At 37.0% G+C, this 144,179-nt stretch overlaps 3 protein-coding genes across 4 annotated transcripts; 1 reads left to right on the top strand and 2 right to left on the bottom strand.

Moving 5' to 3' along the window:
• Positions 1-30,241: 30,241 nt before the first annotated feature.
• On the bottom strand, positions 30,242-42,868 carry htr5aa (5-hydroxytryptamine (serotonin) receptor 5A, genome duplicate a). The gene is made up of 3 exons (XM_048164885.1): positions 42,544-42,868; positions 34,759-35,531; positions 30,242-30,792 (listed from the first exon to the last, which is right to left on the bottom strand). The coding sequence occupies exons 2-3, from the start codon at positions 35,455-35,457 to the stop codon at positions 30,457-30,459; spliced, it is 1,035 nt and encodes a 344-aa protein (XP_048020842.1). The 5' UTR covers positions 35,458-35,531; positions 42,544-42,868; the 3' UTR covers positions 30,242-30,456.
• A 1,493-nt stretch (positions 42,869-44,361) lies between these two features.
• Positions 44,362-62,074, top strand: paxip1 (PAX interacting (with transcription-activation domain) protein 1). 2 transcript variants are annotated; one of them, XM_048164884.1, is made up of 21 exons: positions 44,364-44,680; positions 45,340-45,474; positions 45,647-45,690; positions 45,859-45,922; positions 46,016-46,126; positions 49,126-49,764; positions 51,551-52,400; positions 52,563-52,657; positions 53,514-53,606; positions 53,783-53,920; positions 54,777-54,898; positions 55,112-55,296; positions 55,413-55,456; positions 55,621-55,688; positions 58,025-58,127; positions 58,436-58,604; positions 59,447-59,547; positions 59,729-59,863; positions 61,252-61,327; positions 61,461-61,521; positions 61,766-62,074. In XM_048164884.1, the coding sequence occupies exons 1-21, from the start codon at positions 44,600-44,602 to the stop codon at positions 61,779-61,781; spliced, it is 3,330 nt and encodes a 1,109-aa protein (XP_048020841.1). In that variant the 5' UTR covers positions 44,364-44,599; the 3' UTR covers positions 61,782-62,074. The 2 variants fall into 2 exon arrangements, with proteins under 2 accessions (XP_048020840.1, XP_048020841.1); XM_048164883.1 differs by lacking the exon at positions 61,766-62,074 and having other exon boundaries at positions 44,362-44,680; positions 61,461-61,759.
• Positions 62,075-64,338: 2,264 nt separating this feature from the next.
• si:ch211-207d6.2 (sickle tail protein homolog) lies at positions 64,339-137,062 on the bottom strand. The gene is given in 23 exon segments (XM_048164886.1): positions 64,339-66,077; positions 66,688-66,810; positions 67,271-68,949; positions 68,952-68,985; positions 69,113-69,187; positions 70,116-70,232; positions 72,126-72,266; positions 72,631-72,878; positions 73,898-74,108; positions 74,291-74,706; positions 74,709-74,728; positions 74,822-74,969; positions 77,397-77,533; positions 80,084-80,259; positions 80,679-80,839; positions 81,014-81,054; positions 81,185-81,286; positions 83,828-84,609; positions 90,571-90,664; positions 91,282-91,480; positions 92,224-92,419; positions 102,099-102,379; positions 136,337-137,062. Coding segments are annotated over 23 exon segments (6,102 nt in total). The 5' UTR covers positions 136,518-137,062; the 3' UTR covers positions 64,339-65,537.
• Between the last annotated feature and the right edge of the window lie 7,117 nt (positions 137,063-144,179).

Genomic DNA, 144,179 nt, shown 5'->3' with positions numbered 1-144,179 from the left:
ACCAGCATAATACCTTGCACTCTGGGTATGATAATCTCACTCATCAACTTGAAGTATGTTGTTCTTAGGGATGACTGCCCTAATTAAAAACGTTGCCCCGCTTTTTCATTTAACTCTACTTATTAGCTCCCAATGTAAGTACTACTGTAAATCAACCCAAGGGGCATTTTTGTAAGAGGCACTGCCGAGAAAAAGTGTGTTCCAGCAGGTCACTCTTTGGTTTTCAATTAATGTCATATTATTAAAGTATAATAGTCCTAATGATATGATCTCAATTTCTTTGGGGAACAAGCCCTTAATTTAATTTTCAAAAACTGTTGAACCTAAAAACCCTGTAAATTTTCCTTATTATGTATGATAAATTCGTTTTCATTTTATACAAGGGGACAATGTTTTCATATCCAGTCAGATTAAATGTTTTGTGTGAGAGTGCAGGAATAGGATTAATAAAAAAAGAGTACTAGTATGCCATCAGATTTGTATATTAGCTCTTTGTACTGTGGCAACTTACATTATGCACTATAAGTTACAGAGTGACTTACAAAGAAAGAGGAAAGAGAAAGAGGCTCTCAGTATGATTAATGTATTTTTTAATATAAATTATACATTGTCTGTAGTGGCCAATGAACAATGGATTTAGTGGTTTCTTAATCATCATTAGGGCAGACTGAGAATTTCAAGACAACATTGCTAAACTGACCTAATGGCTCATAATTGCTATGGATAGTAATCTCTGTAATTTATTTTAATTAATTAGTTTGTGGCTCATGCTTTTTTTTTTACAGCTGTGTTGTGAAAAAGTTAAAACAACTCTGCAAGCATTAGTACAGATTCATCGTGTTTTGGAAGAGCTTTCCAGCTAACAATATATAACAAGAATAAGAAAATTTATATTATATTATATTATATTATATTATATTATATTATATTATATTATATTATATTATAGCTGTCAAAATTAATGCGTTAACGCGTGCTATTAATCTTTCAAGAGTTAAAAATATTTAACGCAATTAATGCAGCATCCATTTTTTTTTCATCCTTTAGCTAGAATTACATTAGCCTATATGATCATGCTATCATTTATTCAAGTGCTATTAAACCGCAAGTGCGATAAGACGCAAAAAAGAACTTAAAACTCTACTGGCGCGCATCTGCGAATCACCCATCTTTGTGAGAGAGACACGACTCACGAGCACAGAAAGAGCTTGAACGGGCAAAAACCACACAAAGGTACGCCAAAATGTCCAGTATCCTGTAAGCCCTGTATTAAATGAGTTAAATAAAGTCTTAAATGATCATAAACAAAGACTATAGAAAAAGAAAGACGTTCAGTCCTATTACTTATGAATGGGAGAAACTGCAACGTGCAATATGGCGGAATACGATTCGTCTTCTAAGTAAAAGAGCCAATCACTGATTGGTAAGCTCCGCTTCCCATAGAAACCTTAGACTATTTGAGCATAAGTAACAACATTTATGCCATTTATCATGTCAGATTTTGTGGCTGATTTGAAATATGTTATTTAATTTCGAGTTCGGCGAGCAGTTTTTGAGGTTTCAGGATTCCCCCATTCAAATTGGATGCCCGAAATATCTGCCCGGAGGCGTTGCAAATATGGCTGCTGAGTGAACAGTCTTTCCTTGAAAGGGACTTTGCCATAAAGCTTTGTGAGGACATCAACTTCCTGCGTTAGATCTTAAAGTGACAGCAGCCTAATAGACCTGCTGTTGTGATGTCTGTCATTAAAGCTGCTGTCCGCGATTTTTGGCCCTCTATCGGTTAATAATCAGAACTGCACGCGTCTTGCAGAGGAACATTCTAGCCGGAGCTACTTTTCTCCTTGTATGTCTATGGCGAGTCACGCAGTTACTGTGATTCTCTGCGGCAGGTCCTACCAGTCCGGTCTGAAATAGTCCGAATATAAACACTTATTATAAGTGTACCAGTAATGATTCAGGATAAGACAAAAACACGGTTTGGGAAATGGATTCATGTTGTATATTCTCATTATATAATTTTTGTACATTTTTAACACAAAAAAAGTTGCGGACTGCAGCTTTAATGTTAATCAAACAACAAAAGACAGAAAATCACTCACTGCTCTTGACTGAATAACTTTTGTAGTTTTAATAAGGATTAATCTTTGTTTAATTTTTTAATTTTTGCAGTGAAGACTGTGAAGTGTTTGATAACTTTATTCAATTTCTGTATATTCCCTATACTTGTTACATGAAATATTTAAAATACATGGACTATGTTGTTTCTACATTAATTTGGAGATTGAATGTGGAATTATTACAATACAAAAAAAAAATAAAATAAACCTTAATGTTAGGTGCAATTATTTTAATTAATTACAGAAAATGTGATTAATTTGTTTAATCAATTGACAGCACTAATTATTATATTATATTATATTATATTATATTATATTATATTATATTATATTATATTATATTATATTATATTATTATATTATATTATATTGTGGAGGAACTCATTTCATTCAGCCCAATGAATTAGTGACACAATCCTAAATCTGCACACAAGCATGGTGACACCTCCGCACTCCTGGCATGTCAAAAGGCAGCCTGGTCTCTTGGTGGGGTGTCTGTCTCTGGCTTTCTGTGATCTCCTACATACCCTGCAGTGACTTAAGCACCCCTACCATCCAGGCATCGCCCCCGCTGAGCCCCTCCTGGCTCTCACCCCTCCTGGCTCTCACCCCACTTAATTACCAGATTGGATGAGAGACACCCGTACTGTACCCCAGATTCCCTGTGTCAAACACCATTGTTCACAAAGTCTTTGGGTTCAACAATAGATCTATAAAGACTTGGAGCGGATCAAAAGTTCAGAGATGTCTTAAGATGTATGCTATATATGACAGGATATTCATTCATGTGTCCATTGACATACTAATGCTATTGTACTGATGCTGTGTGCAGGAGGAAAGAGGAAGTATGAGCTTCAGGATAGTGTGTTACAGTCTTTTTAGTTTCTTATTTGCCAATAATGCCAACTGTGATTACCTCAAACATATGGAATACCTTGCATGGGGTATTCAGAAGTTTTAAAGAACTACAATACACTGCACATGGAGAGGTCATCAGTTTGGTTCACTCCAGCAGAGGTTTATAACAGGCTCTGTAGGTAAGCTAATGTAGCAGAGGTAGTACACAGCTCGGGATGTGTGATCTATTAAGTTTGCAGCTTTTTCTTAAAAAGCTATTCAGGGTGGGGAAATCTGGCAGAGCTCCCAGAAATCTCTGAGCGAAAGGTTAACTGTCAGTATCCCAGCAGGCAGGAATGGCCGCCTTTCAGGAGGGACTTGCCCAGAAGGAGAAGGAGAGGGCCACTTGCTTTTGAGACTGACAGTGTGCAAATAGATAGAACAGTGTCTGGCCTGTGAGGGATGGGACAGGGGAAATGGGAGGGATGCGGGCGATGGTGTTTCACAGCAATGACAATCAGACACACATGTCATTTCCATAGCGCCACAGTTTCTGAATAAAATGTATTCAAATTTATTGACAAGCATGATGTTTGCACAATGAAATGCACGGATGTAAATGTTTCACAAAACATTGGGTCAGCACTGCAGAAAAATATAGAAATGGCATTTTCGAAAAAGAAAAATCAAAAAAGTATTGAGCCTTTGTGGCATTTGAATGTGTAAAATTCTTCTTTAGGTCAGATAGCTTTCACATCTGTTCAAGGCAAATCAACAGACACACATTTACACATATGAACCAGAGGTACATCATATGATATTTTCATCAGTTTTTAATTAAAGTTAATTTGATGTAATTGTTGTCTGTCAAATCCCCTGATACGCCACTTGTTTTATTGCTTTGTGTCATAGCAATATCACATGAATGCCAAGAAATGAATATTTGATTCATAAATGCTTTAGGGATGAAAGTGGTTTCGTTCCAAGTCCAATTTTGCTGCATTCCTTTCTGATTTAAATGATGTCAAAATATAATAAATCTCTCTTCTGTTTAGCAGTTGCTGATGCCAAAAGCAAAGTAATTAAGTAATACAAGATGTTGGTAAATATTCTAAAATGTTAATGATTGTTTTCCCCTTTAAATCATAATGTACTTTATGCACTTATATTAATATCATGTCATCCCTGTCACACTTTCAACATAAAGCTGAAGGCAGCATATCAAGAGTTTAAATCAACATTTAGTGATCTGGTTGACAGAGATAATACTACATAATAGGGAGAATACTGAATGCTGGCCTCCTGGTCTGAATGTGCCAACTTGCTCATCCTCCAGCTCTGATATTGAAATGAAGAGACTCATTCCTCAGAGGGCGCAGTGCCTCATTTCTACCCCCCGCTTTTTGTTTTCGCTCATAATTGGTTGGTGGTGGGTGGAGGCGCAGATGCAAGGGATGGTGGGAGTTCCCATGATGCCGGAGAACGGGTACCTCTGTATTCTGTCTGCAAACAGAAGCAAGGAATCCGGCCAATGACACGGGAATACATTTCCTTGAAGGTTACTGCATGTGCTCATCCCAGTGGCAGTCTGGGTGCACTATCTCTAACAAGATAGAGAAAAGGAGGGAGGGAGAAAGATAGATGGAGAGTAATTTAAGTGAGGGGGGGAGAGACCATGTACAATGACAATATATGTGTATTGATTACATATATACTTTCTGGCAGGAGAAATCCACAGTAATTTGATAAGATAAGCCTGTAAAGAAGTAGCCTAGCCTAAGTGAGAAGGTGAAATGCAGTCAAGGGCTAGTTTGGTCATCCTCTGAGAAACTGTGGAGACAATATTTTGATTTTGTTTTGTATAGGAATATTTGTCTGTTACTTTGAAGAAACAGCTCTAAAATAATATATATTACTAGGGGGTTAGGGTTAGGGTTAGGGTTAGGGTTATGGGGTGGGTGTTGAAATTCGGCACAACACTGGCTTTGAAGACTGTGAAGATTACGAAATGTCAGACTGTTGGATTAACCAATCAGAATCGCGTATTCCATAGAGAGGTAGCCTACTTTCAAAATTTACTCTTTGAAGTTTAGCGGGCGAAATAATTTCAATGGTAGCCTAATGGTAGGCTTGCAGTCTGTAACACAGTGTCCTAACCAAACGCGATGTGATAATATTCTAGCGACAAACAGTTTGTCTACACCTGACCCGACGCAACTACGAGATGCGACAAAATTGTTAAAAAAAAATCACAGAAAATTAGAAGAGTGTGAGGGCGGGCTCTCTTGGGAAGCACATGGCAGCCACAATGAAATTGATGAGTACATAATCAAATTCATAAATATTACACCATTTAAACGTTATTTAAAGTACATCCAGAGTGACTGAAACAATCGTTGTCATAGAAAACACTTGTTTGTTCATAATGAGTTGACAGTTTGAATGTTCTTGTTTCCTTTTATTTCAAAGTTCGGAGCGCCAAAAGTCACATGATTTAAGCCGTTGGCATTTTGACGCGTGATCTGAATCATGATTCGATACACTGATTAATTTTTGCTCCGATGCTTCATTAGCATTATCTACCCAATGAACCATTAAAATGTCTTACCTGTCTGTCCAGCAGAGAAAAAAAAGTAATCTCTGCATCCGTTTTAAACACAGAGTTCTTGCCACCTTTCAAAAGCTCTGCCGATATTTAGGCTATATTCTTGTTTTCGCATAGTCCAGTCACATTCCCTTTTTCTTGCTGTAGCCACTCTGCAGTCTGGAGTCTTTTGCTTTTTACCACTGGTGATTCACCAGTTGTCAATGATGATGGTCGTTTTTAGCTTTCTTGTTTACAATCCACCATCAAAATGACAAGTTTAATTATTCTAGCTGCTGTAAAATGAGGTTACAAATGACCGCCACCTGCAGCGTCTGGGACTCCTTCTTTATATATACAGACGTGACATAATGACAAAGGCAAATTCGTATTTCCCGCGAAAACCTACCAGTACCACTCAAAAAAACAAAACAAAAAAACATTACCGTTGTGAATCGGGCTAAGGTAAGGAGATAGTTTTGAACACTGCTGGTTATGTAGTTGTTCATTAATTGATTTTGGATCATTTTTAACCAAAAAAGTTACGGACTGCAGCTTTAAGTGGAAAACGGTTTGAAATTGACTTATGTATGCGCAGTGTTTTATACATCACCATTATTGAGAGACAATGGACCGATTTTGGCTGCAAAATTTCACTGAAATATCGCCAGTGCGACCGCACCTTAATAAGGCTATATTACTATTAAACATATTAGCCTATCATATTTCAATGCCTAAACAGCTGTACCGAGAAAGGGTAGTGCTTCCAAATTCTGTAATCTAAATGTCTTCATTGAAATCAATGAAGATATTGAATTAACATCTTTTGTTTCACTAAGCCAAAACAGATCAACTCTGTCATGGAAAGTGTGAGCAAATGGCTTTTGGCAGTAATGAATTCATCATATAGGTTACTATTCTGCTTGAAATGTCAGGATACTTATTGGCCGTCAGAGGTATAGCAACACCTCTCAATGAGTAACCTGAATCAGAATTAATTCATCATGTCATAGTGTGTTATATTCTGCTGTGTTGCCAAGTGATTTGATCTGTCCTTCGTTAGCTGTTAACCTTTAATCATGACTAATTTGTGCTGATGGAGGCTCTGGAGCTAGATTAGATTTTCCAAGGATCCTGTTTTAGTGGAATATGACATCAACTGCCCATTTCATGATATAAAATGAAAGATTCTGAATCTTTCTCAGGATGTTTGCTTATAAATTAATGAAAACCTTCACACCAATTGTAACATGTGGTCTATATTCCAGAAATCAAAGCTTGTACACAGATGTGATGGCTACACCTGAAAAGCAAGTGGCAAATGTGACCACATGGGTAAAATTGGTCTTAATCAGTCTGTCACGCTGTGTCAGACAGTCAGGTAAAGGGATGTCAAAACCTAATTCTTTCAGGTCACAAGGTCCCATCCCTGCACTGAATCTAGCTGTCAATTAAATGATCTAATTATGCTTCCAATTGGATGCATTTCAGAGTTTGTCAAGGTCTTTTAATGTTGATGTATTTGACCATGTGATGTGTAACCATTCGTATTACCCTGTGAGATCTTTATATGGATTAATTGAGATAAAAACAGGAAATATACCTCTACCAAACATAAATGGTGAATATATATGCCATGTAAGTGCACTTACAATATTACCTTACAAGTAGCTGTTTAAGTCTGTGATATTGTTTGACATTATGGAGGGAATGTCTGTTGTTTTGCTGTCTAGTGTGCCCTCACCAGGACAAAAAGGAGACAACAGGTGATAATTACACTGCTTTGAGGCATCAGGCTGATTATATTTACATGACATGTGGCATGCTGGTATATTTAACCCTCAGTGTATTAAGTTCAACATGCTTAGAGATCAAACATTCAAAATGTGTATTTTATATATGTGTCTGTTCAATGTCTAGAATAGTTTCAACAGAAAAATGGAGCTGATTGTCCTATGGGAAAGTTGTCACAAGGCTTATATCTCAGTAACTATATGATTTTGATTCTGTTTGTTGGTTTTAAACACCTAGCTATATATATATATATATATATATATATATATATATATATATATATATATATATATATATATATACAATTATTATTATTATTATAAGGCATTTATACAGTCTTCAGTGTCACATGATCATTTAGAAATCATTCTAATATGCTGATTTGGTGCTCAAAAACATTTCTTCTTGTCAATTTTGAAAACTGTTTTGCTGCTTAATATTTTTATGTGGAAAACATGATACCATTCCATAGTCTGTAAAACAGAAATTAATAATTTTTATTCAGCAAGTACACATTAAATTGATCAAAAGTGACAATAAAGACATTTATCATTTTACAAAAGATTTATATTTAAAATAAATGCTGTTCTTTTGAACTTTCTATTTATCAATGAATCCTGAAAAAAAAAGAAACTACAACAAAATATTAAGCAGCAAAATCTGTTTTCAACATTATAATACATATATGTATGCTTTTCTTTATATACTAATGTATATTGAATTGTACATATCCACTATGCTAGCTGTGCTGGAACTCTTCTTGGCCAATAGAGAATCTTTAATCCTAAGGCAATGTGTTTCCCATGCATGTACACCAGGGGGCAGGTTTGCATAACACAGCAGCCAAACAAAATTCTAATAAAGGCCTTGCAAATAAAAACATAGCAAACCAAGATACATAACTTATTAATAAGAATGTGTCCATTGCACATTTATGGTCATGTTCCAGTCAAAGTTAATGGTAGGGAATCTATGCATGTTGTAATAATATGGGAACATCATGCTTATGGGTTGGGAATCAATTTTGTGATTGTCACACAATTATACGTCATTAACTTATTAAAGTTCTGTAGAGTAGTTAAAAATTCAATCAAGTGACAGTTGAGCAATAGATGGGAGTAAAAATTTATCAATTACATTATTCTTGTTTGAAATCTAAAACCTAGACAATCTTTCTCATTAATCAAGCTATATGATATAAAAAAATTGTGAAAGAATGCTTATATGATAATAATTGAAAAATTAATTGCTTGATATCTGCAGGGAAATAACACTTTGCAATATTTTAATGACATTGCAGTTAGATTGAGAGCAAACTTTGTCTGCATTGCTTGATTCATCTCGACCGAAATGCTGTTTTGAAATATACAATCTTTTGTAATAGTTTATATACTATAGATAAGTATGTCCTATGTCTATAATCTTTGGTATGTCTCAGTTTGCATTTATCAAAATATAAGTGAACAGCAATTCAAGTGCAGAAATTTCACAACAAACACATACAGCTGATGCAACTGTATCTATTGGGATGATAAATCCAAACCAAATCCAGATTAACCATAAACCTCAGAGAACACTATAGAATATGAGTTTTGCTTCATAAACAAAATGATCCATGAGTTCATTCCCTCTAACAATTATCCCCTGATGCCTATTTACTGTTGTTTAGTTATTGCAAATAAAATTGCTTTTTGCACTACTTCTGCTCTTTACGATTGCTATATTTTTACTGAGCATCCTTCCAGTCCTCTGCATGTAAAACATGTCTTGCTCTGTGACAATAAAGAATCTCAAATGTTTCTGAGTACCTGTTTATTGAATAGCATTTAACATTATTGAATACCTGTTTATTCTATAGCAATAAGCCAGTTTCAGTTTCAAGATTTTTTTTTTTTTACTTACTGCAGTCAATTTATTGTGTCAAAAATGAACGGAAAACACAGAAAATATGTGCAAGACCTGAATTTATTGACTTTCACTTAATAAAGGTTATAGATCCCATTAAAAACCTTTAGCCATCGGCGCCACAGAAAAAGCAGCGACCCATAAACTGCAGTGAAGATGAATGCCAGATGTGATATTTCAAAGAATGGATCTGATCTCTTGCTGTTTTTCATCATTCAATAAAATGCCTTATATTTGTTTCCCTGGTTACCATCCACAAAGGCATTTTCTTCCATGTTTCTTCTTTGTGTTGTCTCTTTATTTCTAAAGGCTGAAGAATATGAACATTATGAAAAGTTCATTTCTGAATTCCATGAGTCCCAGCTCAATGATCTGAAATCACGAATAAACTAGAGTTCTGAAAAGGATATTAAAACCATGTGTTCTGTCACTCATCTAAAAGACAAATGTTTTAGATGCATCTGTCCTTGGCAAAGCAACAGGAATTTACCAATAAATATTATCCCACACCACTGCTTCAAAACTAGATCTGTATACTTACATGCAGCTCATTTCATTCTGATCTGCCTGTATTTTTCCCCGCAGGTACAAAATAATAAGGGCATTTGAATATTTGAGCCACACTGATAAAATAATTCTTTCACCTGTGATCTCTTGAGTTTGCTCATTAGCATAATTTATTACATCATGTAGTTTGTGAGAATACCTGCAATAAAAAAAGGATCATGTGTCTGTTCATATCCTCAGTGAGTCAGATGTTTTGCTATCCCTTCCATCTCTGCTAAAGGGGAAGGTGCCATTTAGGCAGGTGTCACATCCATTATTCATGTCTCCCACGCCACCAACAAATTTCTTACCTGACACTTCACTTCAATTAGCCCTGAAAATGTCTCTTTTTTTGTCGCTGTGTGTCGCAAACTCAAAAGCACTCTACAGAGCTCCATTTGCAGCCAACTGAGCCTTTGGTCTGCCAATCTCTAGTCTGTGTATTCATGGAATTCAAAAAACATTCTCTAATGTTTAAGTGCAGCAAGCTAGAACCAACAGCTAAATAAAATAAGGTACAGTTGATTCCCACAGACATCTTAATATGAATACTCACAGCCTGAAGTCTTATCTTCATTGAAGGTGAATGAGAGCATAGTATTAGATTTGAATACACCTGAATCCTTTCAACGGCTGAATTATTTTCTTTAAGGCCCAAAAGGTCATATATCTACAGCTCTTCATATGTTCTTTAGTATTTCGATCAAGATTGCTTCTATTTATATTGCTATTTCCTCTGGTAATGATGAACACTTCATTTACAAGTGGGAGCTTCAGACATGGATGGGACTGAATGGAAATCCAGGCTCTTTACAGATGTCAAGTAGCTCAATATAATTTGCACAACATTATAGGGGAAATAAGTGCTGTTGATCATTTTAAATATTTAAAAGCTGAGATGACTTCAGTCAAAGTCTAAATTACATGTTCCCACTTCACAGTTGGAAAGGTTCTGGCTTGGTCATCAGATGTTCTTTAAAATTGACAAGAACATAAGAAACAACAGTTCATAAAGATTATCAGTGGAGCTGTAATATATCATTCCCATATTCACCCTACTCAAAAAAGAGACATTAGATCAAACTTATTTATTTGTTTATTAATATTAACAAGCTATAACTTTCAGATTGATACACAATGGCATCACAAACTATCTGTACCACTCATTTGCATCTGAATACGTCTGCACTGTAATTAATTCAATGTAAAAAAAAAAAAAAAAAAAAAACTTATAGTGGTATACTCAATTATCAGAAGTCTGAAGTTATGTTGAGGAAAAATAATAATAACATGTTTTTACAGTTTAACATGAAAATATAAAAACATAAAAATCATTCTTGCTCATTCTTTGCTTAAAATATATATGTTTATACAACAGTCCTTTCTGGTTCTCGAATCTGATTGGCTGAGGGCAGAGCGATATTTTAGTGATAACCGCACTCCTACCTTTTCACCGTTTGTATCACTCCGCTTGAAGCGACCGTCATGGTGGCCGAGCAAATCCACCGTATATATATATATATTTTTAAAACAAATACTACACTTGTAGGCTACCTTGGACTGCAGTTTTAAGTGTTTTTTTTTTTTTAGATGATAATGTAGCTAGTTGTTTATACCTGAAATATGTGACTCATATTTAATCATATTGGCTATTTTACAATTTGTTGTTACAAATAGATGAGAGCTCCAGGCCGTTCAGTGCTCGTGTACCTGCCATGTATAGCTCTTATAGTGGTTAAACATGAGATATAATTCATTTTGGGCACATAAAATGGGCAAACTTTGTTCTTATTGATCTATTACTTGTTCCTGAGCAAATCAAATTGGGCTATGTTAAATGTAATCATTTAATATTAAGGCTAACTTGCATCCAGAGTACTGCTTTTGTACGTTTGACTGAATTGTACAATTGTGTTTATTTCCTATTGTTAGCTATTTATAATGGCTATTATTGTTAATGGCTATTATATTGCTGTTCAAAAAATATTATTTTATATAAAATAATGTTGTATTTGTATTGAGAAAGGGTCCATTAGTGCATAATATGGATTGAATGAAAGTCATAAAGATGGTGGCAAACTTTACAAGTAGAGTGAATGAGTCATTTTCAAGAGACTTTTAAATTAAAAGGGACTTTTGTAAACAAAGGACGTTGCTTTTTGCCTTGGTCAAACTGTCAACTTAAGATTTGAATCCGTGGCAGAAGGAAATATGCACAAAAGAGGGTTTTAAAGACATTCTGTTGTAATGTAAGGAATAATTGACTCCGGGCCATTGAATTCTTAGAAAATAATGCACACCCACCTCTGGTGTGCATTATTTTCTAAGAATTCAACGGCCCGGAGTCAATTATTCCGCCTATACTACGATTACCACACCTCAAGACACTGTTACGATGTTGTATTTCAAGACATTTGTCAGGATTTTGTCCTTAGTATTTTCAGTACACACTGACCACGTACCCACTGTAAGTGTCAGGAGTGACAACCGCATTTAAATACGGGAGTGAATCCCCTAAATTTTCATTTACGGAACAGGACTCACTCTCAAAATTGCGATGACTGACAGCTTGGAAACCATAACGACGTTCTGGCGTCTCTCGTGTTTGGTATCCGTTACCGTGACCAAAGTAATATTACAGTGACAAACCACTCGTTATTTTCAGCAATTTAAACACACTAACACAGTCGACTGGAACGTCGTGTTTTGTTTATGCTTAACTTAAACAGCCTGTTTCACACAGAGCGCGCTCTATCTGTGTTGCCATGGTCACTCATTATAATCGTTTTTGGGCTTGTTTAAGCTCGTCTCATAAAGCAAACGGGTTTATGGAGTTATTAAAGTGAGCAGACATGAATCGCGATATTTTGGTCTTATTTTCAGCATAAAGCATTTGGATTTATTTAGGTTTATTATGGGTTTATTCTTGTTCGCTGATTTTTCTAGCAAGATCTGGCAACTCGAATGAGAAAAGGCTCGCGCTTTGCCTGTGATTCACCGCGCACACAGAAGAGAAACACATCTCCGATGAAGGTTAAAAAACGTCATTAACAACTAGTTGTTCAGTTCGGTTCCGTACACACTGCATTGAATTTCTGTAAATGCGGTTGTCACTAGGCTACTTGTATTTTTCGGGAGTTAATTCGGTTGTAGGATGCGGTTGTCACTCCAGTAGGCTATTTTTCTGAACTGTGTGTGTACAGAACGAGATTAAGCACTAAAGGGTGAACTGACAACCGAATTTAGCTGCAGTGTGTACGTGGCCTCAAATGACTTCTTAAGAAAAAAAGATCTAGGGTGGCACTTGATTTTGTGCATCAGGAATTGATTGGATTGTTGAATGGTTGTGGTTTGCTATTGCTGTGAGATCATTTGAGCAACAGGTTGTCCTGCCCTCGCATCAGTAATCAAATCCGAAGAGAAGAGCTGTTGCTGCAAAAGGAAGGGAAATTTGTTTTGATTAAAGATTAAGAGGGCACATTAATTTAAAATGGACAAAAGTGTTAATTAATTGATAATTGACTTCAGGTAATCAGACTCATTGCCACAGGTGTATGGAATCAAGCACCTAGCCATGCAGTCTGCATTTACAAACATTTGTGAAAAAAGGGTTGTTCTGAAGTGCTCAGTAAATTCAAATATGGTCCTGTGATAAGATGTTACCTTTGCAATAAGTCAGTTATTCATCCCTGCTAGATATTTTAAGGTCAACTGTAAGTGGAATTATTGGAAAGTGTTTAGGAGCAGCAGCAACTCAGCCACAAAGCAGAAGACCACGTAAAGTCAGGGAGAGTTTTGGCATTCCATTGACTTTGTAAGTAGAATCTTTTTATTTTCTAAATAAAAGTCCCAAAATGTACACAACTTGAAAGAAATAACAATGTAAATAAGTCACAAGGTCATGGAAACTCATTCCATGAAGCTCTCACCACAGTTTTTGAGCTGATATTATTGTGTTTTAAAAAATGTATTTAGTTACCACTTGTAGCACACAATGGGTTCAGATGTACTTTAAATGGTATCTAAATACATTTTTTAAATACAGAGATAGTATATTAAAAGCACATTTTAGTTCATATTTCATGTTGTCTCAAAAAAGCAGTTGAGCACACTTAGATGTTTTTAAGATTATCTTAAGAAGTACTAAAGAATATTTTTTTAGTATATAAAGTACAAAATTAGTGCGCAAAAAAACTTTAAGTACATTATAGAAATGTACTTTTTTTTTTTTCACTTGGGGTACTAACATATTCATAAACCAGCTTGAAGTTCCAATGGGCCAGTATATATACTGTGCACAATCAGACCACTTCGTTGTCGACTCAGAGGGTACTTTACAGCTAAACATGCATGGTTTATACTGGTGACAATGGACTAATTTCAAATCTTGAACAGTTTTATAATAGCTGAGAAAAAAAGTGGAAGCATTTCTGTTGTGTTGTGGCTTGATTCCGCAGTGTTGATGATTTATATTTGCTTTTTTTTTATTTTAGTTGTGTTGTGCAAAACTGGACCACCTTTCTGTTATTTCTGCTATTATGAGTGCCTCGACCATGCATAGGTGAAGACTTACTTGTACTCAAACTCCTATATTCACTGTGAAACACCTGTTCAGCACTATTGCTTCAAATGAACCAGCCCACAATGCATTACATACTACAGTACAAAATCATAATACATAAATACAATAGAACACCGTGGAAAATGGGCTTGTAAATTAACAGCAATTGCTTACCATGCAAAATATTGCCCAGAATGCATTCTTTTTAATGGCATCCACTGTAAAAAGCTATATAAAGCTCCTAGATCAACTGTAAATCAATCACAAAATTTTAACAAATTTAGCTGTAAACAAAAGTTGGATTGGATTACATTGGATTTTGGTTGAAAATGAAAATCAGGTTGATGTCTCAACTCAACGTTTGTTTGATACAAAAGGTCCAACGTTAGGCAGATGTTGAATTTTGATTGGAATAAACACCAAAAATAAAAAAAAGGAAAAAAACTGTGAAATCCATGGCAGTACAGGGTGCCAAACGTTTACCATTAATGGAACTAATGACTGAAGACATTACAACTGACTTCAGCCACAGCTTTAGATGAAATCAACTGAAGATAAAGACATGAATTACTAACCAGACTGACCTGATTTCTGTCAGAAGTTCTTATTGAGATTTAAGAGGTTTAGATGATGATGTTCTGTTGAAAATGTTTAGTTTGAAGTCACCATCATAATTTAAAAATTGTATAATTTCAAAGAATCCTAGATGACACCAGCCAACTATACACTGATTGTATCTTCTTCATCAAGTAGACAACACCATCAGCTTCTCTTTCCACAACAAACACAGTCACAGCTGCCAAAGTATAACTAAAGGCCTGGGACACACTGACTAGACTATTTTCAAATCTTAACACAATCACTGTGGGAGACCACAGACATGACAGTTTCAGCCTATTTTTAGCATTATAATCCTCTGAACGAACACTAGATGATTCAACCGGACAGCAACACCACACACCTGTTGATCGCGAGATCAAACGTGACTTAGAAGAAAAACAAATGGAGGACAAACGATGTTGTCAGCAGGCTTCTGTAACGTGTTGTGCTTTACAATGAAAAACAATGAATAGAATATGGGTGGTCTTCTTTCTCAATACTACACTTTCGTGGAATGTTTGTTGCTGCCAAGCACGCAACATCCGGTAGGTGACGCTTGCTGTCATTGGCTATCGCGGTAATCACTTCAGCGGCAGCCCGCTTTTTTGAGATCTGGGACGTTCAGTCTCGTTTGGGAGCAGTTAAATAATCGTAGTGACCCCACACAATAGAGGATTTTTTTTTGGGACAAAAAATCGTTTGCGATAAGCCTTGAATCTAGCCATTCGAGGTATGCAATATTCATTATGTAGCTAACATATTTTGCAGTATATATTCCCATTTTGCTACATACGAGGTCTATGAAGCCCTGCACACCCACTTTGAGCCCGGTCTATATCTGGGTGGGAGACCTCCCCCAAACTGGGCTCATAAAATCTTCATGTGTGTGGATAGGCAAGCGCGAAGGGAGTGCTCTGTAAAAGAATGTGTATATGCGCATGCGCATTTGTCATCGCCAACAAATGACAAGTGACATCGCCAACTACTTCTCTGGCATGCGTAATACAGCATTTTAGTCGTTTGCGTGGATCCATGTGAATGGGGATTTTTGATAATGTTGTCATCTGTACAAAGAAAAAAAAGTTTTTAGTACATAGTTGTCGTGTAAACATACCTTTTAGTGTTAGTTTTTCTCTTGCTGCTGAAATTGTCTGAACTGTGGCACAAATAACAAGGGAAAAAGTAATGTTGACAACATGATGATGAAGAGGTTGTCATCATCTAGTCATCTCATCTTACACAGTTTTTTTTTTTTTTTTTTTTTTTTTTTTTTTTAAATCATGTAGATGTAATGCAGTTAATTTCAACTTAATAATAGTCTGTTATAGAATACATCGCGGCATCAAGCATGTCACCATTGTTGAGATTTGTATTCAATGTAAGAGGTTATAAAAGAGTTGGAAAAGCTATTTGAGCTGCCTTGCAGCGGTCAATCTGAAGCTTTCACCTGCACACCCACTGAAGCTAAGCAGGGTTGAGCCCAGTCTATATCTGGGTAGCTGCGGGAAGAGGTGTTAGAAAGGCCAGCAGGTCTGATCAACCTGGAGGCTGAGTGGGTCCTAATGCCCCGGTACAGTCGCAATAAGCTGTACTGTATAAAGGGTGTCACCCTGGTGTAAAATAGTCCACACATCACATACTGCCCAAAGCCCCCGTACAGTAGCCATAAACTGTACTGATAAGGGTTAAAATAAACCCCAGAAAATAAGGGGTGTAACCCTGGGGCAAAAAAAATCCCTACATTATTTTCATATCACAAATAGTTCTTACAACTTACATAGAAGCACTATATATATTTTTTTTTCATTACTATTTTTAATGATTTTGAAAGAACTCTCATATGCTCATCAATCCTGCATTTATTTGACTAAAAATACAGAAAAAAGTAATATTGTGAAATATTAGTACAATTTAAAATAATGTTTTTCTTTTTTAATATACTTAAAAATACTTTTTTTTTTTATGATGCAAAGCTGAATTTTAATCAGCCATTACTCCAGTCTTCAGTGTCACATGATCCTTCAGAAATCATTCTAATATGCTGATTTATCACCAGTGCTGGAAACAGTTGTGCTGTTTAATATTTTTTGGAACCTGTGATATTTTTTTCAGGATTTTTTTTTTATTTTTTATTTTTTTTTGTAGGAGGAGTAGGTTTTGTATGGTAGAACATGGCAAATTTGGTATTGTAGAACCCTGCATTAGCCAACAAATCTAAGAATGTAAGTTAAATGACAATATGCTGAATTTTTCATATGTTATAAACATTTTCATCATTTTCATTATATCTCTTAACCACTAGGGTGTTATGTGCTATACAAGAACGGATTGGCCGATCAAATCTTTTAATAACTTTTTGCCTGGAGTGTGAGTAGATGCTACATAGCAAATTTTGTGCAAATTGGACAAATGCTCTAGAAGTTAGAAAAAATTGGTTTTTCGGAAAATTCAAAATGGTAGAAAATTTTTAATGATGGAAATGACATCATAGCATTCAAATCAGCATGAGCCATGGAATCAGAGGAAAAAATAATTTTGTTTCTAGGAATTAACACATCAAAAGCATAAACATGAGTGAATCTTTGAACTGTTGGTGGCGCTAGAAGGTTTGAGGTAGAGACTCCAAATTTGCTATGGTAACATTTCAGACATTTCCTCTATCTGTGGCCCTTTTACCATTATAAATTAAATTAAATTTTACCATATTGTTCTATGGGCTGCCATAGACTCAAGAGCGGAAGAATTATATTAAGAAAACTAACAATTTAGTCCTTTCGGTGCTTGACCTCTAATTATAATAATAAAACACTAATCCTCACATCACTAAAAGTGTATATGTGTATTTGATATCATTTTTTCTGTTGTGAGTATAAACCCTCTGGGTTCTACTCGCACACCCTCTGAGTGGGACTTAAACCCAGGTTTGAGCCCTTGCCCCTTTGATTGCTACAGTGAAAGCACCCTTTACGGTCCAATCGCAGTGCCCCTGTTTGTTGCCGTTTGTTGAAAACTGTTCACACTGCGCAGACATTCCACGACCCGACAAACACAGATTAAACATGTTCAGTCGGTTGAAAACAGACGCCAACAGGGGTATCATACCAATCCAACAAACTCCAAAGACGAGTTTGTTGGCGTTTGTTGGCTGCGGTTGTCGGTGCGGTGTGAATTGGCCTTAAGTTTCAGGAGTGACAAACGCATTTAAATGCGGGAGTGAATCCCCTAAATCATCATTACATGTGTGTACGGAACATGACTCACTCTTGAAAATGTGATGATTGACAGCTTGGAAACCATAACGGGGTCATTCTACAGAAACACTGAATAAAATGATTTTTTTGATGCTGTTCACTTTATTTAAACAACTTATTTTGATTCAACACCATTGTATTAGGTTTCTGGTTCAAATTAAATTGCTTCATGTTAAATTAAGTTGAAACAATTACTTTTTGACTTAATATAAAAACATCAAGTTAAAATAACATGTTTCAATCAAGTAAACCCAACCAGGACTCAATCAAACAGGATTTTCACTTCCCATCATGCTTTGCAAAGGAGCTGAACTAGGAGTGTAAATGTTGAAATAAAGTGTTATTTTAAGCAGTTTTTAGGAAGATGAGAAAATGGAAAGACTTTTTAATGTTTACTGTTCTATTATGTTGGTATTTAAAAGTTTCTGTTAATTAATAGTTTTAGAGTTACCATTGTGGTGAATTGTTGCACTTGTGCTTGGGTTCAGGACCAGCTAACAAGCTTTCATATTACTTTAATAAGAAAGTAGGCACTGTGTTCTGGGTTGCATTTCCCAAAATCATTGTAAGTCTATCTTGATTGTATACAATCTTTTTAAATCTCTTTCAATCAGTTTTATAAAACCATTGCCACCAATGGACTTGTGATCAATTTAGGCTTTACAATGTTTTTGGTTAAGGCAATTTAGGATGAATCCAGTATCACATCTAGATTTCTAACACAGAACATCACAAAAGTTATGTAAATCACAAAATTAAACAAGAAGAATTAATTGTAAAAATCAATGTATATGAAAACAATTATTTATTTATTTATTTATTTATTGCTTTTTATTTATTTTATTTTAAATGAACAATTGATTCTAGTCGATTCAACATGGTTGATTCTATTGGATTTTACTTGTCTCAATCATGTGTAACCACTGTCTATGTTTGAATTGAGTAAGTTGGACATAACTATTTTACATAGATTCTTCCTTAGTCAGTTGTTTTGTCACAACTCAAGGAATTTGCATAGAGTAAAAATAAACCTTTAATGTTAATAAAAACTAAGTTGGTTGTGTGGAAACACTGTCCATAATTGACTTGAGTTAGTTTAATGTGTCATTTGTTTTAGTGTATGGTAAAAAGGTTTTAATTTATTAACACTCAAAAGCTATTCTTTGAATTAATGTCATTAAATCATGGAAAGGATTTCTGTGTGATTAAATGGCTTTCTTTCAGCATTAAGCACTTTTGTTAGGCTAACTTAAATTGCATAGATTGGATCAAGTTAAAGGTCCCGTTTTTCGTGTTTTTTTTGAAGCTTTGATTGTGTTTATAGTGTGCAATATAACATGTGTTCATGTTTCGTGTGTAAAAAACACAGTATTTTTCACATAATTTACTTATCTGTATACCGCTGTTTCCACTGTCATAAAAACGGGCTGATGACTTCCTTGTTCTATGAATTCCCTCCTTCAGAAATACGTAACGAGTTCTGATTGTGCCAGCGGTTCCTGTGTTGTGATTCGACAGCAGCTTAGCGCACCTTGCCCGGAAAGGTCACGCCTCTTACCATAACGTGGAGATGCATGCGCTCAGTGTTATTGTAAACATGTCTTTAATTTTACCCTATCAATTTGAGCCGGAATCAGACCCGGTGATTGGACTGCGGGATGAAAATAACAGCGTTTCGACGACATGGCGACAAACACACTCTACAAACGCAACTCTTGTGTATTCCTGTGGGCGGAGGTTAGTCAAAAAACTGTTTTATTGACGTCATTAAAGAAGAAAGTAGAGGGATGTAGTCCAAACTGGCCGTTCGATGTAGGCGACTTCTGTTAAATAAAATATCTCGCTTGGCATTGAACTTTGAGCTTTAAAATTTTACAGATTTTATTTATACTCTAACAACAACATTACACACTAACTAAAGTTTGAAACATGGGATCACGAAGAACGGGACCTTTAAGTAAATGAGTTGGTCCAAAACATTGCAAATTAGTTGGGCTGACACTATTAAAGCTGTGCCCAACCATAGTAAATAAGTTGAATCAACCTTAATAAATTAAGTTGACACAACGTAAGTACATTAAATTGGAATAACAGAATTGCATAATGCTGAAATAAAGCAACTTAATCATGTGGAAATCCTTTCCATGATTTTTTTATGTTCGTTCAAAGAGTTATTTTTTTTGAGTGAACGTCCACTTTTGGTTTGACAAAATGCCTTAAAATGTATTTCTTTTTCTAACATTTAAACTTAGACCACATTATTATATTACACTTTGACTTTATGAATACACATAAATGACAGCTTAATGATTTTTTTTTTTTTTTTTTTTTGTACATTTATTTAAAGACTGCATGTACCCATTTTTTGTCACTGGTGTTATCCTAGTTCTCTGGCATTTTTAAACATTTTTATGAAATATTATTTCTCAATTTTTTCAGCACATGCAGTCAGAGTTACAGAATAATAATGATAATGCAAAAAATAAGGAGATTGTGTTACTTATTTTAATCAGGTTAGTTAAAAGTGTGATTGAATGATGCTAATTCAATTGTGCAACCATGTATTTGCTATAACAATGAAAATATCTGAAAAACAGTTATAAAAAAGTAATGATGCAATCCTTTAAATCTTAATTCTTGAGTGTGGCAGAATTCAATGGATGTAAAATTGTTATCATGTCACATATGACACATTTTATTTAATGTGACAGACAAAAAAACTGTAACACCAGTGACAAAATAAATCACCAGTGATGTATACATAGGACCAAAGATCCTTAATTTTTTCAACTATAAGTAGATTGGACTAAATTTTTACATTTGGTATACAATCAAAGACTTATCATTGACACTTAGTGAAAGCAGTCAGTAAAAGATCATAAACAACATTTTAAAACTGTCTGTAAAATATGCTCTCTGTAAAGTCGCTGCACTGAATTTAGCCATATACCCTTAAATTAGCCATATCTGCCCAAAGAAGGATTAACAATGAGAAAGAAAAGTTAGAATCATGTAATCTTAGTGCTATTTTATGCAAAAGAACTAAATGAATAGCTTTAAATAAAGTTTATCTATAAACGGGTAACACCAGTGACATTTTTTCATGAAAAATGCATTTTACAAAATGGCTGCTGCAAGGTATCAATCCACATGTTGTCAATCATGATATATTCACTAAATCAAGTAATTTAATCAATTTGTATTCTAGTTTTTTATAATTCCCTAGCAATAAAGTAGGTCACACCAGTGACTTCAAAAAGCTTCATATGAAAGTATGATTTTCTAAAATTTCTGATAACTGAAAAGAGATAGTGGACTTTCCATTGGCCTTTCCATCAGGCCGATCTTCAGGAAATAGGAAGAAGGAAGTCAAGTGATGTCAGCATTCAAAAGCATTATTTATTTCAAAATAAGAGATTTTTGTTAAAGGTAACACCAGTGACACAACACCAGGGGACCACTACATTCATTATATATTTTATAATATTTATGTGGCATTTGGGTTTTTTTATGTAATTTACATTATATATTTTATAGTTATGCATACATTATTGTATTTAAAATGGTAGAAAAACCTGTTTGTGACCTCAAAATAAAGCCCTTTCCCTCTGTACATGACTGTGGGGACGAGCACTTCTGTGGTGCTTGGAATTTTTATAATTAATTAAAAAACAAATATTGCCACATTGATGGCTCAAGAAGGTTTAATTGTTCAAATAACATATTGTTTCATATTAAAATATATATATAAAATAATAGTAATCCTAAAGTGTTTTTCAAGTGTAGGCTAATATTTCTGTAAAGTCTAGGGACAGAAAAGTGGACATTTCTGTAGTCTCTCGTGTTTGGTATCCGTTATTGTGAACAAAGTAATATTACAGTGACAAAACACTCGTTATTTTCAGCAATTTAAACACACAGTCGACTGGAACGTCGTGTTTTGTTTATGCTTGTACAGCCTGTTTCACACAGAGCGCGCTCTATCTGTGTTGCCATGATCACTCGTTATATACGTTTTTGGGCTTGTTTAAGCTCGTCTCATAAAGCAAACGGGTTTATGGAGTTATTAACGTGGGAAGACATGGATCGCGATATTTTGGTCTTATTTTCAGCATAAAGCATTTGGATTTATTTAGGTTTATTATGGGTTTATTCTTGTTCGCTGATTTTTCTAGCAAGATCTGGCAACTTGAATGAGAAAAGGCTCGCGCTTTGCCTGTGATTCACCGCGCATACAGAAGAGAGACATCTCCGATGAAGGTTAAAAAACGTCATTAACAACTAGTTGTTCAGTTCGGTTCCGTACACACTGCATTGAATTTCTGTAAACGCGATTGTCACTACCTGTATTTTTCAACCGAATTTAGCCGCAGTGTGTACGTGGCCAATAAAGCGTATTTTGTGACAAAAACCATGACAATAATTTGTCGTTTTCATCATTTACTTTATTTATTTGCTTGGTCGTTGTCATTGTGGGTTTTGGTTCTTTTGCAGTTGAAGGCTGTATGGACCTATTGAAATTTGGCGAAGTGATATGGACCTGCAATGCGTCAAGACCTGCTAGAACTACTTTAGCCCTGTATTTCCCTGAAAATAATAGAGTACCTCAGAGATTACGTGTTTTTGTAGGCCGACCTGCAAGTTAGCGGCGCAGGGGTTCCCTCGATCGAAAGCCTATGCATTTTCCCCATAGACTTTTGGAAAATCGCAAAAAAATAAGCTCTGTGTTTAACAAAAGGGCATGACACTTACACATTTTGTCTATCAAGATAATCTTTACAAGTTAGCACAACATTTATACATTTTGAAGCCTAAATAAAGTCATCAGATATAAAAAGCTAACAGTAGGCTATAAACGGACTACAGCACACCCAGGGATGGGCAGTATTTCAGATACATGTATTTAAAATATGTATTTGAAATACAAAATACTATTTTGTATTTTGTATTTTAAAGCCTTTGGAAAAAATCAAATGTAATTTGTATTTTAATACATTTAAGATGAGTATTTTTGTATTTTCAAAATACTCAAAATACTTTGAGACAGTCAACCTCTTTATCAGGGTGTTGTTTTCATGCATCAACTAGTTCAGACCAGGTTCAGACCAGACACGCCCCCAACCCCCATCATTTTTTACCTCTAATACACGACTATGTCCAACTCCGTTCAGCATCGGTTAGTGAGGTCTGATCGCGCTCTGACAACGGAAGTGATGTCTCGTGCATATACTTTAATGAGTGTCAGACATCACTGCCACTGTCAGAGCGCGATCAGACATCACAAACCGATTGTTTCGTGTCTTAGGACATCAATGTGTCGTCACGAGCCGCACGGTTTAATTTGGATTTGTCTAAGCAAGCTTTATTTACTCTTTTAGCCGAAGTCCCCATCTACTCCCATTATTTGGCTGACAGACAGCAGCGGTTGGAGTTAAAAGTCCTCATTTGTGTTTTACTGAAGAAAAAAGTCACCTGCATCTTGGATGCGCTGGGGGCAAGCAGTTAAAATCAAAATTTCATTTTTGGGTGAACTATCCCTTTAACGTTACTGCATGTTAAGCCGAGTTCAGACTGCACGATTTTAGCCCCGATTTTGGCTCGCCGACAGGTTTTGAGAAATCACAGACAAATGCCCGAAATCACAGGCAAATCGCTGCTCGTTCACGTGAGTCGGGGAGGAGTTATAGACCACAATATCAGCAAGCATGGCTTCGTACACATAAACATTACAATGTTTAATAGGACTTTCCGCTTTCTCTTTAGCTTTTGCAGTTGAAGCCTTGTTTATACTTTCGCAATTCGCATGGCTTACGCCATGAACCTGTTACCTGCTTACGGCGCGCGCTCCTCAGTAAACCTATTACCGTGCGTTCACACCGCCGCCGGCGAGAGCGTCAACATCGCCTAGGCCGCCCTGTAACAACGCTGTACTGTTTTCAAACCGCCGCCGACGGGAGGTTCAAAGTAAATGACAAGTCTCAACCAATCGGAAGCCTTCAAGCGAGGACCTCTACATTCCATTGGTGCCTCAGAACAGCGAAGCTCATTACCATAAAGTTAACCTGATTTCAACTCTCCTGGCTCTCACCGTCCAAGACGCGCCGCTCCGCTCTCGCCGGAGCTGAACCGCCGGCTCTCATGAAAATGAATGACTAGCGACTTTGAGCTCTCACCGAGCGGTGTGAACACACAGTTAGGCTTTTATGCTTGACGTGCTCTCCATTGTATAATTCTGTGAAAAACGACAGAGGGCGACTCTGAGTAATTGTTCTCCAAACCACCAAAAAGCAGCAATGAGAGGAAGTAGTTTGCCGAATATTTGTCAAACACCTCTTATACTATGTCAAACACTCGTCTCGTGAGAAGTTTTGAATAAATGGATTTCTTCACATGTAAACTGATTAGGTTGTAGGTCATTTGACGACCATGTGAAAAAGTTTTTTAGTAGAAACCCTACCCAAATAATCAAGTTAAACCCAGTAAACTTGAAATTGTGACTTGAGACATTAGAACAAAACATATTAATATGATAACATATGTATAACACTAAATTGATCAATACTGTTATATATGTTTTTTTAATTCATTAATTATTTTATTTCAATTAACGATTGTATTAAACACCGACCATTACTTTATTCATTATTTCTGCTATGCAGGCTCATTTTGTAAATGTAATCATTTTAAATTTTACAAACATGGTGCTTTATGAAAATGTAACTGGACACATTTCCAAATTGTGATTGTGTTTACCCATCTATGCAAATGTTTGTTTATGTAGAGACGAAATAATTAGGTTAATCATTGTCTGTCTCCATCAGTTTAGTGTAGTAATTGTGTGCATTTGTGATGACAATGATGAAAGATACACTACACTTTTAGTTTTATTGTTCACCAAAAAAAGTGCCAAATGATTTCTAATTTAAATTTTTTTTATTTTAGATAAACTTTATATTTTCTAATTATGTATATAGAAACAAATAAACTTTACATTAAATAAATATAAAAGTTACTATACTACTTGCGTAAAAAAAAGCATAAAAAGAGTTTGAAATTCAGTTTTTGCTGTGGTATCAAAACTGATATTGATAATTGTGAAACCATGCCATGTATTGTCATATCACCCATCCCTATTCTTTGCTATATAGCAGAAAAGGTTCCCACAGTTTTACAATTTTTCTAATAGGTTCACCATAAGTAATAGACTACATTGTAACCTTGTCAGAAGTAAGTATATAAATGGCTGCTATTTTGCACTATAAGTTTATTTGTAATTACCAGCAAGGAAGCAAGCACTTAAGAAAGAGAGAGAGAGAGAATGACAGAGAGAGAATGACAGAGAGTGCAGAAATGAGGTAAGGAATTAAAAGTCAGTAGGCCTATGTAGTTTCTTAATTCACTGTGACTATTTATAATTAGCTTAACAAATTACACATTGTCACATTGGCTTTTAATGATGGTGATAAAACATAATAAAAGTTAAAAATTAGTTTTTTGGGTTTTTTTTTTTTTTGTAGTTTTTTATTTCCTACAGGGCAGGGGAAGGGAAGAGGTATATAAATTAAAACGAAAGTTTCTAAGTAGTTGCACACATCTAAATGCTTTTTGGCATTCAGAATAGGCCCAGATAGATTTCAGCCTAATAGGGATACCTGCACTGAATCTTCAATTTCACATGTATTTTTGTGTATTTTCAAAATACAAAATACTGTATTTGTATTTAAATACATTTCCCACACAGTATTTTGTATTTGTATTTAAATACATTTTTCCACACAGTATTTTGTATTTGTATTTTAAATACATTTCCATGTATTTATGCCCATCTCTGAGCACACCATGGTCGCGGATCAACGTCACCACCACCAAGCTTCCTCAAACTTTATTTAAAAAACAACTTTATTTAAAAACATGCTAGCTGATTATGATCTGTGCTGTGTATGAACAAAGACTATTGAATAACACAAGATGTGTCACTACTATTGTTTTGAATGGGAGAAAGTGCAACGCGCAATATGACGGAATTTGGCCTTCTAAATAAGAGCCAATCTCCGATTGGTAATGTCATCGCGTCACTGCAGCGGCCGCTACAATCAGACGCCCACCTCCGAAATAAGGCACAAGAGACGCGCAATTAGGTCTGCGCATGCACATTAGCTTGATCCAGCCTGAAAAATAAATTTTTTTTGTCATGATTAGAGCGTTTAGAAACAGAATTTATGAGACAGTTGTTGTCAGATTTCATTGGTGATTTCAAATATGAAATTTAATCGAAAGCTTGGCAAACAGCTTTGGAGAATTTGATGTTTCCTCATTCAAAGAGATAGGAGCTGCACTTGGATGCCCGAGAGGCGTTTCAAAGATGGCCGCTGAGTGAAATAACTTATCTTAAAGGGGTTTTGGTATGAATACTTGTCCACTTTTTCATGAGAAATGCTGTCCAAATGTCCTGTTTGTCATTATGACGTCTAAAGTCCCCGCCAAAGGAAGTAGTCCCTTTTAGCAATTTGTTAGCAACCACCATTTTAAAAAAGAAAGAAAGAGGCTTTGTTAACCACCTTATTTCAGGCGATTTGGCAAAAACCCATTAAAAAACCCATAGACTTGAGGGCGATGGAACCGGAAATTAGGGATGGGCGATATGGCCTAAAAAAATTATCGCGATAATTTCAGGTATTTATTGCGATAACGATACCAATGACGATAATATATACATATCAATTTGACGGACAGTAAAAAATCTATCATAATCAATTATTACCCGTCATTTTAATTTTTATATTATAATGATAAGACATTTGATAGCTTCTGATTTCATACACATTTTCATTTTTATTCATGAACTTGCAGGATAAGTTGATAGGCTTTCATCTTGATAGGCTTTTCATTTTGATCTCGCTTTCATCTTGAACAGCTTCATCCTTTCCTCTTTGCAGAACGAAATACATGAAAATATGTTGAAAGACACAGTAGCTTACCGAAATCGTCAGTGTTGCAAGCATTTTCACTTAACATTAACGTTATGTTAACTTGTACCTCAGAATTCGTTTGATAGTCAGCAAGAAAAATAACAAAACGAACCATTTAAAACAAAACGAACTAGATTAGAAACTGATTTATGTAAGTATAAGTATCACAACTTTATTATTATAAAATATACCTAAACCGAGTGCTTGCCTGTGTGGTGAATCATTTTATTCTGGAGACTGAACTCGCGCTTTGCTGCCACACTGGAGCGCACTCGCCACCTACTGGACAGGGGTGGGAATTACATTTACAAGCTACATACTACATCAGCCTCAGTAATCTGTCAAAATGACGGACGGCCTTCATATTTTTTTCCGTCATTGCTAAAAAAAAAAAAAACCGTTAACGCGAACTCTGATATATATAAATATATATTTCACACGACCGCGGTGGCGCGGTTGTCATGCCGACCGTAAGAGCCCTAATTGTATCAAAAAGTAACAATCCCAACTATGTCTTCAGATAGTTAACAAAATATAGCTGTGACGCAGCTCTCCGTGTACGCGCTTCGGATGAGTACACACAAATCTCCTCACAGTGCGCGCGAGTTCTCTTTTGCGTCTTACAGTTGAATGTTTAAAGTGGCAAGGTTTAAATGGGTTTAGTTTAAACACAGATAGCAGCGTGAGATGTTCAGGTCTCACCTGCACTCGCGCGCTATCAACACCCGGGTGATGACGGCGTGAATGACATACGGCTCACTCACTGAACATTTGTTTATAGTGATTATTATAGTTTGCTCCGCATCTGATTTTCTATAACCAAACCAGTTCCAAATTGTGGCGGTAGCTCCTCGCTTAACAACAAGCTGCTCCTCAGCCTCATGCCTTTCATCATGCTCATTTTAACTCTGCACTTTAACAGTGGATCGGTTGCGAACGGAACTACGTCAACAACTAGACTTATCGTAATTATCGAGAGGAGACAAATTTTTATCATGAGGAGAATTTTCAACGGTATTTATCGCAAACGATAATATCGCCCATCCCTACCGGAAATCCTAAAATGCTAACTCGCTTCCGGGTTTTGCCTACAAAAACATGTTCATCCCTGAGGTACTGGTCAACCAATCAGATTCGAGCATTCAACAGTATAATTCTTATTTATTTACACACTTATGTCGCTGATCTGTTGTATAAACGCAATAGGCCCTACACTGTGATGACGTATTTTAATCAGGCCCGGCTCCAGATATGAGATGAAAGGTGGGCCAAATGATATTCCAGGTGGGCCGGTCGGATTGGTGGGGGCTTTAATGCTTTAATCTCACATGTCTATTGATATAGATAAGGCAGTTGTTAGGGTTGTTTGTTATTGTTATTGTTATAAACTATTATACTATTTTGAAAAATCACATTACAAAATATAATGTGAGATAACACAAATAATATTTGCAACATTTATTATTAAAATTTTTTTGCACGAGCTGTTTATACTGTACGAAATTAGAACTTTTGTCCAATACCTCCTCTAGGGGGGTCCGGGGGCATGCACCCCCGTAAGAAAATTTTGTACATTTTAAGGTTAAATGCATCAATCTGGTGCACTTTGGAAGCTCAAAATTAAGAGCTTCAACTCATGTACAGTGTGCAAATTGACCAAAGAAACAACATTGACTTGTACCTGGACATTAAAGAGGGTTCAAACATATTTTAGTTGTGATATAAAGTCTACATCGTTTTAGGTGTTTTAGGATGCCAAACAATTATAACAATAAAATAATAATACATACATGACAGTAATATCCATATAGGCTATTGTAAGGGAGTGAGGTGGAACCTGACGTGTCTGTGACATATATATATATATATATATATATATATATATATATATATATATATATATATATTTGTTAGGCTACTTTACACAACGTATAGGAAAATTAAAATACTAGTTTGTAGCCAATTTCTAATCCTTGAGCTTTAATTTTGATCACCAAATCGCCAGCTGATCGTGTGAGCAAAGTGCGCACTTCTCTTTAAAACACGCAGCACAAACAGACTAAATAGTATATACTTAATCACTATATATATTTTGGTGCTTTATTAAGGCACAAAGCCATTACGGTTTTGATTTTAGTTCATTGGCAAAATACAATGTAGAGACCATTTATGTTTTAAATTTTCGGTTCATCATGAAACGGTGGCGGCGCACAGGGTCATTAATGGGAAACACTGAATGAATGAATGCTAAAGTTGTCGTATCAGTTGTTATCATAACAAAAACGCTTCAACCGGACCGAACGAGAGTCTCGAGGCCTGCCGCTGCGCTGAGTGAGTGACAGGAGGCTGCGATGTGCGTGAACTCGCTGTCATATGGATACTGTAGAGAAGCGGTATTGAACGGTTTAACATATTTTGTTTGACATGTTTAGAAAAAATATATATTTTAGCAGCACTACTAAGGGGGAGGTTGCAGCTTGGTCTGGAGCTGAATTGAATATCACACTAATTTTGTGATTGGCTGTTATGTGGTGTGGGCCAGGGTGGCCAAGCCTCTGATTGGGTGGGCCAGGCCCACCCTGGCCCCCCCGTGGAGCCGGGCCTGATTTTAATGGTCATCAGTATCGCAAATCCTGCAGTTTTTTTATATTTTCTTTTTTTTTAAAACATAGGTACATTTATAACACTATACTTAGTATTATATTACCTTTGCATCAAATTACAAAAACCTAGTTATGCTGCTGTGAGGGTGTTTCTAATACAGCAGCTATGGGAGTGACGGTAAAAATGACATCTTTCTCTCTTCTGACTGCCGTTATCAATTGTGCTCTATTTTTTTTTTTCCTCTTTTAGAAAGTTGAGAAAACAGTATTGTGGACTTTTTCTTTTGCTATTTGAGCAAATGGAAACACAAAAAATATACATTTCTCTCAAAAAAGTGTTATCAAGATCCTCAATTTACACTCATTCTACTGAAGAAGCCACATAATGTTTAAAAAATTAGTTCAGTTGAAACTAACAAATATCACGTCATACTGTAGACTAAATGTAAACTGAATGCCACAAGTGGTCTATATTCATTTAATACAGGGAACAGATTGACATTTTCGCTGAGTGTTCTTCACTAGACACTGGGTCAAATGATCACTTTTCTTGGCAGTAAAAACCCAGACATCATTCCGTTTGTGAATCTGTGCCTTTTGAAGAGCTCAGATAACCACACTTCCCCAAATCTTAAGGGTGGTTTAAAATGGCATTTGTGATGATGCCAAGATTTCTGCTGTATCTCTCAACGCTGGCGGGAGAAGAGATTCCTGAAAGCGTTATTATAGTTCTTGTTGAAGGCTGTGTAAATGAGCGGGTTGAAGAAGGAGTTGGAGTAACCCAGCCAGAGGAAGACACTCTTCCATATCGGTGGAATGTGACAGGAGCACAGTGGAGTGATGAGCTCAGTGAGGAAGAAAGGGATCCAGCACAGGACGAACACTCCGATGAGGATACCCACCATCAGAGCCGCTCGCTTCTCCTTCTGTTCTCGCCACGTCTCACTATCGGTCTGAAATGTCACAGTGGCATGGCGCACCGTGAAGACCATCTGAGGCTGTTGCCTGGAGGCCTCTTTTACCTGAGGGAACAGATGTGTCTTGAGTGTTACTGCTGTGAGTGGATCAGTCAGGAGCATAGATTATGATCAAATAAACCACTAAAACCTAGATTTATTTTATTAAAAGTTTTTTCAATAAAATCATTTAATATGATAATCAATATTTCATGTATTCCTCACAGAGCTTATATGTGAGCATTAGCAATGGAATTTACATATTAAATTTTAAATATCAAAATACAGAAGATTTGCAGTAATATTGTGAAAGATTATAATAATTTAAAATGTCCGCTTTCTTTTGTAATACACATTAAAATGCAATTTATGTGATGGCAAAGCTTTTCAGTGTCTGTCACATGATCCTTCAGAAATCATTCTAATTGTCAACATCATTCTAATTCTAATTATCATTCTGCTGATTTGATGCTCAAGAAACATTTCTTATTATTATCAATGTTGAAAGTTGTAATGCTTAAAAAGTTAAAGCAAAAATGAAAATTCTGTCATTACGTTCCCAGAACGTCTCCACTGGTGTTAAGGACGTTGCCTAGTAACGTTCCCAGTAAATTCAGAGACGGTCATGATGTGGAGTTCTTGTTTTGATGGACCTTCACAAAACATTCTGGACATTCTCTGAACATTTAGGGAACCATACTTTATTTGGAAATATTCTCAGAACGTCCCTGCTGCCCTTGTCAAAAAATTGAATTGAAAGTTAGAACTAAAAGTGGCTGTTCAAATAAAAACTAATTTTTCTTAAATGTCTTACAAAAAAGCTCTTTACAGGTAATTCTTGGATTAATATTATGAAACATTTTCTTTAAAATGCAAATCTCTTGCAGTAAATCATTAGCTGACAACAGCACACACATGAGCTAATGTAACTGCTGTATCACTGCATCAGCAACTACACAGTTACTGCCTTTAAATAAAGCAACATGCAGCAGAACTTCAGTGTTTCTGGATCATCACTGACTGAAGCACAGGATCTACTCTCCAGCACAATGGTAACCTCACAAAACTCAGATAACAGAACATTAAACACAGACAAACCACTCTGACATTATTTCTTTCATACAAATCTTCTTAGTGAGGTGTTGATATTTTATCAATTTATAAATGTCACCATTATGGAGGTAAGCACTTCCTTTAGTTGGGCTCCTGACCCTTGACATTTTAACTTTATTTTTCTCCAATTGTTGTAACTGTGTGTTTCTAAAGCATTCGTTACAAATAAAAATTGAGAGAGAAAAAAAACCTCCTGATTGAATTGGATTTGGTTGCTCATTGTTGGTGAACATATCATCATACAGTGGTCTTATTCACTGATCTCTGAATACTGTATTTTCTTTCATGTTGATGTAGTCCAATGATAATACATAAAACCCTGTCCTGCTTTGACATTTTGAAAGTTTTTATCATTTAGCAGAAATTATTCAGACAGCATCATGTAGATTCACACAGACATCAAGATTCTGCGTATGATCCTCAACAATGGTGACAAAATTTTCAGATAAACAGATTAACTCCGAACATCACAAAACAAGCTACTAAAGTCACAAAAAAGATTTTTGCTTGTCACCATTGTTGAGGATCATACGCTGATTCATGATGTTTGTGTGAGTCTAAAAGACACTGCTCAAAACTCTATCTCTATAATGAACTTAAAACTAACCATTAATTAATGCAAAACTAACATAATACACTCATAGTTTAGACTCTGGTGATGATCAGTGAATCAAGACATCCCATGATGATTGAATCATCAGTACTAAACAACCCAATCCATCTGATCAGAATTTTTCGTGTTTTTGTGTTATAACAAACATGTCTTGAAAACACAGTTAAAGCAACCAGAGAAAATCTAATGTTAAAATGGCAAGAATCAAGAGCCCATCTAAAGCAAATGCTCACCTCCATAACGGTGACTTCAAACTTTATTTTCTATAAAACACCCATGCAGAAGGCGACGTTCTTGTGACCTTGCGCAACTTTGCCTAAAAGTTCTCTAAAAGTGACAAATTCTGAAATTTTACAAACCATTTGGAACATAAAACATCCCCTTTTGGTAATGAAAGTGCTGCAGTTCAAGGTTCCTTATATGATTTTAAGGGGACATTCCAATGTGGTTAATTTTATGGTCACATAAGAATGTTACAATGAGGATTTTTGGGACATTAACTGAACGTTGCCACATGGTCCTCTGTTGGTCATTTAATAACGTTCCCGATATAAGTTAAGGGGGATGTTCTATTTTGGTTATTTTATGGTCGTGCGAGAACATTACAAAGAGGACATTTGGGAAGTTAACAGAACATCCTATAGTAATAGTCCCCTTAACATTCCCAGAACGTCCTGAATGTTCCCTAAAGGTCCACTAAATAACGTCCCCCAAACCTTAAAAGAACTCCACATCGTGACCTTCTCTGAACGTTCTGGGAACATTACCAGACAACGTCCTTAATACCAGTGGATGTTCTGAGAATGTTATGGGAATGTAAAATTTCTAACTTTTGTTCATCTTCGGAACACAAATGAAGTAATTTTTTATGAAATCTGAGAGCTTTCTGTCCCTTCACTGACAGCTATGCAACTGAAACTTTGACGCAAAAAGTTCAAAAAGTTCATCCATAAGAATTGAGTGTAATTTAGTCCAATTTTTTCTGAAGAGACTCGATTGCTTTATATGATGAATTTAGGCTTTTATTCACATATAAACATAGATCAGCAAACATAAACAGAAGCTCAACCGAACCTGTTTGACGCGTGAGAACAAACCTCTTTTGGAAGCTCAAACTGCCGCGTAACACGAGAATGAACCTCATTGGTTCTCGCACATCAAGCAAACGTGAGTTGATGAATGTTTATATGTGAATAAAAGCTTAAATTAAATCTGTTCATCATATAAAGTGATCATGTGTCTTCAGAAAATTTGGGCTAAACCGCTCAATGCATGGATTAGTTTTACGATCTCTTTATAAACTTTTTGGAGCGTCAAAGTTTCAGTTGTGTATGGAGAGACAGAAACCTCTCAGATTTCATCAAAAAGATCTTCATTTGTGTTCCGAAGATGAACAAAAGTCTTGACAGAAATGACAGAATTTTCATTTTTAGGTGATCTAACCCTTTAATATTTTTTGTGGAAAGCATGATATATTTTTTGGGATTCTCTGATGAATAGAAAGTTCAAATGAACAGCATTTAATGGAAATAGGAGTTGTAACAATGCGAATGCTATTACTGTCACCTTTGATCAATTTAATACATTCTTGCTGAATAAAAGTATTAACTCTTACTGATCCCAGACTTGAATAGTGTAAGTATAATCAAAAAATGTTTAAATGATTTTATTATAATGAGATTATAGATAAAAACAAAGAAAACCACTGAATCCAATGCAGGACATGTTGACCCCGCTCATGCATTCATGTACTAGGTTTTTTTCTTTTTTTTTCTTCTTCTAAGGTTAAGATAACATAAAGTAAAATTGCATAGACCTTCTGCAGTATTAGGATAGCTATTAAAATAGCCATTTAAGCATAAGCTTTTAAACCCTTAAAGTTTCTGTGTCAAACCTTTGACAATCTTTTCTAAACCCAATGAAGTAGAACAGGATGGTAATAGAATGGAAAATAATGTGGAACTTATCTAAGGATGGTGTCAGGATTACTATTCACTAAAGTGTTGTGACATGCTCAGAGATTACACCATGCTTTTCAAGGTAATAGAGCAAGCTAATGGGACATTCAATTGCCTATTGAATTGCTGTCTAGTAACGTTCTGTAGAATAATGAAAAGTGGGATATGAACAGTCTGATCTAAATCAATAGAATACGTTCTGCAATTTCAAAATATTAAGAAATAAATTCTCTGCACAGTAGTCTGTACATAATTAAAATGCCAGTACATTAGTGTGTGCAGGATAAAGATCTTAAAATGTTGCTGTGCAAAGAAAAAGCATATTACAACATACAGTATCATTTATACCTCTCCAGCCTCTGCAACTGGAGTGATGGTGTTGGTCCTCTTTGATCCAATACGGAACTTGGCAGCTTTGTATATCTTCCAGTAGACAAACAGCACAACACAGAGAGGCAGATAGAAGGCCCCGAATGTGGAAAAGATGGTGTAAGACGGCTCCTGGCTCACCTGGCACTCCATGTCCACCTCTGAATACGTCTCACCCCAACCAAACAGAGGGGAGAGGGAAATAACAGACGAAAGCAGCCAGGTCAAGCCAATCATCCCATTGGAGATCTTTTTTCGGGTCTTCAGCGTGTACTCCAGGTGGCGTGTTATGGACCAGTAACGGTCAAGGGCTATTGCGGTCACGTTCCAAATGCTGGCTGTACAGCACAGGACGTCGAAAGATATCCAGACTTGGCAGAGGGCTCGGCCCAACTTCCATCGCCGACCATTGAGCTCATGGACCAGACTGAGAGGCATCACTAAAGCAGCCACCATAACATCAGATATGGCCATGGAGGCCACCAGGTTGTGGGGCACACGGTGGAATGTTCTGACCCTTAGAATTGTGACTAGGACGAGCATGTTCCAGAAAAATGTAGCCACCACAAGCATTGCTAGCAGGGTGAACGTCAAGACGCTGAACACTGTCTGTGGCCTGTAGATATTTCCATATTCTGAGCTCTGATTAAAAGAGCTGTTCTGGCTGACATCAGCCATGTTATTGAGCGCTCTTTTGTCCACTTTATGCCACTTACAAAATAGCAAGAAAGAATTTCACTGGACTGCAACAGCTGTAGAAAAGGTGAAAAAATAGACATTGTAAAAAATTAAATGGAAAACCATTTTTAACCCTTTGATGCACAACATGGGTCAAAAATGACCCGGCTGAGTTTTTATTTTCTATATCTTTGCAAGAAATTCATTTCATCATTCAGTACTCCAGGTATTCCTCAATTAACTTGTTTTTGATCATCACAAATCCTCATTTTCATTTTTTCTTTCTTACTTTTTTAATAAAAATCATTTTTTTATCACTACCCTTCTAATGCGCAACATGGGTCAAAAATGACCCGTATTCATTTCCTATGTAATTTTAATAACGGTTGAGTGTTTCTTCACTGAATCTTTAAAAGAAATGTATTTTTATCATTCATTTATTCCAGGTATTCCTTAAATATCTTGTTTTTGATTGTAAAAAATCATTATGTTCATTTTTTCTTTCTTACTTTATAAACAAACACAGTTTTTGTATGTCTACATCAATTTTACACACATGGGTCAAAAATGACCCGTATTCATTTCCTATGGTATTTCAGTCATGACTGAGTGTTTCTTCGCTGAATCTTTGAAAGAAATGTATTTTATCATTTATTTATTTCAGGTATTACTTAAATATCTTGTTTTTGATTTTCTACAAATAATTATGTTTATTTTTTCTTTCTTACTTTATAAACAAACACAGTTTCTACATCAATTTTACACACATGGGTCAAAAATGACCCATATAGAAATCTTTAAATATTTGCAAATTTTTGCAAGTAGGAACATATTTACTGCAGACAACTGTTCATCTGCCACACATTTCACATCTTAACAAGGCTACTTTTGTATATTTGATGGATGTAAGTCTTATTATATTTAATATATTAGGCTATATATTTCATAATTTTTTTGTCATAAATCAATGCAATTGGTCATCCTTTATGTCTGTCAGCGTTCCTGAAAAGTAACAGTTTTGGACATATACAACATGGGTCTAAAGTGACCTGAATTAGTTATTTTCTATATTGCATATATTACAATAAATTAATTTTATCATTCATTATTCCATCTATTACTCAATAACCAAATCCTTATTTTAATTTTTCCTTTCTTTTTGAATGAATTTTTTTGAATGTGTGTGTCATTACCATTCTAAAGGCCAACGTATACTTCCCTTTTTATGCGTACGTGAGGATCAGCATACAGATTTTTGTAACTTTTTATAATTTCCGCCGGATTTCTGTAACTGTGTATGTGCAACCTGCACATACACATTTAAATTGCGTTTGTGCGCAAAGTAAACTTTCAGCTTTTTTTACAGTGATGTCATCATCCACCTCAGTTCTGTTGAGGACCAGACGCTAACACTCTAGATAAAGAAAATCAAAAGCACTGTTGATCGATTCACTTATTATATATTTTCACTGTTGGACAGAAACCTTGTTCAAAACTGTTACTTTTCAGGAACACTGATAGATGTAAAAGGTGACCAGTAGCATTGGTTTATGACAAAAAATACAAATTATGAAATATAATATATAGCCTATTATATGAAATATAATATGACTTTCATCCATCAAATATACAAAAGCAGCCATGTTGAGACGTGAAATGTGTGGTGGATGAACAGTTGTCTGCAGTAAATATGTTCCTACTTGCAAAAATTTGCAAAGGTTTCTATATAGGTCATTTTTGACCCATGTGTGTAAAATTGATGTAGAAATACAAAACCTGTGTTTGTATATGAAAAAAAAGAAAGAAAAAATGAACACAATGGTTTGTTAAAATCAAAAACAAGATATTTAAGGAATACCTGGAATAAATAAATGATAAAATACATTTCTTTCAAAGATTCAGCGAAGAAACACTCAGTCATGACTGAAATACCATAGGAAATGAATACGGGTCATTTTTGACCCATGTGTGTAAAATTGATGTAGACAAACAAAAACTGTGTTTGTTTATAAAGTAAGAAAGAAAAAATGAACATAATGATTTTTGTCAATCAAAAACAAGATATTTAAGGAATACCTGGAATAAATGAATGATAAAATACATTTCTTTTAAAGATTCAGCAAAGAAACACTCAACCGTTATTGAAATTACATAGGAAATGAATACGGGTCATTTTTGACCCATGTTGCGCATTAGAAGGGGTTTTCATAGCTTGTGCATCAAAGGGTTAAGCCACAACTGCCCCAGTATCCTATCATCGCACTACAGGCTGCAGCGAGGACATCTTGAATCTGACCGCGATTGTCCAATCAGAATATTCCAGAAAGCTGTGTAATATATATTGCTGTTCTAGTCTTACCACATCTAGATGACCCAGAAAAAGGTGATGTGAGCGAAAAGCTTAAATCCATATTTTACTACAGGTGCTTACATCAATATTTTAAGACAAGTATTCCTTTATGACACTAGTTTCAATATGCTTTGTGACTCCATAATGAATCTGTCACTGGAATCTGTTCAAGTAGCGATTGTTCGAAAAGGTAATTGAGCTTTCAAACAATGTCTGTGTGAACGCTGGCCAAACTGATTAAGCATTCATGTATGGCTTGGGGAAATTCATAAGCAGAAATAATAAACATATCAGAATCAACCAGAAGAGGTGAAATATAGGCAGATTGGTGACCATAATAGCTTTAGTCTTCTCATGCCTTAAGGGTAAATAATGGATAATGTATGCTTGATGTGTGTGAAACATTAAAATATTCAGAACACTTCAAGCTTGAATGTGCATGCAAAATGTCAATAAAAAAAAATCAAACATCAGCTCTATAAGGCCAATTCACACTGCACTGACAGATGCCGACACTCACCAGATTACAGTACGTCACTTCCCAGACATTCCAAGACCCCAAAAACGTTGATTGAAAACGTTCGATCGGCTTAAAATGAGAGCTGACCAATGCCGACAGGGCATTGTAAAACCCAATAAGTTACGGTAACTCAAACCATTTGAGGAAACCAAATGCCTTAAACCATTTAAGTTTTAAAACCAATAAGTATGAGTACTGTAAACTCATATACATTGAGTTAGGGTGTACTCGCACTAGGCAGGGTTGCCTTGAACTGACCCCGAGCGTGATTGTCCCCACTCCCCTGCTGGCCTGTGTTCACATTGCCCTTAACGTTCCGAGCTGGAGCATGCTTACGTCATAAACGATGCAACTTTTTGAATGGAAGAAAACAGGAAGAAATGCACTTTCGCTAAGATACTGCCTAATATATTTATCTTTTACACCGCGCAGTGATTTTCTCTTGCACCTGACGTTAATGGAGGAATTTACAGCTTACTCGCAAACTACAATTCCTGTTCATCAAAGGTGAGAAGCAGACCCGTTATAAACCCATATACACTCGAATTAATTACATGAATTGATAAGTGTACTATCAAAGTAGTAATGAAGATGTTTGCCGTTGTAATGATGACAGTAGCACACACAAAAGTAGTAGCTGTTCTGTGCTCAAGCACGGTTAGCGCTCACACTGCATGCGAACCGCGCTCAAGTCCAACCAAACCGCGCTCTGGCCCACCTCTTCCAAGCGGGCCAGGGCCGGTTAAACGAACCACGCCCGGGCAGGGAACGGAGCGATCCCACTTGTCAAACGAACCGGGCTTTGGGGGTCAAACATGCTCGGGCATGGCTCAGAGCGCCTGGTGTGAGTACACCCTTAAATTCACTTATATTTTAGTGTTGGTTTAGTCAATCAGTAGAGTAAACTTAAGTTAATTCCACTCATTCCGTTTGAATTCAGGTAACAAATCTAACTAAGTCTTAACAACTTAAATGGTTTGAGAAAACCGATTGCCTTAAATGGTTTAAGTTCATCAAAGTCAAAAGTAATAAAGTTACTTATGACTAAGCAAAAACAAAGCAATGATGACAGAACAGTGATCAGACAAAACCTGGCGAAGGATCTGTTGCTGTCTGTCAGTGCAGTGCATGTGAATTGGCCTTTAGTGTCACACTGTTCTATTAGACAGTCTTTTAGAAATGATATGCATGTGTGGGAAGTTAGGACTTTCATAATAATTTCCTTTAATCAAATATGAGACATCCAACAGATGTGTCATCCGCTCTCACATAGCTAATGCCCTCGTCTTTGAATCATTACTTTAATGGCAGTTAAAGCAGTTAAAGCATACAGCGTCGGAGGGCTCATCCTAATCACACTGGCACTTCTCTTCACAGCTGATTCCTTCAAATAGGTGACAAGGGTTCATTTAACAGTACAGCTTAGTAACACGATGCTCCTTCTTCACACTGTTTTGGCAAGTACTTGTTAACCACTCAGAAATCACAAATGTTGGTTGTTGTATGCATATGCCAAACCTATAGAACTTCCTTACTAGTTCTCACTTTTCAAGGTGCAGTATGTTTTAACTTAGTACCAGTGGTTTTAAACTCTTTAATGACACCTATTGCTGTTGATGCATGAAGTTTGTTTTGCCACTTCATGTTTTTTCTGTCTCATGCCACACACATCTATATGACAGGCATTCTTGGATTCAATCCCAATTAATTTTTGTGCATTGTTGGTGGTTCATGAGGTCTGGCTGCTGCACTGCGATGGTATGGCCATGAGATTTTCCCTGTGGTCGCTGTGTGGTGGATTAATTTTTTTCCCTTGATCTGTGGCATGAGAGCTGTGGGTCGTCACAGTTTGTTTAATCACTCCAGCAGGGAATGCTTGTTTTGACTTTTTGTGTTTCCACTTGCCTGGACTGTCTGGTGGATTGTGCACATGCTGTGTTGTCTAGTACAATGTATTTGTTATTGTTTGATTTACTGTTTTGTTTACAAGTAATTTTATGTTTAATCTTCATAAAGCAACAGCCAGGAACACTGGCTGAAAGCACTTTTTAATAACAGCATGACACCACTGGTCATGTGATCTCAATATGGTAGCTATGAGATGATGACCCCTTCCATGTCGAATAAATCAGCTTTTCTGAATGTACACTCTTAAAAATAAAGAACCTTTCAGTGAACAGTTCTTAAAGGGGTGGTTGATTGTGATTTCACTTTTTTAAACTTAAATGTGTAATGTTGCTGTTAGAGCATAAACAACATCTGCAAAGTTACATCAAATGGCTGGTAGGGACTACAACAAACGTCTTCCCGGGTTAGTGACATCACTAACCCTAAAATGTACATAAATCCTGCCCCCGAGAACACGCAACAACGGGGGGCGAGGCCATGTTGGGCTGCTTTAGAGAAGAGGAAGAGTTGTTGTAGTAGAGTGTTGTTTCCATGCCTTCATTTTACGCCGGACTGCTTCAATTCAACACTGGATTTGCACAAAAGATTAACGAGGCACATACTAGTCCATGAGTTGAATCAACTCCACAGCAACTACATAAATTTCTCCACTAACCATTCAGAGATGTCCAGATGCATACTTTAAGTTGTAACTTCTTCCTGAGTCTCTCCATCAGTGTCCAACTCTGGTTTGAACAATGTAAGGCTGAACGTCGTTACTGACAATCATCATTTTGGCCGTGTGCTAGATTCCTGTTGTTGAGCAACTGAAGCAGGAGCTGTTAAAGCTCCGCCTTCTGCCGGGAGCAGCAGCTCATTTGCATTTAAAGGGACACACACAAAAACGGCGTGTTTTTGCTCACACCCAAATAGGGGCAAATTTGACAAGCTATAATAAATTATCTGTGGGGTATTTTGAACTGAAACTTCACAGACACATTCTGGGGACAACAAAGACTTATATTACATCTTGTAAAAAGGGCATTATAGGTACCCTTTAAAAGAACCATGTTTCTTAACATGGAGTGAAGATCATTTAAAAAATGTGACCACAAAACTAGTCATAGATTTATACATCATCTTTCCACTGATGTATGGTTTGTTAGGATAGGATAATATTTGGACGAGATACAACTATTTCAATATCTGGAATCTGAAGATGCAAAAAAATCAAAATATCGCCTTTAAAGATGTCCAAATGAAGTCCTTAGCAATGTATATCCACTCACAAAAATACATTTTTGATATATTTACAGTAGGAAATTTACAAAATATCTTCATGGAACATGATCTTTACTTAATATCCTGGCATAAAAGAAAAATCGATAATTTTGGTAAATACAATTTATTGTTGGCTATTGCTACAAATATACCCGTGCAACTAATGATTGAGGGTCACAAATTGTTTTCTCACTTTTTCCACTATAAAGAACCTTTTGAGGAATGGAAAGGTTTGGAATTGGAACCATCAATGCCAATAGAGAACCATTATTTTTAAGAGTGTAGGCTACATTTGAATTTTGTTTCTCAAAAGTACCATTCATTTGAAAAAACTTTTTAATTTGCAGCATGAATGCATCTCTACATTTCAAATCCATCATCTAGCCAAAGTAGCAGCATCAAAGGGTACAGTATGCACTGAACTGCTCAGTGAAAGTCGCCTACTTTTGTGCACTGATTTACATATGCTGCTGAGAATCAATTAGGCTACTTGTCAAGAAGCCCTGAAATTAACATATGCAGATGCGATGTAAGCACATGCGCATGCAAAACAATCAGAATTCTGCACATCGCACGACTCACAGAAGCACTGTAAACAATATTTCATGTCATTCACAAAATTGGTTGGTGCAAAGAAATGACAAAAATTTAATGGGACCTTGCCCTAAATATTCAAAAATATATGATATATAGCCTATATATATAGGCCTATATATATATATTTTTATACTTGACCACTGTCTTTTCACTGGTTGCTGCTTAAAGGTTTTTAAGACATTTAAGATGACAATCAAGTTCCACTAAGTGTTCGAGTAAAGTCGTATAGGGTTCGTAATATAATTAAGTAATACAATTCAACTTAGCCAACTAATGAATTAGAAAGTCTATAACTTCCACGTGACATTCATATTACTTCAACCATTATATTTAAGCGAATAGCATCATTTATTGGCAACCTACGTTGCTCTGCAAGATTTACTTACACAAGCGCGTATATTCACGACATCTCACCACAACAGTTTATTGTTTTTCTCCCCTTCCCACTTACCTTTAGGAAACAACACCTTTGCTTCAGCGAAGGCAGTATCGCCTCAGTCGGTAGAAAACAATATCCTGAGTGTCAGTCTCTGGATCTCGTGCAATAGAGGAGTGACCGCGCGACTGCAGTTTCTCAAGTCGCCACCTCGGCGCAGACCACAGTGATACAAGGTTAAGAACAGTGCTACCATATCACATTCCAGTGACAAAGACAACCGAACTGTTTCCTTCATTTTTCATGATTGTAGATTACTGCAGTCTTTACAAAGGAGAAATTACATTCTCCGAGGCAGCTATTTCAATCTGTGAAAAGCAAACAAACAAGTACACTGACTTGAAGCTATGAAGCTACTGTATAGCACTGCTTATAAATGTTTTTCTTTTAAGCGTCATCATATTTACCCTGCTTCTAAACCTAACCATAACATTGTTGTTATATCTACAGCAATGTATAATTTTGTCCTCACAGTGTGGTATGTTATATTCATTAAGACTTTTTTTTTTTTCTTTCACAAAAGTGTCCTTCACAAATAAAGCCACCAGAAAGAGAGAATGAATGAATAAATGAATGAATGAATGAATTCAGAATAGAGCTTAGCTGACTTATTGGTTTTGGACTGGCAAAGAAAACAGCAGAAAAAAGACAAATATGTGTCCTTGCAAATGCTGATATTGTAACCTTTGGCTGGTTGCATAAACTTAGCCTCCATGTTAAGACTGTGACATAAGATGCCAAGTAAGATATGTTCCTGGATCAACATTCCAGTCTGAAAATTTAGTCTTAACCCTATTCCTACCCCTAAACCTAATCCTACCCATAACTTATCCCTAAAATCAGAGGGGAAAGAGGTGAATAACATTGATGTAGAAGCACCTAACCCTGGTTGCAAGCCAAAACTTGACATAAACTTGTCCCTCATATCTGATTGGTTGATTGATATGTTGTTCCAGGATCAACAAATATGTTGATCCAGGAACATGTCTTACTTGGCAAAATCACGGTGACCGATTTGAGATAGAGTTTGACCAAATAGCAGTTAGTTAGGGATAATCAGTCTTACTTTTCTGATTCAAATTAGACCAATCTACCTTTTTATGTAACTGACTTTTCAAAGTTAGTACCAGTCTTAAAGAAAAAATTAGCTGACTTTAGTTTTAAGACTAGTCTAAGCAGTTTATGCAACTGGCCATTTATTTATTTACTCATATCAACTTAAGCAATTTTTCTTAGCATACCAACAATAATCCACTTCTATTTTATATTTTTCTTTTCATTTTCTTTATGAATGATGATGTCTTCTGACATGTCACCAGCCAGCCAGTGCATAAATTAAAATAAAAGGTTTAATTTTTAACTTATTCTCTCTTTATTGTTATTTTTATTTTTTTTGTGGACATAATATTTTATTAGATTTATTAGATTATGTGTCCACCTTGTTACAACATATTAAGGTCATATTAATAGCCCTTTAAAAATATCACTTGAAGCTAACTGAATAGATTTATAATGATAAAATATGAGTTAGTCTACATCAAGTTAAAAACAAAATACATAAAAACGTAGAACTGTTTAGCAAACACACAGATACGTCTTAAGTTTCATTTCTTCCATAATAAAAGGTTTTGGTTTTACAAATGAAACGCTCACAATACAGACACAGAGAAGCGTTTCATATTTGGCGCGTTTATTGATGTAAATAAGCGCGTAGAAAATGACGCGCCGCCCACAAATGTGACGTATTGCACATATATAGGGGTGTTATGAAATACACGGTATATTTGATTCTATAAAACTAAATATTTCCGGTCCAGTAATCGAACTTCTAAACAAGATAACTGTGATGATAATGGAATTTGTACATTTTATATTTGCATTTTGTATATTTACTAGACGTAACTGCGTAGAGTGATTAATCTCCCCCCATGAATGACATGTAAGCGCCCAGAGCCCGCCGAATCCTCTTTGGCGCTTCTCTGCCTCTTTCCTATGAGCCCGGTTGTGCGCTAATGTGACAGGCACATAATGTTTACTTTCCGCTGTAAAATAATTTAAAGCAGTCAAAACAATGTCGGAAGACGACTTAAAAGTACCGGAAGAGCTTTTCAAGGACGTGAAGTTCTATGTGGTGGGAGACATTGATCAGAAGGTACATTTACCTGTAATAAGCTATTCATTTAGCCTTTTGGCTAATAGTGGCTCACTGACTGATGTTAGCATGTAGGCTAACCCACATCAACACTCGAAAACTAGAGGATACTTCTGGGCAAACTGCATTTAATGTTGTTCTTGACTATATTAGGCTTTTATTTATTCTGGAAGCACTCTTTTGTACCATGTACTCCCCTTTTATCTGCTGTTAGCGAAAGTACTGTCTTCAGTGTGTTAGCTATCATCAGTGACAACAATGCGACACTTCCCACGTTGGGCTAATCTTTTAGTTGTGTTAGTGATATAATTTTTTTTTTTTTTAATAAGTGTGTGAATAATCCTGCCCCTGACGTTGTGAATATAATATTTGCCAAGGGTAGTTTGTGTCTTAAATAGGAAGTCAATGAAACGCTATAAAGCTAGCATCTGTAGCTCTCTTCTGTGTTAATCATATCATCTTTTGGCTTTATGATTGACCATTACTCTCAGTCGTATTATTGGGATTTGTCTAGTTTTTGATTACATTTGTGCAGGATTTTTTTTATGTACGGTTCCTGGTTCATCCATTAAGAGCTTGCAGCAAGCAGATTATATGTTTATGAATGGACTGTTTTGTGACTGATATGGTGATGATCGCCTGTTGATATTTTCATATAGGTTGTGCAACTTCTGAAAGCTGGGAAAGGAAAAGAAGTGTCTTACAATGCCCTCGCCACCCATATTATAGCAGAAGATGGGGACAATCCAGAGGTTGGGGAGTCCAGAGAGGTCTTTGACTTGCCTGTTGTGAAGGTAAACAGACATAATAATGCGCTGAAGGGTTTAGGACATTTAGAGTCGACAATATTTCTACAGATCTACTGCCTGTAATTAGATGTGATCTCTTATTGTTGTTGCAGTGTTTAACATTCATATTAATTATTGTTGTTGCAGTGTTTAACATTCATATTAATTTCTGTTTCAGCCGAGCTGGGTGATCCTGTCTGTCAAATGTGGAGACCTGCTTCCGTATCCTTTTATGATTCAGTGCTTTGAAAATCTACAGTTCTGCTGTTGTTTTTACACCCGTTTGACATGTCACCATCAACTTTATGCGACCTTGGAACTGATAACGAATTAAAGAGGAATATCATGCCATTTAGATGTCTTTTTTTATCTTGACTGTTAATAAATCAGAGTTACAGGATTTTCTCCAGAGTCAGGACAAGTGTTCTTTGGTGTTACAGCTTGTCTGCCACATGTAAGGCATGCATGCATATTCTGCATTTTCATTAAAATCTACATATTGTCATCTGTGATTTTATTGTTTACTAATCTTTTTTTTTTTTTATAGCTGGCAGAGGATCTCAACACACTTTGGGCCTTTATCACATTCTATGGAGGTGACTGTCAGCTCCACTTCAACAAGAAGTGCACCCATCTTGTTGTGCCTGAACCGAAGGGGGTAAGCGCATGTTTGTCGTCTTGTCTTAAATTTGCAATATGTAAGAATTTTGCAGTAAAATATCTAAAAACCACTAGGCCAGTGTTATATATTTTGTTCACTTGAGTACTTATAATATCCCAAATGATTCCAACAATTTGTAAATCATGAGAAAATTGCAATTTTAACCAAGGCTCCAGGACGTGTGAGGAGTCGCCTGTCAATTGCGTCATACCCGCGTTACCCTCGGTTTCTGGTTTTATTTTGTAGAAACTGTGGAAACACCAAAGATGCTTTAATATATTACATGTTTAATAGACAAGGGAATAACTGTTTTGATATATTTATAGACAGAAAACTAGCAGTTTATATAGCTCAACATGTTTAGTCTTATTGTTTAAATCTAATTTTCTTGATTTTTTTTTTTTTTGCGAGTACAATGCTTTACCATGCCTCAGAGAAAAACACTATTTTGTCAAGTAGCTAACATAGCATAATCAGATGCAGCTTTATTTTTGGTAACAGAAATACAGAATTCCATGCATACAGAAATCGTATGATCGCCATCATACGATACATTTTAAAATTAATTGCATGCCATTTATCAACAAGCCATCCAGCATTTAATATGATATTCTAAAATTGATCTAGCTTACAGCAGCGTGTCTCAAACAAGTGTCTCACAGCATCCACCAAGCGAACGCACAGAGTAACGTTTTAACATTATTTTCAACACTCTCAAATGTATCTAATATGATAAACAGAGCTGCGTTACCTCATACTCATGACTGGAAAAGCGGAAGCAGCGCCGGCGGCTGTGTCATAATAAAAGTTCGCTGCTCGCGGCGTGTGTTGCGCAATCGCTCCAGCGGCCTGTTCAGCTCCCACAACACTCGGTCCTGCTCTGCTTCATACTACAGTAACGTTAATAATCGCATCCATGAACATGATCTCCTCCCGAGTCCTAAAATTCTGTGTTCAAACTTGGCGTCATCAAGCTACGCCTTTGTTTTGAATAGGCTTCTAGCGACCTCTAACGGACAGAAAATTTTACATATTGCATATTTAATGCATATAATTAATGTTTGCTATTGTTAGTTTGATGTCAGTCAGATTGAGGGTGTGTTTTTACTAATACTACATGTATAGTGCACCGTAAGGCATTGTGCATCCAACACTCTCTCTCCATAGTAAAGTGGGGGAGGTGTGTGAGATCCAGCAGCTCTGTTAAAGTTTACGACTAATAGAGTGCCTTTAACAGCTGCTATCTGCAAGACTATGTCTAGGTTTACATCTGTGGGTTGTTTTCTATTGGGTCAATTGAGGGATGGGACTGGATTGCTGGTCTCGTTTTATTGGCTCTGAGTGCTGTATACAAAAAAGGGTCAGTTTTATTGCCCCATCTTCACTGTCTAGGTTTTCAAAGCCGGACTTTTATAGGAAACTCTTGGTAACCTAACAAATGTCATTGGTAATATCTGGTGAGCATGCTGAAACCTTTCTGATTAAACTCATAATTTTGAGATATATTCAGTGTACTTTGACAAGTATCATGAAAATATTGGCACTGCAGTGTTGTGATCTCATTGTTTTCTTTGACTTTTGGGGTTTTGGATTGATCAGTATGCATTAGTGTATCTGTCAAACATAAAATTGTATCATTATCATGCTGTAATTTAGGGCTGCAATTTTTCAGAAAATTGTAATCACCATTTAATTGTTAGAAGTTTGTCCATGTTGTCAGGGAGAAGTGAGCTCAAGGTTTTGCTCACAATGGAGCTGGCATTTGAGAAGATGCACTCTGATGGCGTGGACATGGAAGTCAAGTTAAACATGTCGTGCAGTAAGCGCGGTGCTAATTTAGCTTCCACACTCCGCACGAACACTGGTATATGCGCCTAATATTAGCGCACATTTAGGCCGATATAGGTTTACGTTAATCATCGAGTGAGCGGACATGTAAAGTGGATAATGTTAGGCAGGGCTGCACAATTTATCGCGATTAAACGCACGCGATTTGGCAAAGGCTGCGATTGTTTTATGTGCAGCTTGTCAGAGCTGTACCTCTCTGTGATCTGTAGTAAATGCTTCTCTGTCTGAAAGCCAGAGGGTGCTCTTGCACAGAAACTGCAAATATGCCCTGCCACAGAAGAAGATAACACATCATGTCGCTGTAGCTGAATAAACAGAAGATTGAAATGCTTTGATTAAACATGACTAATAAACACACAACTGCCTTATTCTGTGCAGTAAGCCACATCATCTCACAAAAGGATGCTCAACTGTCATTATGAAGTGAGTTTGGAGTAAAAACATGTTATTAAATGTTGTCTTTTGTTGGGCAAGATGTTAATAAATGCTTCTCATGTCTAGAAAGATGTTTGACGCGTGTTGCTTTTTCAAATGTACATTATAAGTGACTCAAACTCTCAGTGCTTTCAGATGGATTACCATTTGGAGCCATACTTCATTGACAAGCTGTGCATAAAAAAATAATTGCAGCCTTTGCAATTTCATAATCGCACTAAGAATCATTTAAGTGATAATCATGTTTAAGTTCAATATTATTTTCCATATCGTGTGATAAATCGTGCAGCCCTAGATACTAGTTACATGTTTTTAGTAAGTCCTGTTTGAGGTCGTGTGTCATTTTTTTTTATAGTCATTATTTACCGTCCCAAAATGTTCCAACACTGGATTTTGGACACTTTGGATTTTCTGCCCAACTTGGACTGGCCAATCTGTGACTTCACCAATTCCTCCTTTTTTTTTTTTTTTTTTTTTTTTTTTTTTTGTAACTAACTGACTGATTTAAAATGTAGTCGACCAAGCCTCTTCTCATTGATCAGCCCTATTATTTTTATTACAAAATGAAATATTAAACAAAATGAAGAATATTACTATTGTAATATTTCACTGTAAAATAACATTAAATATTTAAAAAATAGTATGATATATTTTACTGTACAACTGTAAACTTTGAAATTTGCTCTACATTTGTATTTTTCTGTCTTTTCCAGGCCAAGTATGAGTGTGCTTTGCGGCATAGCAACATTAAGATAGTAACCCCAGAATGGATTTTGGACTCTGTAAAAGAAAAGAACAGGAAGGATGAGACTTTATATCACCCACGGCTGACATTATATGAGGCACCGGAAGAGGATGGAAGCGAGTATGAAAATGAGAGGAGCTCAGGTTCTGAAGGCAGCTACAGTGACAGACGCTCACCCCACAGCCGACGGTCCAGCCCTACATCATCCCGCGACGCTTCCCCAGTAGGCAGGCGTAGTCGTTCACCCTCACCGAAACATGAGCGCAAATCAGAGTTGATGTTCGATGACTCTGATGACTCGTCCCCAGAGAAGGAAGACCGCAACCTGAACTGGACCCCAGCTGAGGTGCCGCAGCCTGGCCCTGCCAAGCGTCGAATACAGCCTGGCAAAGAAACGGGTTTGATCAATCTGTGTGCCAATGTCCCACCTGTACCTGGAGGCTTTGGGCCACCAGATGCTCGGCTGGCCGGCACAGGTGGAGGTGTGCCTCTAGGGGTGGAGAGATCGGAGGTCATGGGTGGATGGAATCCAACTCCCAGGACACTGAGGAACATTACTAACAATGCAGACACACAACAGGCCTCGCGACCCTCCAATGTGGCACATGTAAGAAATAGTTTTTCTGTCTCTCCATTTAAAGTATATTCCTTTAAAACTTTAAAGGCTTAAAAATCCTTTAAAAGGCATTGTAAAAATAATCAATTGAGGCGTCTAATCTAAATCCAAGTCTTCTAAAGTGTCGTGATGGCTTTATATGATGAACATATTTACATTGACTCGCAAACTGTAGTAAACACAGCCGTTACATTTACAGTTTGAAAATGGTCATTTTGACGCGATTAGAACTATGATTGATTGCAAAGCACAACCATCATTGAAAGCACAAACATCATTTATATCACCATCACATTTAATTTTAGTAGTATGATTATTCAAAGCATTTTAGATGATTTATTTTTATATGTATAGTGCATTAATAGCGGGAGAGGTGGGACATGGCAAGCACTGGGAGAGTCTGTGTGTGCACAGCTTGTCTGTGTAAAGGATCCAACAAATGCCCTCATTGAAAGCCTGAGTACTGTGTGAGGGGAAAAAAAAGAATGTTTAGGGGGTTTTAGTGACATTACTACATTAAACTACTATATATAATGTTGAATATAATGTATAATAATGCAATGGGGGAATATATGTGGGTCCTGATGATAATAATAAAATAGTAATAATAATAATAATAATACTTTAATTTAATAATAAATAACCTCCTCTTTATTTTGGCTTAAAATATCTTGATAGTATTGTATCAAATCGTGACATGAGCGTATCGTGACACCCCTAGTAGAGGTGTATCCTCTGGTAGAGATTCTGATATGTACACTGTCTGGCTGCACGAAATATCAAAATAAAATCGATATTGTGAAATGGCTTAGTACGACTGTCAAATCACGCAGGCTGAGATTTAAGTAAATATATTTGCTACTGGTTTCAGACTGAAGCGTGCCATTTACACACATCTAGTTCATGATACATTGTTTCAGAGTGGCTAGTTGAGCTGCACACATGTAAACGAACACACATTGCCTTTACTCTGAAACCAGCACATTTATTTATTTGCTGGCAATGGGGTTTAACGGATCATAGTCTTGCCTAAACATTCAACCGTTTTTAAACCATTCAAGCGCAAGAAGAAAAGAGAACTCATTTTGGTACTCACACACTGTTTTGTGTATGTAAACAGTTGAGAAAGAAATAGGAAGTGTGTTGGATCCGTGGATTAGGTCTTAAAGTGACAGCAGCCTGTAAATACCTACTGCTGTCTATGACATTAATCACATGACAAATCACAGCTTTAACAAAGATGAATCTTTATTTATTTTATACAGTAAACACTATGCAGTTATTATATTTCTGTACTTGAATACTACTATTAGACCTTACTTTATTGGTAACTTTGATCTATTGTATTTATCTATGCTTGCAATTTGTGTATTTTTTTATTTTATTACTGACTGTTCACTTGTCTTTAATCTGATTAAAAAAAAAATTCTGAGCCTTGACTAAAATACTGTAATATGATCCGAATCGAGTTTTGTGATCCTCTTGCCGGCAACACTTCAAAATTAAAGCTTGATGGTATTCTTTTTGAAAATTAAAATAAAATAATTATTTAAATTTTATTATATGTAGTATTTATCGTTAATTAACTTCTTATATTGACAGCCATACAAATGACACGTACTGTGATATAAGGTCTTGGTCATACCACTTACCCTTAAATTTTAAAATAAAACGGTTGTTTTGTTTTTTAGTTTTTAATTTTTTCTTTACATTTATGAAGCCGGTATGATTTATAGTTATTTATTTTGTGTGTGTAATTAATTGTATGTAATTTTAGATCATCCAGAGTCTTTCATCCTCCACTAAAGGTGTGGTGGAGCACCTGGGAAATCAAGGCCAGTCTGGTGTTCCCAACCAGATTCTGTTTAATCCAGTTAAGCCCCAGCAGCAACTACCACCTGAAGCACAACAGCAGTTAATGCAGCAGCAGCAGCAGCAGCCACATCAGCTACCACAACCACAACCGCAACAACAGCACCCACAACAGATGGCACAACAGCATCCTATGATGTTGCCGCAGGTCATGCAGATGCACCACCATCAGCAGCAGCAACCGCAACAGCAGCAGCAGCCTCAGCAGCCGCAGCAAGGCTTCCCTCAAATGCCTCAGCAGTCCCATCAGTTCTTACAGCAACAGATGCATCAGCAGATGTATGCACAACAACAGCAGCAGCAGCAGCAGCAGCAGCAGCAACAACACACATTCCCACAGCAACAAATGCGACCACAGCAGCTCCAGAGGCCACCCTTGCAACAGCAGCAGCAACACGTATTGCAGCAGCAATTGCAGCAGTTACAACAGCAGCATAGACTCCAGTTGCAGTTACAACAGCAGCAACAACAACAACAACAACAACAGCAACAACAACAACAGCAGCAAAACCAGCAGCAGATGCACCAACAGCATTTGCAGCAGCAACAACATTTCCTACAACAGCAACTCCAACAGCAGCACATGCAACAGCTGCAACAACAGCAGCAAATGCAACAGCAGCATCTGCAGAACCAGCAGCCTCTGCAGCATCAGAACCAGCAGGTTACTCCACATCAGACCCAGACCATGCTGCAACCTCCAGTTATGCCTGCACAGCTGCACCAACTCTTTGGGCATGAGCCAGGCCAAGACAGTAAGTGCAGTGGCTGCCGCTTTGCAATAACGTTTTAGATATTCATTGTGTGTTTGTCTATGTTATTGAGATGTATGCTGAGTCTCTAGCTTGAACAGTTATTTCTCCTGAATAGACTGACAAGATGCCAGAGAAATTTAACATCTTGCATTTTTTTTTCAGTCCCTGAAGAGGGATTCCTGGTTGGCTGTATCTTTGCTATTGCTGACTATCCAGAACAGATGGCTGATAAACAGTTACTGGCAACATGGAAAAGGGCAAGTGACTCCTCCACTTCTCAGCTAATACTGAATTAGTCTTTCCAAACTATGTGTTTTGTTTTTTTGTTTGTATGAGTAAACATGATTAAAAGACAGTTTAGAGGGCATTGTAAAGTGCTTTTAAATATACAAAAGGTGATTGAGCAACCCAGCTCCTGTGCAACAAACTTCATGAATGTTTTTAAGTGTCAGGAAAATGAATAAAATGATTCAGTGTCTTAAAGTTGCAGTGTGTAAATTTGTGCGGCATCTCACGTTGAGGTTACAAATTGCTTGTCCACCGCTCACCCCTCCCTTTCGAAGCACAGAGAAGCTACAGTGGCCGACACAGGACAAAGATGTCGTCTGAGACAGAAGAGAGTCCAGTCAAGCAATGAGGTTTCTTACTTCTAACAAAGAACGATCTCTGCTTCTAATAAGCCAGACCACTACTACTACTACTACTACTACTACTACTACTACTCCTTTGTGCATATTCAACATAGTGAAGTCTGTGGAGCAGTTTGTCCATTTAGGGCTGCTGTAGAAACATGTCGGCGCAAAATGGTGGCTTAACATGTAAGGGGGCCGCGGTGTGTATAGATGGCTCAATCTTAGGAAATAAAAACATAAAAGTTCATTATATAAGGTCTTTATACATAGTTATGTATATTATATTGCATTTCTGTCAATAGATCCTCCTAATATTTACACACTGCACCTTTAAATTCTTATATTCTGAATGTATCATATGATGAAATAGTTTTTATAATATCTGTTAGAAGGTACATCCACCTATAGCTTTAACACTCTTTTAGATGTTTTTTTTTTTTTCTGGCAGAATGCAAATAAGACATTGTTATTTTGCAAACAGATCATTCAGGCAAATGGAGGAACTGTGGACTCTGCTCTTAGCCGCTGCACTCATTTACTTTGTGAGAGTCAAGTCAGCAATACCTATCTCCAGGTAAGCATAAAAGCTTGCTTTGAAAAGAAACATACATTATACATTATCCCCGCCTCTGTTATACTGCATGGTTTAATTGGTGGGAATACTTCCTGAATGTTATGTGCGCTTTTTTTAGGCTACTCTGTCGTGACATTTACTAATGATCTGTTATTAAATTGTTTTTCCTGTGCCAGGCTCTGAGAGAGGGAAAGCGTTGTGTGACGGCTCACTGGCTTAACACTGTTCTCAAGAAGAAGAAGATGGTCCCTCCTCACAGGACTCTTCATCTTCCCTTCAGCTTCCCTCCAGGGGCCAAGCCCTGCTCACAGCATGTAAGAACCAGCCCTTTCTATTCAAGGGCCATATTCAAGAGTTCAACATCGTATTAAATTAGGGCTGGGTAAAAAAATATCAGAATTATAGATTAATCGCAGTATTCATTACATCAATCTTTTAAACTATACCTTTTTGACAGCCATTGATTGGAAATAGTTGTCGTTATTATTAGTAATATTAAGATATTAGGATTAGGGCATGCCGCTTGAACCACACTATAGCGATCTGTCACACTGCATTTAAGACCATCAAAGTGGCATTTATTGTTTGAATTTTGTGATAAAGGATTTGAAAGCTGAGACTTTTTCTTATCAGGTGTAACAAAGCTCTTTGTGATTATTGGATGGTGTGCTACAAGTAATGTTTGGTGTAGGGAAAAACCATGGACTGGGCAACCCTGGCTTGAACTACAGTGATTCTTAGGATCAATAGATCCTGAGTTAACGCTGCTAATTGTTTTTTAAAATGTGTTAAAGTGAGATTGCATTATTACGTTATTGCGTTAACTTTGTAGTACTATACGTACTATAAGCCCCCTTTTGATTGGCAGGATACAATCATCTGCTGTATTTTTTATTTTTATTTTTTTCTATATATTTTAAATAATAAAATGTCCTGTGTTATTGAAAATAATAAAATACTAATACAGGACATGAACGTTGACACATTTTAGTGTATGAACCATACTCGTTGGTATTGAATCAGTACAAAAACCAAATCAAATGTAATCATATACCAAGTCTTAGGTTAATCATATGCTATTATCCAGTTTATCATGCATTTGAGTGGTGTTGTACATGAACTTAAGTGTCAATATCAATCTGATTTTGTTTGTTTTTTGTCGTAAATCAGATTATTTCTGTGACTGGATTTGTGGACAGTGACCGTGATGATTTGAAGCTAATGGCCTATCTAGCAGGAGCCCGATACACAGGTTATCTGTGTCGAAGCAACACTGTGCTCATCTGTAAAGAGTAAGAACCAATTCATTCTCATGTTGTTGCCTGTTTCCAACTGGTTGCTCACTTTTTCCTTCTAGCAACTGTTAAAAGTTTCTTTCTGTAGAAAATCTTAAATAGATTTGTTTTAATATATAAAATAAAACAACAAATCACAGTAATTGTTTTCTATCTCTCTGGAATCTCAATCTGTCTGTTAATATGCTATGCCCCTGTCAATGCCATCAGACCGAGTGGGTTGAAATACGAGAAGGCAAAGGAGTGGAGGATCCCATGTGTGAACGCCCAGTGGCTGTGTGACATCCTACTGGGGCACTTTGAAGCTTTGAGGCAAATCCAGCACAGTAGATATTCTCAGTTCAATTTGCCCGAACCACTGGCACCCAACCCGCATCTTGTGCACAATCTTCTGAGTAAGCTTTATTTCAAATTTCAGCCATGTAATTTTGAGTTATTTTGATGTTATAGCTGGCAGATTTCCACGCTATCGAGGAGGTTGAACATAACATTCTCTCATTTTTGTGGTCAGGTGCTTGGCGCATTCCTGTGAAGATCTCACCGGAGGCGTTGGCGGTGAGTGGGCTCTCACACGGACACACTCTGATTGCTCTCTCTCTTTTGTGATGCTTGAGTCTTGCATTGAAGGTCCTCAGTGGATACACATGTAAGAGCATGTCTGGGCAGAGGTGTATGTTTGGAGACTCACAGTCATCTTCTTTTGTTGTCCCTTCACACAGACCTTACGTCTGCAGCTGAAACAGAAACAGGCTGACGTCAGCTTGCAGCCGCCCAACAAAAGGCCCAAGTGAGTACAAACAGTGAAAGATTGCTGGAACTGTGGGTAGAGCTATACAGCAGAATCCGAATTGTGGTGATTCCCGATCCGCTCGTCCTATAATTGTCTGTTGTATCAATGTTCCTTTTAAAGGAGATCTCTAAACTGCGAGCTTACTGGTGTTTTCAGAAAGCCAGCACCTTTATCCACAGTGGAGATTGCCAGGTTGTGAATCAGTAAAAAACAGATATTTCCGTATTGTGCAAGTCTGAAGCTCTGATAAGTGCTTCTCTGCCGCCATCTACTGGTTATAGTGGTAATTTCATGTTTTTTTTCTTAAATAAAAGTGTTTGTTTTCCACAAACTTAGTTTTCCTACATCTTTAAACTAGTTTTACAAATCGTCACATTAAAAAATAACATATAAAATGGGATAATATTTAAGTGTGAAGAAAAGCACTTGAAAGCCCTTGGAAAGTGCTTGAATTTCACTCTCAAAAGGTTGTGCGAACCCTGAGATGAATAATGTAAAAAACAAACAAACAAACAAAAAAAAAACATTTGGCTATCAGTTGCTACATTAAATCCATGGCAAATGTTGTAGGGCCCTATAATTTCCGCGATCACGGAATCGCGCAATCCATTCATAAAAACGGAATTTACTATATAACGCGGAATGTCACGGAATTTGTCAAATTTTTGATGAATGAATTAAAAGCAGGTCAGTACACTTAAATTAAATCGCGATATAGACTAGTGTCTGTGAATATTAAACCGCAAAAAGACTATTTAAACATGAATCCTGCATGTCTGTGTGACTCTGAAATGAATGATGCGGAAGCGCAGTTTCATTTACCTCACACCGCCTCACACACTCTCGCGCGCGGGCGCACGCACGCTGAAGCACATGCGACGCTCGCGGTGTTTTCGTCCTGTCGCCTCACTATATGAACGCACAAATTAATCTCCAGAGCTGCTCTGAAAGTCACTTCATCAGCATTCAACCGCTTCGAAAACTACCATCATAAACACAGAGAAACTCAAAGCTGTAGGCAAACCGTCAAAATAAAAGTTCGATTCAACTTGACAGAAACATTACTGTTTTACAGTAGAATTTAGATAAATTAATTTAACAATAAATTATTAAAATATATTTTTAAACAATAATCTCAGTGTTTCTTCCATGTTTTAATTTTAACAGTAAAGCTCTGTTTAATTTCAAAAAAGTTTTTAATTTCATGATTAAAAGATAAATTAAATGGTATGCGTTCATTTGATTGGTAGAAAAATTTAAATACACAACAGAACTTCTGAAAAAAAAAAAATCATAAAAATATATTTTTTAATTAATAAATATTGTTGTTTTTAAGAATTCAATTAATTAGACATGCTTTTTGATTATTAAAATGGAATTAAACCATTAAAATGGAATCCAGAAAACAGAATTTGGTAAAAATAAAATTTGAGGGGAAAGAATAAAACGTTTATCATAGGGCCCTAAAAAAATGAATTTTTTTTTGTTAAACTTTTATTAAATTGTTGGTAAATTGGACAAGATTCATTATTTCAATTAATTAGACATGCTTTTTGATTACTAAAATTTAATTTAACCATTAAAATGGAGTCAAAAAATAAATAAAACTGAAAAAAAACGGAATCCAGAAAAATTAAAACGGAATTTGGGAAAAAATAAAACCGATTTCATAGGGCCCTAATGTTGGTGATTTGTAGATTGAAAAGCCTTCTATAACTGGATCATTCATGGCACAAGGTTTCTCCTGGTTTTCATGTCAGCGCTGTTGATCTTATACGGTTTATAACAGAATTCTGCGCTGAATTTGAATGCTTCTCATATCTTGCGGTGTTGTTATTATACTGTGGCGTATTTAAACGCTTTCTCATTGGATCTTCCAGCATTTTGTATTAATGGTGTCACGTGATCGAGATCGGCACGCGAGTGCTGCGCTGCCTATTATTTCTCAAAGCTGATAAGCTGTCCGTGCAGCGCAGCTCATGACTAGCACTGTTTCGTTCCACTTTTCTTTCGTTTGTTGTTTGATGTTTCTCATATGCAGCAGAAAGCTCTTATCAGTTTGCCAACGTGGTGGCACCATTTGGTTGCGGTCTGGAGACCTGAGGGCTGCATATGTTCAGTATGCGCATACTGTAATGATGATGATAATTTGTGTCATGCGTATGGTATCCATACCCTAGCTTACACCTAATGATAAAGGTATACTTTGGGATTAAGTAGGTGACAAAAGGCTAAAATAAATATTAAAAGAAAGTACAATAAATGAAAAAAAAAAACATGGAGAACTTTGAGCTGAATGTTGGACAAATAACATTGTCTCTCTTCTTTTGCAGGCTAGAAGAGTTGCCAACACCTACTAAAAAGCTTCCACCTGAGTCCACACCTTATGTGCTTTTCACAGGCTTTGAACCTCTGCAAGCTCAGCAGTACATAAAGGTATCTAAACACGTGCACACTTCATGTAGAAAGTGGATACGTTTTGTCAAATTAATGACAATGACCTATTTTTAAAAAGTACCATCCAATTTTTCTAGTCACAATGTATCTAGCTGGCAGCTCTCAAAGCTCTGAAAATGATTGTTTGTAAAATGGTCATTCCCTCTGAACTGTTCAATATCACTGAGAAATATATTGCTCCATTCAGATGTGCTTCAGTAAGTAACCCTCATGGTGTTCTGCTCGCCCTCCCCTGCACCCTTTTATACTCTATTTTATCGTCTCTCTCTCTCTCTCCTTGGCTGCAGAAATTGTATGATCTTGGAGGGGAAGTGGCTGACAGCACTCAGAAGTGCACTCATCTGGTTGCTAACAAAGTGACAAGAACGGTGAAGTTCCTCACTGCTGTATCTGTAGTCAAGCACATAGTCACTCCAGAATGGCTGGAGGAAAGCTGGAAAAGCCAGAAATTTGTGGGTGAGTCAGTGTGGAGCGTAATTTGTTATTTGTTTCAATCGATTATTTCTGATGTGTGGCCGCTCTGAGAGGCCTTGCTTCATATCCCAGCAAGAAATGTTTTGGATTAAAAAATTAAATATTAATATAATGTAATGAAAACATGGTTTGAAAATTAGTTGGTTCTTGATTTCAGGAGCAGTTTCCATAGAAATGGATGAACAATCTCAACCCAGCTCCAACTTGGGTGTTATTTAATCAGAAATGTGCTGATGTGGAGATTTTGTTTGGTTTCTATCATTTTTGGTATTACTGCCAGTTTATTGATACTAACCCAAGCTCACACTTGTCACAAGAAGACTTTACAGCCTAAAATGTTTTTGTTTTTTAGATTTCAAAAGGGTTTGAACAGCCAGTGTAATTGGGAGATATGTTCTGTGCAAATTAATGAATATTTGAATAATCAGTCTTGTAGTGTATTTTCCATAAGCTCCGATCTAGAATGTTACAACAAATGCAACAAAACATTGAAATGCATATAAAAATACTTTCCTTTTAGGTTTACCTTTTTTTTTGTACTCTAAAAATAAGGCCTGGTATGATCTGCTTCCAATATTGTTTCAGTCACCAGTGGCTATAATTTAACATATCACAAAAAAAATGAAAGTGTGTCAAAAATGAAAGTGTGTCACGTTCTGCAGAATAAACTAAGTCATACAGGTATGGAACAACATGTGGATGAGTAAATGACAACATTTTCATTTTTGGGTGATCTGTGCCTTTAAGAACATTATATTGGCATATATATAGATGTATTGTGCATCCCTAGTGATAATTAGATTAGTTTGTTTTTGTGTTTGCAGATGAGCAGAGCTACATGCTGCGAGATGCAGAGGCAGAGGTGTTGTTCTGTTTTAGTCTGGAGGAGTCACTTAAGAGAGCTCATGCAGCTCCGCTGTTCAAGGTGAGGAGCTTTGAGGATATTAGTCCATCCACTATCACTTCCCCACTTGTTTATGTGACACTTCAGAACAATAAGCCAAACAACTATCGATCTCAGCACTGACATGTGGCCTAATTGGATATCACAGAGAAGTGGTTCACTGACGGGTGTGTGTTCAGTCGTCTCACTCTTCTTTTAACAGGGGAAGTATTTCTATATAACTCCAGGAATCTGTCCGAGCCTCAGCACAATGAAAGTTATAGTAGAGAGTGCCGGAGGGAAAGTGCTCTCCAAGCAGCCCTCCTACCGCAAGATCATGGAGCACAAGCAAAACAAGGTACACTAATCAGATCCCCAATACAGGGCTGTATTGATGAGGATGCTGTGTCAGATTTGACTCGCTCACTTAATGAACATCTATTTACAGCCAACACAACAGAGCTGTTCTCTGGATTTTGTGCTCTTTTTGCTTTGTTTGGTGATTGGAATAATTTCTCTGACTCACAATGTGAACTGAACATTTAAGAGGAGTATCCTGGATTATGGTAGTAGATAAACAAGGATGCATTACACTTTATTTATTGCCATGATATGTAGGCTACATAATATAATACTTATACACTTCTATTAAAATGATTTTATTTTTGATAGAAATGAATACTTTTCTTCAGCAAGGATGCATTAAATTGTTCAAAAGTGACAGTAAAGACATTTATCATGTTGTAAAGATTTAGATTAAGTAAAATTTTGAACTTTTGATTTATCAAAGTATTCTGAAAAAATAAACCACAAAAAATGTAAGCAGCACAACTGTTTTCAAAAATTTACCCACCCCAATCTTTTGAACAGGAGTATATAATTACTAATTATTATTATTTAGAAGTTATTGTAAGGTGTTAACAAATGTTTTTGACAAATCTCATGGGATTAGTTCACCCAAAAATGAAAATTAAGTCATTAATTACTCACCCTCATGTCATTCCACACCTGTAAGACCTTTGTTCATATTCAGAACACAAATTAAGATATTTTTGATCAAATCCAATGGCTCAGTGAGGCCTGCATCAACAGCAAGATAATTTACACTTTCAAATGCCCAGAAAGCTACTAAAAACATATTTAAAACAGTTCATGTGACTACAATGGATCAACCTTAATGCCAAAATCACGTAAACCATTGAAATTTTGAAACACTTATGACGTAACAAAGCCTCGTTTACTGAAATCGTGTGACTTTGGTAGTTTGATACACACTCAACCACTGACTTGAAACAAAAGATTTGTAAAGCTTCGAATCTTCATGAAGCAGTGTTTTGAAATCGACCATCATTAGATATTGTGGAATAAAGTCGTTATTTTGTTTTTTTGGCGCACAAAAACTATTCTCGTCGCTTCATAACATTAAGGTTGAACCACTGTAGTCACATGAACTGTTTTAAATACATCTTTAGTAGCTTTCTGGGCGTTTGAAAGTGTAAATTAACTTGCTGTCAATCCAGGCCTCACTGAACCATCAGATTTTATCAAAAAGATCTTAATTTGTGTGACAAAGATGAATAATTAATGACAGAATTTTCATTTTTGGGTGAACTAACCCTTTAACTATGGCCTGAGCATGCTGGAAGTGCATGTAAGACATTATTTAAAATATGTTTGTTCTGTTGGTGTTTGTATGTGTAACAGTAACTGATTAATGCACTCTGGATTCATCCATGTTTGATCTAGAATTTACCGGAGATCATTCTAATAACCTGTGAAAATGACTCTCATCTGTGTCGAGAGTACTTCCTGAAGAACATCGGTAAGAGGATTTATCACTGTATATTGTAAAACCAATGCAGCATGAAAATGCCATGCTATATTATGTGTATAGATTTAAAAGACTGTTCATCATTCATCAAGCACACGCTAATGATTTCTTGTCTTTATTTCAGATGTGTACACTGCTGAGCTTATATTGACTGGAGTGTTGACTCAGACCTTGGATTATGAATCATATCCTTTTAAAATACATGCAAGATCTAACAAACAAATAAGAAACAATCACTTTTGAGCGGTTTCTGAATCGCCGTGATTCACTGAACCACAAACTTTCAGTGATGTCGGACTTCACTCAATGAAGCAAGAACCTTTTGTGTAATTAAGCTCTGTGTAATCATTTCTGATGTTATATTTTGCAACAACTTTTTTTTGTAATGAATTATGTATGTATGCATGTTTTGCTCCTTAACAGTCTCACATATAAATTCACATGATGTCCTTGTAAGGACATGAATATTATTTGACTGCTGGTGCCCTGCTGTGGATCAATACTAAAGGTTGTTAAATTTTAATGTACAGTCATGTTATATTTCAATGTTTGTATTTTATTACTTGATTAATAAATAATTTGTTACCAGTTTTGTAAGCAAAGTAACAGTGACTCTAAATAAATTACTGTTATTTGTAATGATTGTTTAAATGAAGGCAAAGCTATGTTTTTACTGTGATAAATGTTTGCCCCTTTTATGGTTTTGGAATAAAATCTGAATTTGATTGTGATTTTAAATAATGAGTCTGTCAATATATCTGTCTGATTTGACTACTGAACATTGGCTAGTATTTGTCAAGATAACCTGGGTTAAAATAATGTTTCCTAAATCACAGATCTTTTATTCTATATGAACTATTATTATTTCAAAACCAAAATACCACCAGGTTTGGCAGGTCACAAAACATATTTAGTTGATGGCTTCCAATAGTCTCTCCTCACCGATGCTTTTGGGAGTACACAGAGTGCTCTGTTCTCATTGAGGCATTCTTCTCTTAAAAGCATTATTCCTGATAGACAAAATTCAATTAAATGCTAATGAAGTGTTAGAGTACTTACCGGTGGAAGGCAATTGTGTGCTGTCAGACAGTTCGCCTGGGGTGATCCCCCGGCTCCTGAGCTGGGTTGTGGAGAGGAGTTGGCAGCAATGCCCTCTAAAATGGGATAAATTAAAACTTACCCAGCCAAGGTCATGTGCCAGAAATGCAACAGGGGAAACAATAGGTGGTTCTTTCAGAGCTGGGGATCACCCACTCAAGTGTGGAAATATAGATCGATACCCGTCTTCAAAATGCTTTTGTTTTGGCGTCTAACATACTGCATCGGGAAATGCATACAACTATATATATTCCTTTGCCAACTGTACTGAATATCTTCATACATTTATTCATTGAGATGGTTCTTTTTATAAAAGCCTTCAATGGAGTGTTTGTATCCATCTTTTTTTACAACTGCTGTCCAGATTGTTTAGCTTAACACATTCATGTTTTTTTTTAAGGTGACAAAATGTTTTTTAAACATCAGTTAGATGCTTAACATCTGGTTATGTTACTGTAAATTAAGCTCTTGCAGAAGATTGAGAAGCATAAATATGAGCTTCCTTTTCTAGAGGCACATTTCTTGAAGAAATTTGAAGCAAACAGCTGTAGCTTGAATAGCTATTGCAGCCGCCTTAATTTCCTATCCAATTGACGCTCTCGTTAATTGCGATGAATTAAAAATGCAAATTAGTGACCAGATCTTTGATTAACTTACACAAGTTCCTTGTTGGTTTGTTAATGTCCTCAAAGATTTATGATGTTGATGCTCTTGTACCATAAAACATCAGGAGACACAATAATTAATCTTAAATGCTAAAAGGACTTGCGCTTTAATTACTCTTGTTCTCCTTCTCTCTGTAGCATTGTAGCATTTGGACTCCTCACTTCTTAATGGTAAATGTATTATAATATACAAATTACATGCTAATTAGATCGTGCAAAGCTTAGGGATTCAGTCATTCTAAAATTTGCATATGAACTAATTATCTTTCATTAAAGCTGGCTAATTACAAATTTGAGAAGGACCTGGAATGAAAATGCAGTGCTCCTTTGTCCAGACAGTGTTTTCATCTCTAATTATTAGACATTGGATTCTTTGTGCCTGTATGTACATTGAGAAACTGTGATAAAATCTGAGAATTCATTTATAGTATACAAATTAAAATTTTGTTTTGAGTGGATTTAATGGTGCTTAGTATGTGAACGGCAACAACAAATCAGTCAAAGATTCAGTAAAAAGATTGTCAGCAGATGATCAACTGCACCATGTGTCTGAACAGGTATGCTAAATTAATTCTTTAAGACTGAATTGAACTTGGCATTAAAAGTAATGCATATCTTAACGCAGAGGAGAAGTCCAAATTAATAGATGTGCCAATCATTTGTCTCAGAGGAGTTTTGCTGTCCACATAATAGATATGACTCTTACATCAATCAGGTATTAATTGCTTTCACGTCTCATAAAATGAAATGACTGCTAAGGGGCATAGGCATAGTTCTAAAATGGCTTTTGAAACCCATTTTTAAAGACTTTTGTTTAAGATCTCCACTTCAGTTTATCTGATATCTCAATATAGCCTTTCTTAAATTGTTACTTAAAGGTCTGAAACTGTAAAGGGCTACTCTGGTAACACTGTGACAGGATCACGTTCAAAGTACTTGATTACAGGGAGGCATATGAATATTAACAAATCAAAACAAAACATTTTATTACTAAGAGTACTTTACCTACAAAAAGTGTGCTAAAATTGGTGCCAATATTTTTTTTCCATCACAAAATACAGCTCAAATATGAAATAAACATAATTGGTTTATGTTTGCTAGAGAACCAAGTGTGATGTTTTTACAGTTGCTTTGAATACTGTTCGTCCTTCCAATTTTTTTTGTATTGTCCAATAAATATTCTAAAACATTCCACACATAAACATGAACAGCAAGAAAAAAGCCTCAAATGAAAAGAAATGACAATACACTGGAAGCCCTTTATTCGATAATCATCTGTGGCAAGCATTTTTTTCCAAACAATTTTTTTTTTTTTGTACAATTTATACAGTATTACAAAATCATAGGTAATATTTACAGCATTTACCTTTGCATCATCCATGGTTAAACATCTGAAAAGCATGCATAGGAGTAAAATTTGGCAATTATTCATAGCCAGTATTTTTGAGTCTAATATTTAATGTTTCAGTATGTAAATCACTGTTATTTTGGCATTTGTCACGAGCTTTTTAAAAGGAGTACAAGAATGGTGTAACACAAAGCTAGGCTACAGAAACACCAAAATGGTTGTATAACATCCACTCACACTATATACACTTGTTTTTTAATCTTTAAATGAACAACACTTTTTTTTAATGAAAAATTCACTATGAACTGCATATTGTTAGTTAAAACTGGCAGTGCACTGATTAAATTTGGTTAAATCTCTTTCAAACTGTCAAATCAATCACCACAGACTTGTTAAACCAATTCTTAGAGACATACATTGGGCTCCAAAAGTCTGACACTTCTAGTGAAATTGCTTCTGTTTTGCATTTTTAATATTTAATACAATGTTATCATCTAAAATTATATTATCAACATAATTTAGGTTTGTGTAAAACATGTCTAGCATTATTTGAGATGATCCAATAAGCATCTAAAACATCTGATCATTTGTAAACATACAAATTAGCTTCTTTGACAAGTGACCTAGAAGTAGAGCAGAATCATATATATTCCTTATTTTTGGTATATATATAGACAGTTAAAAAATAATCATTGTGCTTTCAGACATTTGGACCCGCACCATATATGGCTAATTAAAACTAAAAACATGAAAATATCATGTATTCAATTTTCTTTCCATAAAATAGCAATGTATGTTTTATATAGTTCATGTGAGTAAACAAATGCACGTCTATAAAATATAAAGCCAACACTGTCAAGTTTAATCCCTCACATAAACCAAAACAAAGTTCATTATTCAGAAGCACCATATGTGGCTCTAGATTCTGAACTACTTCTGGATTTCAGAGGAAATGCACAACGACAATAACATGCACCCCAAATACACGGCATAACTAAATCATTGTTTTAGTACATGGCCTGCAGAAGAACACCTTAAATCCCACCTGAATGAGTGCAAACAGAAAGAGCAAAAGAGAGAAATGGACAGCTCATGTCATGTCCCCGATAAAGGATGCTGGTGTGATAACGGCTTGGCCACTGCTGGCCTTCAGAGACCTGCGGTTGCAGAAGTTGGACATGTGTACAGCTCGACTTCGCCGGCACATGGCAGTGGGAGACAGGAGGGAGGGAGAGGGAGGGGATGAAGAGGAGGAAGTAGAGTTCGGAGAGACAGAGGAGGAGGAGGAAGAGTAGGAGCTGGATGAGGATGAGTAGGAATAGGAGCAGGACTGGCCATTTTGAGTCTGCGGAGGAAGGGTTAGGTTTTGTCCTTCAGAACACTGAGAAGGCCCGCGAGACTGTGAGGGCGAGACGGGTCTACAGCTGGGCCAGCTCAGACTGAGACATGGGATTGAGGACTTGGAAGAAGAGGAAGAGGTTTGGTTAGTAAGCCTAGAAGTATTTGAACAAGGAGCATGGGTTGAGCTAGGTTTCCATGAGCTAGGTATAAAAGCTGGGATCTTAGAAGCAGGCAAAGCAAGGAAAGCATGTTTACTATTCCCACCAGCTTTCATAGCACTCCCGTTAGCCTGCAAACAAAGATGCCGGAAGACATGGAAAGTCAAGTAGGATGATAACACATACGTGAAAATATAGAGCTCTATATTCCATAAAAATAGTCTACAATACAACACCAACAAAAATATTACTCTTGTAACAAAAGGTGTAATTCTGTCTCCTTTCTCTAACAGTTTGATTCACACATTAAACAATAAAAGAGAGAAAAGAAGGATGATTTTGGCCACCAGACTGAAGAGGCCAGAGGTTCTTCAAAATGTCTTCATAATCCAAAGAAATGGAAATATAAACCGTCACTCCCCAACCAACACAGTGGGATTACAATCTAAGATCCTTTGTGTTTGTTTTTATGGGTGATTGTTAGATGTTAACAGTCACAGTTTTCCTGTATAGCTTAATTGGTAGAGGATCATGGGTTCAATTCCCAGGGAATGCATGGGTTGGTAAAAAAAGAAGTGTCTATATGTAAATGATAAACATGCACAAGGAATTGGCTGTGATGAAGCATAGGTGAAGAGTGAACATCATATTGGATCCATGTGTGTCCACAATAAAATTACTCAAACATGTTTCCCGTCTGTGTCTTCATGCCTTACACTGGATGCCCTACAGTAAAACTACCTGTCGGAATTGCCTCTGGGAGTCCTGGAGCTTTTGGGGCTTTCCGGGTTTTTCCACACTCCCTGGCTGCTGGCGGGACTTGGGAGAGGAAATCCGACTCGAAGCAGGAGAGTCACCAGAATTCTGCAAAGATCGACAAGGAAACAACGTCAGAGACAGACTGAGGCGAATGACTACTACACATCAGAATGAGGACAGAGCTTTTAAAGATTTCTTATTTGTAGACATGATTGGGGACAGAAAAAACAGGCAGCATGCTCAAGTGTACAACCAATTTCCCAACCACAGTACATGCATTTTATTAATCCCACAAAAGATGAGAGCAAGTTGGTCAGACAGAAATGGTTCATGGGTTCAACCTCATTAAAAGTCTGAGCAGTTAAAGTAGACAGAGTGGTTTGAAAAAGAACGACACCAAGTCCATAATCATGTCCACTGAAATCACACAGAGCCCTCAAAACAGAGTGTTCCCAAGTGCGTTCACCCGAAGACACCTACGAAACACATTTAAAGTGTTAGAAAGTCAGGCTCTTAAAGCAGACCCAAGTCACCAGCAGAAGGGTGAAGAGGAGTTGAGAAAGACCTGTTTACTGTTGGAGGAACTGGAGGAGGTGGACGTGCTTGAGGAGGATCGAGACTGTGTTTTGGGTCTCTTTTGCAGTGACGACTTCAGGGGTTTGGGCTTCAATGGTGCCGGCTTTTTTATGGGACTTCCCTCCTCCGGTTCTGCATGACTGGCAGTTCTCTTTGCTTTCAACTCTTCCTTGCGGGAGACTTCGGAAACCACTGTAGGCCCAATGCCACTTATGGTACTTTCTAGCTGCTTAATGGTCTGCTCAAGGCTGTCTAACGTTTCATACGTAGTCTTACGGAGTTCCTTGGTTCTGTCTTTGGTGCTCTGTGATGTACCAGTCTGGTTTTGTGATAAAGAGCTTAGGGTGGTAGAATCAGAGTCTGCGTGGGCCTTAATCTCAAATCTTTTAGCTTCTTTGAGCTCAGTCACAGTTCCATCTGGTTCCATTTCATCCTCGTAGACAACGACCTGCAGTGTCTTTTTGCCAGTTTTTGTCCCCGTACGAAGAGCCTGGCCAATAGCTACAAGCTGCTTCTTGGGGAACTTAAACTTGAATTTCTTTTTCACATCTTTAGAAGATTCTGTCTTGTCTCCTTCCTCAACGTCAAGAGCAGAACTCTCGAAGGAACTCTGCTGTTGTAGAGGCACTGCAGAGCTACTACTTCTCTGACTGTTCACCGTGTTCTCAGTTCTGCACTGATCTACATTATTTTTAGGTGTTATCTGACCAACCTCACTCGAGTTGGCTTCCGCTTCCGCTTCCGCCTCCTCCTCATTCTCTTCGTCGATCCTCTCCTCAGACAGCACCCTCTCCAGCTCTTCTTCACACTCAAAAATGGTGGACAGTCGCTTGTAGGCCTGACAGATATCCATCGGCTCGTCAAAAATTATGATAACCGGCTTCTTGTCGTATCCAGAGTCCTCTGGGGCAGATACGGTTGGTTCTGAGCCCACTTTAAGAGTCTGGACATCCGTTCCCTTGCTGTTTACCAGCTGTTGGTATTCTCCTGTCGACAGAGCCTGTACCTTGTTTTTAGTTATCCTAAAGGCAATGTTATTTGGTGGAGGAGGACCTTCTTCTCCTGGGAGGTCTGGACTTAGACTGGCCTCCTCAGTATATCTGACTGGACCTCTAGATGATCTCTTTGTCACTTCCTGCCCATTCTCATGGTCATTCAGCTGTGTTGAACATGAGGCATCAGTGTTTGGCTGATGGATCGGTGAGAGATTTTGAGGTTCAGCACTCTGAGGACTTTTACTAACAAGTGTAACTTGAACAGTGGTTGAGCGACATCCATGCTTTATTGACTTATCCAGAACAGGTGCGACTAGCTCAGAGGACGAATGTAGTATCTGCTGCTCTAACTTCTCAACAGGTGAAACTTTCTCAGAGGGTGGGGGAACTACCTGCTTTAGGGACTTTAGAACCGATTCAGTCTTAAGCTCTTTTCCAACTTCAGGGCTGTTCGTTAAAGAGTAACCAGATGACACCTGATGAATATTGTTTAGCTTGCTTTGGACCTCTTTGACTGATTGTTTTGACTGAAGTGAAATTACAGATAAGTCATCTGATATTAACAATTTTTGCTGCTGGGAAAGGTCAGAAGCATTCACAGGTGCAACCTTTGAAGTAGAAAATGTAGCTTCCTTGGGCTCCTTTAGGTCATCTGGCCTATAGGGGCCCTCATTGATGTCTTTGAAGTTCCGGTGATATAATACATGACCTGACAAAGAAATCAAGAATTCTTTGGACTTCAAACAACACATTAAAGACAAAGTGAACAGAATATGCAAACATGCTCTTAAATCTCACATAAAACCAATGCAAACAGTAAAACAAATTATATTTACCCCAGGTGAACCAGGTGATGCACTATTCTCCCTACTTTCAGAGAGTGCTCCTTCTTCAGATAGATGAGTAGTGGTCTGCTAGGACAATTTGTTAGTACAGAGTCATTGCATTACACTGTGACAGACCTTTATTTACATTCTCATATTAATACTGAGCTAGTCAGTATGATGCAGAGAAACATAAAAAAAAACAAAAAAAAAACAGATCAATGGCGCCATCTAGAGTTGTTTAGCTTCCATAAAGAATATAACCGTTAAGTCTCATCCATAGATTGCAAACTACAGTATGTTGTCAGGCATTGCATACAAATAATGTATTTATTGTGACATGCTTGAGGGAGTAGTGGAATTTTATTAGTGAAAATCACATGCTTGAATTTTTGAGTTTATTTTTTTAAACAAAATATATTAGTGGAGAAAGAGACTTGCATCTAGTCTTTGTATAGACACTCCAAGATCCAGAACATAGAAATACTTCTCCTGTTTTGAAAACCCTGACACTGTTGGCCTGTAAAAACTAAAGTTAAACAGAAATACAAAATAAAATATATATCATCTACATATATATTTCATTAAAAAAAAAAAAAAAAAATTCAAAAAGCAATACTATTATATCTTTATATCTCTTTAGAATGGACATTCTGGCCCTTTTTCAAAGTGGACGCTGAATGCTAAAAAAGGAAAAGGTCAGAAGTCAGAGTGTGCTGAATGGCCTTTCCAACGCCCCAGTCACTCTGACCCACACCATCTTATACAGCTGTATCTATTAGCATTCAGCAGGAGAGTGTGAGTGACAGACCAGTGTTAGACACACATTCAAACATATTACACCCTTTTTTAATGAGGGGCTACGGTCAGGCATTGACTTTCATCAGTATGTCAGTATAACAGAATGGGTTTTGTGCATTAGTGTCAGTAGAGCGGGAGGTTATGGGACACGACTGCCCATGTGAGCACTGCTGTTAGACTGCGATGGGGAGTTAGCACTCATCACACCGGTTACCTTTGTGTGGTAAGATAGGGAAAGCCCTGGCTCCATCTCACGGTCTGAGGACTCACGGGTTGTGAGATTGACAATGTATCTGGGCTGTAAATCTTTAATAGTGCACTTCTGAAAAACCTAAGGAGGGGTAAGGGTATGGGTATTAGGTGCTGTGTCTGGTGGATTAATCCGTCCTTCGTTTGTGTATATATATATTGCTCATTGACCACATCTAACAGATTTCTCAGATTTTGCTTTTAAATTAATACTTTCTATGGGAACCTTTACAATGAAATATTTGGTCAAATCTGGTTTATTGATTTTAAAATAGATATCAAAGGCAAAATTAGAACTATTCTAACAAAATAATTTAAGATCATGGTGCAAAAATGAGTACGCCCCAATGAATGTGTTAGAGGAAAACATAAAATAAAATCATGCAGGTAGCCACAGAATAATTGACAATTAATATATAATTAATATAATGCTGACAAAATGGCACCGCATGGAAAAGAAATGTCACAAGACCTGAGAAAGAAAATAATTTCTTTGCACAAAAAAGGTCAAGGTTAAAAAAAATTAATACTGTCGCAAAAGTGATAAAAAAAATTGCTCACTGAGGCGTACAGGTCATCCACGGAAGTTACCACCTCGTCAAGAGCGTTTTGATGAGAAAAGTTGAAGAAAATCACCATACAAGTTCAGCACAGTTGGCTAAATCATTAGAAAGTCAAACTGGGGTGAGTGTTTCCCTTGACACCATATGACATACACTGCAGAGGAGTGGCATGTATGGCTGTCGTTCACGAAGGAAGCCACTGCTGAAGCTCATGCACAAAAAGCCCATCTAGAATTTGCCAGGGCTCATGTTGACAAAGGCGAAGACTATTGGGACTCTATACTTTGGAGTGATGAGACAAAGAATAATCTTTTTGGCTCTAATGGGTTCCAAACTGTATGGCATCGCAAGGGTGGGGAGTAAAATGAAAAATGCATGGTACCAACAGTAAAGCATGGTGGTGGCAGTGTTTTTGTGTGGGGTTGCACGAGTGTTGCAGGTGTCGGGGAGTTGCATTTCATAGATGGCATCATGAATTCACAGATGTACTGTGAAATACTGAAAGAGAAGATGCTACCATCACTCCGTGCCCTAAGTCACCGGGCACTCTTTCAACACGATAATGACCCAAAACATACATCTAAGGTCATTTTGGATTCATTTCAAAGTAAGAACAGGGTAAAAGTGATTCAGTGGCCAAGCATGTAACCAGACCTCAACCAAACAGAGCACTTGTGGGGAGTTCTGAAAAGACAAGTTGAACGTCATAATACATCCAGCATCCAGGATCTGAAAGAGTTCATTCTTCAAGAATGGAGAAAGATAGAACAAGTTGTCGTCAACTTGTTCATTAAATGTCTAGAAGAATTGGTGCTGTTCTTGAAAAATCAAGGAGGCCATACAAATATTAGATTTAGTTGAATTTGTTGTAGGGTAATTATTTTTGCAACACCTCATTTGAATTAAATGTATTTTTTTTTTTAAATGCAGCAAATTGGTCTCATATTCACTGAGAAACTGAGAAATGGATAAAATCATAATTTTCAAAGGGGCTGTACTCATTTATGCTGAGCATATATATATATATATATATATATATATATATATATATATATATATATATATATATATATATGTGTAATTGTGTTACTTTTCATTTCATACAAAGTCACGGATTCATGATGCCATTTGATTCATAGGAGATCTTACCCATTCTCAACAATAGAGGGCAGCACGATTCAAACTTCTGGAGAGAGCCAATACACCTCTTTTTGAAGCTTTTGCGTAAATGTTGACACTGGCGGGGCAACCATTAATGTTGTATGGGCTCGATATTTGTCCCTTAACACCTCTGACATGTCTCAACTTCCTGTGCATTTGGTTTTCCTCTTTATGTGTGTTTTAACAAGAATAAGTGTATGTTCATGTCTTTGTGTGAGTGGCTCCTGTGAGGACGATTGTGGTTTGCTCACCTGTAGCTCAGCCATGATCTTATCTCCTTCATCCTCTTCATCTTGTAAGGTGGAGGTGTTGACAGGAGGGGTGCGGGGCTTGGGCTTGACCTCTGGGGGCACACGCAAGGGTTTGGGCTGCGGGGCCTCCTCTTCATCCTCCTATAGCCAAAACAACCAGCCGAGTGTGACCGACCCTCACCCTCCATTATGTCTCTCAAAACAACAAAAGCAGCTGGAATCTCTACTGTGATTTTCCATCATTATTATTCACAAAAACAGGATGCAATATGCAGCCATAGACTGTAAAAAAAATAGTATGCAGCGCACGGCACACCCAGGCAAAATACAGCACGCTGCAATTTTAACATGTAGTAGGTACGTTGTATGTTAGATGTGTTGTTTTCAAATAATAATAATGACAATTGTCATGTTGTCTGGGAATGTGGCTCAGCAAAGCCTGAGTCACATGGATGATGTTGGTCTGATCTTAATTAGAGGAAGATGAAATGCACGACACACGCACCTGAGCACTAGTGGACTCTTTCCGAGTGGTGTAGATAACCTCTCCTGACCGTCCAGTGGTGAGTCCAGTTCCAGAGGGGTAGAATCTGCGTGGAGGGGGAGGGGGAGGTGATTTGCTGGTTATCTCAGGGTTGGGCTTCACTCTATCAACACTGGCCCTGTGGGGCTTTCCTATGGTTGGCTTCTGTGGCCTCTCCAAACTGGTCTGGACTGGTTTTTCTGCTATGGGTCCATCCTGTGGTGCGGCTTCTGTTTGAAGTAAGATAAAAAAGTGCCTCATTAACTAATTTAAATCCTGCAGAGTTTAGATTAAACTCAAATCAAACACACCTAAACAAAGTCTGGGAGGTGTGTTTTTTGTCAGCCAAAAAAACTAAAATTAGTGGTCCAACACACATGGAAAAAAACATAAAATAGGAAATGATGTCATAGAGAAAACCCCTGCAGATTCTTAAGACTGTTTGTCAAGGTGAATAAATGTCATGAAATATTATATAATGTGACCTTTTAATGACAAGGCAAGGTAGGTTCAGGTTGTAAAATGTCATGAATCCCCAAAACATAAAAATATTTATGAATAATTAATGATTTTTTAAATACGCTTTTTACCTTGCAGGGGCACCGTGGGGGGATATTAGGATGATTCTAAGGGCCTTTGTCAGACAGGGGGCCAGTTTGACCCATTTAAATCTTTTTGAAAATAATGTGATTTTTTAAAATTACTTTTAGAGGGATGCAAACTCATGAGGGGTTAAAAAGGTGGCAAAGATGTGACCCCCCCCAAACAACAAAGATAATAATAATTTTAAAATAGTTTTATTACATTATAAAAATTAAATAAACCAATAAAGAAATATATTATTACTATTTATACTAATTAAAAAAATATATTAATAATAATACAAATAATAATAATATAGTCTTAACTTGCTTTCAAACATTAAACCATAGAGTTTTTATTTTGGCAAAAAAAAAAAACATGGGATCTATATGACATTTTGGATTCAAAGTGGCAATTTTGCAGAAAGGTGACAATTTTGCAGACCTAGTTTAATTTAATTAATTCATTAAATTTAAACCTTTCAAAACTAATATGGCACCAACATGAATATAAAGAGCACATTTCTAAGAAATTGGCAGATGTGTGTGTACCCTTTCCTTTATCATGGACACTCTTATGTCATCTACCCAGATCCCAGTTTTTTTTTTATATCCTACAGTCTGAATGAATGGTTTATATGTAGATTCACATGAGTGGACAGACATACCAGGGAGTGGAGACACAGGAAGTGGAGAGTCCACCTCATCCGGCAAGATGGGTGTCTGCGAGATGGCGCTGTCCACCTGGCTGCTCACCTCCAGGTCAGGTATGGCCTTCATAAGGCTGGCCTGGGTCTGCTGGAGGATCCTTTCCATTTCCTTTTCCGCTTCTGGTCCAGCAGAGTGAACCGTGTCCTCTGCTACTGCCCGTTTTGAAACCTGTGGAGAGCCCAAGAGAAGTAGTTGTTTGTCGCAAACAAATACTGGTAAAGTATATTTGGCGAAAGTTCCCTACAGATAAATACAGAGTTACAGAAATAATTATAAGTAAACAAGACATTCTTGTGTTGGTGCCAATCCATCTTAATCAATCAAAAGTGGAAGGCACAATTGAGCCGCACCTCTTCAGGCATGGGCCTGTTTACAGCGATCTCCTCCGCTTGAAGTGGAGGTGAGGAGGATCCAGTTGTGCTGATGGCAGAGGTTATTAGCACGGCTTCCTGGCCCTGCGGAGCTGCTCTCTTTTGCAGGGCAGGGCTGTTTTCTCTGCTTCTGGGACTTATCTTCGCCACAGTAGGGGAGTCCCTGCCATGGGTGGGTGTGAGGGGGGGACTGGGGTGGTGTGTGCTGATAGGAGCAGTCTGAATGCGGTGCAGAGTTACAGGAGAAGATGGCACGGGCTCCGAGCAGTTGACTTTGGCAGGTGATCTTGGTTGTGGAGTGGGGGACTCACAAACAGGTTTTGGAGATCTGTACTCCTCCACAGAGGAAACTGAATCGGTAGGCAATGCCTTCACTTGGACTGGGTCAGAAGTTGGTTGTGGCTCTCGGTGGCATATCTACAGAAAACAGAAACCCTAACAATGAACCCTCCAAAACAAACTACAAAGCTCTAAAGGGATTTAATATTCTAAGTGGTACATGAGCTGCACCTTCTCAGTCCACTGAGAGTGTCGGTCAGAGCTTTGACTCTCTTCAGCATGCTGTCCATTTTGTGAGGCTCCTCCTTCAGGAAGCGCACTGCCTCCACCTCCACCCGCAACACGCCACGCATTTTCATCTGCAGGGCTGGGAACTCTCCTGAAATGATGCAAATCATTATTTTACAAGAGAAAGATCTACACTGCCATTCAAAAGTTTTGGGTCTGTAAGAGTTTTTAATGTTTTTTTTTTTTTTTTTTAAAGTCTCTTATGCTCACCAGGACTGCATTTATTTGATCAAAAATACAGAAAAAATGTAATATCTTGAAATATTATAAAATAACTATTTTCTATTTTAATATATTTTAAAATATAATTAATTCCTTAAGAAATGAACAGTTGTGGAGCTCAATATTTTTGTGGAAACCGTGATGCATTTTTTATTAGTAAGAAGTTCAAAAGAACAGCATTTATTTGAAACGGAAATCTTTTGTAACATTATAAATGTCTTTAATGTCACTTTTGATTCATTTTATGTGTCCTTACTAGTGCTGTCAATCGATTAAAAAAAATTAATTAATCACACATTTTGTCTGTGATTTATAACGATTAATCTCACCTAACATTACATTTTTTAATATATTTTTATATTGTAATAATTTCACATTTAATCTCCAAATTGATGTAGAAACAACATAAAGACAGCATATTTTAAATATTCAATCTAACAGGTAGGAAATATAGAGAATATGAATAAAGTTATCAAACACTTCACAGTCTTCACTGCATAAATTATAAATTAAATACAAATAAATCCTTATTAAAGCTATAAAAGTTATTCAGTCAAGAGCAGTGAGTGATCTCTTTTTCTTTTGTTGTTTGATTAACCTTAAAGGGTTAGTTCACCCAAAAACTAAATTTCTGTCATTAATTACTCACCCTCATGTCCTCCACACCACAATTAAGATATTTTTTATGAAATTCGAGAGGTTTCTGATCCCCAAGAGAAAGCAACATAACATTCAAGGTCCAGAAAAATAGTAAAGACAGTTAAAATAGTCCATGTGACGACAGTGTTATGAAGCGACGAGGATACTTTTGGTGCTCGAAAATAAAACAAAAATAATGACTTTATTCAACAGTTTCGTTGTTATTTTTGTTTTGTTTTTTGCTTTCTCTTGGGGATCAGAAACCTCTCGGATTTCATTAAAAATATCTTAATTTGTGTTCTGAAGATGAACAAAGGTCTTACGGGTTTGGAACGACATGAGAGTGAATAATTAATGACACAAATTTCATTTTTGGGTGAACTAACCCTTTAATGACAGATTGGAGGCTGCTGTCACTTTAAGACCTGATGCGGATTTGACACGCATCCCATTTCCTCACAACTCTTTACGTTCATTTAAGACTTTATTTAACTCATTTAAGGCTGTTGCTTACAAGGATACTTGACAAAACGGGAATTTTGGTATAATTTTGTGTGTTTTTGTCTGTTCAAGTGCAAAAGAGAACTCAATACGGCCGGCAGGCTGTCTGAAAAGGCTTTCTGTGCGCGCAAGTCACAGACAGGAGATTTACAGACAGCGTGCCACTGAGTTCACTTTTGTGTCTTGTTGTGCTTGAATGGTTATTCATGCAAAATACATTTGCACGAATAAGAACGTGATCATATAATGTAACGCTAGCTAAAGGATGACAGAACAATGGATGTAGCCTTAATTATTTTTGTGTTAATTTTGACAGCCCTAGCCCTTGCTGAATTGACCCTTCGCCGGGAGTTTGATTGACAAGCGATCTAACCAATCATAACGCCGAATCTGCCATTTTGTCCAACAAAGCAGTCAGGAGTTAGAAGATTAACCTCGGTGGACTTGAACTTGAAAAACGGTGTGTACTGATGTCTTTCCATGTTTGAAACAACATTCCTTCTCATGTTCATTCATGTTTATTTGATGCTATAAATTAACTAGTAGGAAGAGACAATTGGTTCACGAGCTGCTTGAGCTGAGGCGCTACAGCAATCTGTCATGACACATTAAAGAGCTACAAAACAGTTTTTATTGTTCGAATTTCTTAAATTACACAATTTGAAAGCTGGGACTTTGTCTAATATCATAAGTAACCTGCTCTGTCTTGTCTGTCGACATGTTGTCAGTGTCCTCTTTGCGTGACAGCGCCATGGCTTGTCGGACAAAGCAACAGTAACTAATGCCGGGCACACATTTAACGACTAGCTAAAACATTCTAAGACTGTGCTCAACACACAGTGATTGTTTCCTGCGAATGAAGCAGATTTAAATACTTACACACGGAATTTGAACACCGACTGTAATCGCCGACTGAACGCAACTGGCTCTGACTGGATGCATTTGAGCGCGATCAGTCATAAGTATCAATTTACATACATAATCGGCCTTGCAATCGTTAAGTGTGTCCATGGCTTAAGGGGGGTGGGTCTTTGCGAAGGGTCAATTACTTTCTTTAAAGAAGAAATCTCACAGACCCCAAATGTTGAACAGTAGTGTAAAACCTTCATTTAGAAAAGAAAAGGTCCACAGGCAAGAAAACTACAAATGCAATCACCTTTGAGTGTGGCCAAAGCTTCTCCTACTTTCCGTAAGTTGACCGCCCCTTCCTCCACATCCTTCAGAGTGACTGGCCGAAGGCTCATGGCAGACGTGGATTCTTTCTTGAGCATCTCCACATAGTTCTCCAGCTCTCTGTGACATTGTTACAACAGATGATGTGTCATTTATCAGCACAACTGTCACTTAAAGGATTAGTCCACTTTCAAATAAAATTGTCCTGATAATTTACTCACCCCCATATCATCCAAGATGTTCATGTCCTTCTTTCTTCAGTCGAAAACAATCCAGGATTATTCTCCTTATACTGGACTTCAATGGCCTCCAAACGGTTGAAGGTCAAAATTACAGTTTTAGTGCAGCTTCAAAGGGCTTTAAACGATACCAGATGAGGAATAAGGGTCTTATCTAGCGAAACGATCGGTCATTTTCGAAAAAAAAAATGTAAATGTATATGCTTTATAAACACAAATGATCGCCTTCCGAGTGGTTCCGCCAAAACCGCACTTCCGTATTCTTCAAAAAGCTTACGCTGTATGTCCTACGCCTTCCCTATTCTACTCACAGAAAAAATGGAACTGCCGCTGCGTTCGTTCCGTAAGTTGAATAGGGAAGGCGTAGGACATACAGCGTAAGCTTTTTGAAGAATACGAAAGTGCAGTTTTGGCGGAACCTTTCAGAAGGCGATCCTTTGTTTATATAAAGCATATACATTTACATTTTTTTCGAAAATGACCGATCGTTTCGCTAGATAAGACCCTTATCCTCGTCTGGTATCGTTTAAAGCCCTTTGAAGCTGCACTGAAACTGTAATTTTGACCTTCAACTGTTTGGAGTCCATTGAAGTCCACTATAAGGAGAATAAACCTGGAATGTTTTCCTCAAAAACCTTAATTTCTTTTCAACTAAAGAAAGAAGGACATGGACATCTTGGATGACATGGGGGTGAGTAAATTATCAGGAACATTTTATTTGAAAGTGAACTAATCCTTTAAATTACAAGTTAAGAAATCAGTGACTACCTTGCATTATCAGACAGGAGTACAGCACAATACAATTACTGAATATACAATGGCGTCTAAAAGTCTACTTTTTATTATTAACATTTTATTGCAAATATGTTATCTGTATAACAGTATGGGTAAAAATTAAAACTTTTTTCTGCTTGAACTGCACAAGTTTGTGTAAAACCTAATGATCACGATATATAGCATGATTTGAGAATGATCCAAATAGCATCTTGTGCTCAAAAGTTTCTGTTGATTTCATGGTTTAAGACAAGTGAACAAAAAAAAAAAAAAAATTCCCATATTTCCAATTTAATCTCAGACATTTGGACGCCACTGTTTCTATTTATTTCAAATGCATTTAATCCAGCATTTGCAGCTTTTACCGACACTTAATACTGTGTAATGAGCAAGTCTTGACTGCGAGTCCTGATGAAGGCTGAAACCTGTTTAACGTGATTTAGCCTTGTTTGTTGACTGACAGTTCACATATACAGAGAAGTTTTGGCTGTGTAAGCTAAGACGGCAACAAAAGTCTGCCCTCAGCCAAATACCTTCAGAGGATCATCACAACCTACGTCTTTCTCAGATTCTCTGACTTCTTCCTTCTTGAAATGGTTAAGAAATCTGAGTTGTTGAAGTTGGACATCAGAGTTCTACCTGCATATAAAAGTCTTGAACATGACCAGCTATGCAGGAATCTGCAAGCCAGTACACATGCTCTGAGATCATAGTTTAGCACAGTCTTTGTGGGAAAAGGTTTGTGTTTTCTGTAATTTACCTGAGGGGTGTCTTAAGGGTTTTCCCATGCACAATATCAAGTTCTGCTTTTTGCTTTCTTTCTCACTATAACATGATCTAATATAAGCCAGTATTATTATGTGGTTGATGAACTAATAGATGTTGGTCACTGGAATAAAATGTGTTGTATTCTTTCATGCAGTGTTATTTTAGTATTTTTAATATACATAAATATAACATATACATATTAATATAACAAAAAATATTTTTAATAGTTTTAGTTAACATAATAAAACTGGTTTAATGCACATTGTAGTTAAACACCCACTTCTTTCTGAAGCAATCTGACTTATATTCCCCCATAAGGACAGCAGGCATTCATCATTACAGGAAACACAAAAAAGTTTCACAAGCCTTATTCTTCCAAGAAAGGTTGGGACAGTGGATTATTCAATGCATCATTTCATGCAATCACACACACCTCCACCCAAGGAAGGCATGATTAATTTTACTTTATCAAGGTTTACGCCACCAAATGGGTTTTGAAACAACAGTACAGATATGTAGTAATTTAGTACAGCACTAATGATGTAAAAACATCCCCTCTGCTCACATCTATTAAAAACCAAACTCTGATCTTTGTTTATTAAAGTGTGCTTTCAGCATTGAGTGGAGACATGTGATTATAATTAACTAGTGAGGAGATTAGAAGTGAGCAGTTAATCAGCATCAAATCTGGCTCGTTTGAAGCAGCTAATCATTGCTCCGATTTTCCCCTCTAGATCGCAGCATTTGTTCTGTTCGTCCACAGCTGTCTCTTACATTCTACAGATGACCAATTCATGATGAATTCTTCATGGGTAATTAATGTCAAGGTCTTAACGAGATCCGTATTAGCACACCAGTCACGAAAAAAAAAGCTGCCCTGTTGTCTTACCCGAGCTGCACGACAACATGCTCCTCCATGCCCAGATATCTGTGTCTTTCTTCTTCCACCTGGACTCTTTGTCTATGAACAGGGTCCTCGAGGTGCAGCACAGTTCCTGAAGCCTTCTCGGAGATCTCCTGCTCTGCCTGTCGCAGCATCAGCCTCATGGCATCCTGGCTTTGTAGCTGTATATGCAAAGAAAAGCTTTATCAACACAATTGCTTTCTAACCCAATGTATATTATAACCCATGTATATATTATAATACTACATCACATTACTATAATTATATATCATATGTTTACGTATATACGTATATATTAATATTAAGGTTTGGGGTCAGTAAGATTTTTAACATTTTTGAAAGAAGTCTTTCTGAATTTAATTTAGCATTTACCTGAAATAGATACATGTTGTAACATTTTAAATGTCTTTCCTGTAATTTTTGATCAGTGCATCTCTGCTGAATAATAGTATTAATTTCTTTAAAAAAATATATAAAACTCTAATACTTTTTTTGACAGAAAGCACAGGACAAACATTTAACTCATCTATAGAAAGAGCAGATGCCCTGGACAGAACTTTCTTTTGAATTCCATATGTACCTGCATCTGTTTGAGTTGGTGGAGCTGCAGTCTGAGGTCAGAGACGTTTCTCTTGAAGGTGGAGAGGATTGAGCATATAGCAGGGTCTCTGACAGGAAGCTGAACCTGTGCTGAAGGACTGTCTACAGCTGGGTCCTTAGATGATGTTACAGTACAGACACCTAGAGAAAAACACCAATTTATGAAGTTTTTGCTCTGGTCACAACACATATGGCATATACCATCTATGTAATCACTAAGTTAAATGAAGATTAAATTCAGATTTGTGATTCTCAGGAACAAGAAGGAATGATAAAGGAAACATCATGATGTTCAGTAACTGAATGTTTACTCACCATCATTATGTGCCAGAGAACCCACTTTTACTGGTTTGTCACTATAGAGAAAGACAAAACAGAGAATTGTTTGCACGAGTTTTAGTTATTTTTTTTATCTTCATATTATATTAACATAAATTAAATTAATGCTATTTATGAATTACATTAAATGTGTCTGTGAACATTTACCTGGAAGTCTCTTTGGCACTTGTATTTGGCCCTTTCATCAGAGCATGTTGAACAAGACCAGTAAGACTGGCTATCTGCTGCTCCATAGCTTTTATTCTTTCACTGCAAACCAAAGGTCACATGACTCAGTAAAAACAATTCCATAATTGATCGCAGGCATTCAACCGTTTTCTATTAAACAATACTAAAAGGGACACCAGCAGGGGAATTATATTGCCTTAATAGCCTTTTCTGTTTCTGAGTGCAAAACTCTGCCAAACTTTGATATTTGAGGCATGAATAACAGCATATATATATATATATATATATATATATATATATATATATATATATATATATATATATATATATATATATATATATATATATATATATATATATATATAAAAGTTGGGCTTTTTCTCAGAGGAAATCTTGTCCTCTTCTCAATTTCACTTCACCAGAACATGACTATTCTGTTATTTTCAGAATTAGCCTTTAATTACTCATGGACTACTTGAACAAATAACAAAATCAGAGAAAAGGGAAGTAAAATCATTGTTTCCTTGTCTTTAAGATCAAAGAAAAGCAAAGTATATACATTACTATTAAAAAGTTGCAAGAGTTTTTTAATGTTTTTGAAAGAAGTCTCTTATGCTCACCAAGGTTGCATTTGATCAAAAATACAGCAAAAACAGTAATATTATAAAATATTCTTGCGATTTTTCTATTTTAATATATTTTGAAATGTAATTTATTCCTGTGATGACAAAACTGAATTTTCAGCAGCCATATCTTCAGTCACATGATCTTTCAGAAATCATTCTAATGTGCCTATTCAGAGCCTTTTTTCAGGATTCTGTGATTTAGTTTAAAAGAACAGCATTTAGTTGAAATAGGACTTTGAAATAAATGTATTTTCTGTCACTTTTTTGCATCCCTATTTGGATGTGAGCAAAAACATTTTTGCATGTGTCCCTTTAAAGGGTTAGTTCACACCAAGATGAAAATAATGTCATTAATTACTCACACTCATGTCGTTCCACACCTGTAAGACCTTCGTTCATCTTCAGAACACAAATTAAGAAACTTTTGATGAAATCCGATGGCTCAGTGAGGTCTCTATTGCCAGCAAGATAATTAAAGGTGCCATCGAACGTTTTTTTACAAGATGTAATATAAGTCTAAGGTGTCCCCTGAATGTGTCTGTGAATTAATTTTTTTAACTGCCTATTTTGGGGCATCATTAAATATGAGCCGATTCATGCTGCGGCCCCTTTAAATCTGGCGCTCCCCCGCTCACGGAGCTCGCGCTTTCCTTTAACAGCATAAACAAAGTTTACACAGCTAATATAACACTCAAAATGGATCTTTACAAAGTGTTCGTCATGCATGCTGCATGCATACATCGGATCATGTGAGTATTGTATTTATTTGGATGTTTACATTTGATTCTGAATGAGTTTGATAGTGCTCCGTGGCTAACGGCTAATGCTACACTGTTGGAGAGATTTATAAAGAATGAAGTTGTGTTTATGAATTATACAGACTGCAAGTGTTTAATAATGAAAATAATGACGGCTCTTGTCTCCATGAATACAGTAAGAAACGATGGTAACTTTAACCACATTTAACAGTACATTGGCAACATGCTAACGAAACATTTAGAAAGACATTTTACAAATATCACTAAAAATATCATGTTATCATGGATCATGTCAGTTATTATTGCTCCATCTGCCATTTTTCGCTATTGTTCTTACTTGCTTACCTAGTCTGATGATTCAGCTGTGCACATCCAGACATTAATACTGGCTGCCCTTGTGTAATTCCTTGAACATGGGCTGGCATATACAAATATTGGGGGTCGTACATATTAATGATCCTGACTGTTACGTAACAGTCGGTGTTATGTTGAGACTCGCCTGTTCTTCGGAGGTCTTTTAAACAAATGAGATTTACATAAGAAGGAGGAAACAACGGTGTTTGAGACTCACTGTATGTCATTTCCATGTACTGAACTCTTGTTATTCAACTATGCCAAGATAAATTAAATTTTTAATTCTAGGGCACACTTTAACACTTTCAGATGCCCATAATGGTACTAAAAACATATTTAAAACAGTTCATGTGACTACAGTGGTTCAACCTTAATATTATAAAGTGACAAGAATACTTTTTGTGCGCCAAAAAAAACTAAATGACTTTTCAACAATATCTAGTGATGATGATGGGCGATTTCAAAACACTGCTTTGAATCTTTCGTTTCGAATCAGCGGTTCAGAGCGCCAAAGTCACGTGATTTCAGCAGTTTGGCAGTTTGATACGCGAGCCGAACCACTGAATGAACATTCCGAAGATGAACGAAGGTCCTTAAAAACCGAATTCTGTAAAAGAAAATATCTCCCTTTGCATTTAACTTTGAGCATCGTAACTTTGCAGATGTTGTCTATGCTCAAACAGCGACATTACACACTAACTTGAGTTAAAAAAGTAAAATCATAATCAAGGGCCCCTTTACATGGTTGTGTACATAAAAAAAATCATTAGGGCATGAAGTAGATCACATTTAAACCTGTATCCCTGACATGATCACAAAGTCTCTGGAGCATGTGCACATCAAAATGAGCCGCAGCAAATTTAAAAAGCCAAATTCACTCTCACCTCTGAGGATCTCCAGCAGCCACGTACGCCCTCTCTCCATGACTGGGCGGAAGGTCGGCAAAAACAGGGGAGGCCACGTTGCCTCTCACCCTGGTCGCCACCTCCATGGCTCCATTACTGTCCTTGCGGATAGATCTTCTAACAGGTGATGCCCTTTCCACTGCCACACCCTGTGAGGGCATGGGGGAGTTCTGGCCTGGGAGCATGTCAATCATTCTGACCTCACTGACCCTGTGAGGGGAAGCAGGTGGAGTTTTGGAGCCCATCGAGGCGAGCTGACTCTCGCTGTACTTGCGTGATTTCTGTCTGTAGAGGGAGTGCTGCAGGTCCTGGCCATCGGCATATGCGCCGACAGGCTTGACAGAGGAGCGGTGCTGGATGTATGCCGCCCCATCTGGGATGTCTCCACTATGGCTGCCTTGTGATGAGGCGAGGCTGTGTCTGGCCTCAGGCGAACTATATGCTTCTGAATACATAGGAATGCTCTTGCTGCTCAGATCCTCATCTGGTTTTACGTCCCGTCGCTCCAGGATGGCACTGGGGCAGGGTGTGATGGAGCGACTGGGGGGTACGCTGGACAGACGGTCCCTGGGTAAGGTGGTGCCACCGGGCATGGCAACAGAGTGACCAAAAGGGATCCTGGAAGGGGAGGAGGGCATGGAGCGAGGTGTAGGAGGAGACATGGAGCCCTGTACTGAATGTATGGGACTGTGAGGCAGAGTGTGCACTGGGCTTTGGCCTCCTGGCTGCTGTCTGCTGCTATAGAGTCTCTCTCTTGTGATCTAGGGATAGACCGAAAAAGCACATGAGAGGGAAGTTGGGTAACACAAGCTCAAAAAAGCGAAAACAAACAGGTGTAAAACAGTGGTCATCAGCTGGTTTTGCTACTAAGCGGTAACCCAACACATAAATTGTTTACTACACCATGATAAACAATACCACAGTACCACTGTTTATCATAAATAAAAATGTTAACTGTATTTTTGATAATATACCTGATAGTAATGCACCGAAATCAATTCTTTACCAAAATACAAAAATCGAAATAGTTTTCGATTAGCTAAAAACTGAAACTGAAAATAAACTTAGGGGCTTCATACTTTAGTAGTCAGGGCACTGATCAGGGAGTCAGCTACATTAATAGCAAAATCCTTCCAAAAATAATTTTTTTGAAAAAACAAACCATTATGTAATTATATTTCAGCATAAACATACATCACTAGACAGATATTGAAAATAATCTAGCTATCATTTATAATTACTGAAATGTTGCAGGTATGTGTAGCAATCAAAGTATTTATCATAATAACACATAAAAATTAATCTCAGAAAAACCAGTTCTGCTGTTGTTCATAAATACCAATAGTGATGTTGTACAATTAGCTTAAATTTGGTAATTAAATATGGCTAATATATGCTGTTCTGGGTGTTGTTTTCTCAGGTGATAAATTAACCCAGCAACAAGCTACCTCTCGATATTTCAGCCAAACAAATTTTACATATTGCTACTCTAGCATCCTTTTTGGTTATGGTGAAGTGCGTCCACACTGTGACTGCTGTCATGTTCACCTGTTGTAGCGTATCCAAATAGCATGGACAAAATAGACACTGATATGGTCAAAATGTGTAATTAGAAAAGCGCTAATTAAAAGTCACTATTTTGGTCAATGGTTTCAGCCTTTTAAAACCAGAAAATATTTCTGGTAGCCAAAATTTTGTTGCATCACTATTAATATATTTATTCACAGCATAAAAGACATCATGGTCTGCGCAAACCATGTTTATCCTTGTTGCAAGTATTGTAGTAATGCATTTAATGCATTCTGGATTATTTTATCATAGATTTGTGCTTTTTTTAAATTGTTTTTGGCATGGTTTTTCTCATGTATTTGGTCTTGGAATTGGTCTAATTTGGCTAGTTTCTACCAAGTGACAGATATATTTGTGCCAAAACACTGTATGTTTAACAACACTGTATGTCAGTAACAATAGGTACTTTTAAAAGTTGATAAACCTATTTATTTTGCTGTAACTGTGCATGATTATATGGTTAGCTGCATTTTATTATTTAGATTGCATTGTTTTTTTTTCCCTTCCTCTAGCTGTCTGTGACATTATGATTCAAAACACCATCCCACTGGTTAAAAACTGCTGGTAAACAACTCTATGATAAAGAAAGTCAATGGATTTGAAAAGGATCTTTGAATTTAATGAAAAGGAACTTTTTACTACATATTTGTCTACATACTTCTTTTTAAAGCAGGAAACTAAAAACAAAAGTTATATTGTATGACTGTGTTGATATGATTTTTGTTTAGACAAGTGCACAGATATGAACAAAAGATTCACCCATTGCAAAAGGACAGACAATAGCCCTGCCCAGACCTGTCTTTGTACAGTGGTCATGCTTAAGCGTGCAGTAATAAAGCCTACAGACAGAGTGTGCGTGCAGGTGTATTATCCACCATTCAGAGCAACAACACCCTTTGCATTAGCCTAAAGATGAACAACATTCTGCAAACCTGTCCATGTAACCTCAGGTCTAGTTTCAGATCACATTCATAAGAGGAACCAGGGAAATCATAATTGCACTTAATGTATTTGGTTGATGATTTGGCTGAATGCTTATGTCCTGAAAACTGTATCAAATGAATGACAAGACAATACAATCTGATTCAAATAAAATACCTCAGTGTTAAGTCTGTCTGTCATTGCTTCTTAAAGACTTCTTTAAAGAGGTTTGCTGTTAGAAATCAACTAAGTTCTCACAAAGGACAACCAAACCGAGTCAGGCATGTTGAAACAGGTGCAGCAATCGTTTCATTATTGTATTATCTAAGCTCAAAATAGGTGTCTTCTTTCAAAAAGTACATTAGACCTCCATAAAATTGGCTTAATATTTCTTATGTGACCACAGAAACCAAATTTACTACAAACATGCACGTCTAAATGTAAAATTCTCTGGAACCTTTAGTTCGTCACATGTGAGAAGTGATGCAAAGCACCTGGGAAAGCAAATTCACAGAGCACTAGCCCATGTACCCATGGGTCTATAAATTATGTGTATGAAGGACAAGCTTCAACATTCAAGAGATTTACAGCATTGATAAACAGCTAAAATGAAAGGCCAATACATCATCAAGCCCAAGCATTACAGAAAATGGGTCATTTTTTACAATCCTTCAAATTAAGTGCATCACATCAACAAACGCGTCCATGCATGTTTGCTTTCTCACACTCTCAGAGGACCTGTTTTACAAATCCATTTGTTTTTCTAGTTCCTATCATCCCACTAATCTTCCATTTGGTTTAGATGGGAAAGGGGTTTCCTAATAGCACAGCATGTGGTCAGAGCGCAGTGTTTTTGCACAGCTGTGCCAGTGAAGCTACTGTGAGGTCACAGGTTGGGGACCTTATGCAGGTTATTATCCCATAAACACACTGGGTAGAGATAAAATGGGAATAGCTGGTTGGCCATTCCAGCTGTAAAGGACAGGAAAATGGAAAACTTATGCATACAAACTTCCTTCTTTAAAATTACTAGTTGGTCAAGTAACTAATCATCAGTTAGGGACTAAATTTGGACAACTTTTTGCATTATAGCAACTGTTATAATTCTAAAATCCTTTGAAAGATGCTATGTTTATTAATTCATCCTCATTAAAGTAGTGCTGCTCCAGCCATCAAAGCATCACTCCTAAAACAAATTCAATAAACGTAATGCATTTTTATAAAAAAAATTAGATTTGCTATAGAAATTTGATATAGAAATTCAATTACTTTTCAAAGATTTAAGCTCACACTGTGGTGAAAATCAAGTTTTTAATGTTGTTTATATGTCTATGTAGTGTTTTCAATATGCTTTAAGCCAAACCATGTGCAAATTCACAAGTCAACACCATTGCTGAGTATTTTCTCCTTAAAACCGCAGTGAACCACAGGCAGTCTCAAAAACGTATTTTGAAATTGCTGGTGTTTCTGATGCCACAAACTACCATGTAACCAACAGTGTTGGGGGTAACGCATTACAAGTAACTTGAGTTACGTAATCAGATTACTTTTTTCAAGTAACTAGTAAAGTAACGCATTACTTTTTCAATTTACAACAAAATATCTAAGTTACTTTTTCAAATAAGTAACGCAAGTTACTTTTTCACATTTATTGACTGACATGTTGTCCCCATGTTGAGAGGAATACAGTGCAGAGATATTGTGTGCGCTGTGTAAGCAATGATGGTTATTGTAGTTCTAGACTAAATGTGAACATGCATTTACTCATCTCACTTGCATGAAATCATTCAGTATTCCTCAAAATGAATAAAAACAGTGAAATGCAATCTCAGAATTTTTGCAAACCTGTAATAATTAACTATATTAAATTACACAAATATACTTTATGTATTTAATCTCAATTATTAACCAATGTCTTTGTTGCTGACCTTCAATTCAACCATACTAATAAGCAAAAAATACTTTAGATTAGATTTAGAAATAAGAACTAGAACTTCCTTCTACTGTATCCTATTCTTCTTAAATCCAGAACGACAGAACATCTGAAAGGTTTGTTTGAGCTGCGCCCTCTACTGTACAGGTGTAAATATGCTTTTCCTTCAGCCTAAGGCTTATTGATTTCACTTTTGGTGTGAAAGGGCCTTTTTGCCAAAAATATAACTTTTTTGTTGTTATTAAAAAACAAAACAAACACACAAGCCCAGCCCAGGTGAGAAAAAGTAACGCAAAAGTAAAGTAACACATTACTTTTCATAAAAAGTAACGAAGTAACGCAATTAGTTACTTTTTTAGGGAGTAACGCAATATTGTAATGCATTACTTTTAAAAGTAACTTTCCCCAACACTGGTAACCAATCACGTCAATGTGGTGTGAGTGAGTGGAGGCGGGGCTAATTTGCATATTCATAGAACCACATATATTAAATGAGGCAAGGGTGTAGAGTTACAGTGTAGAGATTTTTTTTCCAAAGAAAAAACGTTTAAATATGTCATTTTGGTGATTAAATATGAGTTTTAAGGGAAATTATTGACTACAGTGGTACTTTAAGCTATTTTTCCATCCCTTAAAATCAAATTTCTTTGAAAATGCCTTGATTTTTCCAGGTTTCCCATGACTGGTAACCCTGTATGTACAACTATGACAATTTATTTGTAGGATATCTATCAATCGTTATTTTGGTGTTATTTATGGTACTGTTTATAGTATTTATTAACATTTGGAATTAACTTTTATATTTATATTGTCAGTTGTCATTTTACTTTTAATTTATGTTTTAGTCATTTTGTTACATGTTTTTGTCATTAAAAAAAATTTTCTATTTAGCTTTAACTTTATTACAGCTTTAGCAAATTTTAGTAGATCAGCTTCAACATTATTTCAGTTATTTTTTTTAAGTTCAAGTTTTTCATCTAATATATATTATTTTATTTCAGCTTCATTTCAATTAACAAAAACGATTTTTAATAGTTTTAGTTGACAATAACAACATGATATCTATCACCATATTCAAGAACCACGTTTGACTGGAGTCAGGTGGACATAACTCTAGGCCAGCCAAATTATAGAGGGCTTACTAGTGGACTAGTTGTTCAGACAACCTGCTGACTAGTTGATTTTGCAAATATGCACTTTTGCACATCCCTAGTCTAGGACAATTGTGCTGGAAGCAGTTCTTTTCTATTGATATAGCTATGTATCATCTGGCCACCATCCTCCACACTAAATGCGGTTATGAAGGATGCATAAGCCTCACTAAACAGCAGGCTGCTTGCGTTGTGGGTGGTGTGGTGGTGCAGACAGGAGCTGGTCTCTTCTGCACTCTCATTAGAACTGAGAAATACAACGTCAGACGCATCCGCTGCTGTGCTCTCCTGAGAGCTTGACCTCAGTTCATCCCCACACCCGGCCCAGGAATTTCAGCCTTGGCTTTGAATTATGCTCTTCCCAATCCTCCATGGCCTGCTGAACTTGAGATGTGGATGAGATAGCTGGAGACACTGCACTCATTTCCAGAAGTGCTCATAATTAGATAAAGCAAATTACACCACAGCACAACAGCTCCAAAATGTCCTTTCTGGCCTGAAATCTGACCAAAACTATATCTACCAGCTAAAGCAATATTCAATATGATTAAGTTACAAAATCATTTGTACTACTGTACATTTGTAGATGCAGAAGGGTTTGATTAGAGAGCGAAATGCTTGGAGCATGGTTTTAATTAAATCCATACTCAAATCAAATTCCATTTGTTGCATAATAAGATAAGTAACAGACATTATTTGGCTTTTTAAATGTAAAATGTATTTACTGTTTAGCTTCATTGGTCTCTGGCAAAATTCTGCATTATCTACATTCCTGATGTCAGACAAATCATTTTAACGCAGCATGGCAACACCATTGTCCCTTTGACATACAGTAAAGATCTCAGCAGCAGAGTCGACCTGTTTTGCTAAAGGTCACCGCCCATTATAATTGTGCAGCAGTGGAGAGCCCAATCAGTTGGCCCCCAGCAAAAATTAATGGGTGTGGCAAGTGTTTGCTTCAAATTCTGAGCTCTAAAGAACAGATGCAAAACCTTATTCGTCACGCTCCTTCCACCTGTCAACAACAGATGCAAGCAGTGTTGAAAAGAAAAAGAGCTTTTTGAGTTGATGATGATTTTTGAGTTGAACATGAAGAGGTATAATAATGGGACAGTTCTGTGGGACTGGGGTCACACTCTGTCACTCACCCTAATATCTCCATTATTGGCTCTTGCATTGTGATTGAAGGCCTGGGCTGGGTCTTTATGATACACCTTCAGGCAAGACTGTGAAGTGATGTTCCTGTAAAGAAAAACATTTTTATATATTATAATAATATATATATTATTTTTGAATATTTATATTGTTGTATTTAATATACAACCATTCAAAAGGTTAGGGTTATTTTTTTCTTGGTGCTAAAGAACCCAAAGTGTTTTGGTGAAAATAACAGAGCATTATCACTATGAGTTGCAGCTCACAGCGACAGAAAGGTTAAAAGCGTGTCAACACAAGCTCCCACCTCATAACTATAAAGCCTGTTAAGAAACCAAGCCCATTCTCTGCCAAATAACTAATACACACACACAGAAAAACAGACTGATCACACTCTCCTTCTATTGCTTCTGACTTATTAGAAAGCCGCAGGCCAGTGAAGAGTAGGGTGTGGAAAAGGGAGTCACCCAACAGTTTGAACGTACTTAAAATCAAGCACTGCCTGCAATTTTCTGCACTTAAGAAGCAACCACACTGCAAAAGGGAATGTCTATGATAATGTTTTGCGATATCCAACATAATCTAACATGTTGTGCATTGCATGTGACGCTTTTTAGATTCATTATATAAGTCATGCAAAAAAATAGCACCCTGGCCATTACAGTCTCACAATGAAAAAAGATCCTATAGTGCAAGACACACACCTGACATCAGTCAACTCATAGTACATATTCCTGATGTCATCTTTGATGTATATAGCCACGCTGGGGGACTCCAGTGTCTTCATGGTGAGATGCTGAGGGAAGGCACTGACAAACAGGGCCCTGATGGTGTCTGCACTGGTCACCTCGTTGGGCATTCGGATCTGTTTTGTCTCTTCTCCATACTGCAGGTAGAGGAAACCTAAGAATAAACAAAATAGGAGATTGATACCATAATATGTACTCTTATGGAATGAGCAAAGCTGTTTTTTAGGTAAATGGTGACAACTGCATTCTGTCTATGTTAATTGGTTCTGTTTATTGGTTATCTAATATATATAATATATTAGGGATGCACTGTTTTTTTAAATTATTATTTGAATTATTTGCGCGCTGTCTAAAACATGGCTTTACGGTGCGCATTTTGGATGTGTGCGCACACAAACCTTCTCACACAGTGAGTAGAACTGAGTTCTCTTTCATGTCTTCTTCCACTTGAATATTTAAATTCGCAAGGCTTAAATCATATTCATGCTTTGTGTATTCATGCTTCATATAAAAAACAAAACAAAAAAACGCAACTCCAAAAGGCCAGCTGGCAAAATAGCAAAGAATTTAAAACTGGCGTCAACATTTGGTCTGACATGCCCAAAGATATACACTTTGTCACAACGTGTTGGAAATTATATTACACACTATTTCATTAATAAAGATGCTATTTAAATGGTTCCATAACATCAGGGACTCAAACTCATTGATCATCCATTTTAATGTGCAACTTAGGTAAAAAAATTCACTTAATTTACTTTTATCTGACTGACATCAACTCTGCCTTACAAATTGACTTAATCAAAAATACTTCAAAATATCTATTCACAACAATGAAGAAAGAACAAATAAATCAAAGACACACCCACAAGTGAAAACACTGAGTCAGTACTGTACCTAATGACCTGTCCTTGGTCTGGTTAGTTGACTTGACCACAGGGAGGCTCGCTCGGGAGCGGCTGCCTCGGGTGAAGGCGGAGGGGGCTTCTGTCTCTGACATGGCCTCCAAAGACTCAAGGGAGGCCAAAGAGAGATGCTCCCCTGGCTCCCCTACAGCAGACTGAGGGGTTACACTGTGCCCAGAACTCCTGATCTACAAGAAAACACAAAATGATCAAAGAAGAGGTTAGACAGAGCATTTAGATTTGGATCTAACATCAAACACTTCACAAAAAAATATATTTTTGTGTGAAGTATTAAACCCTAAAGATTTAGGATGTGTTATTTTAGTATTATTTATATACTATTATAGTACTTATTTATTAAAGGTGCCATAGAACGTGTTTTCAAAATATGTAATATAAGTCTAAGGTGTCCCCTGAATGTGTCTGTGAAGTTTCAGCTCAAAATACCCCATAGATTTATTTTTTATTCATTTTTTTAACTGCTTATTTTGGGGCATCATTAAATATGCGCTGATTCAGGCTGCGGCCCCTTTAAATTCTCGTGCTCTCCGCCCCCGGGGCTCGCGACTGCCTTAAACAGCATAAACAAAGCTCACACAGCTAATATAACCCTCAAAATTGATCTTTACAAAGTGTTCGTCATGCAGCATGTCTAATCGTGTAAGTGTTTATTTGGATGTTTACATTGATTCTGAATGAGTTTGAGGCTATGCTGCGTGGCTAAAGCTAACATTACACACTGTTAGAGAGATTTATAAAGAATGAAGTTGTGTTTATGAATTATACATACTGCAAATGTTTAAAAAATTAAAATAACGAATACAGTAAGAAACGATGGTAACTTTAAAAACATTTAACAGTACATTAGCATCATGCTAACGAAACATTTAGAAACACAATTTACAAATATCACTAAAAATATCATGTAATCATGGATCATGTCAGTTATTATTGCTCCATCTGCCATTTTTCGCTACTGTTCTTGCTTGCTTACCTAGTCTGATGATTCAGCTGTGCACATCCAGATGTCCTGCCCTTGTCTAATGCCTTGAACATGAGCTGGCATATGCAAATATTGGGAGCGTACATATTAATGATCCCGGCTGTTATGTAACTGTTATGTTGAGATTCACCTGTTCTTCAGAGGTCTTTTAAACAAATGAGATTTGAAGGAGGACACAATGGTGTTTGAGACTGTATGTCATTTCCATGTACTGAACTCTTGTTATTTAACTATGCCAAAGTAAATTCAATTTTTAATTCTAGGGCACCTTTAATATTTGAATCAAATGTGCATTGATTTAAAAAAGAATACAGTAAAAACTGTAATATTGTGAAATATTATTACAAATAAAAAAAAACAGTTTTCTATTTTAATATATTTTAAAATGTGATTTATTCCTGTGATGCAAAGCTTAATTTTCAGCATCATTACTCCAGTCTTCAGTGTCACATGATCCTTCAGAAATCATTCTAATATTTGCTGCTAAAGAAACATTTCTTATCATTATCAATGTTGAAAACAGTTGTGCTGCTTAATATTTTTGTGGAAATGGTAATACTTTTTCAGGATTCTTTGATGAATAGAAAGTCCAATGAATCGTATTTATTTGCATTTATTAAATAGAAATATTTTATAACATTATAAAATGTCTTTACTGTAACTTGATCAATTTAATGCATTCTTGATAAATAAAAGTATTCATTTCTCTTTTTTTAATTTTACCACAAATGTTTGAATGTTATCATTGTTTCTGCAAAAACATTAAGCAACAGGCGTATTAAATTGGAATAATATTTCACAACAATATTACTGTTTTAACCGTATTTTTGATTAAATAAATACAGCCTTAGTGAGCATAAGAGACTTCTTTCAAATAGATAAAAAAAATGTAATGTTTCCAAATTTTGCTTACAGGTACTGTATATATATATTTTTTTTTCAGTTTTCATTTTCATTCTAGTTTAAGTTTTAGTCATTTTTTATATATATATTTCTATTTCGCTGTAATGTATTTTTATTTCACTTTTAGTAACTTTAGTACTTCAACTTCAGCTTATTTTATTTCAGTTAGTTGCCAATGCATATTTCAAATTGTCAATTAATATTTTTTTATTTAAGTTTATCATCTAATTTATCTAAATTTAATTTTACTTCAGCTCAATTTCAATGAACAATTTTAGCTTTAGTTTAAGGGTACGTTTACACGACAATGATATGCTTAAAACGAAGAAGTTTTTCTGCGTACAGACGACACCATTGTCAAATTGATCCCCATTCTCCGTTTTAAGCATATCGTTGTCTTGTAAACGTAACCTTAGTTAACAAGAACAACACTGTTGGTCAGTATCTGCACTGGTAAACATTTGGAATCAATTTATAAGTTTATTAACTGCGTGGGGCATTCTAAATGTCAAGATGTGAGCAGAGGTACAGTCATAAACTTTAATGCTCAATAAAAGGCCACCAAAAGGTCAGAGAGGATGGCTGAAAAATGCTAAATGGACAGACAAAGATCTATTCAGTGGGGTAATAAACACCTGAAAATGACATTACAATCCTTAATTTAGTATTGAATCACACTTTTAATTTATGTGCCTAAAATGGATTAAATGAAAACAATTATCTACTAATGACAAGGGCGACTACCAAATAAAAAGCAGTGCGACTCCTTTTTTTGTTGCACGACACGTGGATATACAACAGTCAACACGTCTTCAAGTCAATTACAGCTCAGTCCTGTAATTTAGATCGCATTAAAAAAATAAAAAAATGGATTGATTTATCTCCAGCAAAACAAAAGCAGTAAACGCACAAAGACCAATTAGTGTGCTCTGGCATCGGCATTATCCTTTGTAGCCTATTTATATTCACAGACCAAAGCGCATCTACGTGGTTGTCCTCGCAATAACACCTTTTGGGCACACGCAGGACGATGGATATGCCGTGTTCTCTGAGGATGGATTTTCACCCTGAGGCTGGAAGTCATTGCTCCATTCTCGGCAACAGGAAGAAGCGACAGGCAGAAGGCCACATCTACTGAGTCAGAGAGCGTCTCATCACAATGCCAGCACGCATACTGACCTGCTCTGACATGCACGCCTGCCAGATTACCACCCTGCATGACCCGAAGGAACTTAATCCTTATATAGTGCACCGCTTCATTTTTGACTGTGGTTTAGGTGACAACGCAATTATGAGGTCAGGGGAGAAGCACACAATTACACCTTAGACTCTGCGTTTGACGCAGGCATTTCCGAAAGAGTCTCAAACATTTCTGTAAGCACCTTTTCAGAACTATATTTAAATCAAACCATTATTTTGTACATTTTACTAAGGTTTCGCACATCCCCGCAGATTTGTTTGTGCTCTAAACATGTTTTGACTGAACAAAACTGCAAACATTCAGACACTTCTGAAGTCTTGTGTTTTGAAAATTTTGAAAAAAACTACTGTTGTACCTTTGGGAGGATCTCTGCTGACAGTAGTGTGTTTTAGAGATGCGAAACTCCCCATGTATGCAAGTCTGGAAGTTACTAAATAGTAATGGTTATAACCGGTTCAGCCTAAGGGGTGATTCATACAGAATGTGTTTTTGCATTTTAAAAATGCAAGATGCAGGGCAGTGGAATGAAAAAAAAAAAAAAACTAAGTTGGTGAATTTAGCGCAACGGTCAAATACACGTAATTCTAGCATGTTAACATAAAACAATGTGAACAAACCCTTAAAGTTTAAAAATGGTTAAAAAAGGGTCTTGTGTTTAAAAACGCAAGACACAGGGCAGTGCAACAGAAGAAAACGCAAGGTCTAGAGAAGTGTTTTTTAAAAGTTGAACTTATTTTAAATTGAGTTTTTAGAATGATGTGTCATGCGAGAGATGCTACTGTGTGAGTGCAACAGTCAAATACGTTTACATGAAGTGGAATACGCAAACACAAAATGCATGACACTGGAATAAGAAAAGTTTTTTCTCCCAAAAACTTATTTTAACTTGAACGCCCTGTTTTTCAAGACATTGCAAATGAAGCAAGATGCAAGCGCAAGGGTCAAAGAATTCCATCAAATGCATTTTTGCATATAAACACAATGGAAAAGAAGTACAATGGAATTCAAAAACGCAATACAAAGGGCAATGGAATGGAAGAAAACGTAAGCTTAAGAGATGCATTTTTTTTTTAAAAGTTGAACTTCTTTTAACTTGAGTGCATGTTAAAGGATTAGTTCACTTCAGAATTAAAAATTTCCTGATAATTTACTCACCCCCATGTCATCCAAGATGTTTATGTCTTTCTTTCTTCAGTCGAAAAGAAATTATGGTTTTTGAGGAAAACATTCCAGGATTTTTCTCCATATAGTGGACTACCAACGGCTACCAACAGGTTGAAGGTCCAAATTGCAATTTCAATGCAGCTTCAAAGGGCTCTATATGATCCCAGCTGAGGAATAAGGGTCTTAACTAGTGAAACGATGTGTCATTTTCTAAAAAAAATAAATAAAAATTATATACTTTTTACTTTTTATACATTACATAATCATGTTGGAAAGGTCACACGTGATGTAGGCGGAAGTACCGAGCAAGTGTTTACAAAGCGAACACGAAAAGACTAAGTCAAACGGCCTTTATAAAAAATAAAGGTAAAACAACGATGTCAGACAATTTTGAAGTTGGAGGAGAAAATAAGATAGAGATTTTCGCCATACCGCAGTACTTCCGCGTACATCACGCGTGACCTTTCCAACATGATTACGTAATGCGTAGCGCATCGCAGATCTAGTGCAAGACGAGCAATTGTGGTTAAAAAGTATATAATTTGTATTGTTTTTTAGAAAATGACCAATCGTTTTGCTAGATAGGACCCTTATTCCTCGTCTGGGATCGTGTAGAGGCCTTTGAAGCTGCACTGAAACTGCAATTTGGACCTTCAACCCGTTGATAGCTGTTGAAGTCCAATATATTGAGAAATGTTTTCTTCAAAAACCTGAATTTCTTTTCGACTGAAGAAAGACATGAACATCTTGGATGACATGGGGGTGAGTAAATTATCAGGAAATTTTAATTCTGAAGTCAACTAATCCTTTAACATAACCACATTTTTTAGTGTCATTAGTGAGACACTGCAAAAAATGGTCAAAGATGTCTGTCTAGCATGTTTACATAGAAAAACAATGGAAAAAACAGTCCAGCGGAATGCAAAAATGCATTCTGTGTGAACGGCCCCTAAGAATGCAAGAGGTCATCTTCACTTTTTTTCATGAAACCACTGCACTGACACCAGACTGAAATATATTAATGCACAAGTTTTCAAAGTCAAAAACTATGATGACTGACAGAAAACAGTGCTCTGGCAATTCACTAGGAAGCACATCCAAAAATCTTTCATTCTCAAGGTCCAGGCTGAGACTTGAAAGTGATGAATATGAGTTTGATGTTATCTTTGCACAGGTGTTGCATTGTGAGTCGACTAACAATCGCTCCGGTGTGCACAGACGAGGCACAAGCAAATAATAGACTTTTATGTTGACTTGAAAAAAAGTGCCCAGATTAATGGTGCATGACAGCTGGGATCATTTCAGACATGCATAATGCAACTGTACGTTCAACATGTTATTGTGTGGATTAAATAAAATAAATATGGTCGCATTCTTAAGATTGCTTAAGATTGCTTACCTATTCCACACGCATAATCAAGCTGTGCCAACATACGCTTGCACTCAGGCATTGTCAGAATGCGTTACCTGCACAATCCCGGGAAACTGAAAGAGGCCTGAAAACAGCAGTTTAAAGCATAAGGGTGGGCTTGAGGGGAGCAGGTTGCACGGTTCACTGCACTCTACTCTAATCACAGGCAGATGAATGGCCACAGACCATGCTGGTCTAATGCCAGGTCTTTGAAAGCACTGGCATGGTCAGATAAATCATACCTTATTCTCTCTGGGTCTGGAGAATATTGAAGAAAGAAAGAACGAAAGAGTGAAAGGAGGATGAAAGACACACTCCCTTCTGCTGGATAGGCTTCAGTTTTATTCAGTGCCAGGGGCGTGATATGATATTACTCATGGCTGTGCCCATCCACAAAGAAAACTTACCAAAACTATGCTGAAAAGCAATATATATATATATAAAAAATATATATATCAAGGGACAGACACATTGCATTGAAAGAAACCAGTTACTGGGAGCGTAAGTGATACGTTTAAGTTAAAACAAGAACAAAAATCCCAAGAAACCCTTCCAAAAAGTACTCTAGAGGTGCACATAACATGGTAAAGTGATAGTATCAGATGGTAACAGAATGGTACATTATACTTTTCCAATGGTATTTGCATGGTACTCCAAAGTACTTCAAAAAGATGACTATGGTACATAGTTCAAAACACTGTGATACATAGAAATGGACTACCAGTAATTTTATCTCATAATATGATATCTCTGTCATAATATTGTTTTGCAAACGTCCCTCTTTTTGAGTATTTTTATCCAAAAGAAAACCAGTATATCGACTTCTCTGTTCAGTTCAGTTTACGCAAGATGACTTACAAGACAATGCGTTGATTCATTAACTAAAAAGCTCATAATTTCGTTTAATGTCATTATGAACGTGTTATTTAGCTACTTAAAACCAATACAATATAAGTAAAATAATTTTCTTCACAACAAAACTAGTTGAGACAAGTCTACTGTTTACACAGACTGATTTGCTGACACTGTAAAACAAATGTCATTTTAGTTTGATTCACAATACCTTGATGCAAAACGTCCACCTTGAATCTTCACACAGTGGAGCAGGACATATTCCAGATAATAAACAGTAAATGTCAACAGCAAGAAGCCTGAGAGTAGATGTAGATCGCTGCAGAAGTTTGCCTGCAGTGTGAGGTGATCTCTGAAAGCCGTGACATCAGCGTCTGCACAGAGACACACCCACCTACACGAACTTACCTGAAAGACTTGTTGGGCTACAATGGACGAGGTTGCGAAATGTGCCTTTCCATCACCTTCTTGTTTACTACAACTAAGAGCAAGCCCTAGCGACAGTTAGTTCTGGTGGGGATATTTATTGTTGAATATTTAAATTTATTTCAACCCTCTGTGGAATCCTTAATTCTGATTGGTCAATTGCGGCATATGCGGGCAGCGAGAGATAACACTAAACGCGCTTTATTTTACACTGCACGTGGGTTTCTCTTTGTATGTTCTGATGTTCTCAGCGTTTGGTAGCAACTACTGATGATAGAAACACTACTGAAAAATACTAGAGCACTGGATATCAGCTGTGCTTGAGCGCTGTCGTCTGGAGATGGCAAGGTATTGCATTTCCTCTGTGTATCTGTTTATGAACGTTAATCTTATATTCACGCTATTTGATTACAACACTCAAACTTATCCAACCGGCAAAGATACAATGAAAATGTCAAGCGGAAACTAGCAGCAATAAAAATGTCAGTGCGCCTTAATCTGTCAAAAGTGAGGTGATGTGTAGATCATGGGAGGGATACTCAGTGTGTTATGTAGATGAAATATGGGATAGCATCATTAGTGTTTTGATGAGGGACCAGTGGTGTAGTCGGGGCGATACGCACGCATACGCCGTATGCTTACTTTTTGCTCAGGGCTGTTTGCGTATTACAACTTCTAAGGATCAGTATTTGCGTATACCCACTTGTTTTTTGCTTCGCAAGTCCATAAAATATTGTCCTGTTAGCTTCCCCTTTAACTGTGTGTCCAATGCTGTTGTGTAAACTCGCGATTCGTTGATGTAATTGGTGCATGAGCACTTCTGTCATACCTTGTCCCGCTCATAGTCGGCTAAAAACCAGGCTTCACAGTGCGTGTTCGCGCTGCAGTGAGAGAACTCCGATCAACGCCGCTCGGTGTTTTGAGACGTGCATTGAGCGCATTTCTCTCACTGCAGCGGTCTCGGCGTGAGAAACATGGTGGTGAGTAAATAAGACTATTAATTAATTATATAGCCTACATAATGCGTTTTCCAAGTTTCCGTACGAACTGAAAAGACCATCAGCGCAACTGAAGCCTTGTTTATAATGCATTAGTGGTGCGGGAATCATAAACATACTAGGCTAACTTTACTCTCTGAATCTTATCAAGCTCCAAAAGTTTGATAAGATTTCCATTCCGACACTGATGATAAAATGTGCGATCCATTTGAATTCTATTGAGAGTTAAACACTTTAAAACGCTATAGAGAAAGTCAAACATGTTTCTATAGGCTATGTGTAGGTTGCTATTTTTCATAACAAATGCTATGATAATGGAAAATGATATAGTTTGACTTCTTATGGCACACTGAAGTAGAAAATTCTGTCAAACTGATATTACATGTATATAAATAATACAAAACTGAGTTTACAGAGGTTACCGGGGAAACAACTCTATTTCTGCTGTTCCATATGCGCCACCTACCGACAGAGAGTGGTTTAAATTTTCATTCAGCCTGACTACTGTTTTTGTTTGTTTGTGAAACTCATGACCACATTTTTATAATGTTAATAAATTAAATTTTGAATAATTGACTTTTTTAACACCCTTTTGAATAAAATGAAACTTTAATTTCAGATATATCATTTTTTTTTTTTTTTTTACAGTGAATATAATTCCAAAGCAGCATGTTTAAATAATAGTCAAACTGTAAAGCAATAAAAATGTCAACCAATTTTAGAATGCACTGTATATATTTGTTTTTAATGAAACATGTTACTAGTGAACAACAACATAAAACACATTTACTGGCATGTTTATGTTTATGTTTATGTTTTTTTTTTTTTTTTTGTCGGTTTTTTTTGGGAGGGGGGGGGGGTCTGGGTAATAGTACACCACTTATTTTTTTAGGACTACACCACTGTGAGGGACCAACTGTAAAAGTTCTTGTAAGGTAGGCTACTTTGGCTCATAGAAATATTTAATAGCCTATCATGGAATTTAATTGACTATAATAACAGAGAAAATAATGGAAATTAAAAAAAAAAGATGTATCCAAAATAATTCACATCATTAACAACCCTTATTTTTGTGATTGTTTGCTGCTATATTATTTTATCGCTTCCATCTCATTTTGATGTTTCTATTTTGATTTGACTTTGATATTCTAGTAATTAAATAGTTAATTTTAATTTTGGGGTGAACTAAGTCATTAATTACTTACCCTCATGTCGTTCCAGACTTTTCTTCGTCTTCGGAACACAAATTAAGATATTTTTTATAAAAACCAATGGCTCAGTGAGGCCTGACGAATGACGAGAATATTTTTTGTGCGCCAAAAATAACAAAATAGCGACTTTATTCCACAATATCTAGTTATGTTCGATTTCAAAACACTTGAAGCTTTACGAATCAGTTGTTTCGAATCAGTGGTTCAGAGCGCCAAAATCCCATGATTTTAGTAAACGAGGCTTCGTTACGTCAATAGTTCACGTGACTCTGGCAGTTTGATACACGCTCTGAACCACTGATTCGAAACAAATGATTCGTAAAGCTTCGAAGGTTCATAAAGTAGTGTTTTGAAATCGCCCATATTGTTGAATAAAGTCGCTATTTTGTTATTTTTGGCGCACAAAAAGTAGGCTATTCTAGTCGCTTTATAATATTAACAGTTAACAGTTGAACCATTGTAGTCACTTGAACTGTTTTAAATACGTTTTTAGTAGCTTTCTGTGCATTGAAAAAGGGAGTGTTATTGCTGGCTTACTGAGCCATCCGATTTTTATCAAAAATATCTTAATTTGTGTTCCGAAGATGAACGACATGAAAACGACATGAGGGTGAGTAGCTAATTAATGACAGAATTTTCATTTTTGGGTGAACTAACCCTTTTAGACCAAGCTGAAAACCTAATTTAGCCTTGCTTACCTGGTCTCTGAGTCTCTCCTGGTGCCCCATGATGACAGAAGCGTGATGGGGATACTTCTGTTTCAAATGCTCAAGAAAGGCCTCTTTCTTATGGTCCATGTTGTAGGACTGCATGATGATCACGTCCCCAGCAGTACGAGGCCCTCCTACTGTGTGTCTCCTTGGCACGGTGCGGGGGGACCGAGACTCTGACTGCTCGCTCTCATCTGCGCTGCTTTGTTTTCTGTTGTGGCCGTCCACATCCTCATGGGAGCACAGCCTCTGGTTGCTTCTTGCTGGCTCTTTGATTAAAGGCATAAGAAAATATACAAAGGAATACAGATTAGATAGGGACACTCAGTGGGCGGCTGAACTTGGCTTGAGACCTGCAATTAATTAGTATGATAAGCAACACAGTCAAGGCAATGACCGGCTTAGAGTTAGACAGCTGCTGGCCAAGAGAGCAATTATTGAGCAAAGCTACAAACAGGCCATTTGTTTCCCATAAACAGCTTGCACCTTGCCAAAAGAGGTCTCAGAGCACTCAGTGTGATGGCTCATTATTAGCCCGGGCTGACTGCATGGCATTGAGGCCCTCCAGTGGGGAGTCAAACCACTGCTCTGACACTGGGATCATTTCTACAAAGCAGTCAGAATGCCAATTCCACTCAACAGTTGTATATACTACTGTTAGAATTATTACTCACATACAGTGTTGTTATAGTTAACTAAAACTAAATTTTTTGAAATGTATTAATACAAACCCGACTCCAAAAAAGTTGGGACACTGTACAAATTGTGAATAAAAAAGGAATGCAATAATTTACAGATCTCATAAACTTATATTTTATTCACAATAGAATATAGATAACATATCAAATGTTGAAAGTGAGACATTTTGAAATGTCATGCCAAATATTGGCTCATTTTGGATTTCATGAGAGCTACACATTCCAAAAAAGTTGGGACAGGTAGCAATAAGAGGCCGGAAAAGTTAAATGTACATATAAGGAACAGCTGGAGGACCACTTTGCAACTTATTACAGTAGGTCAATTGGCAACATGACTGGGTATAAAAAGAGCCTCTCAGAGTGGCAGTGTCTCTCAGAAGTCAAGATGGGCAGAGGATCACCAATTCCCCCAATGCTGCAGCGAAAAATAGTGGAGCAATATCAGAAAGGAGTTTCTCAGACAAAAATTGCAAAGAGTTTGAAGTTATCATCATCTACAGTGCATAATATCATCCAAAAATTCAGAAAATCTGGAACATTCGCTGTGCGTAAGGGTCAAGGCCGGAAATCCATACTGGATGCCCGTGATCTTCGGGCCTTTAGACGGCACTGCATCACATACAGGAATGCTGCTGTAATGGAAATCACAACATGGGCTCAGGAATACTTCCAGAAAACATTGTCGGTGAACACAATCCACCGTACCATTCGCCGTTGCCGGCTAAAACTCTATAGGTCAAAAAAGAAGCCATATCTAAACATGATCCAAAAGCGCAGGCGTTTTCTCTGGGCCAAGGCTCATTTAAAATGTGGCAAAGTGGAAAACTGTTCTGTGGTCAGACGAATCAAAATTTGAAGTTCTTTTTGGAAAACTGGGACGCCATGTCATCCGGACTAAAGAGGACAAGGACAACCCAAGTTGTTAGCGCTCAGTTCAGAAGGACATTTGGACTTTTAAATAAAAATGTTCTTATGTTGTGGATGTGTATCCAAAGGACAAATGTAAAATCTGAAATGATTATGAATAATCTGCAATGACATGAACAATTAAGGGGAGCCATTTATTAATTTTCTTTTACAATAAAACAGCTACACAAATCTTTAAAAACAGATAATAGATATACTTTACTATGCTACTTATATTGCAAGCAATGCACAATACTCTGTAAAAAGTTTTCTGCAAATTAAATTTCCATCGTTCATGGAACCTGTAGGGGAGTGAGAAATGGCACAGAGTTCGAATTGCAACAAGACAGGCGTGTGCTGACTCCCCCAAAACATCAGCTTGACTATAAACAACCATTCTTAATAAACAGACTATTCCATGGATCTTCAATATTACATTTTTGTTCTGGTGAATGTGCCAACAGGTTTACTGTAAAGAATTATTGCCTCATTATTGAATATGACAGACACATTCCATCATGGGAAGCTAATGGGAGACAGACAGTAATTCCATCTAATTTCCTCTCTCATGGTAGCCATTTGGCGTCTCAAGCTTCTTGTTAGGGAATGAGTTTAATGCTTAATGAGGACATCTAAGAAACTTCAGGAGATATTCAAGAGATATTCTATGGAATGTGGAGCAAATTACTCATCCTTTACTGTGCTGCTGTCCTCCCTTTCTGGATAAGCTTCACCGAGAGAAACTTTATGTTCTTTCATGTGACCTGTATTTTGTAGTACAAAGACTAAATACAGGGACTGAGATGATCCACACACAGACAACTTATGGTGAGATTTGTGCTTTATGTTAGTCTTTCTCCAGGCCTAGTCCCTGTTGGACTCTAACATGCCAGCTAAGGTGTCATCTCAGTGAAAATCTCTTTAACAGGAGTCCGCTAAAGCCCTTTATCAGTCCAGTGACTTTCCTGACCTGACCTATCCACAGCCCAATGCTCTCCTATGAAAAAATAGACACTTTAAAAAGACATTGTAAAAGAAAAATCACACTGTCAACAAGACTGAAGAGGGTCAGACCGATGAAGATGAAAATGTTTCCAGTTTGCATGCCTTTGCACTTATTCCTCGTAAAATATATTGCACGAGAGAATATAAATCATTTTTCTCATTTTTGTGCGGAAGGTGTCACATATTGTGAATGAGGGATGTTGAGAAGGAGTGATAACTTACATCTGTACTATAGGAAAAATGAAACATTTTTACAGGGTGCTTCCCACCTCTGACCGGAAGAGAGATGTTCCCTCCATTTTTACCACCCATTTGAGAGAAAAAAAGAAAAAAAAACATGCTTGGTGTGTGATCAACATCAGGCATCTGGACGGCCCCCGAGAGGAAGGCCATGGTTAATGCTGCTGACTGGTCATAGATAACTGATGATAGCCAGCTGTTCCTGTGGTGATTATGTATGAATGCCTGATTGTTGTTGGACTGAAATGTTCACACTCCTCTGAAAGCTATCATACATACAGATAGATACGTGGAACGTGGAGGATGCGTTGTCATGCACATCCTTAGCAATTGTTTGGCAAATGATCTTAAGTGTAAGGTTAAGGTTTTTTTAACACTTTATTTTAATGTAGTATTTCTTGTGATCTAAGATATGCGATTTAAAATAACTGTTTTCTGTTTTAATATATTTTAAAATGTAATTTATTCCTGTGATGGCAAAGCTGAATTTTCAGGTGAATTTTCATTTCACACGTTTGATCACTTTAATGCATCCTTGATGAATAAAAATATAAAAAAAAAAATAAAATAATAGTATTAAAGGTGGTACAGAGGATGTTTTGTTTTATACATTTTTGCAATAATACTTGAAACTGTCTTTACTAACTGATGAAAGACTATTTATTAGGTGCACTGAAAGTAATAATATTAATATACATCATCTGTGCATGAGGTAGGGCCTTAAAAACATCAGCCAATCGTTTACGCGATCATCGCGTAAACGATTGGCCCTCTGGCTTGTCAATCACTGCCATTGTGAGAGACGTGCGCGGATTGGCCCTCTGGCTTGTCAATCACTGCCATGACGTTCCTTGTGAGAGACGCGTGGCTGCGCACTCTAGTAACTTTCCACACTCTACAGGCGCCGCATGCAATGTTTTTGTCAGGAGACAGGAGTAACAACTGCAGATTATGAGTCACCTGCGGTGAGTCCGACATAATGAATAGGTCGCGCACACACTTAACGATTGTAAGGCCGATTATGAATGTAAATTGATACTTATGACTGATCGCGCTCAAACGCGTCCAGTCAGAGCCAGTTGCGTTCAGTCTGCGATTACAGTCGGTGTTCAAATTCCTTGTGAAAGTATATAAATCTGCTTCAGGAGCAGGAAACAATCGCTGTATGTTGAGCACAGTCTTAGAATGTTTTAGCTAGTTGTTAAATGTGTGCCCGGCTTAATAACACAGCGAATGCCAGTGGTAAACAAACACTGAAGGAGGGGGGTTGTTCTTCCGCATGCGCTCATTTCAAAAACTCAGTCGACGAAAACATCCCCTGTACCACCTATAGTATAAAGTATAAAATAATAGTATAAAGTATTTAAAATAATAATAATAAAAATCTCACTGGCCCCAAGCTTTTGCACAGTAGTGTATATTTTGTATAAAAAAAGAAAAAGAAAAAAAGGGGACCAAAATTTGTGATGCACAAAGTGCTATAAGACATGACAATGAATAAATGGCATATTTTGTGTTAGTATCGCAGTACTTGTATCACTGTTTATTAAATCTATTAGCATTGTTGAAGCATCTCTTCATTCATCCATTTATCCTCTATATTATATTTTTATTGTCTTTTAATTACTTCAGATGAAGAAAAAATGAACTAACATTATCTCCAGTGGCCTTGAAAAGCCCCTCTGGGTAACTTTCTATGTTTACATCCAGTTTCTCCCGGTGTAAAACTCGCCACTTAATGGTCTTTTAATGTTATCCAGTTCCAAGTGTATGGATTAATAAAAAAACTCCCCCTATCCTTTCACTTCCTCGGAAAACTCTCCTCAATAAAACAGGCAACGACTGGAGAAAATCCAGGCATTGTCTGTCATTTTCCAAGCATGTAAGGTCACTTTATGGAGAGGATATCCTCCCTCCACTCACAGATGTTGCTTATGCACATGGGACTGAATGACAAACCTGTATCTCCAAAACTAAACTTAAGCATTATGGTGTGGACATGCTGACTGACAGCATTAGCCATTTGTCAACACATTTGAAAGTCTCACTCTGACGTTTCATCAGAAGTTTCACATTAAACGCATCACACTACAGGACTTCAAACTGTGTTTGACTAATGTCTCATCACTCCACTAAGCTATAAGTGCATGATTTCAAGAGGTTGAAGGATTTGCCAGCCTGGCTTCATGCGTATTTGCTTTCCTCTGCAAGTAAATGTTGATTCCTCTGCCTCTTTTGTGAGTGGTTTACTCTTGAGATTTAGGTATAGCAGTAACATGTCATGTAGACACACAAAATCGGGTCATTAAATGGCCAGACAATAAATTCATTGTGTGCTTCTTCCTGAGCCATAGATGCACAACTATACGTGACAAAAAAAAAGAGGAAATCCTCATCATATACGAGTAACAACTTTACCAAAACATAATGGAAGCATCTAACGTAATAAGGCAAAATAAACGGTACACTACTCCACATACAAAATCAGCAAAGACTGTTTTTGGATCAATTTTACTTCATAATGTGATCAGTAGTGTAATGGTATATACATTATTTATACTAACATTCAAAAGTTTGGGGTCAGTAAGAATGTTTTTAAAGAAATTGGCAAGTTTTAAAATGATCAAAAGATGAACTTAACATTGTTACAAAAAAAATCTATTTTTTTTTTAAACTGAAGTCATTTAACTTTCTATTCATCAAAGAATCCTGATTAATTGGAATTATTTAGATCTATTAGAATGATTTCTGAAAGATCATGTGACACTAGTATTCAGATTTGCCATCACAGGAATAAGTTACATTTTTAAATATATTAAAATAGAATGCAGTTATTTTAAATGGTAATAATATTGGGTGAGCATAAGAGACATCTTTCAAAAACAGTACAAATCTTACTGACTCTTACCAAACTTTTGACTGAAAATAATATATATGGGAATGTTTTTTATGTGACAAGGAAAACTTTTCCTCACTGCAAATCAACTTCTAACTGGCAAGGTGAACATCCTAATTATGGCATATGACATAACTGGCATGGTTAGAGTATTTTGTGTCTGCATTCTGCCATGGTTTGAATGTTCAGGCTGCAGTGTATTGTGATTAGTATTCAGTGTGGTGTCTTCAGTTGAGAAAGTATTATGTAAAACTGAATAGTCATAAAATGTGGGACTTTTTAATGACTTGCTTTCAATCAGTTTTCACTACAGCACTTGCATTATAGGTGTTGGCGCCTGTGCTAACCACGATAAGCAGCTTTGCATACTTACCTCTCTGTCCTGTTATGGGAGAATTGCTTTATCTTCCAAGTCCTAAACTGTGTTTGGCACTTGTTTATAGTCTAGCAATAAATGCTCTGAAGTGTTACATAACTGTAGACACACTGTGTGAATGAAATAAAACCAACACATCCATCATTCTCATCAAATGACTTGAAGTAATACAGCTAATCCCTTAAATAAGGGATAAGTTGTTTGATTTCGGCTATCGGATTGGATCAAATCTTTAAAAAAAAAAAAAAAAAAAAAAAAAGGGTTGCTCAAAAGAATTCTGAAATCAGATTAGATCACAAAATCCTGTCTTGGTTTTGATCTGGATCAGACCTCAGTGTGTGTTCAAAATGTTTTAGTAAGATTGGGATATTTAGTAAGATTGGGATATCCCAGCATAAGGGTGGATTTCAGGAACAAAAATGTAATAACTTTAAAAGTGGTCCAAAAAAACAAACAAATTTCAACATTTATATCATGTAATATATACAAACATTAATATTTTTATTTTGCTCCTGATTAGTTTAACCATTAAAATAATAAAGTAGCAGTAGACATTAGACTACCTATTAAGCCTTTCAGTACAGTAAAAAAAGAGATAAATAACCACCATATAATAATTCCTAAACAGCTATATCAAACAGAAATAATATATTTAAGTAATTTTTTAATCACTTTATATAAACTACATTGGCACAATCATCAGAGACGAACCAGTCGAAAGTAGTTTCTAACAATTTCATCCCTTATTGCATGTATATTTGTTATTTTGTTGTGGGTCACATGTGCTACAGAAGCTCTAAAGGGAAATGGTGAAGGGATTTTAATGTTTTAGCATTCTCTCACAAATGTTTTACGTTCCTCCAAGAAACTTTGCATTAACTCTCAAAACTTTTGAGTTCTTTGCGAATGCATGCAAAACTTTTGTGAGAGAATGCAAAAGCATTAAAATATATATCTTTTCTCCCATTTCATTATTTTCCCCCATCACCAGGAAAATGAAAATTGAAGGGGATGTTCGTTTATGTTGTTTTCTTTCTCTTCAAATAAAGCACTTTAAGTGACCCCACACTGACTCTTACTGAACGTGTTGTTCTTTAGCCTACATAGATGTGAAAGCGCTGCTAATCCAGATTTTGTAATCTGAAAAAATGTGTATCTGGATGAGGGTGATCCAATCCTATTTTGCTTCGAAAAACTGGCACAAAAGTACGATGGATTACCTGATCCTGGATAGCAAAACATGTATTTCCAAATCAAGATAATTCTGATCCAGATTTAACTGGGCCCAGGAGTTAGATGACTTCAGTAAATTCAGTTAGGTTTACTACAAATGTCTTTGATATAAATATCAGTGCCATCTAGTGTTTAATAAGAAATAAAATATGGAATATTTTTATGTGTTAAAAGAAAGAAGACCAATTAAAATTTGAATAGTAACTTCAGAAATATTTGATAATATCAAGCCAGCACAGCCTCTAAAAAAACAGTGTCTATTAATATGGTTGGAGTCTGTAATGTGAGTATTTTTCTTGGCTGTCTTTGAGCTTCACACACTGAGAGGAATGTACCTCCCCTGAAAAACTTATTCCATGACCTTGCAATTATTTTGGTAGCCCCTCACAGTCTAAAGTAGACAGTGTCCATAGAAACCTGTAAAGTGCTTTATTCGCCAAGAATATCAATCTCTCAGTGTAGCAAAAACATATTAAACCACACTGTTCAAACAGGCAGAACTTTTTTAGCAAGCCAAAAAAACTGATAAAACTCAACTTCTGGCTGTTCAACTCTGCTTTCAATCAAGGATTGGAGCGTATTGTTAGAGAACTAACTGTACCAAGACCATTGGACATATGAGCCTAGAAATTTAGTGGCTGGAGTATGAGTGGACTCAAACATAGATAAAAATATATATACTAACTGATTCTGATCACATATCTTACATATAGCATAGGAATCTTCCATTAACCCGGCAGTGCACTAAGCAGACCAGAACACCAGCATCAACACAATCAGGAAATATCACCAAGCCCAGATCCCCCTTGCACAGCCTTTTCCATTCATTCGTCCTTGGCTGTTTTTCCTGCCCTTTTGTAATTCACACAGACTAACAGTAAACCTAAACCAACTCTCCTCACCTAAAACAAAAACACAGTATAAACTATGTCCGCAACACTATACTTTGCTGGGCTGGCATGTTATATAGCTTCAGCCCATCCACTAATACAATGTATAAATGAAAGTGTAATTTTATTTATATTATTTACATTTCTTTGTATTTTCTTTTGAATGTTTAGATGATGGTGGCATCATACCTCAGTGTCTTCAAAATATTCAAAGACAGCTACTTAACACTGTTAAACATTAATTTATTTGGCTCATTTAAACTATTTTGCACATACCCAGGAATGGCTGAAGGGTTGTGGGGCTTTCCATCATGACATTATATTCCTTAAAGACTTTACGGCCAGTTCACACCGAAAATGGTAACTAAATTAGCGTCCACACCAACGGACGATGACAGACCTTTAATCTGACTAGTTGCAGCTTAATTAATGGCACAGTCTTGTGCGGGAAGATGTACTGTAAACCTTATTCCAACTCAATTTGTGTAAGCAGGATAAGTGACAACTGGGGAAAAATACTCTTCAGCTGATGTTACACAGAAACTCGACATGGATGACTTCAGACCTTTCCAGCAAGCTCATCATTTTTACCAGTATTTCTGCTGTGATGAGGAGACAGTGAAGTTGATTTCTTTTTAAACTTAAACCTTGTTCCCTCCAAGCTCAGAACAAATCGCAGTCTTGTTCTCCGACAAGCATGATTCATGAGGCGAACTTGCATTAGATTGCCAAAGGAGTGTAAATATTGTGAACTTCAGCCGAGTTAAACCAGGGTTCCCTATCTGTCAGTCACGTACGACGTTACGTCAACTGACTGATGCAGTGGGATCTCACTTGGGAGCCCAATCCCCTTCGAGTGGTAACAAAACAAGCTAATGTACATTGGCGAGTGAGATTTGCATGGCAAGCCACTCCCCGAACATACGCGTATATAAGCTTACATGCAACTCACTCATTCAGCTTTTTGCTTCAGATCCAAGCTGTTGTTTTATCAGTGCTTTGCAAATCTGCCTTCATTCAGAGAGATTGTTCCACATTGGATATATGGTGCATTCAGCGGTGTGTTTCGCTAAAAAGAGCAAACCCTTGCAGAGATAAGGGCAGCGATCACACCCCTGGACGCTCCAAAAGTTAAAGGAGCAATTTCCCTAAAAGAGCAAGCATGGGTGATATTGCGTCTTTTAAAAGATGGCATTCCACCTGTGTGTTTCTTGATGCGGTTGTTACCTGTCCCCGTTTGAAAGCCATGATCACTGCCTCACACACTGGCCTCCCACTCCTTACACACATTGCAGGCTGTGGAGTTTCCTGATGAGCCTGCTGGTTCTTCTCATGGGGGACCCAGCGTCTCATTCGGGGCTCCTACGGAGGACCGGATGTCGATTTCTGCATTGGAGGGTGAGCTTGAGTCCTTTGGGGATGAAGACTCGGCAGTGCTGTCCCCTTTGTGAAGAGTAGTGCAGGTCGAGTCAGATCCAGAGTTGACTGCCATGCTTTCCCAGGCCGCCGTGAGCGTCGGGCTCTTGTGGGACCTTCCACACTGTCCTGAATGCTTGCGGTTGGATGAATGGTTTCTCGACGCAGGGCATGCTGCAAAGCATAGTCCTGCCCCGGTTCCTTTCTTCCTGGAGGTCTATGATGAGGTCATGAATCGTGGAAGGCACAGAAGCCACTTTGCTCCTTCCTCCGCTCTCACTACACTCAATGGTGGGGCAGCCAAGGGTTACACATCCAAGGCCTGTAAGTTCTCGTCTGTGCTTGCTGCAAAGGCTTACAGTGACGCTGCCTTGCATACTTTGGCACCTCCTGCAAGTACATCAGGCCAAAGCACTAAAAGAGCTGCTCAAGGGCGACAGACCTCGCCCTCAGGGCGACAAAAGGCACTGTGTGGGCCCTTGGTCAGACTATGTTCACATTGGAGGTCCAGGAATGGCTCTGGCTGAACCTGACTGAGATGAAGGAAGCTAACAAAGTCCGCTTTCTCAACATCAACATCCCCATCTCCCAGGCCGGCCTCTTTGGTGACACTGTCTAGGAATTTGCTCAGCAGTTCTCGGCAGTACAGAAGCTGACGGAAGCAATCAAACCCATCCTAGGGCTGCCCCGTCAACAAGGGCATCCTCCTGCAGTATCTACATGTGCTCTGGTATGACCCAAGTAGCAGCCAATATCCAGGCCGCTACATCAAGCTGCCCGCAGGAAGGCAACTCAGCCTCCCATCTCAGCTGCCACTAAACCCTCCAAGCAGCCCTCCCTGCTCTTGCCCAGGAGGTGGTGAACGCAACACTCCTTTCCCCCTGAGGAGGGACAGGTGGAGAATTTTCAGTTCAAAGAGTTTATTTCTGTTCTGCCGCTGGTCCAACAGCTGATCTTGGATCTGCATGTCTTGAATCAGGCCCTTCACATGCTCCGGTTCAAGATGTTGAAGCAAAAACTTATCCTCACGTGCGTTAGCCACCAGGATTGGTTTGCAGCGACCTGAAGGACGCATACTTTCATGTCTCGTTTTTGCTTCAACACAAGCGTTCCTATGGTTTGCTTTCGAGGGTTGGCATATCAGTACAAGGCATCTTCACGAAGGTCATGGAGGCTGCCCTTACCCTCCTTCGGGGAACGAGGGTTACATCAGTAACTGAGACGTTCTAAAGCATGACAGAATATAAATGGACATGTGCACAGAGAGGGCTCATTAGAGTATATCACAGACTGTCTTGAGCAATGTGAGCAGGCCAGTGCAGCATCTGCATGTGACGCACTAAATGAAAAGCACTGGGTTTTGGTGATCATTGCTTCATTGTTTATTGAACAGTAGGTTTACATCTGGACTGATAGAATGCATCATCAGTAGGATTGTGTTAATGGCTCATAAACACAAATCTGGAAGTTAAGGTGTTTTTTTTTCAAAGGTGCTAAGATACAAAAGTAATGCAAGTAATTTCATCTTTCAAACAGACATGTTTTGCAGTGGCAAATCCTTTAAAGACCCCATGAAACCAAAATGTGAGCTTTGTGGATTTCAGTCTAGGTGTTAGATTTGCCATCTGTATATTAGTATATATTTTTAAAAATTGACAAAATGAATCTTTAGCAGATAAACATTTAAAATAGTCTCATTCTTTCTGTAAAATGTCCCCAAAATATTGATGAGTCATCCTGTACTACACTGTCCAAATTACTGTCCAGAATGTGAATGTCCCTTCTTATACACAGATGATAATAAAGGCAGTCCAAACTTTTAACTCAATGTCGGGAGTTGAATTCATTCCATTTTTTAGAAAGTGGTCTTTCTCAAACTATACAGGAGGTCTTTTACCCCTAGGGGATCTGCTACAAGGGGTCCAGCAATTGTTGCTTGATATCAAAACAATTTTTGTGAAAAAAATTAAAATAAAATAAAATATGGATTAGACAAAATGTGATCCTCAACTATGTTAAGAAACTTAAGCTCAGCTAAATGTTTCATTGTCTTTCCCTCATTAAAATTTATTAAGTAAAATTAAAATGTAACATAGAAGTATAAAGCTCTGAACATCAATAATGAATATTTTAATGGCATTGCAGTGTAAACATCATAAAATAGGAAAATACATTAATATGGCACTATGCACATTTTATTATAGGCCGTTTTATAATATGCAACACAACCTACTGCATGCTCTGTATGATTTATCCTTAGCATGTACAAAGACCCAGTGGCGTATTGGACAGGCACGCAATGCGGGGGGCCCACATGTCGATAAATGCCCCACCCCCCCATCCGGAACACAGTCTCCACCGAGGGGGGCCATGGACTTATGATCCAATAATCTAGTTCTCATAATATATGTAATTTTAATAAAATGTAGAAACAAATACAATGTACTTGTAAATGTATACTTCCTGTACAAACACATGCCTGATGCTACTTCAAATGACTTAAATTGTATTTTGATGCTTTCACTCACCCATCCACAGTCTCAGTATAAACCCCACACCTGTTGTTGGACATATTGAATGAGCTTTCCCTGCTCTCTAACTCAGCACTGGCACAGTCGCGTCAAATACAAATCCTCCCTAAGTCAGCAAAGCAGTGGAATGCAACCCATCCAGCGCCCACTCACACAAATGCCTCGGCTCAAAAGATTTGGGCTGATGCATGGCCATCAGCATTTCAGCAGACCTCAACAACAATTAAGCCTCATCAACCAGTGCTATTTCATAGACCATTTAGCTGGCTCACAGTAGAGCCCAACATTCTACCCCATTAGGACTCAAATCTCTGTTAATCTATCACAAATATCTGAACCCTGATTCAATATTGTGACTCTCTCTGCACATAGCCAACTCATTACTGATACTATTATTTATTTACCTGTAACTGCTGGTTCATTTTCTAGCTCATATGCAGAGCATGCTAAATGGCATCCTCCATTATTCTGAAACTATTTCCTTTTAATATTGAAAATCTCATTTGACTAAAGAAACTTTAACTTTAAATTTGGCATGAAATGAAATTTACCCTATTTATTTTTCTAATTGCATGTTATAGATCTTATTGTGAATGATTCATCCATGTATGCTTTATTTATTATTTTTTTTAAATTTAAATCCTAATGTTTAATCAAAATGTCGGACTTCTCCAATAATTTAGTCAGCTTTTGAGAGCAAAGCCCATGTCAAAATCCATTCACAACCGTTGGAAAGAACAAAGACACCAATATACTTTTTCGATAATCCATTACACTTGGATGTATACACAATACAATACGAAATAAAAGATCTGTCGCTATTTCCATTTCATCGCAACTGTAATGAGGTTGTGTAGTTGTTGAAGCTACAAAGCCCAAACCCATAAAGAGACGAGAATATTTTTGGTGCGCCAAAAAAAAAAAAAAAAAAAAAAAAAAAAGACTTATATAGTGATGGCCAATTTCAAAACACTGCTTCAGGAAGCTTCGGAGCATAATGAATCAGCGTATCGAATCATGATTCGGATCGCGCGTCAAACCGCCAAACTGCTGAAATCACGTGACTTTGGCGCTCCGAACAGCTGATTCGACACGCCATCGAAATCGGCCATCACTATATAAGTCGTTATTTTGGGGGTTTTTGGCGCACCAAAAATATTCTCGTCGCTTTATAATATTAATATTGAACCACTGTACTCACATGAACTGATTTAAATATGTTTTCAGTAAATTAATGGATCTTGAGAGATGAAATGTCATTGCTCCCTATGCAGGCCTCACAGAGCCATCGAAGGTCTTACAGGTGTGGAACGGCATGAGGGTGAGTAATAAATGACAGAATTTTCAATTTTGGGTGAATTAACCCTTTAAGTATTGTAGCTTTTAACATTCTGGGGAAGGATATTTCGCTATCAGTGTTGCCAATTTAGGGATTTTGTCATTTAGTGACTTCCTTTTGAGACTTTTTTCAAAAGTTCAGGGACAAATCTAGCAACTTCTTGGACAAACCTTATCTAGATTCGTATTTTTCCCACTGATCTATATTCATGTATAGATCAATGTATTTGTCATCTAGTCATCTAGTCATCTAGTGACATTTAGCTACCAGTTTTAGCTACTTTTAATTGAAAGGAGTTGGCAACACTGTTCGCTATGGACCATTCCCAGCACTTGATCCTCCCCCCCTTAACTTAAGGGCTGTGTTGCACCTATCTGCAGTATTTTTAACAGATCGTAATAGACTATAGTTTGTGCTGAACTGGTTTGATGCAAAAAAATAAAAATCCAACAACAACATAGCCCTCATAGTGAAGGGCTTTGTTCCATCTAGCTGCAGTGTTTTTATCAGACCGTAAAGCTATCAGACGTTTTATTTCCTACTAGAGGACAAAACTTTAGATTAAACAGAGATGACTGCTTTACTGCTCTCTAATGCATGAAACGATCACTTGGCCAGCATGTGTGAAAGTATATGACAAAAATAACATCTTTACTGCAAATGAGGTGAGCAACACTCCCCTTTCACACTCTCATTATGCCAGTGTCAGTCTATTGAAAGCGAGGCAGACAAAGCCAAAACACTGCTCTTGAAATTAAATCATACAAGCACATATGTGTTTTGCCAAAATAAAGCACTACTAAAACATTTCCTGAGAAGAGGAACAAAAAAACATTTCTTGAATGGAGTGAATAATTGCTACACACCACATTAAGAGTAAAAACTTTTGGCTCCATGCTGATACCTTTTTAGCAACTGTGGAGCCAATTGTTCATTTCATGATCATCCTATTGAATTAATCTTCTGGTAGCTTGTATCATTTCAATTACTGAACATTAATAATCTGAATATATGATGTGACCATACTTCATCACTCATGGCAGTGCATAAATAAGAATTTACCTTAAAAACAACAGTACAGATTCAGGTAGATTGTTAAGTATAATAACATGCTCTTAATGCCATAAACATACATTGCATGCTTGTCATGTAAAAATTATATTACAAAATCTAAAATATAACACTCTAAACTGGTTCAATGACAAAAAGCCAAATAATTGTAGCACTTTAAAACACCACACTCTACAGTTGTTAAAACATGCAATACAAATCTTAATAACAAAGTTTAATATCTGCAAATGAGTTCTTAAGCAACAATACAAACATAAGACAGAAGCATCCTAAACCACGGTTTATGAAATGTGTGCCTATAAATGATTTGACATTTATAGGGGTAATTCAGTCCTACAAAAACTCACCAGCTCTAAATGTCCTCTGAGTAAGTTTGCATGTGTATATCCTGCTCGGTGCGAGGCTCACACTGCCTCCCTCTATTAAATATATGAGTGTCTCGCTCACTGCTCAAACCACTGCTCTGCCCTACAGAGCTGAAGTTTATGTAAGTTAGAGAGTGTGCGAATTGGAGATGCAGCAAAAAGGAGGGTCTATTGTAAGACTAACCTATGTAAACTATCAACAAGGACAGGACACAGGTGACAGAGAGATCAATGACTAAAAGGCAAAGACAATTAGTTAAGAAGTGTTTATGTTTGTGGTTCCGGATTGTTTGGACACAGGTTATGGCATCAGAGGTTTAAGACAAAGAACACAATGAAGCCAATGAGAGCTTTCCTTCACGTTTCAAAGCACAGCTCTTATTCTGTCAGCAAGGGGTTCGTTTTTCAGCAACAAACCCTACCTGTGACCCTGAACAGACAACAACAGAGGTTTCAATAGCATTTTTTTAAACAAAGTTCAAAGCAGTAGGGCAGATTTTGATCTCTCTGCAACCCCACCTTAATAAAATGGGATAGCAAGATGTTTCTCAGAAGATGCAAAAAAATTCCATTGTTTTTCATATTGTATTTCCAACACCTGCCCATTGTTTGCAGGAATTGGAAATGGTTTTGCTTGTTGCAATTAATAACCAATTTCCGTAGCTGGTTCCTCCACCCTCTCTTCCTGTCCATCCCCACAAGGCTTTGAGCCAAAGCAACAATGCTACATCTCAACAACAATTTTTTATTCTGTATTATACACTACCACTCAAAATTTTGGAGTTTTCTATGTTAATATATTTTAAATTGTAAATTGTGTGCTTATTTCTGTGATGGCAAAGCTGAATTTTCAGGATCGTTACTCCAGTCTTCAGTGTCACATGATCCTTCAGAAATCATTCTAATGTGCTGATTTGCTGCTCAAGAAACATTTCTTATTATTATCAATGTTGAAAACAGTTGTGCGGCTTAATATTTTTGAGGAAAAATGTACATGATATGATTTCATAATTTTTAAATCTTTTCTAAACCAATATTTTAAAAATTATTTTAAGCAAATATATTTTTATTGTATTTTTATTAGGGATGCACGATATCAGCCACCATATGGTTATCAGCCTATATATGTTCATTTATCGGCCCGATAAGAAAATGTGGCCGATGTATTAAAGCCAATAAATAATGGATTATTTCCTACAGCTGAGACACAATTATAGTTTTGAATTGCTTGAAATATGAATGAAATCACTTCAAAAAGGAAAATACAGTTAAGTACAGTGCAAGTCTGTCATATATGCTACATAATATTATAATGAGAATGTTATAATTGTGTGCAATGGTGAGACTTTTGTTTTTGTAATCAGGCTCTCAAAAATTGTATACATTTTTTTATTTAGATTTATCAGCCAATATATTGTTTATCAGCTTTCAAATATAAAGAATTCAAAATGTTCATATTGGTGCATCCCTAATTTTTTTTTCATGGCAGATTTTTCACATCTCATAAGTTGACCATAAAATTAAAAATAATGGTATAAACCAATGGCCTGAATCTTCTCAAATGTTCTCACAGAACACAGACTGATTCACTACAAAAATGGAAATGACATCACATGTTTTTGTTCTAATCATCTGCTAAGCCAAAGAACAAAAAAATCTTTTTAATGAACAGCTGATCTAATGAACTGAAAGATTTCAGTCAGACCAATGCCAATATACATGATGGTATACAGAAGACTTAAAGGTGCCCTCGAATGAAAAATTGAATTTATCTTGGCATAGTTAAATAACAAGAGTTCAGTACATGGAAATGACATACAGTGAGTCTCAAACTCCATTGTTTCCTCCTTCTTATATAAATCTAATTTGTTTAAAAGACCTCCGGAAAACAGGCGAATCTCAACATAACACCGACTGTTACGTAACAGTCAGAGTGTACGCCCCAATATTTGCATATGCCAGCCCACGTTCCCAACATTATCATTATGAAAGGCATTAGACAAGGGCAGAACGTCTGGATGTGCACAGCTGAATCAACAAACTAGGTAAGCAAGAACAACAGCGAAAAATGGCAGATGGAGCAATAATAACTGACATGATCCATGATAACATGATATTTTTAGTGATATTTGTAAACTGTCTTTCTAAATGTTTCGTTAGCATGTTGCTAATGTACTGTTAAATGTGGTTAAAGTCACCATCGTTTCTTACTGTATTCACGGAGACAAGAGCCGTCGCTATTTTCATTTTTAAACACTTGCAGTCTGTATAATGCATAAACACAACTTCATTCTTTATAAATCTCTCCAACAGTGTGTAATGTTTGTTTTAGCCATGCAGCATAGCCTCAAACTCATTCAGAATCAATGTAAACAATATAACAGTATACAATACTCACATAATCCGATGGATGCATGCCGCATGCATGACAAACACTTTGTAAAGATCCATTTTGAGGGTTATATTAGCTGTGTAAACTTTGTTAAGGCACTAAGGCAAGCGCAAGCTCTGTGGGCGGAGAGCACGGGATTTAAAGGGGCCGCAGCATAAATCGGCGCGTTTATAATGATGCCCCAAAATAGGCAGTTAAAAAAATTAATAAAACAAAATCTATGGGGTATTTTGAGCTGAAACTTCACAGACACATTCAGGGGACACCTTAGACTTATATTACATCTTTTAAAAACATAATCTAGGGCACCTTTAAGAGTTAGTTCACCCAAAAATGAAAATTCTGTCATCATTTACTGGTACTTACCCTCAAGTTGTTCCAAACCTGAATGAATTTCTTCCATCTGTTGAATTAACACAAAAGAAGATTTTTTTAAGAATATGGGTAACCAAACAGTTGATGGGCCCCATAGTATGGAAAAAAATACTATGGAAGTCAATGGGGCATGTCAACTGTTTGGTTACTGACATTCTTCAAAATATCTTCTTTTGTGTTCAGCAGAAGAATGAAATTCACTCAGGTTTGGATCAACTTGAGGGTGAGTAAATGATGACAGAATTTTTATTTTTGAGTGAACTATCCCTTTAACATGTACGTATGATCTACATGTTAATAGATTTTTATAGTCTCAAAATGCCCAGCAGCTTTAATTTTCAAAACTGCCCTTTTTATATCATGTAACTTTCCCCTCAACCAAGTCCACTCTCCCCAGCCACTTTTAACATTTAAAAGAAAGACTGAGAAAAAGTGATAACAGTCCAACTATACAGTCCAATGGGCAAAACTGACATTTATATGAAGGGATGCCCAGAGGACATCATATTTTTAGTCATTCCTCTTTCAGCACCATTAGATACCAGCAACAACACAGATAAAAGTCCCTGAGCAGGTCAGCTTTATTCAACCAATGAGAGACTTAAGAGCTGTCACAGCCAAGTTTACACCTCTAAGCTCTTCACTAATGGTATTCTGTTTCCAAGCTAACCCTTAAGGAGGGTATAAATACACCAGGTCTCTAGGATACAAGACACACTCACGAAACTCTTTCAGACTTCTGGTTTCAGTAAAGGAGAATTGACTGCAAATCAGCGCCACTCAACTTTGTTCAGTGTTCATGTACATGTCTGGTTTTTGTTTTAGGCAGTCTGAAACAATATATTAGTGCTGCCAGTTGGTTTAAAGGTGCTTGAAATTTGAAATCAACCCAAACAAACCCACCCCTCTCTTCATTGCTCTGCCTCCAAAACTCACACTCCAATGCTAACCACCCTGCTCCGTGTCAGTCTCGAACCCCGGCCGAATCGCTGCTGGAATGCATTACCAATGACGCTAAACACTGCATTCTCTAGAGGGCGTCAGTGTGCAGTAGTTTAACTGCAAAACTCTCACTATCTGGCCACTGTTACATACACAATGCGAGTGGATGTCTGTTTATCACAGCTGATGCGCAACAAAACGCTTCACAAAAAATAAAGCGCAGATGATGAACAAATTACAAGGAAGCACAAAAAATTAAGTACACAAGAGTAAATACAAATAAGAGTTTATTGTTAATCGCCAACAGAATAGCAGCTCCAGACAATCAAAACCCAGTGTTACTTACATGATAAGGAATCAAAGCAGCCTCCGCATCGGTTTCAGGCCTTCCCTCTTAGCTCTGTCCAGCGCTGGAAAGCTTTTCTAATATAACCGGGTCCTAAAGCGCTTGCCCAGTCATAAACCTTCATTCCAGTGATATTCTTTTGAGCTGTTTTGTATTGTGTCCCATCTCTCGTTCCGCATTTTTTTTTTTTATTATTTTCAAATCTCCCTCCCAGTTCTCTCTCCTCGACCGTCATACGCCCCCTGATGCTGATTGTTTACACGTTTGTTGTTCGTATCGGTCCGACTAACTTCCAAACAGTGTATTTGAAATAATACTGAGTCCACCTTTTGTTACATGTGCACTCTGTTTTGGACTTGTTTCTGGACTTGTGTTGTACTATTTCCCGCCACTAGTCTGTTCCCTTAGTTACTGATCACCTCATTTTCACCACCAGCTGTGTTCCATCACCCACCTTGTTATCCCATGTATATAAGCCCTGTGTTTTCATGTGTTGTCCGGTATCGTTCATGTGTTGTTTGGTTGTATCCTTGTTGTACCTGTTTATGGATTACTCTGCTTGTGGATTTATTAAAGAAAGTTATACTTCTATACTCCTCGTAGTGTGTGTTTATGCTCCTAACCAGCAATTGTAACACCTTTTAAAGAAATTAAATACAAAAATTGAAAAAAAAAAAAAAAAAACATGATTATTCACACCTTACATTAAAATTTGTAATGCATTTTATATTGTAATTTATGTTTTCACACTGAATGTCAAAATTAATGTAGAAACAAGATAAAGACGAACATTTTTGGGGATGAAATTAGTCATTAAAGCCATTAAAAATTACATAATTTTTACCATTTAATAGACTTAATAGAAAATTTAGAACAACTTTTAATTTAAAGGTGGACTCAGTAGAATTTCAAAAACACTGTTTGGAAGTTAGTCTGGCCGACACCAACAACAAACGTCTAATCCATTATTAAACGGCATTAGAGGCCGTATGACGGTCGAGGAGAGAGAACGAGCAAGAGGGAGATTTGAAAATAAGAAAAAAAACCTGCAAAACCAGAGATGGGACACAATACAAAAGAGCTCAAAAGAATATCACTGCAATGAAGGTTAATGACTGGGCAAGTGCTTTAGGACCCGCGTTTATATTAGAAAAGCTTTCCATCGCTGGAGAGAGGTAAGTGGGAAGGCCTGAAAACAGGCTGCTTTGATCCCGTTTTTCATGTGAGTAAGACAGTTTTTATTTTCTGGAGCTGTGCTGTTTGCGACTAACAATGAACACTTTGTATTTACTCTTGTGTACTGTACGTTCATTTTTTTGTGCTTTCTTGTCGTTCGTTTATCAACTGCACTTTATTTTTCGTGAAGCATTTTGTTGCACGTCAGCCGTGATAAACAGACATCCACTCTCGCATTGCGTGTGTAACAGTGGCTAGATAAGAGTTTTGCAGTTAAAGGGATAGTTCACCCAAAAATGAAAATTTGACGTTTATCTGCTTACCCCCAGCGCATTCAAGATGTAGGTGACTTTGTTTCTTCAGTAGAACACAAATGATGATTTTTAACTGCAACCGCTGCCGTTTGTCAGTCTTATAATGCGAGTGAATGGTAACAAAATCTGTAAGAGTCAAAAAACATGCACAGACAAATCCAAATTAAACCCTGCGGCTCGTGACGACACATTGATTTCCTAAGATACAAAACGATCCGTTTGTGTGAGAAGCCGAACAGTATTTATATCATTTTTTACCTCTAAAACACCACTATGTCCAACTGTGTTCAGCATTCGCTTAGTGAGGTCTGATCGCGCTCTGACAACGGCAGTGATGTCTCGCGCATATACTTCAATGAGTGTGAGACATCACTTCCGCTGTCAGAGCGCGATCAGACCTCACTAAGCGAATGCTGAACGCAGTTGGACATAGTGGTGTTTTAGAGGTAAAAAATGATATAAATACTGTTCGGTTTCTCGCACAAACGGATCGTTTTGTGTCTTAGGACATCAATATGTCGTCACGAGCCGCAGGGTTTAATTTAGATTTCTCTATGGAAGTGTTTTTGACTACAGATTTTGTTACCATTCACTCGCATTATAAGACTGACAGACGGCAACGGTTGCAGTTAAAAATCATCATTTGTGTTCTACTGAAGAAACAAAGTCACCTACATCTTGGATGCGCTGGGGGTAAGCAGATAAACATCAAATTTTCATTTTTGTGTGAACTATCCCTTTAAATCACTGCAAACCGACGACTATTACAGAATGCAGTGTTTAGCGTCATTGGTAGCTCATTAGCCTTGCATGCCATCAGCGATTGGGGTTCAAGACTGACTCGGAGCAGGGTGGTTAGGATTGGAGTGTGAGTTTTGGAGGCGGAGCAATGAAGAGAGGGGTGGGATTGTTTGGGTTGATTTCAAATATCAACAATGTCGAACAGCAGTGTTCAAAATCTACTTACAGCACCCGCACAAAATTCTCTGTTTTTACTGTTATTTCTATTCCTTGTGTTCTATTTTTATTATTCTTCTTTATGTAAAGCACTTTGAATTACCATTGTGTATGAAATGTGCTATACAAATAAAATTGCCTTGCCTTGCCTTAAAGGGGCTGTAGAATTCAGAAAACCTTGTTATTAGCAACACCGGTGGCCATTAAGTGAACTACTGCAGCCTGCAACTTGCTCATCCTCATGTAACGTACAAGAGTCAGAACATGATTCAAGGCCCCGATTTACTCACGGTGAAGTTTGTTTTCTTTCATCACTAAGACCTTATTCACCAGAGAAACAAGTGTGCTACCATCTTTAGAATTTTGTGTTTGAACTTCTGTTTTTTGGTAGCCCTGTATATTTCTATGGCTTCTCTGTCGAAGAGTAAATAGCTGAAGTGGATTTACTTGGAAAATCAAAATTTATCATGAGCATTGTAATAATTGAAGCGGATGTCATAACAAATGTCAGTAGACTGGGAAGATTTTAAAACAAGCGGTTGAATTCAATAATCATAGATCTTACGCACAAATTCATGCTCCTAGTCACCCTGCTGTGCTAAAAAATTTAAATGTGAATGGGAATATACTTCAAAGATATTTTACTCAGAAGAATTTCTAGGGATGCCAATAATAATTGGGGCAAACATGTATTGGAGAAAAACATTTATTTAATAATGAGCTTTTTCCCCCATTTTCAATTCTTTTCCTTCAATGAAAGGTTAGTATTTTGTGAATTTTTTGAATGAAAGATCAAAAAGATAAACAATGCAGATTTTTTTTCACAGCCACCTTTGCTCATATATATATGATTTGTAGGAGACATAAAAGATGTATTTGAAGAACTGTCTCAGTGAGTGTTTTGATTTAAAACAAAAAGGCTGCCAAAAGGATGTGACACCTAAAAGCAGCACAGTGCAGGGAGGGACACAGATGTAATGGTGGTGGTGGAGGGCTTTCCTAGGTTGACAAAGCCAAGCTGATTGATCTAGTTCACTTGTGCCCTGGAGCAGGGTCCTCTGGACTGCCATGCTGCAATGGTTCACTACACTCTCAGTGAGCATGTACAGCACTCATCACAAACAGCACAGATGAGAGGAGGAGAAATTCATTATGGTCCTGAGTAGGATCTCTCCTCTGCTGTTTGCTCCTGTGTAGAGATTCTGACTGGGCATAGACAGGGAGCAATGGTGAAGTGGTTTAAATATGACTCTAATCTCTGTGCCAAAACAAGACATAAAACCATCCTGTGGACTAGGCAGTGTGCAGTACCAAATTACCAGCCTTTCTGGGTAGACTAACCAGTCTGGGTAGACTAACCAGACTAATCTCTAATTTATCACTGGCTGAAAATGCCCATGATATATATATATATATATATAAAACAAATGGTCTACAATGCAGTGCATCCTTTTAAAATCACCTGCATCATACAAGACTTGCATTAAAAAAGAAGAACTTTTACACACTTTACGTCTCTGATTCAGGTGGTTACAAAGACATATAAGAAAATGAAAAAGCACTCAAAACATTAGTGTTTGTCAAGACAAGGCCTCAGACATGAACCCAAATATCTAGCTATAAAGAGGAACAGTGGCATGTTCAAAACAGTGGCTTTTGATCAATTAGATCTGGCTTGTTTGGCAGCAGTTGAAGCATTGGGAAATTTAGTGTTGTCCTTGTATGACAGCTACAAGATGCTTCTGTGATTTGACAGCAGCTGTTGTAGTTATCTGAAAGGACAGTTTCAGTCAAGCATAAAGATGATGTATTCTGTTTTCATTGCTGTGCAATATTTTTTTAAAAAGTTAAAGCTTCAAATGAGGATGCACATAAACTATTCTCGATGTGTACAGATCTCTGACAGAGCTTTTTTTCTTATGGGCAGTAATAAAGAGCTCAAGTTATGTACTTTAGTTTGTTCTTTGCTCATTATGCACCTTGAAGCAATTTATCATGACAAAAAAAACCCTCAAATTTATCACATTATGCCTCAGAAATACTGCAAATGTTGGTTTGTTCATTTATCTAGGTTTTTTTTTTTTTTTTTTTTTGTCAACCGTGTAGTTGAAATTTGTGTTTGATCACACTTGTAGCATTGAAACAATAAAAATAAGATAAAAAAGTGAGAGAGCAAGAAACATTATCTACATTCATTCATTCATTCATGAATCTGTGGCTTGGGAAAAAAAAAAGATTGTTGCTGCTTGTTCAAGTTACTTTGTTACATAGGGCTGACCTTACTGAACTTTGTCATTTTTATTGACAACTAACTGGGCTGTAGGTCTGTAGTTCCCAACATGCTTTCCCTGGACTCCATTAGGAGAGTAAATGTTGAAATTATTGTTGTCATATTTTTTTTTTGGCAAGTGCTTGTTTTAGCTAAATGAGGAAAAAATGTCACTTACACACTATATTATATTATATTATATTATATTATATTATATTATATTATATTATATTATATTATATTATATTTTATTTTATAAAATAGTTAGTTCCTGTCCTTGATTCTGTGTTCACAACAATTTAGTTTTTTCAATATAAAAGTCTTCGCTCCTGACTGACACACTCACAAAGACAGTCTTTGCCGCCATCTAAAGGTGTAATAATGTAACTTCTGTTGCTGTTCACGGTCAGGGACTATTTTTTTCCGGTGGAAGGAAGGCTTTAGTGAAAGTTTACTTAATGAAAGTTGCAGTGATACATATTTTTGGCTTTAATATTTGTATTGTGTGGTAACCGTTTTATAAAAGCAATAAGGTACTCAAGGCTAGTGCTGTATTGTGAATAAGTCACGGCTGAAGGGGTTGCAGGCATGCCCTTGTAACAATGCCCTTCAGCTGTGACTTATTCACGATATTACATATTATATTATATTATATTATATTATTTTATATTATATTATATTATATTATATTTTGCTTCATTAAAGGTGCCCTAGATTATGTTTTTAAAAGATGTAATATAAGTCTAAGGTGTCCCCTGAATGTGTCTGTGAAGTTTCAGATCAAAATACCCCATAGATTTTTTTTAATTAATTTTTTTAACTGCCTATTTTGGGGCATCATTATAAACGCGCCGATTTTATGCTGCGGCCCCTTTAAATCCCGTGGTCCACGCCCACAGAGCTCGCGCTTGCCTTGAACAGTGCCTTAACAAAGTTTACACAGCTAATATAACCCTCAAAATGGATCTTTACAAAGTGTTCGTCATGCATGCGGCATGCATGCGTCGGATTATGTGAGTATTGTATACTGTTATATTGTTTACTTCTGATTTTGAATGAGTTTGATAGTGCTCCGTGGCTAACGGCTAATGCTACTCTGTTGGAGAGATTTATAAAGAATGAAGTTGTGTTTATGCATTATACAGACTGCAAGTGTTTAAAAATGAAAATAGCGACGGCTGTCTTGTCTCCGTGAATACAGTAATAACCGATGGTAACTTTAACCACATTTAACAGTACATTAGCAACATGCTAACGAAACATTTAGAAAGACAGTTTACAAATATCACTAAAAATATCATGTTATCATGGATCATGTCAGTTATTATTGATCCATCTGCCATTTTTCGCTATTGTTCTTGCTTGCTTACCTAGTCTGATGATTTGGTTGTGCACATCCAGACGGTAATACTGGCTGCCCTTGTCTAATGCCTTTTATATTGTGGAAACGTGGGCTGGCATATGCAAATATTGGGAGCGTACACCCCGACTGTTACGTAACAGTCGGTGTTATGTTGAGATTCGCCTGTTCTTCTGAGGTCTTTTAAACAAATGAGATTTATATAAAAAGGAGGAAACAATGGAGTTTGAGACTCACTGTATGTCATTTCCATGTACTGAACTCTTGTTATTTAACAATGTCAAGATAAATTCAATTTTTCATTCGAGGGCACCTTTAACATTTTTAAGACTAGTAAGAAAAATCTGAAAAAGAATATATATATATTTTTTTTCATAGTAGGTACTTTCACTGTAACTTTTACTAAACTGGCATGAACATAACTCACAAAAATGCCCTGAAAATAGCATAACAAGCTATCTGGTGCTAGCCACAAAACCACAAAATCATACAATTGGAAACACACCTTATTCCTTGACTGAGTGTGTGTGAAGAGCAAAAAACAATATAACATACACGGGTGAGAGAGAGAAGAAGCAGAAAGAGAAACCAAACCACACCATTTTTTAAATAATACATAACCTCCACCTGTGGTAATGGATAACCTCATGAAACTGTCTCGATTCAATATCACACACCGGTCTCGCCAATTACAACACTTACACTTGTGAAACATTGTGAATGACTGATTGTCCTGGTGTGATTTTACTCACATGTCAGGCTCAAAATAAACAAAGTACTAATAAAATGAGCTGATTCAGTGGCTTGACAAACAACTGAAAATAGAACAGAAACTTTCACAACGGCTCTACAAAATTATTATTTTACAAAGACTAGCCTCTGCTGGCAAATTGTCAGAAATTAATCTTCTTTCCTGACTATAATGAGTAGGAAATAAATTCTTTGAGAAGAAGGATAGTGCAACCTGAGGAAGAGCTACTGCCGTCTTCTCCCTCCAGTCACCTCTAAGTCTCATTATAGCCCGTTTTTGTTGGGAGGGGGGATAGGGGGATGTGTATCTTTAATAACTCAGTGAAGAGGCCAAGTTAAGCATTCTGCAGCGTGGATCTTGGCCTGCTCAGGTTTTGAAGTAGCTGTGGTTCTGACAACATAGGACTAATATTCCTGGGCTCAGCAACTACATAAACGGACAAACTGAACTCGATTGGAGATTAGACTGAAAGCATGCTCACAGCAGCTTTAAACTCCAAATCATTATCAGAAAATTACATAGAAGTGGCCAGTATATTAACCAGCACCCTGCAGTTCTTCCATGCAGAACGTGCCACTGAATGCCAAGAATGTTAATGTGAACACAGGATTGAAACTTGGGGAAAAAATAAGCTTCATAATTTCAAACATTGATTTTATTTATTATTATTTTTATTTTTAGAAGAGGTTGTTGTGCTCTGCATACTGTGTGTTTTGTGTAGTGTTTTGCTCCAAAGCTGTGGAAACACTGATAATGCCAGAGAGCTAAACTGATGGCAGGGACAAAAATGAGATTGGACAGGGCAGCAGAGAGGATTGGGACAAGACATGCACACATCCTGTGTGAGATCACACTGATGTCAAACCATATCGCTTCCTGCTGATTAAGCTGACGTAATGGCACATGAAGATCTAGCTAATTCCTGTATTACATTAGTGCATCAGAGGCAGATGCGAGGAGGTTATATAACTACAGAGCATCAAAGTTCAGTTCACTAGCAAAATGAAGACATCTTAAATTTCTGTGTATAATAAGCAGTTTAGTAGGATGATTAAGTGCAATTTTAAGCTTTTATGATAAAACGTAAACACATTTTGGAGTGTAGGATAAGTTGCTAAAGTGATGTTTCCTAATGGTACATTCTAAAAAATGCTGGGTTAAAAACAACCCAAGTTGGGTTAAAAATGGACAAACTCAGCGATTGGGTTGTTGTTTTAACCCAGCGGTTGGGTTAAATGTTTGCCCAACGTGCTGGATAGTTTTATATAACCCAACTATTGTTTAAAAATGACTATGGATAGCTTAAAATGAACCCAAAATAGGTTGGAAATTAAAAATAAGACACATATAATTACTAGAGGCAACAATAATAATCAAAAGGTGAACATTTATTAATAAGCAATTTAACAAATGTTTATTGTTTAATTATTATTCATTAAACATATTAATTAAAGTGAATTTCCAACATTCTTTGGGTTCATTTTAAGCAAGCAATACAGTAATTTTTAAACAATGGATGAGTTGAATAAAACTACCCAGCAGGTTGGGCAAACATTTAACCCAACCGCTGGGTTAAAACAACCCAATTGCTGGGTTTGTCCATTTTGGGTTGTTTTTAACCCAACATTTTTTAGAGTGTAGTGTATTGCTTAAAGAAATAAAGCATGACCTTTTAAAACATCCTGTTTTTTAGGGTTTATGGTGTGATGAGCGTTAACTCTAGAGGAAATCATAAAGAGAAAAATTTGTTGTTCCAGAAGATTTTCTGAGAACTTTAATTTTTCCCATACATTTGCAGAGCAGGCACATGAAATCACACAATTTAGCAGATAGTGGCCCAAATTATCTCCAGCCTTGCATAGCGTTTCTTCACCCGATAGACCTCCGTAGCCTAATGATTAATATCACTTGCTTTTGAAACATATTTCTCATTCTTTTCCCTAAGCTATCACTATTTATAGACTACTTATTTTGTGATTTTAAAAGGCATGAGTGCAGGTTCAATCATAATTTAAAGCAGCTACAAATGAAAAGTAGCTAACTTGAGGTTACTTAAGGGCCGGGATGGTAATTAGTAATCCATGTAATAGCCTCAAAATGCTATGTAAATTTTTCTGAATTTGTGGTTGAAAAAATATTAAAATATGTTCCCACCTAGGGTCCCCCCATGAATCTCGGCCAGTTTCACCACTGTTTAAGGATTAAATATTTTTAACAATACCAATTAGGGTGACAATATCAAACTTGAACAGGTATATTTATACTAAATACAACAAAAACATCCTAATTTACATAAACCAAGTCAAAAGTATACAGTAATACATAATACAAGGACTGTGAATCTGTGAATCAAATCATTGTGAACACTTAAAGGGTTAGTTCACCCCCAAATGAAAATTCTGTCATTAATTACTCTATTAATTTTTAATTATTCATTTTAACACTATTTTAATTAAAATCTGATGGCTCAGTGAGGCCTCCATTGACAGCAAGACACTTTCAATGCCCAGAAAGATACTAAAGACATTTAAAACAGATCATGTGACTACAGTGGTTCCACCTTAATATTATGAAGCGAAAAGAATACTTTTTGTGTGCCAAAAAAACAAAATAACGACTTTATTTAATAATATCTAGTGATGGGCGATTTCAAAACACTGCTTTATGAAGCTTTGAAGCTTTACGAAATGTGTATCAAACTCATGAAACATTGAAATTGCGAAATGTTTCGAAACCCTTATGAGCGTCATTTACTGAAATCACATGACTTTGGCAGTTTGATACACACTCCGAATCACTGATTCGAAACAAAAGATTCATAAAGCTTCGAAGCTTCATGAAGCAGTGTTTTGAAATCGCCCATCACTGGATATTGTTGAATAGTTTTTTTTGTTGTTGTTTTTTGGCGCACAAAAAGTATTCTCGTCTCTTCATAACATTAAGGTTGAACCACTGTACTCACATGAACTGTTTTAAATATGTAGGCTATTTAGTAGCTTTCTGGGCATCTGAAAGTGTTGATTATCTTGCTGTCAATGAGGGCTCACTGAGCCATCAGATTTTATCAAAAATATCTTAATTTGTGTTTCTGAAGATGAACGAAGGTCTTACGGGTGTGGAACAACATTAATGACAGAATTTTCATTTTTGAGTGAACTAACCATTTAAAACGAACAGTCTGAACGAACTGTTTCAATAGAACACACCAAGCCGACGCCGACGAACTAGTGGCAGCGAAAGCAGACTGCGGGGTTGGCTCACGTCGGCAGCGTCTGTGTCCAAAGTTGCCCTGACACACCAAACCGATGCTAAACAGCCGACGGCCAAGCAGCACGTCAGTTCTGCGCCTGCGTGAGATGAAATGCCTTTCCGAAACAGCAGGCGGCAGTAGCTGAACAGCCAATCAGGGGTGAGTTTCCCGAAAGCATCGTTGGTGAACCATGGTCGTAAGTCCCATTGAACTCTATTGGTAACGACGGAACTTGCGACCATAGTTCGCTTTGGGAAACGCACCCCAGAATGATCCAATGGCCCGACGAACCGACGAGCTCCAACGCCGATGTCGAATCGGCCGAAAAAAGGCCGACGAGGACCAACTTCAGCCGACGGTGCGGAACACACTGAGAAAACTTAGTCGGCCGACGAAGAAAAACTGCCCGAAGGCCGACCGTCGGCTTGGTGTGTTCCTTCCTTTAGGCTTTATGTCAAACGTCACATGAACAAACAGGAAAACATATCTCATCACATCCACTTATTGGAGAAAGTGTTAACAGCAGTATGAACTGAAGGCAATATCTATGGACTTTTAAGCTGACCTAGCTAGTTATTTTGATGGTTGGCATTTCATTTAATCTTAAAATCCGAATGTTATTGAGAAAAATATAAATAAATAACTTTTAGATATCAATCTAAATATGCGATGGACATAGGTTATGCTCTTTTGAAGGCATCTTGAGTAAAACAGCTCTATATTTAATGAAGCACATGTGAGCGCAACAGTGCCTACCCAATTTTTCTGCAACCTTGGTTCTTAGTTGGTATTTTTCCCATTTATTTTTTACATAGGGATTTTAAAAAAATCATTTCTTTTATAAGTTATAAGGCATGAACCAAATAAACCAGCTACGAGGTGAATCATAACATTATAAACTTTTAAAAGTTTAAAATGTTATGTTAAAATTTTAAACTTTTTAAAAACATTATAAATACTTTAAAAGTATTTGAAATCGGAAAAAATGTCGGACTGTGTACTTAACAGCTTTAATGAAGGAAAGATATATTTTACTTTCATTGCAACATGTGCATAAATATTTAAGTAGTTAGGGAGTATAAGACAACTGACACTATGTCATTCATAGCATTTAAAGGGATAGTTCACCAAAAAATAAAAATTCTGTCATCATTTACTTACCCTCAAGTTGTTCCAAACCTGTATGAGTTCCTTTCTTGATAAATACAAAATAAGATATTTTAAAGAATGTTGGTAACAAGACAGTTGACGGTAGTCATTGACTTCTTTAGTATTTTTTTCCTACTATGAAAGTCAATGGTTACCGTCAACTGTCTGCTTACCAACCTGTCCCTTTAATAAGAGTGGGCGGCTGATTAAGAGTTGGTGCAAACCACTGCTTGGTGGAGATTTTATTTATTTATTAATTTTTTTGCAGAATCATGCAATTCCACTGTTGAACACACAGATGGCTTCAACAAAAGCATATACCATCGATAAACAACCTTGTATCTCACAACTGGTCTGTGTTTAATGTTTTATAAGTTATTGTTCAATATCGATTCCCCTATTGAGAAAATGAATGGGATTTTACTTCTAGAACCAGACTGTGGCACTCTGTTGCAAACAAACTGATGTGTCAATCATTCTGATTGGCTACAAAAGGAAACAACACCCCAACTCTTTTTTCTTTTTTCTTTTTTTTTTTTTTTTTTTTGCTCATTATAGAGCTTTAGGGCTCTCATGAAAACAGGTGTGATATCTCAGGTGCAACTTTTGCTAAAAATGCAGTCTGGAGTTCAGCTGATTAAGAAAAAATACATTCTTCATAAACATGGACTGCAGTTCATTGCACAGACCGCCACAAGAAAAGAGGCTTTAAAATTAGGTGGCAGTTCATGAAGGAAATTGGTGCTGCAGGTTTTTCAGAGGAATCTCTTTCAGCACATTTGGAGCCTCTGAGGGTAGAAAGAACTCTAAGAGTCCACGCTGTGTTGGATTCTATGCCTGTGGAAATGTCATGTACTGTATCTTCAGCAGCGTGGCAGGATTGGTGCTGTCTTTGGAATAAATCTCTGTTTTAACAGACCTGACAGCAAGAATGGGTGACAGCAGGGGACAGTGGTTCTAAGGCTGTGCCTTCAATCTCATACCTCTCTAAGCAGTGTGAGTGAAAATCATTGAAGTGAAAGAAAGGCATTTTGGCATTTGAAAGTCACTGGAGACTGATAACATAAATAAGCGCTATACACGATTAAATATAAATCACACATACTGTAACAACAACTAAAAAACAAACAGCAATCAACTTGTAGTAACAGATAAACTATATATCTTTACTGTCACTTTTGATCAATTTAATGCTTCCTTGCTGTAATATATATATATATATATATATAAATAAAAATACAAACATTTTGATAACCAATGCAGACCAATGACGTGTTTTGTGGGCGGAGCCTACTTGGTGGCAGAAAATGACAGTTCTGCAGTAGCAGTGTATGGAAGCCACAGAATTAAAAAATAAATAAATAAATAAAGATGATAGTGTTGCAGCTGTGATGTCAAAGCCCGGAAGATTAGTTCACCAGTGGTGGTTCTTTATTTATGAGTAAAATATGGTCTGTGGTAAACATAACTACAATACTTCACTCTTAAAGGTGCCCAACAATGCTTTTTCACAAGATATAATATAAGTCTAAGGTGTCCCCTGAATGTGTCTGTGAAGTTTCAGCTCAAAATACCCCATAGATTTTTTTAAATAAATTTTTTTAACTGCCTATTTTGGGGCATCATTAACTATGCACTGATTTTTTCAGCGCACCGCCCCTTTAATTCGTGTGCTCCCTGCCACACAAGCTCTCGATTATATTACAGCACATTTACAAAGTTCACACAGCTAATATAACCCTCAAATGGATCTTTACAAGATGTTCGTCATGCATGCTGTATGCATGCTTCGAATTATGTGAGTAAAGTATTTATTTTGATGTTTATATTTGATTCTCTATGAGTTTGAGGCTATGCTCTGTGGCTAACGGCTAATGCTACACTGTTGGAGAGATTTATAAAGAATGAAGTTGTGTTTATGAATTATACAGACTGCAAGTGTTTAAAAATGAAAATAGCGACGACTCTTGTAGCGACGACTCTTGAAGAACAAGCTGTCTTTTTCAAAAAATAAGCATAACTGCTTCAAAATTCGGTTTTCGTTATGGGTGTGTGTAATTTGCGTTGTTGAACAAAACATCAAAGCATTGTACAGTTATGTTTACCACAGACTTTGTTTTACTCATTAATTGAAAAATCCCATTATAAAACCCCACAGAAAAATCTCAAAGGAACCAGGGTGAATTAGTTATCAGGATTTTGACATCATCACTGCACCACTCTATTGAAAAACCAAAAGAAATAACCCCATAGGAAAGTTTTGAGGGAACCACTGGTGAATTAGTCCTCTAGGTTTTAATGTCATGGCTGCAGCACTCTATTGCTAGTTTTTTGAGTTTTTATCTCATAATTCTGAGAAGAAAAATCAGAACTGCAAGGTATAAACATGATATTCTGCCTTTTTTCCCTCAGAATTGTGATATAATCCCGCAATTTCAAGTTATAAAGTCTGAATTGGGAGATATAAACTCACAATTGCGAAAAAAAGTCAGATTTTTTTTTTTAAATGAATTTAAATGTTATCTAACATGTTATAGGTTTAAATATTATTTCATGCTGTAACTGTAGGGCTAATACACTATGCCCCCTATGAACTGCACATGTGAATATTATGTAGATTTAATGTTTACATCAAATTCATGCTTTAATATTTGTGTAATCATTGCAGGTTTCATCAGTCCAGTCTGTCCATTTAATGGCTTGCAAACATAAACAACTGCATTTAGCTTCAAAGGGCATTTTCAACTATGGTATTCTATAAAATGAAGACTGTCTATTTTGCATTCTATTTCTGACATCCAAAGGCACAACAAGACATTTTTTCCCTTATTCCGTGGATATCGCCAGTTTTCATCCACTTGTTACCATGTTTTTCTGCCGTCACATTGCACACACATCTGCAGTGATGTAACTGTGACATCTGCTCCCAAATGGTCTATAAGATTCAGATGTGTAATTATTAAAACAACATTTTCTGTTTTTTAACAGCTAATTTTCTTAAAATATTATATAAGGTATTATAGCACCACCCATTACCCAGTATTTTCTGACTGAGTTTGGACTGAATTACTCAGCTTTTGAGTAATCTGAGTTTGTCTGAGTCTTTACTTGCATGTATATGTGAGCTCCTGTTGTGGAACTTTGTATTACCTAAATTTGAATGAAATAATATAAGATACTTTGATCTTGTGTTTCTAACTTGCAATGACAAACCGCATGAAGGTGGATGGTGTTTGATATAATAGTACTTGACTTAAAAGGCTCGATCCTTTACCTATTAGCGACCATGTGGTTGCTAAACTGACCTAATTAAAGCAATGACAGTTCTTCCAAACCTTTGCCTAACCGAACTGTCAAACTTGTAAGTCAACTGCTCTAATAACATCATCTCATCACTGTGTGCTGGCCCAAATGTTGATACAACCTCATAAGTGCACAGATGTTATTGTTCATTTATTATATAGCTGAGATTAAAAGTCAACATAAATAGCCAACAAAATCAGTTTGAAATTGTGTAGACTGATACAATCTTCTGGCTCATGAACCATTTTTATTCATTGTTATACTTAAATCAGCATTACAAATATAGCTGTGTTCATTTACATGTTCAGTCACTTTCTATAAACTTCTAGCTGAGAGTGGCTGGTTTGATTAGCACCAGTGAGATCAAGTGATGTGAGAGAATTTGATGATGAGGAGGGGAATGTAACTATTCAGCAGAGTGAACAGTGAAGGTTAAACCCCTGTCTTAATCCCCCCATATAGAGAGGGCATCAGCCAAACTATACAAGCGCACTCATGTGCTGCAGTCAGGAATACCGTAATAGCTCCTCAGACGGGCGGATCTAAACTAATGCCGGAAATATAAGCATCTGTATGTGTATACATGTTCATAATATTTTGTAGTGCTACATATACATTTAATCAATAAAATCACAAGCTAGTGCTAACACCATTTAGATTTATGAAGCAGTAATACCTGGATTTGAGCCCACTGGATCGGTGGCAGAAGTCTTCTGGGGTGGTCTGGATCTCACTAGGTTGCCCTCACTGCCAGCTCTCATCAGCCTCTCCCCGACGACCAGCATGTGTGAACGGTTCCCTGGAGGTTCCTTTCGGGACTGCTTGGAGGGTTTGACCAGACGTGAAGGTTTGGACATGTCTCCAGGTTCTCCTTAAGCACTCTCGTGAGGGACTTTTCCAAAGTTCTCCTCTCCCTCTGAAACTGCACACACCTTCACCTGTCCAAACTTTGCAGATAACCTGACATCCAACTAATTAATTTGTTGCTGTTCTCTGTTAAAATTCATTCTTGCTGATGAATAGTGGAGATTGAAACAAGCTGAAGTAGTTGAGGAGTCCTTGGAGACCACTATCTGCTCAGCTTGAGGCACCACAGTGAAGACACAACTGAATGCTTGAAAAACTGGATCATTGGAAGAGCTGAGGTTGATAAACTCTCGCGCTATGCAGAAACGCACAGCATGCTGATGTCTAATCACTTCTTCTGCTTTGGAGAAATGATCCTCCTAATAATCCACCACCAGGCGAGCATCGGGCTCTAATCTACTTGTAAAGTTGCTGGTGAAACACAGTGCTCTTAATGCAGATGTAATCTCTGTGTTAAGTCGCCATGCAGATTTAGCCAGGGAGGCAGCAGAGATGATCACTGTGTGTCAGTTGCCTTCCTACTGCTGTGCATGCAGACCAGAGCCACAGCTAAGTCACATTCGGGCAGTGAGAAAGAAAGAGAGAGAGAGAAGGGATAGAGAGGAGAGAGATTTACTCCCATGTGCACGGTTGTGATAGGCTAGGAGCTCTTGTAACCTCCCTCCCCACCTTATTCTCCTATATGACTATCTATAAACTATCTATGTTTAATCTATCTATCTATCTATCTATCTATCTATCTATCTATCTATCTATCTATCTATCTATCTATCTATCTATCTATCTATCTATCTATCTATCTATCTATCTATCTATCTATCTATCTATCTATCTATCTATCTAATTAGTCTGTCTGTCGTGCTTTCAAAAGTCTGAGTAAACTTGTGAAAATGCTTTGTTTTGCAATTTTATATTTTAATGTTTTTAACATAATGTCACATGCATCAGTGGAAAAACATCTGACCTTTTGAACAAAGAAGTTCTTATGGTCAATGTCACAAATTTGAATAGTGATGTACAAATAGTACTCTTAATCTTAAATATTTATTTTTTATTTCATGTAATAAAATTTCTTTGTTTCTACACGTCTACACTTCTAGTGCTGCATTTTCAACATTTATTTTAGCTGAAAAAAAATCTCACTGGCCATGAAATTGTTGTTATTTTTATTTAAAGTGTACCTATAATGCCCCTTTTACAAGATGTAATATAAGTCTCTGGTGTCCCCAGAATGTGTCTGTGAAGTTTCAGCTCAAAATACCCCACAGATCATTTATTATAGCTCGTCAAATTTGCCCATATTTGGGTGTGAGCAAAAACATGCCGTTTTTGTGTGTGTCCCTTTAAATGCAAATTAACTGCTGCTCCCAGCCCCCTTTCCAGAAGAGGGCGGAGCTTTGGTTGCTCATCAACAACAAAGCTGGAGAATCTCACGCAGCAAAAAATGACAATTGTCAGTAATGATGTTCAGCCTTACATTGATCAAACTGGAGTCTGGCACTGATGGAGAGACGGAAGAACTTTTAGGGTGTTTTCACACCTATGGATAGCTTGTTTTGTTCCGAAACAGGGACTAAATTTGTTACAATGTTGCATTTTCTTCTTGGTTCGGTTTTCTTTCACATAGCAACATTTCAAAGTGTACCAAAATGCGTTGAGCCAAGTCACATGCGAGTAAAACTGTCCTCTCATTGGTCAGAGTTTCCGCTGCGTCATCCATCAAAATAATGATTGACAAGCTAGCTCCATGAGCTTATTTTGGCTTTATTTGTAACTGTCGAGACACACACAAACATTTTATAAATGTAGCCGTCTCTCCCGCTGTTAAATTATATAGCCTACTCCATTCATATTTGCTGCGGAAAATTCAAACGCGCGCTCTTTCTCTCCGTCTCTGGAATTCCCAGCGCTGTCTAGTAGGCGACCTGTTGTCCGTGTGTCTGTCGAGAGAGACCATCTGAATTTTATAATGAAGCAGAGCGGGAATTGAGACTTCGTCGGGACAGCATTCTCGCACGGAGAAGCGTAATTACACAACAGAGGTGCTCGTTGGTTTTCAGATATGGTAAATAATGTGCTCACTCACAGAATCAGACATTACTGCTTTTTATATCACATTTTCCGTTATGAAAATGATATCATATGGTTCGTTGGTCCGTTAACTGGGTCGGATTGCTTTCACATCTCAAGCGAACCGCTCCAGAGTTCGTTTGAAAGCGTACCGAGACCACCTCTTCAAGCAGGTCTCGGTACACTTGTTTGGTCCACTTTTGGTGCGCACCCGAGTGCAATTGCTGCTTTCACACCTGCCCAAACGAACCGCACCAAAGGGGGAAACGAACTCTGGTACGATTCAACCGAACTAAATGAGGCAGGTGTGAAAGCACCCTTAGAATGCATCTGGACGTTTCTGAATTGTTAGTGGATCTTTTGTGCAAATCTAACGTTGAATTGACCCTTGTTTGTGAAGCAGTCCGGCGTAAAATGACAGCATGGTAACAACACTCTACTACAACAGCTCTTCCTCTTCTCTAAAGCCAAGTTTACACTACAGGACTTTAAACGTCGGCAGATCACTGTGCTGTTCAGACTACATGACTTGCTGTGCAGTCTTGAAGTCGTTGTGGTGTTCACACTACGTGACACTGCGTAAATGATCCACAACAGGGGGTTACACACTACACGAGCTGACAACGACTTCATTTGAAAAAAGGACATTGGGAAGAAATTAGAATTAAATTTGAATTAAATTGAATTTAAATTTAATTAAAATTAAATGAACCCTTTCACACATAAGTTTAAAATATTCTGGCTGACATCCTCCCAGAGTTAAGGCCACCATCAGAATGTTTCTTTTATTGTTTCCATGACGACGCGTCATGATTGTCACGTGACACTCCGTGGCCACACTGTTTTTGCGTCCCAATTGACGCACTATACACTATGCACTTATACACTATGTACTTGTGCACTATGCACTCATCCATGTAGTGCGTGAATTGTATAATGGTTATTTTGTCATTTAACAACGGAGTCCGATCCTCCCTTCCCCTCCGCTACGTAATTAAAGCTGCGACAGTTGAATGCACGAAGTGTCCAACATTCCACACTACGTTTTTTCCGTTAATTTAGTGCACCATCCGGGTATTTAAAGTGCGCTTTTTCTTTTTGGAATTTTCAGTGTGAACACACTACTGCACTATTTGTACTTAAAAACGTCATAGAATAGTGCACAAGTACGCGAATTGGGACACACCTTATTTGACAGATGTATCGCTTTTCTCACCATGTCATCAACTATCTGATATTCTGATTCTCATATATTTGCAAGTGAGTGTTTTGTCATTTAAAAACCTACATCATGATCTTGATGTTAATCTATAACGCGAGATGGGTGCCGCATTGTTTGTTTGCGCTTTAGTTCAGAGAGTCCTGTCAGTCATATTTATAGGCTACAGCACGTGAATTCATCCATTTGTAACAAAATACAAGTGGCCGGTGAACTGGGAGAAGAATAGAGTGAGCTTTATAGTTACTTACACAATGTGTATCTGATATGAACAAACGTCGGCAAATTAGATGGTATTTGAATGGATTGTTATTGCTGCTTCCATAGACATCAGTGTATTTCATTGGCTGTTGCGTCGTGACACCACAGGATATCGAGTCGGCCAACAGCTCCAGATATTTAGCATGCTAGATATTTGTCTGGTGTCAACGCGGTGTCGGTTGAGTAGTTCACACATAAAGATTGGCGAGTGCCGATCACACGCTGATTTTCCCCCGCTCACAGCCCAACCTGTCTAACTTGCAAATCGGGCTTAAAATCCTGTAGTGTAAACTTGGCATAAAGTAGCCCAACATGGCCTCTTCCTTTTGTTGCGTGTTCCCGGGTCAGGGTTTGTAAATTTTAGGGTTAGTGATGTCACCAACCCAGGAAGAAGCTCATTGTAGTCCCTACCAGCCATTTGTTGTAGTCCTTAAATTCTTTAAAAGAAAATATCTCCCTTTGCATTGAACTTTGAACTTTGCAGATGTTGTTTATCAAACAGCAACATTACACACTAAGTAAAGTTAAAAAAGTGAAATCATAATAAACCACCCCTTTAAATATATATTTAAGGTTGTAGCTGTTTTTTTTTTCTGTATCTGACAAACACTTTAAAAATGGCTGATATGGTGTTGAAAATAAATCTTACATTCAATTAATTTCAATTCAGAAATCTCTGTATGTGAATTTTTGATCTGTTAGATAGATCCGTCAGTGTGAACAACAGAACCGCTGTCCTGCATATGAGGTGCACAGATCTCTATTTTGGGGTACTCTATAATTACCCAAATAATAAGAAAATACATTTCATTTTAACCAGCACACTTAAAAATAATTTTGTTAATGTGTACCCGGAAATATAATGGGAAGTAATGTGACACTGATTCTGTTTTACAGCTCATGTTGAACTTGTATAACATCTTTCCACACATCCAAGATAGAAGGTTCAAAATTCTTTTTCTCACTTCTGTTATGTTGACGTAAGTCTGCCACCATCTGGATCATGTTACTATGAATCTGGAGCTGAGGGGACAAAATTATTTTAAAGCAAACTGAGTAACTGTCACACATTTTTTCATAATGACACAGTCCAGTATTGGTCATTAAAGTCTTAAAAAAACAAAAAGAAACTGCAGCATTAAGAAAAATAAAATGTATTACTCAAAACAATAAATGTTGCAGCAAAGTAAGCATTCCTCCTGCTAAGGCTGTTAGTCTCTCCCATGCCCCTCCGGAGTGACTCTATACTAAACCAGAGCAAGGGACGGTAGAAGAGTGATGAGATTGCTGATTGTGCTGCATAGCTTGTGAAGAAAGAGAGGATCTTTAACAAGAACTATCTGCTCTTATGGGAGTATAATAATACAGTGCAGAACCAATTCATAATCATGAATGTTTAAAGATATTTAAAACAGGAATATCTCAGCATGAGCCAGTATTTTTAATTGGGATGCGTGCAAAGGTCTGTTCATATGGGTGTGTTTACATATGCAGTGATATTTACAGTCATTAACATTGTGTGCATTTGAATGGTGTGTTCTTCTAACCACAGTGCTTTTGACAACAGCAACACAACATACTCTGATTTGGGATTCAGTCTAGCTAATAGCCGCAGAAGGATTTGGTGATGTTGTTCTACAGTTCACCTGGCTGTTTTTTTTTTAAACACTTCCTTTTGTAAAAGGACATTGTGGTCAAAAGCAAACATTTCTGGTGTGTAATAGGACTTGCAACTAAAGTATATCATGGACATTTCACATCAAACATGGCCTGCAGCCACACAGTGTCTTATTTCTCAGATTAAAAGACGACAATCCACATCCTCCTCTGTGACAGCCATAATACATTTGTAGCTAAACTCAACTTACAGATGCACCGAAGTATCTTGTCGTCACAACAATTAAGTGATGCCCATGTCTCCCTGCCCCCTCCGGCATATTTTTGTGTCTGTCATGGGTTACCGTGCTCTAATCTGTGCCAAAAATATCTCACAAGCACATGGTCCAGGGAGTTCATGCTGTCATGGTTCTCTGAAGAACAGGAATAAAATGGCTTTAATAGGTGTTTATTTTCAGCCCACCCTCAGTTCACATGAGAACAGGCCTGAGGTCTAAAGAATGAAAGCTATCAGACACATTGGAACACAGTATCCAAGACTTTTGCTGTATCCTGATCTCATGACAGTTTGACTCGTCAGCCTGTCAACAGTGTCTGGAGCTGATTTTATTCGAAAGTACACATTCAGCAGTCCTGCCTGAACAGACTACCTATCAACTCTGCTGTCAGTGCTGTCACATGAGAACAAAAATTGGTGTCTGATGTTATTATTTACCATGTGGGTTAGGAAGAGTTCACAGAGACATTGACCACACTGCATTTTTCTCTTTAAAAATTGTATTTATGGTGCACATGCCTCTGTAAACATCTGTAAACCCTATTTTGGCTAAATTATTTTTATTTTATTTTGTTTCTGCAGGTTACATTGTTATGCCAGTAGGTGGCAAAAAGTGTCTTTATGAGTGAGTTATTAAATCATTCACTAAAACACATTCGTTCAAACACAATGATTCATTCAGAAACAAAACAAGCGTATGTCGTAACGAGTGAGTTGTTGAATCATTCACTCAACCAGTTTGTTGGAAAACGCTACAACTGTGTGTTGCTCAGAGAGGAGTGATTAATTCTGCTGTTGCTTTGTTAGGAACTATTTTCAATGGGGAGCAAAATATGAAAAAGCACTATATTCTAAAATGTAGAATCATTTAAAAGGTATGTTTATAATATATTGGAACATATATTTATAATATATTAAAAAATGTTTTATATATAAATAAACTGTCCAAAATTTATTATTATATTATATTATATTATATTATATTATTTACATTAAAGGTACATTATGTACTGTAACTTTTGGCCCTCTTAAAAAACTGAATGCATTTTGCGGAAGAACATTGTTTTGGTTGTGCTTCAGCTCTGCGTGACTGTGCAGATGAATATGTTTTTTTCTCATAACTAAAAAAGATATTCCTACTGCACATAAAAGATTCACTACTAAGAGATATAACCAGTTGAGATAGACATAATCTCAAACTTACTAGCTGAAGACATTACTGTAGGTATTGGTACTTACTTGAAAATAAAATCCAGCACAATGCTACAACAACCCATAATGAAATGACCCTTCACATTAGATAATGCTTTACAATGAACTCTGTTAGAGAGCTACATATGGCAATTTATCTGTTCAATAAAATACCATACTCACCTGTTAAGTAATAAAAATGCTGTCTCTGTGTCACTTTTACAACATTTCAAATCCCTCAGTTCCCCCCTTCTCCGAAAAACCAATGTTGATTCTTGTTTTATTACAAGCTCTGTGACTGTCACTTTTTCTTTTTGCTAAAAGACTCTCTTCTGTTCACCATTTTTAAAACAGGTGTTTCCCTGGAGGTTCCCTAGATGAGACATGCATGGGTGAGTGACATATTATGCAATTTCCTGCGAAAACCATCCCGACAGGTCAAAAATATAAACACTTCTAATAGGCTTACCATAGTGAATACTTCCTTTGGAAGAAGGATTGATGTATTGATTTACATAGTAACTTTTAGTTGTATTCCTATAGGTAGACATAGCTCAACAAACAGTTAAAGGTGCCCTCGAATGAAAAATTGAATTTATCTTGGCATAGTTAAATAACAAGAGTTCAGTACATGGAAATGACATACAGTGAGTCTCAAACTCCATTGTTTTTTTCTCCTTCTCATATAAATCTCATTTGTTTAAAAGACCTCCGAAGAATAGGCGAATCTCAACATAACACAGACTGTTACGTAACAGTCGGGGTGTACGCCCCCAATATTTGCATATGCCAGCCCACATTTCCAACATTATAAAAGGCATTAGACAAGGGCAGCCAGTATTAATGTCTGGATGTGCACAACCAAATCATCAGACTAGGTAAGCAAGCAAGAACAATAGCGAAAAATGGCAGATGGAGCAATAATAACTGACATGATCCATGATAACATGATATTTTTAGTGATATTTGTAAACTGTCTTTCTAAATGTTTCGTTAACATGTTGCTAATGTACTGTT

This window comes from Megalobrama amblycephala, linkage group LG17 (genome assembly GCF_018812025.1).
Source record: "Megalobrama amblycephala isolate DHTTF-2021 linkage group LG17, ASM1881202v1, whole genome shotgun sequence".
Lineage (NCBI taxonomy): Eukaryota > Metazoa > Chordata > Actinopteri > Cypriniformes > Xenocyprididae > Megalobrama > Megalobrama amblycephala.
This window is presented reverse-complemented; position numbering and strand designations above follow the sequence as displayed.

Bases quoted from the DNA above. Each gene is read 5' to 3' on its own strand.
- htr5aa (XM_048164885.1), bottom strand. From the start codon at position 35,457: ATGGCTGATGTCAGCCAGAACAGCTCTTTTAATCAGAGCTCAGAATAT. The intron at 30,793-34,758 runs GTATAAATGATA...CTGTTCCCTCAG, and splicing joins CAGTTGCAGAGGCTGGAGAG to GTAAAAGAGGCCTCCAGGCA.
- paxip1 (XM_048164883.1), top strand. From the start codon at position 44,600: ATGTCGGAAGACGACTTAAAAGTACCGGAAGAGCTTTTCAAGGACGTG. The intron at 53,921-54,776 runs GTAAGAACCAGC...GTCGTAAATCAG, and splicing joins CCAAGCCCTGCTCACAGCAT to ATTATTTCTGTGACTGGATT. The intron at 55,457-55,620 runs GTGAGTGGGCTC...CCCTTCACACAG, and splicing joins TCTCACCGGAGGCGTTGGCG to ACCTTACGTCTGCAGCTGAA.